This window comes from Ranitomeya imitator, chromosome 1 (genome assembly GCF_032444005.1).
Source record: "Ranitomeya imitator isolate aRanImi1 chromosome 1, aRanImi1.pri, whole genome shotgun sequence".
Lineage (NCBI taxonomy): Eukaryota > Metazoa > Chordata > Amphibia > Anura > Dendrobatidae > Ranitomeya > Ranitomeya imitator.
In genome coordinates this window covers 612123093-612246658 of record NC_091282.1, presented here as the reverse complement: position 1 = coordinate 612246658, position 123566 = coordinate 612123093, and the positions used below count along the sequence as shown (strand labels likewise).

Sequence of the window (123566 nt, the reverse complement as noted above, 5' to 3'; positions counted from 1 at the left end):
TACTGATCTCTATATACAGTGTACTGATCTCTATATACAGTGTACTGATCTCTATATACAGTGTACTGATCTCTATATACAGTGTACTGATCTCTATATACAGAGTACTGATCCTCTATATACAGTGTACTGATCTCTATATACAGTGTACTGATCTCTATATACAGTGTACTGATCTCTATATACAGTGTACTGATCTCTATATACAGTGTACTGATCTCTATATACAGTGTACTGATCTCTATATACAGAGTACTGATCCTCTATATACAGTGTACTGATCTCTATATACAGTGTACTGATCTCTATATACAGAGTACAGTACTGTCTCTATATACAGTGTACTGATCTCTATATACAGTGTACTGATCTCTATATACAGTGTACTGATCTCTATATACAGTGTACTGATCTCTATATACAGTGTACTGATCTCTATATACAGTGTACTGATCTCTATATACAGAGTACTGATCTCTATATACAGTGTACTGATCTCTATATAAAGAGTACTGACCTCTATATACAGTGTACTGATCTCTATATACAGTGTACTGATCTCTATATACAGTGTACTGATCTCTATATACAGTGTACTGATCTCTATATACAGAGTACTGACCTCTATATACAGTGTACTGATCTCTATATACAGTGTACTGATCTCTATATACAGTGTACTGATCTCTATATACAGTGTACTGATCTCTATATACAGTGTACTGATCTCTATATACAGTGTACTGATCTCTATATACAGTGTACTGATCTCTATATACAGTGTACTGATCTCTATATACAGTGTACTGATCTCTATATACAGTGTACTGATCTCTATATACAGAGTACTGATCTCTATATACAGTGTACTGATCTCTATATAAAGAGTACTGACCTCTATATACAGTGTACTGATCTCTATATACAGTGTACTGATCTCTATATACAGTGTACTGATCTCTATATACAGTGTACTGATCTCTATATACAGTGTACTGATCTCTATATACAGAGTACTGATCCTCTATATACAGTGTACTGATCTCTATATACAGTGTACTGATCTCTATATACAGTGTACTGATCTCTATATAAAGAGTACTGACCTCTATATACAGTGTACTGATCTCTATATACAGTGTACTGATCTCTATATACAGTGTACTGATCTCTATATACAGTGTACTGATCTCTATATACAGTGTACTGATCTCTATATACAGTGTACTGATCTCTATATACAGTGTACTGATCTCTATATACAGAGTTCAGTACTGATCTCTATATACAGTGTACTGATCTCTATATACAGTGTACTGATCTCTATATACAGTGTACTGATCTCTATATACAGTGTACTGATCTCTATATACAGTGTACTGATCTCTATATACAGAGTACTGATCTCTATATACAGTGTACTGATCTCTATATACAGTGTACTGATCTCTATATACAGTGTACTGATCTCTATATACAGTGTACTGATCTCTATATACAGTGTACTGATCTCTATATACAGTGTACTGATCTCTATATACAGTGTACTGATCTCTATATACAGAGTACTGACCTCTATATACAGTGTACTGATCTCTATATACAGTGTACTGATCTCTATATAAAGAGTACTGATCTCTATATACAGTGTACTGATCTCTATATACAGAGTACTGATCTCTATATACAGTGTACTGATCTCTATATACAGAGTACTGACCTCTATATACAGTGTACTGATCTCTATATACAGTGTACTGATCTCTATATACAGTGTACTGATCTCTATATACAGTGTACTGATCTCTATATACAGTGTACTGATCTCTATATACAGTGTACTGATCTCTATATACAGAGTACTGATCTCTATATACAGTGTACTGATCTCTATATAAAGAGTACTGATCTCTATATACAGTGTACTGATCTCTATATACAGAGTACTGACCTCTATATACAGTGTACTGATCTCTATATACAGTGTACTGATCTCTATATACAGTGTACTGATCTCTATATACAGTGTACTGATCTCTATATACAGAGTACTGATCTCTATATACAGTGTACTGATCTCTATATACAGAGTACTGACCTCTATATACAGTGTACTGATCTCTATATACAGTGTACTGATCTCTATATACAGTGTACTGACCTCTATATACAGTGTACTGATCTCTATATACAGAGTACTGATCTCTATATACAGTGTACTGATCTCTATATACAGTGTACTGATCTCTATATACAGTGTACTGATCTCTATATACAGAGTACTGATCTCTATATACAGTGTACTGATCTCTATATAAAGAGTACTGATCTCTATATACAGTGTACTGATCTCTATATACAGAGTACTGACCTCTATATACAGTGTACTGATCTCTATATACAGTGTACTGATCTCTATATACAGTGTACTGATCTCTATATACAGTGTACTGATCTCTATATACAGTGTACTGATCTCTATATACAGTGTACTGATCTCTATATACAGAGTACTGATCTCTATATACAGTGTACTGATCTCTATATAAAGAGTACTGATCTCTATATACAGTGTACTGATCTCTATATACAGAGTACTGACCTCTATATACAGTGTACTGATCTCTATATACAGTGTACTGATCTCTATATACAGTGTACTGATCTCTATATACAGTGTACTGATCTCTATATACAGTGTACTGATCTCTATATACAGTGTACTGATCTCTATATACAGTGTACTGATCTCTATATACAGTGTACTGATCTCTATATACAGAGTACTGATCTCTATATACAGTGTACTGATCTCTATATACAGAGTACTGATCTCTATATACAGTGTACTGATCTCTATATACAGAGTACTGACCTCTATATACAGTGTACTGATCTCTATATACAGTGTACTGACCTCTATATACAGTGTACTGATCTCTATATACAGTGTACTGATCTCTATATACAGTGTACTGATCTCTATATACAGTGTACTGATCTCTATATACAGTGTACTGATCTCTATATACAGAGTACTGATCTCTATATACAGTGTACTGACCTCTATATACAGAGTACTGATCTCTATATACAGTGTACTGATCTCTATATACAGTGTACTGATCTCTATATACAGTGTACTGATCTCTATATACAGTGTACTGATCTCTATATACAGTGTACTGATCTCTATATACAGTGTACTGATCTCTATATACAGAGTACTGATCTCTATATACAGTGTACTGATCTCTATATACAGAGTACTGATCTCTATATACAGTGTACTGATCTCTATATACAGAGTACTGATCTCTATATACAGTGTACTGATCTCTATATACAGTGTACTGATCTCTATATACAGTGTACTGATCTCTATATACAGTGTACTGATCTCTATATACAGTGTACTGATCTCTATATACAGAGTACTGATCTCTATATACAGTGTACTGATCTCTATATACAGTGTACTGATCTCTATATACAGTGTACTGATCTCTATATACAGAGTACTGATCTCTATATACAGAGTACTGACCTCTATATACAGAGTACTGATCTCTATATACAGTGTACTGACCTCTATATACAGTGTACTGATCTCTATATACAGTGTACTGATCTCTATATACAGTGTACTGATCTCTATATACAGTGTACTGATCTCTATATACAGTGTACTGATCTCTATATACAGTGTACTGATCTCTATATACAGTGTACTGATCTCTATATACAGTGTACTGATCTCTATATACAGAGTACTGACCTCTATATACAGTGTACTGATCTCTATATACAGTGTACTGATCTCTATATACAGAGTACTGATTCTCTCTATATACAGAGTACTGATCTCTATATACAGTGTACTGATCTCTATATACAGTGTACTGATCTCTATATACAGTGTACTGATCTCTATATACAGTGTACTGATCTCTATATACAGAGTACTGATCTCTATATACAGTGTACTGATCTCTATATACAGTGTACTGATCTCTATATACAGAGTACTGATCTCTATATACAGAGTACTGATCTCTATATACAGTGTACTGATCTCTATATACAGAGTACTGATCTCTATATACAGTGTACTGATCTCTATATACAGTGTACTGATCTCTATATACAGTGTACTGACCTCTATATACAGAGTACTGATCTCTATATACAGTGTACTGATCTCTATATACAGTGTACTGATCTCTATATACAGTGTACTGATCTCTATATACAGTGTACTGATCTCTATATACAGTGTACTGATCTCTATATACAGTGTACTGATCTCTATATACAGAGTACTGATCTCTATATACAGTGTACTGATCTCTATATACAGTGTACTGATCTCTATATACAGTGTACTGATCTCTATATACAGAGTACTGATCTCTATATACAGAGTACTGATCTCTATATACAGAGTACTGATCTCTATATACAGTGTACTGATCTCTATATACAGTGTACTGATCTCTATATACAGAGTACTGATCTCTATATACAGTGTACTGATCTTTATATACAGTGTACTGATCTCTATATACAGTGTACTGACCTCTATATACAGTGTACTGACCTCTATATACAGAGTACTGATCTCTATATACAGTGTACTGATCTCTATATACAGAGTACTGATCTCTATATACAGTGTACTGACCTCTATATACAGAGTACTGACCTCTATATACAGTGTACTGATCTCTATATACAGAGTACTGATCTCTATATACAGTGTACTGATCTCTATATACAGAGTACTGATCTCTATATACAGTGTACTGATCTCTATATACAGAGTACTGATCTCTATATACAGTGTACTGATCTCTATATACAGTGTACTGATCTCTATATACAGTGTACTGATCTCTATATACAGAGTACTGATCTCTATATACAGAGTACTGATCTCTATATACAGAGTACTGATCTCTATATACAGTGTACTGATCTCTATATACAGTGTACTGATCTCTATATACAGAGTACTGATCTCTATATACAGTGTACTGATCTTCTATATACAGTGTACTGATCTCTATATACAGTGTACTGACCTCTATATACAGTGTACTGACCTCTATATACAGAGTACTGATCTCTATATACAGTGTACTGATCTCTATATACAGAGTACTGACCTCTATATACAGTGTACTGATCTCTATATACAGTGTACTGATCTCTATATACAGAGTACTGATCTCTATATACAGAGTACTGATCTCTATATACAGTGTACTGATCTCTATATACAGTGTACTGATCTCTATATACAGTGTACTGACCTCTATATACAGTGTACTGATCTCTATATACAGAGTACTGATCTCTATATACAGTGTACTGATCTCTATATACAGAGTACTGATCTCTATATACAGTGTACTGATCTCTATATACAGTGTACTGATCTCTATATACAGTGTACTGACCTCTATATACAGAGTACTGATCTCTATATACAGTGTACTGATCTCTATATACAGAGTACTGATCTCTATATACAGTGTACTGATCTCTATATACAGTGTACTGACCTCTATATACAGAGTACTGATCTCTATATACAGTGTACTGATCTCTATATACAGTGTACTGATCTCTATATACAGAGTACTGATCTCTATATACAGTGTACTGATCTCTATATACAGTGTACTGATCTCTATATACAGTGTACTGATCTCTATATACAGTGTACTGACCTCTATATACAGAGTACTGATCTCTATATACAGTGTACTGATCTCTATATACAGAGTACTGATCTCTATATACAGTGTACTGATCTCTATATACAGTGTACTGACCTCTATATACAGAGTACTGATCTCTATATACAGTGTACTGATCTCTATATACAGTGTACTGATCTCTATATACAGTGTACTGATCTCTATATACAGTGTACTGATCTCTATATACAGTGTACTGATCTCTATATACAGTGTACTGATCTCTATATACAGTGTACTGATCTCTATATACAGTGTACTGATCTCTATATACAGTGTACTGATCTCTATATACAGTGTACTGATCTCTATATACAGAGTACTGATCTCTATATACAGTGTACTGATCTCTATATACAGTGTACTGATCTCTATATACAGTGTACTGATCTCTATATACAGTGTACTGATCTCTATATACAGAGTACTGATCTCTATATACAGAGTACTGATCTCTATATACAGAGTACTGATCTCTATATACAGTGTACTGATCTCTATATACAGTGTACTGATCTCTATATACAGAGTACTGATCTCTATATACAGTGTACTGATCTCTATATACAGAGTACTGATCTCTATATACAGAGTACTGATCTCTATATACAGTGTACTGATCTCTATATACAGTGTACTGATCTCTATATACAGTGTACTGATCTCTATATACAGAGTACTGATCTCTATATACAGAGTACTGATCTCTATATACAGAGTACTGATCTCTATATACAGAGTACTGATCTCTATATACAGTGTACTGATCTCTATATACAGAGTACTGATCTCTATATACAGTGTACTGATCTCTATATACAGAGTACTGACCTCTATATACAGTGTACTGATCTCTATATACAGAGTACTGATCTCTATATACAGAGTACTGATCTCTATATACAGTGTACTGATCTCTATATACAGTGTACTGATCTCTATATACAGTGTACTGATCTCTATATACAGTGTACTGATCTCTATATACAGTGTACTGATCTCTATATACAGAGTACTGATCTCTATATACAGTGTACTGATCTCTATATACAGAGTACTGATCTCTATATACAGAGTACTGATCTCTATATACAGTGTACTGATCTCTATATACAGTGTACTGATCTCTATATACAGAGTACTGATCTCTATATACAGTGTACTGACCTCTATATACAGTGTACTGATCTCTATATACAGTGTACTGATCTCTATATACAGTGTACTGATCTCTATATACAGAGTACTGATCTCTATATACAGTGTACTGATCTCTATATACAGTGTACTGATCTCTATATACAGTGTACTGATCTCTATATACAGTGTACTGATCTCTATATACAGAGTACTGATCTCTATATACAGAGTACTGATCTCTATATACAGTGTACTGATCTCTATATACAGTGTACTGATCTCTATATACAGTGTACTGACCTCTATATACAGTGTACTGACCTCTATATACAGTGTACTGATCTCTATATACAGTGTACTGATCTCTATATACAGTGTACTGATCTCTATATACAGTGTACTGATCTCTATATACAGAGTACTGATCTCTATATACAGTGTACTGATCTCTATATACAGTGTACTGATCTCTATATACAGAGTACTGATCTCTATATACAGAGTACTGATCTCTATATACAGTGTACTGATCTCTATATACAGTGTACTGATCTCTATATACAGTGTACTGACCTCTATATACAGTGTACTGACCTCTATATACAGTGTACTGATCTCTATATACAGTGTACTGATCTCTATATACAGTGTACTGACCTCTATATACAGTGTACTGACCTCTATATACAGTGTACTGATCTCTATATACAGTGTACTGATCTCTATATACAGTGTACTGATCTCTATATACAGTGTACTGATCTCTATATACAGAGTACTGATCTCTATATACAGAGTACTGACCTCTATATACAGTGTACTGATCTCTATATACAGAGTACTGATCTCTATATACAGAGTACTGATCTCTATATACAGTGTACTGATCTCTATATACAGTGTACTGATCTCTATATACAGTGTACTGATCTCTATATACAGTGTACTGATCTCTATATACAGAGTACTGATCTCTATATACAGAGTACTGATCTCTATATACAGTGTACTGATCTCTATATACAGAGTACTGATCTCTATATACAGTGTACTGATCTCTATATACAGTGTACTGACCTCTATATACAGAGTACTGATCTCTATATACAGTGTACTGATCTCTATATACAGTGTACTGATCTCTATATACAGTGTACTGATCTCTATATACAGTGTACTGATCTTTATATACAGAGTACTGATCTCTATATACAGTGTACTGACCTCTATATACAGTGTACTGATCTCTATATACAGTGTACTGATCTCTATATACAGTGTACTGATCTCTATATACAGTGTACTGATCTCTATATACAGTGTACTGACCTCTATATACAGTGTACTGATCTCTATATACAGTGTACTGATCTCTATATACAGTGTACTGATCTCTATATACAGAGTACTGATCTCTATATACAGTGTACTGATCTCTATATACAGTGTACTGATCTCTATATACAGTGTACTGATCTCTATATACAGTGTACTGATCTCTATATACAGTGTACTGATCTCTATATACAGTGTACTGATCTCTATATACAGTGTACTGATCTCTATATACAGTGTACTGATCTTTATATACAGAGTACTGATCTCTATATACAGTGTACTGACCTCTATATACAGTGTACTGATCTCTATATACAGTGTACTGATCTCTATATACAGTGTACTGATCTCTATATACAGTGTACTGATCTCTATATACAGTGTACTGACCTCTATATACAGTGTACTGATCTCTATATACAGTGTACTGATCTCTATATACAGTGTACTGATCTCTATATACAGAGTACTGATCTCTATATACAGAGTACTGATCTCTATATACAGTGTACTGACCTCTATATACAGAGTACTGATCTCTATATACAGTGTACTGATCTTTATATACAGAGCCCTGCACAGCCACTAATGTCCCATTTTCCAATCTCTCTCACTGACTCATGTTTAGCTCCACCCACTGACTAGATTTTTCTTCTACGCTTCCGACGATTGGAAGATAACAGGAAGTGACGTCATATCACCGCGTTGTTAGTTCTTGGCTGCTGCGCGTGCGCTCTTGGGGAAAGTGTCTGTATTATTATCAAATTGAGTGAACCGGAGCCAAGCGGGAAACATCAGCTGTTACCGGAGAGCGAGGAGGACGGTGCTGCACCATTGCGGTAGGGTATTGGTTCTGTGTATTGTATTGGAATTTACGTGGTCGTGTATTGTAGATGTGTATATTATACAGGAAAATACGGGGCAGTATAGTATAGATGTGTGTATTATAGAGGAATATACGGGGCAGTATAGTATAGATGTGTGTATTATACAGGAATATACGGGGCAGTATAGTATAGATGTGTGTATTATACAGGAATATATGGGGCAGTATAGTATAGATGTGTGTATATTATACAGGAATATACGGGGCAGTATAGTATAGATGTGTGTATTATACAGGAATATACGGGGCAGTATAGTATAGATGTGTGTATTATACAGGAATATATGGGGCAGTATAGTATAGATGTGTGTATATTATACAGGAATATACGGGGCAGTATAGTATAGATGTGTGTATTATACAGGAATATACGGGGCAGTATAGTATAGATGTGTGTATTATACAGGAATATACGGGGCAGTATAGTATAGATGTGTGTATTATACAGGAATATACGGGGCAGTATAGTATAGATGTGTGTATTATACAGGAATATACGGGGCAGTATAGTATAGATGTGTGTATTATACAGGAATATACGGGGCAGTATAGTATAGATGTGTGTATTATACAGGAATATACGGGGCAGTATAGTATAGATGTGTGTATTATACAGGAATATACGGGGCAGTATAGTATAGATGTGTGTATTATAGAGGAATATACGGGGCAGTATAGTATAGATGTGTGTATTATACAGGAATATACGGGGCAGTATAGTATAGATGTGTGTATTATAGAGGAATATACGGGGCAGTATAGTATAGATGTGTGTATATTATACAGGAATATACGGGGCAGTATAGTATAGATGTGTGTATTATGCAGGAACATACGGGGCAGTATTGTATAGATGTGTGTATATTATACAGGAATATACGGGGCAGTATAGTATAGATGTGTATATTATACAGGAATATACGGGGCAGTATAGTATAGATGTGTGTATTATACAGGAATATACGGGGCAGTATAGTATAGATGTGTGTATTATACAGGAATATACGGGGCAGTATTGTATAGATGTGTGTATATTATACAGGAATATACGGGGCAGTATAGTATAGATGTGTGTATATTATACAGGAATATACGGGGCAGTATAGTATAGATGTGTGTATTATACAGGAATATACGGGGCAGTATAGTATAGATGTGTATATTATACAGGAATATACGGGGCAGTATTGTATAGATGTGTGTATATTATACAGGAATATACGGGGCAGTATAGTATAGATGTGTGTATATTATACAGGAATATACGGGGCAGTATAGTATAGATGTGTGTATTATACAGGAATATACGGGGCAGTATAGTATAGATGTGTGTATTATAGAGGAATATACGGGGCAGTATAGTATAGATGTGTGTATTATACAGGAATATACGGGGCAGTATAGTATAGATGTGTATATTATACAGGAATATACGGGGCAGTATAGTATAGATGTGTGTATTATACAGGAATATACGGGGCAGTATAGTATAGATGTGTATATTATACAGGAATATACGGGGCAGTATAGTATAGATGTGTGTATTATAGAGGAATATACGGGGCAGTATAGTATAGATGTGTATATTATACAGGAATATACGGGGCAGTATAGTATAGATGTGTGTATTATACAGGAATATACGGGGCAGTATAGTATAGATGTGTGTATTATAGAGGAATATACGGGGCAGTATAGTATAGATGTGTGTATTATACAGGAATATACGGGGCAGTATAGTATAGATGTGTGTATTATACAGGAATATACGGGGCAGTATAGTATAGATGTGTGTATTATACAGGAATATACGGGGCAGTATAGTATAGATGTGTGTATTATACAGGAATATACGGGGCAGTATAGTATAGATGTGTGTATTATACAGGAATATACGGGGCAGTATAGTATAGATGTGTGTATTATACAGGAATATACGGGGCAGTATAGTATAGATGTGTGTATTATACAGGAATATACGGGGCAGTATAGTATAGATGTGTGTATTATACAGGAATATACGGGGCAGTATAGTATAGATGTGTGTATTATAGAGGAATATACGGGGCAGTATAGTATAGATGTGTGTATATTATACAGGAATATACGGGGCAGTATAGTATAGATGTGTGTATTATGCAGGAACATACGGGGCAGTATTGTATAGATGTGTGTATATTATACAGGAATATACGGGGCAGTATTGTATAGATGTGTGTATATTATACAGGAATATACGGGGCAGTATAGTATAGATGTGTGTATATTATACAGGAATATACGGGGCAGTATTGTATAGATGTGTGTATTATAGAGGAATATATGGGGCAGTATAGTATAGATGTGTGTATATTATACAGGAATATACGGGGCAGTATAGTATAGATGTGTGTATTATAGAGGAATATATGGGGCAGTATAGTATAGATGTGTGTATATTATACAGGAATATATGGGGCAGTATAGTATAGATGTGTGTATTATACAGGAATATACGGGGCAGTATAGTATAGATGTGTGTATTATAGAGGAATATACGGGGCAGTATAGTATAGATGTGTGTATTATAGAGGAATATACGGGGCAGTATAGTATAGATGTGTGTATTATAGAGGAATATACGGGGCAGTATAGTATAGATGTGTGTATTATACAGGAATATACGGGGCAGTATAGTATAGATGTGTGTATTATACAGGAATATACGGGGCAGTATAGTATAGATGTGTGTATTATAGAGGAATATACGGGGCAGTATAGTATAGATGTGTGTATTATACAGGAATATACGGGGCAGTATAGTATAGATGTGTGTATTATACAGGAATATACGGGGCAGTATAGTATAGATGTGTGTATATTATACAGGAATATACGGGGCAGTATGGTATAGATGTGTGTATATTATACAGGAATATACGGGGCAGTATAGTATAGATGTGTGTATTATAGAGGAATATACCGGGCAGTATAGTATAGATGTGTGTATTATACAGGAATATACGGGGCAGTATAGTATAGATGTGTGTATATTATACAGGAATATACGGGGCAGTATAGTATAGATGTGTGTGTATTATACAGGAATATACGGGGCAGTATAGTATAGATGTGTGTATTATAGAGGAATATACGGGGCAGTATAGTATAGATGTGTGTATTATACAGGAATATACGGGGCAGTATAGTATAGATGTGTGTATTATACAGGAATATACGGGGCAGTATAGTATAGATGTGTGTATTATACAGGAATATACGGGGCAGTATAGTATAGATGTGTGTATTATACAGGAATATACGGGGCAGTATAGTATAGATGTGTGTATTATACAGGAATATACGGGGCAGTATAGTATAGATGTGTGTATTATAGAGGAATATACGGGGCAGTATAGTATAGATGTGTGTATTATACAGGAATATACGGGGCAGTATAGTATAGATGTGTGTATTATACAGGAATATACGGGGCAGTATAGTATAGATGTGTGTATTATACAGGAATATACGGGGCAGTATAGTATAGATGTGTGTATTATACAGGAATATACGGGGCAGTATAGTATAGATGTGTGTATTATACAGGAATATACGGGGCAGTATAGTATAGATGTGTGTATTATACAGGAATATACGGGGCAGTATAGTATAGATGTGTGTATTATACAGGAATATACGGGGCAGTATAGTATAGATGTGTGTATTATAGAGGAATATACGGGGCAGTATAGTATAGATGTGTGTATATTATACAGGAATATACGGGGCAGTATAGTATAGATGTGTGTATTATGCAGGAACATACGGGGCAGTATTGTATAGATGTGTGTATATTATACAGGAATATACGGGGCAGTATTGTATAGATGTGTGTATATTATACAGGAATATACGGGGCAGTATAGTATAGATGTGTGTATATTATACAGGAATATATGGGGCAGTATAGTATAGATGTGTGTATTATACAGGAATATACGGGGCAGTATAGTATAGATGTGTGTATTATAGAGGAATATACGGGGCAGTATAGTATAGATGTGTGTATTATAGAGGAATATACGGGGCAGTATAGTATAGATGTGTGTATTATAGAGGAATATACGGGGCAGTATAGTATAGATGTGTGTATTATACAGGAATATACGGGGCAGTATAGTATAGATGTGTGTATTATACAGGAATATACGGGGCAGTATAGTATAGATGTGTGTATTATAGAGGAATATACGGGGCAGTATAGTATAGATGTGTGTATTATACAGGAATATACGGGGCAGTATAGTATAGATGTGTGTATTATACAGGAATATACGGGGCAGTATAGTATAGATGTGTGTATTATACAGGAATATACGGGGCAGTATAGTATAGATGTGTGTATTATACAGGAATATACGGGGCAGTATAGTATAGATGTGTGTATTATACAGGAATATACGGGGCAGTATAGTATAGATGTGTGTATTATACAGGAATATACGGGGCAGTATAGTATAGATGTGTGTATATTATACAGGAATATGCGGGGCAGTATAGTATAGATGTGTATATTATACAGGAATATACGGGGCAGTATAGTATAGATGTGTGTATATTATACAGGAATATACGGGGCAGTATAGTATAGATGTGTGTATTATACAGGAATATATGGGGCAGTATCGTATAGATGTGTGTATTATACAGGAATATACGGGGCAGTATAGTATTGATGTGTGTATATTATACAGGAATATACGGGGCAGTATAGTATAGATGTGTGTATTATAGAGGAATATACGGGGCAGTATAGTATAGATGTGTGTATTATACAGGAATATACGGGGCAGTATAGTATAGATGTGTGTATATTATACAGGAATATACGGGGCAGTATAGTATAGATGTGTGTATATTATACAGGAATATGCGGGGCAGTATAGTATAGATGTGTATATTATACAGGAATATACAGGGCAGTATAGTATAGATGTGTGTATTATAGAAGAATATACGGGGCAGTATAGTATAGATGTGTGTATTATAGAGGTATATACGGGGCAGTATAGTATAGATGTGTATATTATACAGGAATATACAGGGCAGTATAGTATAGATGTGTGTATTATAGAAGAATATACGGGGCAGTATAGTATAGATGTGTGTATTATAGAGGAATATACGGGGCAGTATAGTATAGATGTGTGTATTATAGAGGTATATACGGGGCAGTATAGTATAGATGTGTATATTATACAGGAATATACGGGGCAGTATAGTATAGATGTGTGTATTATAGAGGAATATACGGGGCAGTATAGTATAGATGTGTGTATTATAGAGGAATATACGGGGCAGTATAGTATAGATGTGTGTATATTATACAGGAATATACGGGGCAGTATAGTATAGATGTGTGTATTATAGAGGAATATACGGGGCAGTATAGTATAGATGTGTGTATTATAGAGGAATATACGGGGCAGTATAGTATAGATGTGTGTATATTATACAGGAATATACGGGGCAGTATAGTATAGATGTGTGTATTATAGAGGAATATACGGGGCAGTATAGTATAGATGTGTGTATATTATACAGGAATATACGGGGCAGTATAGTATAGGTGTGTATTATAGAGGAATATACGGGGCAGTATAGTATAGATGTGTATATTATACAGGAATATACGGGGCAGTATAGTATAGATGTGTGTATTATAGAGGAATATACGGGGCAGTATAGTATAGATGTGTATATTATACAGGAATATACGGGGCAGTATAGTATAGATGTGTGTATATTATACAGGAATATGCGGGGCAGTATAGTATAGATGTGTGTATTATAGAGGATTATACGGGGCAGTATAGTATAGATGTGTGTATTATAGAGGAATATACGGGGCAGTATAGTATAGATGTGTGTATATTATACAGGAATATACGGGGCAGTATAGTATAGGTGTGTATTATAGAGGAATATACGGGGCAGTATAGTATAGATGTGTATATTATACAGGAATGTACGGGGCAGTATAGTATAGATGTGTGTATATTATACAGGAATATGCGGGGCAGTATAGTATAGATGTGTGTATTATACAGGAATATACGGGGCAGTATAGTATAGATGTGTGTATTATAGAGGAATATACGGGGCAGTATAGTATAGATGTGTGTATATTATACAGGAATATACGGGGCAGTATAGTATAGATGTGTGTATATTATACAGGAATATACGAGGCAGTATAGTATAGATGTGTGTATTATGCAGGAATATACGGGGCAGTATAGTATAGATGTGTGTATTATAGAGGAATATACGGGGCAGTATATTATAGATGTGTATATTATACAGGAATATACGGGGCAGTATAGTATAGATGTGTGTATTGTAGAGGTATATACGGGGCAGTATAGTATAGATGTGTATATTATACAGGAATATACGGGGCAGTATAGTATAGATGTGTGTATTATAGAAGAATATACGGGGCAGTATAGTATAGATGTGTGTATTATAGAGGAATATACGGGGCAGTATAGTATAGATGTGTGTATTATAGAGGTATATACGGGGCAGTATAGTATAGATGTGTACATTATACAGGAATATACGGGGCAGTATAGTATAGATGTGTGTATTATAGAGGAATATACGGGGCAGTATAGTATAGATGTGTGTATATTATACAGGAATATACGGGGCAGTATAGTATAGATGTGTGTATTATAGAGGAATATACGGGGCAGTATAGTATAGATGTGTGTATATTATACAGGAATATACGGGGCAGTATAGTATAGATGTGTGTATTATAGAGGAATATACGGGGCAGTATAGTATAGATGTACGTATATTATAAAGGAATATGCGGGGCAGTATAGTATAGATGTGTGTATTATACAGGAATATACGGGGCAGTATAGTATAGATGTGTGTATTATAGAGGAATATACGGGGCAGTATAGTATAGATGTGTGTATATTATACAGGAATATACGGGGCAGTATAGTATAGATGTGTGTATTATAGAGGAATATACGGGGCAGTATAGTAAAGATGTGTATATTATACAGGAATATACGGGGCAGTATAGTATAGATGTGTATATTATACAGGAATATACGGGGCAGTATAGTATAGATGTGTGTATATTATACAGGAATATACGGGGCAGTATAGTATAGATGTGTGTATATTATACAGGAATATACGAGGCAGTATAGTATAGATGTGTGTATTATAGAGGTATATACGGGGCAGTATAGTATAGATGTGTATATTATACAGGAATATACGGGGCAGTATAGTATAGATGTGTGTATTATAGAGGAATATATGGGGCAGTATATTATAGATGTGTATATTATACAGGAATATACGGGGCAGTATAGTATAGATGTGTGTATTATAGAGGAATATACGGGGCAGTATAGTATAGATGTGTGTATATTATACAGGAATATACGGGGCAGTATAGTATAGATGTGTGTATTATAGAGGAATATACGGGGCAGTATAGTATAGATGTGTGTATTATAGAGGAATATACGGGGCAGTATACTATAGATGTGTGTATTATAGAGGAATATACGGGGCAGTATAGTATAGATGTGTCTATATTATACAGGAATATACGGGGCAGTATAGTATAGATGTGTGTATATTATACAGGAATATACGGGGCAGTATAGTATAGATGTGTGTATATTATACAGGAATATACGGGGCAGTATAGTATAGATGTTTGTATTATAGAGGAATATACGGGGCAGTATAGTATAGATGTGTGTATATTATACAGGAATATACGGGGCAGTAAAGTATAGATGTGTGTATTATAGAGGAATATACGGGGCAGTATAGTATAGATGTGTGTATTATACAGGAATATACGGGGCAGTATAGTATAGATGTTTGTATTATACAGGAATATACGGGGCAGTATAGTATAGATGTGTGTATTATAGAGGAATATACGGGGCAGTATAGTATAGATGTGTGTATTATACAGGAATATACGGTGCAGTATAGTATAGATGTGTATATTATACAGGAATATACGGGGCAGTATAGTATAGATGTGTATATTATACAGGAATATACGGGGCAGTATAGATGTGTGTATATTATACAGGAATATACGGGGCAGTATAGTATAGATGTGTGTATATTATACAGGAATATACGGGGCAGTATAGTATAGATGTGTGTATATTATACAGGAATATACGGGGCAGTATAGTATAGATGTGTGTATATTATACAGGAATATACGGGGCAGTATAGTATAGATGTGTGTATATTATACAGGAATATACGGGGCAGTATAGTATAGATGTGTGTATTATAGAGGAATATACGGGGCAGTATAGTATAGATGTGTGTATTATACAGGAATATACGGGGCAGTATGGTATAGATGTGTGTATATTATACAGGAATATACGGGGCAGTATAGTATAAATGTGTGTATATTATACAGGAATATACGGGGCAGTATAGTATAGTTGTGTGTATATTAAACAGGAATATACGGGGCAGTATAGTATAGATGTGTGTATATTATACAGGAATATACGGGGCAGTATAGTATAAATGTGTGTATATTATACAGGAATATACGGGGCAGTATAGTATAGATGTGTGTATTATACAGGAATATACGGGGCAGTATAGTATAGATGTGTGTATTATACAGGAATATACGGGGCAGTATAGTATAGATGTGTGTATTATACAGGAATATACGGGGCAGTATAGTATAGATGTGTGTGTTATACAGGAATATACGGGGCAGTATAGTATAGATGTGTGTATTATACAGGAATATACGGGGCAGTATAGTATAGATGTGTATATTATACAGGAATATACGGGGCAGTATAGTATAGATGTGTGTATATTATACAGGAATATACGAGGCAGTATAGTATAGATGTGTGTATTATAGAGGAATATACGGGGCAGTATAGTATAGATGTGTGTATTATACAGGAATATACGGGGCAGTATGGTATAGATGTGTGTATATTATACAGGAATATACGGGGCAGTATAGTATAAATGTGTGTATATTATACAGGAATATACGGGGCAGTATAGTATAGTTGTGTGTATATTAAACAGGAATATACGGGGCAGTATAGTATAGATGTGTGTATATTATACAGGAATATACGGGGCAGTATAGTATAAATGTGTGTATATTATACAGGAATATACGGGGCAGTATAGTATAGATGTGTGTGTTATACAGGAATATACGGGGCAGTATAGTATAGATGTGTGTATTATACAGGAATATACGGGGCAGTATAGTATAGATGTGTATATTATACAGGAATATACGGGGCAGTATAGTATAGATGTTTGTATATTATACAGGAATATACGAGGCAGTATAGTATAGATGTGTGTATTATACAGGAATATACGGGGCAGTATAGTATAGATGTGTGTATTATAGAGGAATGTTTTTTACATCTTTTACTAGCACTTGCGGATTACTGCAACATTTTTTCAAACTGAGTGTTTTTGGTTTTACTATTCTCTTTTGTGTCTTCAGGTTTCTTGGTGGTGTGTGAACATGATCATACAGACTTGTTCACTGTGCAAGTTGCCCATGTGTTCCTGTTTCCATAATTGTTCTCTTGTGTCTACAAGACTGGGGAGTTCCACCACTCCTCTTGGGCTATCTGCACAAAAGCTGTTCTACCCTGTATGCACACATGGATTTTTCCTCTCTGAACCCTGTTCACACAGGTTATATACAGATGATCAGGTTTTTAAATACATCAGATAGGGATTGCATACATTAGTTAGGACTGCTCTGATAAGGGTATACCGTGAAGATTGGTAGAGCAGCTTAGTATACATTTTTTGCAAAAAACGTATCAACCAAATACCCTGTTTTTTACATCTTTTACTAGCACTTGCGGATTACTGCAACATTTTTTCAAACTGAGTGTTTTTGGTTTTACTATTCTCTTTTGTGTCTTCTAGTATAGATGTGTGTATTATAGAGGAATATACGGGGCAGTATAGTATAGATGTGTGTATTATAGAGGAATATACGGGGCAGTATAGTATAGATGTGTGTATATTATACAGGAATATACGGGGCAGTATAGTATAGATGTGTGTATTATAGAGGAATATACGGGGCAGTATAGTATAGATGTGTGTATTATACAGGAATATACGGGGCAGTATAGTATAGATGTGTGTATATTATACAGGAATATACGGGGCAGTATAGTATAGATGTGTGTATATTATACAGGAATATACGGGGCAGTATAGTATAGATGTGTGTATATTATACAGGAATATACGGGGCAGTATAGTATAGATGTGTGTATTATACAGGAATATACGGGGCAGTATAGTATAGATGTGTGTATATTATACAGGAATATACGGGGCAGTATAGTATAGATGTGTGTATTATACAGGAATATACGGGGCAGTATAGTATAGATGTGTGTATTATAGAGGAATATACGGGGCAGTATAGTATAGATGTGTGTATTATACAGGAATATACGGGGCAGTATAGTATAGATGTGTGTATATTATACAGGAATATACGGGGCAGTATAGTATAGATGTGTGTATTATACAGGAATATACGGGGCAGTATAGTATAGATGTGTGTATTATACAGGAATATACGGGGCAGTATAGTATAGATGTGTGTATTATACAGGAATATACGGGGCAGTATAGTATAGATGTGTGTATTATACAGGAATATACGGGGCAGTATAGTATAGATGTGTATATTATACAGGAATATACGGGGCAGTATAGTATAGATGTGTGTATATTATACAGGAATATGCGGGGCAGTATAGTATAGATGTGTATATTATACAGGAATATACGGGGCAGTATAGTATAGATGTGTGTATATTATACAGGAATATACGGGGCAGTATAGTATAGATGTGTGTATTATACAGGAATATACGGGGCAGTATAGTATAGATGTGTGTATTATACAGGAATATACGGGGCAGTATAGTATTGATGTGTGTATATTATACAGGAATATACAGGGCAGTATAGTATAGATGTGTGTATTATAGAGGATTATACGGGGCAGTATAGTATAGATGTGTGTATTATAGAGGAATATACGGGGCAGTATAGTATAGATGTGTGTATATTATACAGGAATATACGGGGCAGTATAGTATAGGTGTGTATTATAGAGGAATATACGGGGCAGTATAGTATAGATGTGTATATTATCCAGGAATATACGGGGCAGTATAGTATAGATGTGTGTATTATAGAGGAATATACGGGGCAGTATAGTATAGATGTGTGTATATTATACAGGAATATGCGGGGCAGTATAGTATAGATGTGTGTATTATACAGGAATATACGGGGCAGTATAGTATAGATGTGTGTATTATAGAGGAATATACGGGGCAGTATAGTATAGATGTGTGTATATTATACAGGAATATACGGGGCAGTATAGTATAGATGTGTGTATATTATACAGGAATATACGAGGCAGTATAGTATAGATGTGTGTATTATACAGCAATATACGGGGAAGTATAGTATAGATGTGTGTATTATAGAGGAATATACGGGGCAGTATATTATAGATGTGTATATTATACAGGAATATACGGGGCAGTATAGTATAGATGTGTGTATTGTAGAGGTATATACGGGGCAGTATAGTATAGATGTGTATATTATACAGGAATATACGGGGCAGTATAGTATAGATGTGTGTATTATAGAAGAATATACGGGGCAGTATAGTATAGATGTGTGTATTATAGAGGAATATACGGGGCAGTATAGTATAGATGTGTGTATTATAGAGGTATATACGGGGCAGTATAGTATAGATGTGTACATTATACAGGAATATACGGGGCAGTATAGTATAGATGTGTGTATTATAGAGGAATATACGGGGCAGTATAGTATAGATGTACGTATATTATACAGGAATATGCGGGGCAGTATAGTATAGATGTGTGTATTATACAGGAATATACGGGGCAGTATAGTATAGATGTGTGTATTATAGAGGAATATACGGGGCAGTATAGTATAGATGTGTGTATATTATACAGGAATATACGGGGCAGTATAGTATAGATGTGTGTATTATAGAGGAATATACGGGGCAGTATAGTAAAGATGTGTGTATATTATACAGGAATATACGGGGCAGTATAGTATAGATGTGTGTATATTATACAGGAATATACGAGGCAGTATAGTATAGATGTGTGTATTATAGATGTATATACGGGGCAGTATAGTATAGATGTGTATATTATACAGGAATATACGGGGCAGTATAGTATAGATGTGTGTATTATAGAGGACTATATGGGGCAGTATATTATAGATGTGTATATTATACAGGAATATACGGGGCAGTATAGTATAGATGTGTGTATTATAGAGGAATATACGGGGCAGTATAGTATAGATGTGTGTATATTATACAGGAATATACGGGGCAGTATAGTATAGATGTGTGTATTATAGAGGAATATACGGGGCAGTATAGTATAGATGTGTGTATTATAGAGGAATATACGGGGCAGTATACTATAGATGTATGTATTATAGAGGAATATACGGGGCAGTATAGTATAGATGTGTCTATATTATACAGGAATATACGGGGCAGTATAGTATAGATGTGTGTATTATAGAGGAATATACGGGGCAGTATAGTATAGATGTGTGTATATTATACAGGAATATACGGGGCAGTATAGTATAGATGTGTGTATTATAGAGGAATATACGGGGCAGTATAGTATAGATGTGTATATTATACAGGAATATACGGGGCAGTATAGTATAGATGTGTGTATATTATACAGGAATATACGGGGCAGTATAGTATAGATGTGTGTATTATACAGGAATATACGGGGCAGTATAGTATAGATGTGTGTATTATACAGGAATATACGGTGCAGTATAGTATAGATGTGTGTATTATAGAGGAATATACGGGGCAGTATAGTATAGATGTGTGTATATTATACAGGAATATACGGGGCAGTATAGTATAGATGTGTGTATTATACAGGAATATACGGGGCAGTATAGTATAGATGTGTGTGTATTATAGAGGAATATACGGGGCAGTATAGTATAGATGTGTGTATTATAGAGGAATATACGGGGCAGTATAGTATAGATGTGTGTATATTATACAGGAATATACGGGGCAGTATAGTATAGATGTGTGTATATTATACAGGAATATACGGGGCAGTATAGTATAGATGTGTGTATATTATACAGGAATATACGGGGCAGTATAGTATAGATGTTTGTATTATAGAGGAATATACGGGGCAGTATAGTATAGATGTGTGTATATTATACAGGAATATACGGTGCAGTATAGTATAGATGTGTGTATTATAGAGGAATATACGGGGCAGTATAGTACAGATGTGTGTATTATACAGGAATATACGGGGCAGTATAGTATAGATGTGTGTATTATAGAGGAATATACGGGGCAGTATAGTATAGATGTGTGTATTATAGAGGTATATACAGGGCAGTATAGTATAGATGTGTGTATTATACAGGAATATACGGGGCAGTATAGTATAGATGTGTGTGTATTATACAGGAATATACGGGGCAGTATAGTATAGATGTGTATATTATACAGGAATATACGGGGCAGTATAGATGTGTGTATATTATACAGGAATATATGGGGCAGTATAGTATAGATGTGTGTATATTATACAGGAATATACGGGGCAGTATAGTATAGATGTGTGTATATTATACAGGAATATACGGGGCAGTATAGTATAGATGTGTGTATATTATACAGGAATATACGGGGCAGTATAGTATAGATGTGTGTATTATAGAGGAATATACGGGGCAGTATAGTATAGAAGTGTGTATTATAGAGGAATATACGGGGCAGTATAGTATAGATGTGTGTATTATACAGGAATATACGGGGCAGTATGGTATAGATGTGTGTATATTATACAGGAATATACGGGGCAGTATAGTATAAATGTGTGTATATTATACAGGAATATACGGGGCAGTATAGTATAGTTGTGTGTATATTAAACAGGAATATACGGGGCAGTATAGTATAGATGTGTGTATATTATACAGGAATATACGGGGCAGTATAGTATAAATGTGTGTATATTATACAGGAATATACGGGGCAGTATAGTATAGATATGTGTATTATACAGGAATATACGGGGCAGTATAGTATAGATGTGTGTGTTATACAGGAATATACGGGGCAGTATAGTATAGATGTGTGTATTATACAGGAATATACGGGGCAGTATAGTATAGATGTGTATATTATACAGGAATATACGGGGCAGTATAGTATAGATGTGTGTATATTATACAGGAATATACGAGGTAGTATAGTATAGATGTGTGTATTATAGAGGAATATACGGGGCAGTATAGTATAGATGTGTGTATTATACAGGAATATACGGGGCAGTATGGTATAGATGTGTGTATATTATACAGGAATATACGGGGCAGTATAGTATAAATGTGTGTATATTATACAGGAATATACGGGGCAGTATAGTATAGTTGTGTGTATATTAAACAGGAATATACGGGGCAGTATAGTATAGATGTGTGTATATTATACAGGAATATACGGGGCAGTATAGTATAAATGTGTGTATATTATACAGGAATATACGGGGCAGTATAGTATAGATGTGTGTATTATACAGGAATATACGGGGCAGTATAGTATAGATGTGTGTGTTATACAGGAATATATGGGGCAGTATAGTATAGATGTGTGTATTATACAGGAATATACGGGGCAGTATAGTATAGATGTGTATATTATACAGGAATATACGGGGCAGTATAGTATAGATGTGTGTATATTATACAGGAATATACGAGGCAGTATAGTATAGATGTGTGTATTATACAGGAATATACGGGGCAGTATAGTATAGATGTGTGTATTATAGAGGAATGTTTTTTACATCTTTTACTAGCACTTGCGGATTACTGCAACATTTTTTCAAACTGAGTGTTTTTGGTTTTACTATTCTCTTTTGTGTCTTCAGGTTTCTTGGTGGTGTGTGAACATGATCATACAGACTTGTTCACTGTGCAAGTTGCCCATGTGTTCCTGTTTCCATAATTGTTCTCTTGTGTCTACAAGACTGGGGAGTTCCACCACTCCTCTTGGGCTATCTGCACAAAAGCTGTTCTACCCTGTATGCACACATGGATTTTTCCTCTCTGAACCCTGTTCACACAGGTTATATACAGATGATCAGGTTTTTAAATAAATCAGATAGGGATTGCATACATTAGTTAGGACTGCTCTGATAAGGGTATACCGTGAAGATTGGTAGAGCAGCTTAGTATACATTTTTTGCAAAAAACGTATCAACCAAATACCCTGTTTTTTACATCTTTTACTAGCACTTGCGGATTACTGCAACATTTTTTCAAACTGAGTGTTTTTGGTTTTACTATTCTCTTTTGTGTCTTCTAGTATAGATGTGTGTATTATAGAGGAATATACGGGGCAGTATAGTATAGATGTGTGTATTATAGAGGAATATACGGGGCAGTATAGTATAGATGTGTGTATATTATACAGGAATATACGGGGCAGTATAGTATAGATGTGTGTATTATAGAGGAATATACGGGGCAGTATAGTATAGATGTGTGTATTATACAGGAATATACGGGGCAGTATAGTATAGATGTGTGTATATTATACAGGAATATACGGGGCAGTATAGTATAGATGTGTGTATATTATACAGGAATATACGGGGCAGTATAGTATAGATGTGTGTATATTATACAGGAATATACGGGGCAGTATAGTATAGATGTGTGTATATTATACAGGAATATACGGGGCAGTATAGTATAGATGTGTATATTATACAGGAATATACGGGGCAGTATAGTATAGATGTGTGTATATTATACAGGAATATACGGGGCAGTATAGTATAGATGTGTGTATTATACAGGAATATACGGGGCAGTATAGTATAGATGTGTGTATTATACAGGAATATACGGGGCAGTATAGTATAGATGTGTGTATTATACAGGAATATACGGGGCAGTATAGTATAGATGTGTGTATTATACAGGAATATACGGGGCAGTATAGTATAGATGTGTATATTATACAGGAATATACGGGGCAGTATAGTATAGATGTGTGTATATTATACAGGAATATGCGGGGCAGTATAGTATAGATGTGTATATTATACAGGAATATACGGGGCAGTATAGTATAGATGTGTGTATATTATACAGGAATATACGGGGCAGTATAGTATAGATGTGTGTATTATACAGGAATATACGGGGCAGTATCGTATAGATGTGTGTATTATACAGGAATATACGGGGCAGTATAGTATTGATGTGTGTATATTATACAGGAATATACAGGGCAGTATAGTATAGATGTGTGTATTATAGAGGAATATACGGGGCAGTATAGTATAGATGTGTGTATTATACAGGAATATACGGGGCAGTATAGTATAGATGTGTGTATATTATACAGGAATATACGGGGCAGTATAGTATAGATGTGTGTATATTATACAGGAATATGCGGGGCAGTATAGTATAGATGTGTATATTATACAGGAATATACGGGGCAGTATAGTATAGATGTGTATATTATACAGGAATATACGGGGCAGTATAGTATTGATGTGTGTATATTATACAGGAATATACGGGGCAGTATAGTATAGATGTGTGTATTATAGAGGAATATACGGGGCAGTATAGTATAGATGTGTGTATTATAGAGGAATATACGGGGCAGTATAGTATAGATGTGTGTATTATAGAGGAATATACGGGGCAGTATAGTATAGATGTGTATATATTATACAGGAATATACAGGGCAGTATAGTATAGATGTGTGTATTATAGAGGATTATACGGGGCAGTATAGTATAGATGTGTGTATTATAGAGGAATATACGGGGCAGTATAGTATAGATGTGTGTATATTATACAGGAATATACGGGGCAGTATAGTATAGGTGTGTATTATAGAGGAATATACGGGGCAGTTTAGTATAGATGTGTATATTATACAGGAATATACGGGGCAGTATAGTATAGATGTGTGTATTATAGAGGAATATACGGGGCAGTATAGTATAGATGTGTGTATATTATACAGGAATATGCGGGGCAGTATAGTATAGATGTGTGTATTATAGAGGAATATACGGGGCAGTATAGTATAGATGTGTATATTATACAGGAATATACGGGGCAGTATAGTATAGATGTGTGTATTATAGAGGAATATACGGGGCAGTATAGTATAGATGTGTGTATATTATACAGGAATATGCGGGGCAGTATAGTATAGATGTGTGTATTATACAGGAATATACGGGGCAGTATAGTATAGATGTGTGTATTATACAGGAATATACGGGGCAGTATAGTATAGATGTGTGTATATTATACAGGAATATACGAGGCAGTATAGTATAGATGTGTGTATTATACAGGAATATACGGGGCAGTATAGTATAGATGTGTGTATTATAGAGGAATATACGGGGCAGTATATTATAGATGTGTATATTATACAGGAATATACGGGGCAGTATAGTATAGATGTGTGTATTGTAGAGGTATATACGGGGCAGTATAGTATAGATGTGTATATTATACAGGAATATACGGGGCAGTATAGTATAGATGTGTGTATTATAGAAGAATATACGGGGCAGTATAGTATAGATGTGTGTATTATAGAGGAATATACGGGGCAGTATAGTATAGATGTGTGTATTATAGAGGTATATACGGGGCAGTATAGTATAGATGTGTACATTATACAGGAATATACGGGGCAGTATAGTATAGATGTGTGTATTATAGAGGAATATACGGGGCAGTATAGTATAGATGTGTGTATATTATACAGGAATATACGGGGCAGTATAGTATAGATGTGTGTATTATAGAGGAATATACGGGGCAGTATAGTATAGATGTGTGTATATTATACAGGAATATACGGGGCAGTATAGTATAGATGTGTGTATTATAGAGGAATATACGGGGCAGTATAGTATAGATGTGTGTATTATACAGGAATATGCGGGGCAGTATAGTATAGATGTGTGTATTATACAGGAATATACGGGGCAGTATAGTATAGATGTGTGTATTATAGAGGAATATACGGGGCAGTATAGTATAGATGTGTGTATATTATACAGGAATATACGGGGCAGTATAGTATAGATGTGTGTATTATAGAGGAATATACGGGGCAGTATAGTAAAGATGTGTGTATATTATACAGGAATATACGGGGCAGTATAGTATAGATGTGTGTATATTATACAGGAATATACGAGGCAGTATAGTATAGATGTGTGTATTATAGAGGTATATACGGGGCAGTATAGTATAGATGTGTATATTATACAGGAATATACGGGGCAGTATAGTATAGATGTGTGTATTATAGAGGAATATATGGGGCAGTATATTATAGATGTGTATATTATACAGGAATATACGGGGCAGTATAGTATAGATGTGTGTATTATAGAGGAATATACGGGGCAGTATAGTATAGATGTGTGTATATTATACAGGAATATACGGGGCAGTATAGTATAGATGTGTGTATTATAGAGGAATATACGGGGCAGTATAGTATAGATGTGTGTATTATAGAGGAATATACGGGGCAGTATACTATAGATGTGTGTATTCTAGAGGAATATACGGGGCAGTATAGTATAGATGTGTCTATATTATACAGGAATATACGGGGCAGTATAGTATAGATGTGTGTATTATAGAGGAATATACGGGGCAGTATAGTATAGATGTGTATATTATACAGGAATATACGGGGCAGTATAGTATAGATGTGTGTATATTATACAGGAATATACGGGGCAGTATAGTATAGATGTGTGTATTATACAGGAATATACGGGGCAGTATAGTATAGATGTGTGTATTATACAGGAATATACGGTGCAGTATAGTATAGATGTGTGTATTATAGAGGAATATACGGGGCAGTATAGTATAGATGTGTGTATATTATACAGGAATATACGGGGCAGTATAGTATAGATGTGTGTATATTATACAGGAATATACGGGGCAGTATAGTATAGATGTGTGTGTATTATAGAGGAATATACGGGGCAGTATAGTATAGATGTGTGTATTATAGAGGAATATACGGGGCAGTATAGTATAGATGTGTGTATTATAGAGGAATATACGGGGCAGTATAGTATAGATGTGTGTATTATAGAGGAATATACGGGGCAGTATAGTATAGATGTGTGTATTATAGAGGAATATACGGGGCAGTATAGTATAGATGTGTATATTATACAGGAATATACGGGGCAGTATAGTATAGATGTGTGTATTATAGAGGAATATACGGGGCAGTATAGTATAGATGTGTGTATTATAGAGGAATATACGGGGCAGTATAGTATAGATGTGTGTATATTATACAGGAATATACGGGGCAGTATAGTATAGATGTGTGTATATTATACAGGAATATACGGGGCAGTATAGTATAGATGTTTGTATTATAGAGGAATATACGGGGCAGTATAGTATAGATGTGTGTATATTATACAGGAATATACGGTGCAGTATAGTATAGATGTGTGTATTATAGAGGAATATACGGGGCAGTATAGTACAGATGTGTGTATTATACAGGAATATACGGGGCAGTATAGTATAGATGTGTGTATTATAGAGGAATATACGGGGCAGTATAGTATAGATGTGTGTATTATAGAGGTATATACAGGGCAGTATAGTATAGATGTGTGTATTATACAGGAATATACGGGGCAGTATAGTATAGATGTGTGTGTATTATACAGGAATATACGGGGCAGTATAGTATAGATGTGTATATTATACAGGAATATACGGGGCAGTATAGTATAGACGTGTGTATATTATACAGGAATATACGGGGCAGTATAGTATAGATGTGTGTATTATAGAGGAATATACGGGGCAGTATAGTATAGATGTGTGTATTATAGAGGAATATACGGGGCAGTATAGTATAGATGTGTGTATTATACAGGAATATACGGGGCAGTATAGTATAGATGTGTGTGTATTATACAGGAATATACGGTGCAGTATAGTATAGATGTGTATATTATACAGGAATATACGGGGCAGTATAGTATAGATGTGTGTATATTATACAGGAATATACGGGGCAGTATAGTATAGATGTGTGTATTATAGAGGAATATACGGGGCAGTATAGTATAGATGTGTGTATTATAGAGGAATATACGGGGCAGTATAGTATAGATGTGTGTATATTATACAGGAATATACGGGGCAGTATAGTATAGATGTGTGTATTATAGAGGAATATACGGGGCAGTATAGTATAGATGTGTGTATTATAGAGGAATATACGGGGCAGTATAGTATAGATGTGTGTATATTATTCAGGAATATACGGGGCAGTATAGTATAGATGTGTGTATTATAGAGGAATATACGGGGCAGTATAGTATAGATGTGTGTATTATAGAGGAATATACGGGGCAGTATACTATAGATGTGTGTATTATAGAGGAATATACGGGGCAGTATAGTATAGATGTGTCTATATTATACAGGAATATACGGGGCAGTATAGTATAGATGTGTATATTATACAGGAATATATGGGGCAGTATAGTATAGATGTGTGTATATTATACAGGAATATACGGTGCAGTATAGTATAGATGTGTGTATTATACAGGAATATACGGGGCAGTATAGTATAGATGTGTGTATTATACAGGAATATACGGTGCAGTATAGTATAGATGTGTGTATTATAGAGGAATATACGGGGCAGTATAGTATAGATGTGTGTATATTATACAGGAATATACGGGGCAGTATAGTATAGATGTGTGTATATTATACAGGAATATACGGGGCAGTATAGTATAGATGTGTGTGTATTATAGAGGAATATACGGGGCAGTATAGTATAGATGTGTGTATTATAGAGGAATATACGGGGCAGTATAGTATAGATGTGTGTATATTATACAGGAATATACGGGGCAGTATAGTATAGATGTGTGTATATTATACAGGAATATACGGGGCAGTATAGTATAGATGTGTGTATTATAGAGGAATATACGGGGCAGTATAGTATAGATGTGTATATTATACAGGAATATACGGGGCAGTATAGTTTAGATGTGTGTATATTATACAGGAATATACGGGGCAGTATAGTATAGATGTGTATATTATACAGGAATATACGGTGCAGTATAGTATAGATGTGTGTATTATAGAGGAATATACGGGGCAGTATAGTATAGATGTGTGTATATTATACAGGAATATACGGGGCAGTATAGTATAGATGTGTGTATTATAGAGGAATATACGGGGCAGTATAGTATAGATGTGTGTATTATAGAGGAATATACGGGGCAGTATAGTATAGATGTGTGTATATTATACAGGAATATACAGGGCAGTATAGTATAGATGTGTGTATTATAGAGGAATATACGGGGCAGTATAGTTTAGATGTGTGTATATTATACAGGAATATACGGGGCAGTATAGTATAGATGTGTATATTATACAGGAATATACGGTGCAGTATAGTATAGATGTGTGTATTATAGAGGAATATACGGGGCAGTATAGTATAGATGTGTGTATATTATACAGGAATATACGGGGCAGTATAGTATAGATGTGTGTATTATAGAGGAATATACGGGGCAGTATAGTATAGATGTGTGTATTATAGAGGAATATACGGGGCAGTATAGTATAGATGTGTGTATATTATACAGGAATATACAGGGCAGTATAGTATAGATGTGTGTATTATAGAGGAATATACGGGGCAGTATAGTATAGATGTGTGTATTATAGAGGAATATACGGGGCAGTATAGTATAGATGTGTGTATATTATACAGGAATATACGGGGCAGTATAGTATAGATGTGTGTATTATAGAGGAATATACGGGGCAGTATAGTATAGATGTGTGTATTATAGAGGAATATACGGGGCAGTATAGTATAGATGTGTGTATATTATACAGGAATATACGGGGCAGTATAGTATAGATGTGTGTATATTATACAGGAATATACGGGGCAGTATAGTATAGATGTGTGTATTATAGAGGAATATACGGGGCAGTATAGTATAGATGTGTATATTATACAGGAATATACGGGGCAGTATAGTTTAGATGTGTGTATATTATACAGGAATATACGGGGCAGTATAGTATAGATGTGTATATTATACAGGAATATACGGTGCAGTATAGTATAGATGTGTGTATTATAGAGGAATATACGGGGCAGTATAGTATAGATGTGTGTATATTATACAGGAATATACGGGGCAGTATAGTATAGATGTGTGTATTATAGAGGAATATACGGGGCAGTATAGTATAGATGTGTGTATTATAGAGGAATATACGGGGCAGTATAGTATAGATGTGTGTATATTATACAGGAATATACAGGGCAGTATAGTATAGATGTGTGTATTATAGAGGAATATACGGGGCAGTATAGTATAGATGTGTGTATTATAGAGGAATATACGGGGCAGTATAGTATAGATGTGTGTATATTATACAGGAATATACGGGGCAGTATAGTATAGATGTGTGTATTATAGAGGAATATACGGGGCAGTATAGTATAGATGTGTGTATTATAGAGGAATATACGGGGCAGTATACTATAGATGTGTGTATTATAGAGGAATATACGGGGCAGTATAGTATAGATGTGTCTATATTATACAGGAATATACGGGGCAGTATAGTATAGATGTGTGTATATTATACAGGAATATACGGGGCAGTATAGTATAGATGTGTGTATATTATACAGGAATATACGGGGCAGTATAGTATAGATGTGTGTATTATAGAGGAATATACGGGGCAGTATAGTATAGATGTGTATATTATACAGGAATATACGGGGCAGTATAGTATAGATGTGTGTATATTATACAGGAATATACGGTGCAGTATAGTATAGATGTGTGTATTATACAGGAATATACGGGGCAGTATAGTATAGATGTGTGTATTATACAGGAATATACGGTGCAGTATAGTATAGATGTGTGTATTACAGAGTAATATACGGGGCAGTATAGTATAGATGTGTGTATTATAGAGGAATATACGGGGCAGTATAGTATAGATGTGTGTATATTATACAGGAATATACGGGGCAGTATAGTATAGATGTGTGTGTATTATAGAGGAATATACGGGGCAGTATAGTATAGATGTGTGTATTATAGAGGAATATACGGGGCAGTATAGTATAGATGTGTGTATATTATACAGGAATATACGGGGCAGTATAGTATAGATGTGTGTATATTATACAGGAATATACGGGGCAGTATAGTATAGATGTTTGTATTATAGAGGAATATACGGGGCAGTATAGTATAGATGTGTGTATATTATACAGGAATATACGGTGCAGTAAAGTATAGATGTGTGTATTATAGAGGAATATACGGGGCAGTATAGTATAGATGTGTGTATTATACAGGAATATACGGGGCAGTATAGTATAGATGTTTGTATTATACAGGAATATACGGGGCAGTATAGTATAGATGTGTGTATTATAGAGGAATATACGGGGCAGTATAGTATAGATGTGTGTATTATACAGGAATATACGGTGCAGTATAGTATAGATGTGTATATTATACAGGAATATACGGGGCAGTATAGTATAGATGTGTATATTATACAGGAATATACGGGGCAGTATAGATGTGTGTATATTATACAGGAATATACGGGGCAGTATAGTATAGATGTGTGTATTATAGAGGAATATACGGGGCAGTATAGTATAGATGTGTGTATATTATACAGGAATATACGGGGCAGTATAGTATAGATGTGTGTATATTATACAGGAATATACGGGGCAGTATAGTATAGATGTGTGTATATTATACAGGAATATACGGGGCAGTATAGTATAGATGTGTGTATATTATACAGGAATATACGGGGCAGTATAGTATAGATGTGTGTATATTATACAGGAATATACGGGGCAGTATAGTATAGATGTGTGTATTATAGAGGAATATACGGGGCAGTATAGTATAGATGTGTGTATTATAGAGGAATATACGGGGCAGTATAGTATAGATGTGTGTATTATACAGGAATATACGGGGCAGTATGGTATAGATGTGTGTATATTATACAGGAATATACGGGGCAGTATAGTATAAATGTGTGTATATTATACAGAAATATACGGGGCAGTATAGTATAGTTGTGTGTATATTAAACAGGAATATACGGGGCAGTATAGTATAGATGTGTGTATATTATACAGGAATATACGGGGCAGTATAGTATAAATGTGTGTATATTATACAGGAATATACGGGGCAGTATAGTATAGATGTGTGTATATTATACAGGAATATACGGGGCAGTATAGTATAGATGTGTGTATTATACAGGAATATACGGGGCAGTATAGTATAGATGTGTGTGTTATACAGGAATATACGGGGCAGTATAGTATAGATGTGTGTATTATACAGGAATATACGGGGCAGTATAGTATAGATGTGTATATTATACAGGAATATACGGGGCAGTATAGTATAGATGTGTGTATATTATACAGGAATATACGAGGCAGTATAGTATAGATGTGTGTATTATACAGGAATATACGGGGCAGTATAGTATAGATGTGTGTATTATAGAGGAATGTTTTTTACATCTTTTACTAGCACTTGCGGATTACTGCAACATTTTTTCAAACTGAGTGTTTTTGGTTTTACTATTCTCTTTTGTGTCTTCAGGTTTCTTGGTGGTGTGTGAACATGATCATACAGACTTGTTCACTGTGCAAGTTGCCCATGTGTTCCTGTTTCCATAATTGTTCTCTTGTGTCTACAAGACTGGGGAGTTCCACCACTCCTCTTGGGCTATCTGCACAAAAGCTGTTCTACCCTGTATGCACACATGGATTTTTCCTCTTTGAACCCTGTTCACACAGGTTATATACAGATGATCAGGTTTTTAAATACATCAGATAGGGATTGCATACATTAGTTAGGACTGCTCTGATAAGGGTATACCGTGAAGATTGGTAGAGCAGCTTAGTATACATTTTTTGCAAAAAACGTATCAACCAAATACCCTGTTTTTTACATCTTTTACTAGCACTTGCGGATTACTGCAACATTTTTTCAAACTGAGTGTTTTTGGTTTTACTATTCTCTTTTGTGTCTTCTAGTATAGATGTGTGTATTATAGAGGAATATACGGGGCAGTATAGTATAGATGTGTGTATATTATACAGGAATATACGGGGCAGTATAGTATAGATGTGTGTATTATACAGGAATATACGGGGCAGTATAGTATAGATGTGTGTATTATAGAGGAATATACGGGGCAGTATAGTATAGATGTGTATATTATACAGGAATATACGGGGCAGTATAGTATAGATGTGTGTATTATAGAGGAATATACGGGGCAGTATAGTATAGATGTGTGTGTATATTATACAGGAATATACGGGGCAGTATAGTATAGATGTGTGTATTATAGAGGAATATACGGGGCAGTATAGTATAGATGTGTGTATATTATACAGGAATATACGGGGCAGTATAGTATAGATGTGTGTATATTATACAGGAATATACGAGGCAGTATAGTATAGATGTGTGTATTATACAGGAATATACGGGGTAGTATAGTATAGATGTGTGTATTATAGAGGAATATACGGGGCAGTATATTATAGATGTGTGTATTATAGAGGTATATACGGGGCAGTATAGTATAGATGTGTGTATATTATACAGGAATATACGGTGCAGTATAGTATAGATGTGTGTATTATAGAGGAATATACGGGGCAGTATAGTATAGATGTGTGTATATTATACAGGAATATACGGGGCAGTATAGTATAGATGTGTGTATTATACAGGAATATACGGGGCAGTATAGTATAGATGTGTGTATTATACAGGAATATACGGGGCAGTATAGTATAGATGTGTGTATATTATACAGGAATATACGGGGCAGTATAGTATAGATGTGTGTATATTATACAGGAATATACGGGGCAGTATAGTATAGATGTGTGTGTATTATACAGGAATATACGGGGCAGTATAGTATAGATGTGTGTATTATAGAGGAATATACGGGGCAGTATAGTATAGATGTTTATTATACAGGAATATACGGGGCAGTATAGTATAGATGTGTATTATACAGGAATATACGGTGCAGTATAGTATAGATGTGTATATTATACAGGAATATACGGGGCAGTATAGTATAGATGTGTATATTATACAGGAATATACGGGGCAGTATAGATGTGTGTATATTATACAGGAATATACGGGGCAGTATAGTATAGATGTGTGTATTATAGAGGAATATACGGGGCAGTATAGTATAGATGTGTGTATATTATACAGGAATATACGGGGCAGTATAGTATAGATGTGTGTATATTATACAGGAATATACGGGGCAGTTTAGTATAGATGTGTGTATATTATACAGAAATATACGGGGCAGTATAGTATAGATGTGTTTATTATAGAGGAATATACGGGGCAGTATAGTATAGATGTGTGTATTATAGAGGAATATACGGGGCAGTCTAGTATAGATGTGTGTATATTATATAGGAATATACGGGGCAGTATAGTATAGATGTGTGTATTATACAGGAATATACGGGGCAGTATGGTATAGATGTGTGTATATTATACAGGAATATACGGGGCAGTATAGTATAAATGTGTGTATATTATACAGGAATATACAGGGCAGTATGGTATAGATGTGTGTATATTATACAGGAATATACGGGGCAGTATAGTATAGATGTGTATATTATACAGGAATATACGGGGCAGTATAGTATAGATGTGTATATTATACAGGAATATACGGGGCAGTATAGTATAGATGTGTGTATTATACAGGAATATACGGGGCAGTATAGTATAGATGTGTGTATTATACAGGAATATACGGGGCAGTATAGTATAGATGTGTGTATATTATACAGGAATATACGGGGCAGTATAGTATAGATGTGTGTATTATACAGGAATATACGGGGCAGTATAGTATAGATGTGTGTATTATACAGGAATATACGGGGCAGTATAGTATAGATGTGTGTATATTATACAGGAATATACGGGGCAGTATAGTATAGATGTGTGTATATTATACAGGAATATACGGGGCAGTATAGTATAGATGTGTGTATTATACAGGAATATACGGGGCAGTATAGTATAGATGTGTATATTATACAGGAATATACGGGGCAGTATAGTATAGATGTGTGTATATTATACAGGAATATACGGGGCAGTATAGTATAGATGTGTGTATATTATACAGGAATATACGGGGCAGTATAGTATAGATGTGTGTATTATACAGGAATATACGGGGCAGTATAGTATAGATGTGTGTATTATAGAGGAATATACGGGGCAGTATAGTATAGATGTGTATATTATACAGGAATATACGGGGCAGTATAGTATAGATGTGTGTATATTATACAGGAATATACGGGGCAGTATAGTATAGATGTGTGTATTATACAGGAATATACAAGGCAGTATAGTATAGATGTGTGTATTATACAGGAATAAACGGGGCAGTATAGTATAGATGTGTATATTATACAGGAATATACGGGGCAGTATAGTATAGATGTGTGTATATTATACAGGAATATACGGGGCAGTATAGTATAGATGTGTGTATATTATACAGGAATATACGGGGCAGTATAGTATAGATGTGTATATTATACAGGAATATACGGGGCAGTATAGTATAGATGCGTGTATATTATACAGGAATATACGGGGCAGTATATTATAGATGTGTGTATTATAGAGGTATATACGGGGCAGTATAGTATAGATGTGTGTATATTATACAGGAATATACAGGGCAGTATAGTATAGATGTGTGTATTATACAGGAATATACGGGGCAGTATAGTATAGATGTGTGTATTATTGAGGAATATACGGGGCAGTATAGTATAGATGTGTGTATATTATACAGGAATATACGGGGCAGTATAGTATAGATGTGTGTATTATACAGGAATATACGGGGCAGTATAGTATAGATGTGTGTATTATACAGGAATATACGGGGCAGTATAGTATAGATGTGTATATTATACAGGAATATACGGGGCAGTATAGTATAGATGTGTGTATATTATACAGGAATATACGGGGCAGTATAGTATAGATGTGTGTATTATAGAGGAATATACGGGGCAGTATAGTATAGATGTGTGTATATTATACAGGAATATACGGGGCAGTATAGTATAGATGTGTGTATTATACAGGAATATACGGGGCAGTATAGTATAGATGTGTGTATTAAAGAGGAATATACGGGGCAGTATAGTATAGATGTGTGTATATTATACAAGAATATACGGGGCAGTATAGTATAGATGTGTGTATTATAGAGGAATATACGGGGCAGTATAGTATAGATGTGTGTATTATACAGGAATATACAAGGCAGTATAGTATAGATGTGTGTATTATACAGGAATAAACGGGGCAGTATAGTATAGATGTGTATATTATACAGGAATATACGGGGCAGTATAGTATAGATGTGTGTATATTATACAGGAATATACGGGGCAGTATAGTATAGATGTGTGTATTATAGAGGAATATACGGGGCAGTATAGTATAGATGTGTGTATTATACAGGAATATACGAGGCAGTATAGTATAGATGTGTGTATTATACAGGAATAAACGGGGCAGTATAGTATAGATGTGTATATTATACAGGAATATACGGGGCAGTATAGTATAGATGTGTGTATATTATACAGGAATATACGGGGCAGTATAGTATAGATGTGTGTATTATAGAGGAATATACGGGGCAGTATGGTATAGATGTGTGTATTATAGAGGAATATATGGGGCAGTATAGTATAGATGTGTGTATATTATACAGGAATATACGGGGAAGTATAGTATAGATGTGTGTATTATACAGGAATATACGGGGCAGTATAGTATAGATGTGTGTATTATAGAGGAATATACGGGGCAGTATAGTATAGATGTGTGTATTATAGAGGAATATACGGGGCAGTATAGTATAGATGTGTGTATTATAGAGGAATATACGGGGCAGTATAGTATAGATGTGTGTATTATACAGGAATATACGGGGCAGTATAGTATAGATGTGTGTATATTATACAGGAATATACGGGGCAGTATAGTATAGATGTGTGTATTATACAGGAATATACGGGGCAGTATAGTATAGATGTGTGTATATTATACAGGAATATACGGGGCAGTATAGTATAGATGTGTGTATTATACAGGAATATACAGGGCAGTATAGTATAGATGTGTGTGTATTATACAGGAATATACGGGGCAGTATACTATAGATGTGTGTATATTATACAGGAATATACGGGGCAGTATAGTATAGATGTGTGTATATTATACAGGAATATACGGGGCAGTATAGTATAGATGTGTATATTATACAGGAATATACGGGGCAGTATAGTATAGATGTGTATATTATACAGGAATATACGGGGCAGTATAGTATAGATGTGTATATTATACAGGAATATACGGGGCAGTATAGTATAGATGTGTGTATATTATACAGGAATATACGGGGCAGTATAGTATAGATGTGTGTATTATAGAGGAATATACGGGGCAGTATAGTATAGATGTGTGTATATTATACAGGAATATACGGGGCAGTATAGTATAGATGTGTGTATTAAAGAGGAATATACGGGGCAGTATAGTATAGATGTGTGTATATTATACAAGAATATACGGGGCAGTATAGTATAGATGTGTGTATTATAGAGGAATATACAGGGCAGTATAGTATAGATGTGTGTATTATACAGGAATATACAAGGCAGTATAGTATAGGTGTATATTATACAGGAATATACGAGGCAGTATAGTATAGATGTGTGTATTATACAGGAATATACGGGGCAGTATAGTATAGATGTGTATATTATACAGGAATATACGGGGCAGTATAGTATAGATGTGTGTATATTATACAGGAATATACGGGGCAGTATAGTATAGATGTGTGTATTATAGAGGAATATACGGGGCAGTATAGTATAGATGTGTGTATTATAGAGGAATATACGGGGCAGTATAGTATAGATGTGTGTGTATATTATACAGGAATATACGGGGCAGTATAGTATAGATGTGTGTATTATACAGGAATATACGGGGCAGTATAGTATTGATGTGTGTATATTATACAGGAATATATGGGGCAGTATAGTATAGATGTGTGTATTATACAGGAATATACGGGGCAGTATAGTATAGATGTGTGTGTATTATACAGGAATATACGGGGCAGTATAGTATAGATGTGTATATTATACAGTAATATACTGGGTAGAATAGTTAAAGGGGTGTATAATACAGGGCAGTATAGTGTAGTAGGTGGATATATTTTACGAAGGCAGTATAGTACATGGTGTGTATAATTCACAGGGCCAGTGTATACATTATACCATGCTTTGAAAAAAAGAAAAAAAAAAGAGTATGAACCGCACATCCCAAAATCATACGTTGATCTAAAGCCGCTAGGCAAAAATTAATATAACTGAATATGATGTTTTCAGTTTAACATTCTGATCAGACTGTATGAAGCCCACTGCCCCCTCACGGCAAACCTCGTAGTGGGTCCTATCGCCCTAACGGAGCGGAGCCGTGCGGCGCCCACCGCCACAGCGGCCATGCACCAGCAGGGCAGATGGCCTGTTGCCCCACAGCACCCATGCTGCAAGACTGAGTCCCCGAGACTCCAGACCGCGCCGCCCCACCAGCACAAAGCCACAGTAACAATTGCCGCCACACAGCACCAACACCAAAATGAAAGGAGCACTTAAACTCACCTTCATCCAGCTCTTCAGTGAGAGCCAAAATGGGCTAGACCCCTTACTTTGCAGTCTCCTGCTAATTAAAACACCTGTGCCAAATGGGAGGAGTGCTGGTCCAAGAAGAAGACTAGAACATGCTTTGCAAAAAAGAAAAAAAAGAGCATGAACCGCACATCCCAAAATCATACGTAGATCTAAAGCCGCTAGGCAAAAATTAATATAACTGAATATGAGGTTTTCAAAGCATGTTCTAGTCTTCTTCTTGGACCAGCACTCCTCCCATTTGGCTCAGGTGATTTTAATTAGCAGGAGACTGCAAAGTAAGGGGTCTAGCCCATTTTGGCTCTCACTGAAGAGCTGGAGGAAGGTGAGATTAAGTGCTCCTTTCATTTTGGTGTTGGTGCTGTGTGGCGGCCATTGTTGCTGTGGCTTTGTGCTGGTGGGGCGGCGCGGTCTGGAGTCTTGGGGACTCAGTCTTGCAGCATGGGCGCTGTGGGGCAACAGGCCGTCCGCCCTGCTGGTGCATGGCCGCTGTGGCGGTGGTTGCCGCACGGCTCCGCTCCGTTAGGGCGATAGGACCCACTACGAGGTTTGCCGTGAAGGGGCAGTGGGCTTCATACAGTCTGATCAGAATGTTAAACTGAAAACCTCATATTCAGTTATATTAATTTTTGCCTAGCGGCTTTAGATCAACGTATGATTTTGGGATGTGCGGTTCATGCTCTTTTTTTTTTTTCTTTTTTGCAAAGCGTATACATTATACCGGGGTGTATAATATACGTGGGCATTATATACATTATACAGGGGTGTATAATATTCAGGGTAGTATATACTTTTTACATTGGGGTGTCTTTCCTGTGTATCTTTGACATTTGTACTGACTTCCGTTACATTGTCTCGTTGCAGCCGGTGATGGAGGACCTCTCCAGCGTTGATCTTTTTGATCTTCGGAGGTCTGTATCTGCTGGTCCTGCTCCTTGTCCCCTGTCCCCCGCACCACGTGGCTTTGCTGTTGATGGACTTTCCTTTTTGCAGAAACCTCTTAGTGCTGCTGCTGTAGCCAGCAGTGAGCATTGCAGGAGACCTCCCAGCCCCACAGAAATACCTACCATGAGTTCTACAACCCAGGATTCTCCTTACTCCCCTCTCTGTCCTAATAAAGGCAGAGCCCAGTGTTGTCCTACCACATCGCCCCCCAGTCTGGAGTCTGTACAGAGAGCCCCTAACACGGATTCCCCCAGTGAAACGCACACTGACCCCAATGTTTTGTGGGTAGAGCAGCACTCTGATTCACGTCAGAAGTCCATGACTGAGAGTCTGAATGTCAATGCAATGTCCAAGTCACAACTGGAGATGGAGGGAAACAACACTGGTGAGGACCTGTATATACCCATCTCTCGTGTAACCAAACCTCTCTTGGTTTTAAGACTTTGTTGTATTTTTAGTTGTCCAACATCCACTTGATATAGAAGTGGTCCCACATGTTTCCCCGGACGAGGAGGGCGATGCCGAGCTGGTGATCTCTTATGGTCAGTTACCACATCCTGCTTTATTATAGTGCATGGAGTTGAAGTGACTGATGGCAGTGCTGCCTGGTAGGTTAGTGGCCCAAAGTGCAGCTCTTCCTCCTTCCTGGTGGTTGTTTGGGTTGTGGATGCAGCTCCGCCTCCTCCGGGTTGGTTGTCTGGGCTGCACATGAGGCTCCACTTCCTCCAGGATGGTTGGTTGGGCTGTGGATGCGGCTCTGCTTCCTCCGGGTTGGGTGGTTGGACTGCAGACACCACTCTGCCTCATCGGGATGCTTGGTTGGGCTGTGGATGCAGCTCCAGGGTGGTTGGTTGGGCTGTGGATGCAGCTCCAGGGTGGTTGGTTGGGTTGTGGATGCAGCTGTGTCTCCTATGGGGTTGTTGGTTGGGCTGCTGACGCCTTTCGACCTCTTCTGGGGTTGTTGGTTGGGCTTTCGAAGCAACTCTGCCTCCACCGAGGTGCTGGTTCATGTTTTCTGCCCATCTGATGCTTTTAGATGAGGACCAGAAAAGGAGAAAAAAGAAGAAACTTGTGGGGAAGAGGAAGCGAGAAGATGCCGAGCCACTCACCTGTGACCTGGACCAGGACCTGGACCGAGCCCTGGAGGACGGAGCCAAGCAGCACAACCTGACAGTGGTCAACGTCCGCAACATCCTCCACGTGAGTGACCCCACCAGTGAGGGCTCATGCTAGGGGTTGTAATACCTGTCCTCATTGCTACCTGTGCTGCTGATGTTGCAGGAGGTGATCACTAATGAGCACGTTGTGGCCATGATGAAGGCCGCAATCACAGAAAGCCAAGGTCTGCCGCCCTTCGTAAGTAATTGCCCTGCTGGCGTTCACCAGCCAATTTTTGGCGAGTCCCTGCATGTGGGTGATAACAGGGAGCAAGAGCAGCAGAGGGATGTGAGACTGCCTCCGCTTCTGTCTTACAGGAACCCAAAATGACTCGATCAAAACTAAAAGAGGTAGTGGAGAAAGGTGTGGTGAGTGTCCGCCGGCCGACCGTGGGCCCCGTCTGTTTGCCCACCGTGGGCCCCGTCTGTTTGCCCACCGTGGGCCCCGTCTGTTTGCCCACCGTGGGCCCCGTCTGTTTGCCCACCGTGGGCCCCGTCTGTTTGCCCACCGTGGGCCCCGTCTGTTTGCCCACCGTGGGCCCCGTCTGTTTGCCCACCGTGGGCCCCGTCTGTTTGCCCACCGTGGGCCCCGTCTGTTTGCCCACCGTGGGCCCCGTCTGTTTGCCCACCGTGGGCCCCGTCGGTTTGCCCACCGTGGGCCCCGTCGGTTTGCCCACCGTGGGCCCCGTCGGTTTGCCCACCGTGGGCCCCGTCGGTTTGCCCACCGTGGGCCCCGTCGGTTTGCCCACCGTGGGCCCCGTCGGTTTGCCCACCGTGGGCCCCGTCGGTTTGCCCACCGTGGGCCCCGTCGGTTTGCCCACCGTGGGCCCCGTCGGTTTGCCCACCGTGGGCCCCGTCGGTTTGCCCACCGTGGGCCCCGTCGGTTTGCCCACCGTGGGCCCCGTCGGTTTGCCCACCGTGGGCCCCGTCGGTTTGCCCACCGTGGGCCCCGTCGGTTTGCCCACCGTGGGCCCCGTCGGTTTGCCCACCGTGGGCCCCGTCGGTTTGCCCACCGTGGGCCCCGTCGGTTTGCCCACCGTGGGCCCCGTCGGTTTGCCCACCGTGGGCCCCGTCGGTTTGCCCACCGTGGGCCCCGTCGGTTTGCCCACCGTGGGCCCCGTCGGTTTGCCCACCGTGGGCCCCGTCGGTTTGCCCACCGTGGGCCCCGTCGGTTTGCCCACCGTGGGCCCCGTCGGTTTGCCCACCGTGGGCCCCGTCGGTTTGCCCACCGTGGGCCCCGTCGGTTTGCCCACCGTGGGCCCCGTCGGTTTGCCCACCGTGGGCCCCGTCGGTTTGCCCACCGTGGGCCCCGTCGGTTTGCCCACCGTGGGCCCCGTCGGTTTGCCCACCGTGGGCCCCGTCGGTTTGCCCACCGTGGGCCCCGTCGGTTTGCCCACCGTGGGCCCCGTCGGTTTGCCCACCGTGGGCCCCGTCGGTTTGCCCACCGTGGGCCCCGTCGGTTTGCCCACCGTGGGCCCCGTCGGTTTGCCCACCGTGGGCCCCGTCGGTTTGCCCACCGTGGGCCCCGTCGGTCCGCCGACTGTGTCCCTGTTCGTTGACTGTGGCCCTTACTCTTAGGTCATCCCTACCTGGAATCTGTCTCCAATCAAGAAGAGCAGCCAGCAGCAGGTGAGCAGTTGGGGGGGCCCGAGCCTCGGTAGAAGACCCGCTCCGGATACTTTGTAGTTGGGGGTCACACTAAACACTTTGAGGTAGGGTGTTTCCTGGATGTGACCCCAGACGCCTAGAGCTTGGATTATGGGGGTGAGGGGTTAAGTGCAGGGGTGTGGGGTGGTGAGATTACCTATTGTCCCCTGGCTATTGACCCCCATCCTCTTTCACGTGCTCTCAATACTCCCACCATCTTACATCAGGTGCCTCAGTTTGTTGACATCCCCCTGGAAGAAGAGGATTCATCAGATGAGGAGTATCGGCCAGAGGAGGAGGATGAAGATGAGACTGCTGAAGAGGTGAGGGTGTACACTGTGGGGCCGGGGCCCTGTTGGCTGGAAGATTCGCGGTGGGTTCTGATGGTCTGGGTTCAGGTCGCTCACGCTGTGTGTCGTCTGCAGAGTCTGCTGGAGAGTGATGTGGAGAGCACGGCGTCCTCCCCACGTGGGCACAAGCGTATGAGAGCCCATTATCTCTTGGAGTCGCAGGGTGAGGAGCGTATGGATCGCCAGCAGGTAAGTTACCACTCGTAGCCATGGCAGACGTGGCTCAGGGGTTCACTACTTATGGGTGTTATCTGTCCATTCAGCAGGGCGCCGCGAGTCACATCACTGCAGAATCTGTTCCCATGGGACCTCCTCCACCCCCCAAAATAAAGTACTCCCCTGACAGTGCCTTCATGGATAAACTGCATGCCGTGGATGAGGAGCTGGATAACTATCCTGTCACTATTGGGTCATTCCAGGTACGCCCTGCCCCTCTGCTCGTAGTTCCCAGGTAGTTTCTGCCCCTCTGTCCATAGTTCCCAGGTACGCCCTGCCCATTGGTCTTCGGTACGCCCCGTTCCTCTGCCCGTGCTTCCCAGGTACACCCTGCCTATGGTTCCCAGGTACGCCCCGTCCCATTCCTCTGCCCGTGGTTGCCAGGTACTTCTTTTCCTGCCTGAGGTTCCCAGGTACACCTCACCCCACTATCAATCCCCATGAGGTGACTGTGGTTGATGCTTCTAATCCTGACAGTCCTTGGGAGAAAATCTCATCGCTTGCCGCACACGTTCCAAGAGGCCTCTGAAGGATGTGCCCATCGGTCAACTCGAGGCCGAACTGCAGGCCCCGGACATCACCCCCGACATGTACGAAGCAAACACCGCTGATGATGACAACTGGAAAAATTGGCTACGCGGCCTGATGCACGACGACGTGGGCAATTATGGTGAGTGCCAGGGCTTTCGCACCACCACTGCCTTCCCCAGTGCTGCACTGTCTAGCTCCCCCCACACTCCCCTTTCTGATTGAGCCATCCAGGCGCCCCACGCTGTCCTCCCTGATCGTGCCATCTTTCATTTCAGATGAAGCAGACGATGATGATGACCCAGAATACAACATTCTGGAGGATTGGGACGAGCCGGACACCGAGGACCTGCGCAATGATCGTGCCGTGCGGATCACGAGTAAGTGGGTGAACTGAGGAAAAGAGATTGGGGTGTCCTTGGAGGATGGAGCTTCATCTTCTCATTGGTCTGATTGGCAGAGAAAGAAGTGAACGAACTGATGGAGGAGCTATTTGAGACAGTGAGTACAGCCCCCCTCTCTCCTCCTACCTCTCTCCTTCTGCCGCTGTCCCTTCCTCTCTTCTGCCCCCCATCTCCTTCTGCTGCCACCTCTCCCTCTTGCCTCCTGCCCCCCCCATCTCCATCTGCTGCCCCCCTCTCGCCTTCTGACGTCGACCCCCCCCTTCCTGTGGAGACACGCTGGGAGGGGAGTAGGGGTCAGTGGGTGGCTCTAGTCTGCTAGCCGAAACCGCATGGACTAGGGGTCCTCCCACCGAATGTCCACTCTCCTTTCCCATGTGCATAATACTACTCGGGGCAACACAGGGTGGGGGTAAAATAGTGTGGAAATACCTTATTGAACCACTAACACATAATGGCATACAGAGCAGTCCCAGCAGTGAACTAGTCTGTGACTTCACAGCTTCGTGGACCGACTACCCCACCTGTGGCACACACAGAGAGTAGGTAATGACAAGCTTAGGAAGATAACAGTCCATTGAGGTACAAGGCCAGGTGAGTGGACAGTCACAACCTGGCTTCTACAACCATCTTCATGAAGCCAGGTAACCGGAGGGTCTCAGTAATGACCTCCCCAAACGTATCCATGGGGCTCATGGGACCGGTGGGTCCAAATCCATGGTTCAGTGATGGTCAATAGAGTAAATCTGTTTGCTTTCAGACTGGACATGTTCCTCTAAGCTGGCATCCTGTAGAATGTCAAATCTGTGTCCCTCGTGATGGAGCCATGATCTGGCAGCTATCTTGTAGTGTATTCCTGGCTGTAGTTTGTTCAAGAGTCTTGGTTATTTCAATGTATATCGCTACAAAGGCATATCCCTTTTTATAGTTCACAACTGTTGTCCTTCAAACCAGCATCCTGAGGTTAACTTGCATATTGCTTGACTATTTAATCAGTTTGCATAGTTTTTCCTCCTCTCTTTTGCAAGTTAGCTGGCCTGGACAATGTGTAATCAACATATCTGCAAACATCATTGTTCAGTGACCCTGTATCACTGTTTTGCAAATATAACCATACAATAAACTGTAGGAGGTGATATATAAGGTAAATACTGTAACAACCATTCGTCCATTTACGAATTTAACCTACAAGTCAACATTTCAGACTTTTGACCAGCAAAAAAGAAATGCAGAAATTCAAAGTCAACATATAGATAAGTCTATTCTTCCTGGCTTACTGAAAATAGATGTCTGGTTAATTAAGATAAAATCTTGTTGTCACACTGCTCCCCTGTCCTCTTGCCGAGGCCCCCTCACCGCAGCACTGTGGCTTACTTGAATCTTTCTTATCAGTTTCAGGATGAGATGGGAATTTCTCACTTAGAAGATGAGGGTGCAGATGATGAGGACAGTAACACTGAGCCCCTGCTCGACTTCAACACCCCGCAGGCCATCAGGTGAGTGACTGACTGACAGTGCCTCCTCTCTACGGGGCAGAGCAGCCAAAGAACTGCTGCTGCTGTTTGGGAAAGGAGGTAAATTAATGAAGTGGCGATGGCAACCCCTCTCCACATGAGTTGTGCTGAGCCAGGGTTGACCGCTGCCGCCCCCACACTGCCAGGGTTGACCACCGCTGCCGAATGCCCCTACCGGCTGCCAGGCCTTCACATTGTACACATCCTGGGAGCTGACCAAATATACTTTCCCGCAGGCTGGAAGAGGCCCTCCTCACGGAGCAGCATCGCACGGTGCGGGCGCAGCTCGAGTATTTACGGATGAGGAAATCGCTGATGAGGATAGAAGAAGAGAAACTTCCTGCCAGAGATGTGCAGCCCCCCACATCTGCTCCAGCCCCCAAACTTTCACCTGTCATGAGACTGAACTGCACACAGAGAAAAAGGCTCCAGCAACAGATGCAGCAGGTGAGTGGGGTCTGGTCATCTCAGCAGAGTGCAGCCCTCAGATCACTGTATAACATGTCCTCCATGTCCCCAGCACGTCCAGCTCCTGACTCAGATTCACCTGCTGAGCTTCAGGAACCCCAAACTCTGCACCGAGGCCGAAACCTCGCAGATCTACCTGGTGAGTATGCAGCATATCTGCCAGGATGAGAGGCAGGATGTGGCTGGATATGACAAGGCGAGCATTGGACGAGCGGGATGCAGTGGGGTGGAGGGTTTGTTGCTGGATGCGACTGGGTGAGGAATGGGGCGGAGAGGCTGCAGATGGATGCAACGAGGCGGGGGGTTGCGGCTGGATGGGACAATTAGTGGAGCAGAGTGGTTGTGGCTGGATGTGACGGGGCAAGCAGTGGGTTGGAGGGGTTGCGGCTGAATACGACAGGGCGAGCGGTGGGGTGTTACGGCCTGATGTGATAAGGCAAGCAGTGAGCTTCAGTGTTTGCAGCTGGATGCGACGGGGCGAGCATCAGGGCGGTTGCAGCTGGATGCGATTGGTGTGGGGGGTTGCGGCTGGATGCGATGGGGAGAGCAGTGGGCTGGGTTATTGTAGTGAGATGTTCCTGTTAATGGATCTTCCTCTCTCTCAGGCTGAACTCTCCACCTTTGCAGACAACTCATCCCTCAGACATGGGGTAGTAACCCCCAACTTCCAGAGCTTGTTCCAGGCCTGCAATCTAAAGGACGCTCTGCAGCTCATCCCTCTGGTTCATAGCCAAGTACCAGAAGACATCGAGCCCACCAACCCTTCAAGAAAGACTGGTATGAGATTGCAGGATAAGGGACGTCTGTCCCGTGACTGCGGAGTCCCTTGACTGCGGAGTTCTGCACTTCTGTACGGGGGGGGGGCAGGATGAGAGACCTCTGCTCTTCTCCTGTACTCAGGAGGGGTTGGGTGGGTGCAGGATGAGCGATGTCTGTACTGTGACTGGAGTTCTGCACTTCTCCTGTACACGGGGGGGAATTGCAGGAGGAGACACTCTTACCGTGACTACGGAGTTCTGCACTTCTGTACGGGAGGGTAGGATGAGAGACCTCTGTACCATGTCTGCGGAGTTCTGCACTTCCGTACGGGAGGGGGGAGGGCAGGGTGAGAGACATCTGTACCTTGACTGCGAAGTTCTGCACTTCTGTACGGGGGATGAGAGACATCTGTATGGGGGATGAGAGACATCTGTTCCGTGTCTGCGGAGTTCTGCACTTCCGTACGGGAGGGGGAGGGCAGGATAAGAGACATCTGTACCATGACTGCGGAGTTCTACACTTCTGTACACTGGGCAAGTTAACATTTGAGCTAGTACTTGGGAACATTCTTGTTTGAGGTTGAAGGCCCTCTTGATTTTTCCAGTGTGATTAGTTCTTCTCAGAAGCCATGTGGGGTGTGAGCAGCCGTACCAAACTAGTAATACCGCAAAGAGGCACCCAATGCCCCCAGCTGCGCCCCAATGCCAGGGTGCAGTACGAGGAGCCTCCCCGGTAGCACCTCTATGCCGGGATGCGGCACGAAGAGCCTCCCTCGCAGCACTTAGTGTCGGTAAAATGGGCCTTTTTCTCCCATTGGAGAAGTGCTGGTTGGGACAATCCTGTATCGTTACTGACGGCGAGCGGAGGTTATGATGGTGGTCAGGAAATAATTAGCAGGAAGCCGCAATTCTGTCAGGATCCGTTGTAATGATCTCAACCATCACTCACCAGTAAGATCTTCTTGTTCCAGCGAATGATGTCCCCAGCCTGTCCCAGCGCACGGCTTGGATTCTGGCCACCCGCTCCGTCTTCTTGTATCCAGAGCTGCTTCCTGTGTGCTCCATGAAACCCAGAAGACCCCAGGACAGGGTGTTCTTCACCAAGGCCGAGGACTGGTGAGTGGCTGTGCCTGGCCCTGCTCTGGCTGTGTCTTGTCCACTCACTGTGACTCCAGCTTCCCTTTTTAGTTTACTTGCTTTAGGATTGAAGCATTTTGAGAACATCGATTACTCCAAGCAACTAATCAGCAAATACCTTCTGAGCGCTAAAACTGCTCAGCAGCTGTCCTCGCGGATCAAGAACCTCACCATGAAAAAGACGCCGGACAACATTATTAAGGTGGGTCACAGCCAGAAAGAGAAGGGGTTCTTTCCAGGAAAAATGCACAAGTATGGGCCTTTGCAGGAGTCTCTCCAGTTCTGCATAGTGGCGGATTGATATTTCTAAAGGGGAGGGGGCCTCAGCAGATTTGTGGGGGGGGTTTGAGGTCTCTGCTATATGAGGGTGGAATGAGGCTTCTGCTGGGGAAGAGTCCTGTGGTGCTATAGGGGAGGATTGAGGCCTCTGGAGGGGGGAGTTGAGGTCCCTCCAGAGCTATATGGTGGCAGATCTGGGGTCTCTACTGGGAAAGGGACCTCTGCAGGGTTGTATGGAGGTTTGAGGGCTCTCCAGGGCAATATGGTGGCAGATCGAGGTTTCTGCTAGGAAAGGGTCCTCTGCAGAGTTATATGGGGCGTTTGAGGGCTCTGCAGGGCTAAATGGTGGCCAGATCGAGGTCTCTGCTAGGGAAGGGTCCTTTGCGGACTTATATGGGGGTTTTGAGGTCTCTCCAGGGCTATAGGGGAGGATTGAGGCCTCTGCAGGGTTATAGAGGGGGGATTCGAGGCTTTTGCAGAGCTATATGGTGGCAGATCGTGGTCTCTGCTAGGGAAGGGTCCTCTGCAGGGTTATGTGGGGGGTTTGAGGTCTTTCCGGAGCTATAGAGGAGGATTGAGGCCTATTCAGGGTTATAGAGGGCGGGGGGGGGGGGGTTGAGGTCTCTGCATGACCATATGGTGGCGGATCAAGGTCTCTGGTGGGGAAGGGTCTTCTAGAGACTTATAGGGGGGTGGGGGCCTGATTTTCTTTGCATGCTTTCATGCCCCACACTTTTCTTACGGACAGTTTTACAAGAGAACTAAAATGCTGCCAGCGCTGGGCAGATGCTGTGAAGACATCCTACCTGACGATGCCCGCCCCCCAGTGGAGAGGGAAAAGCAGCGGCTTCCATTCTGGATCAAGGTACGTTGCTGGGGTGTGGTCTCCACACTGTTGGGTTAATGCCGCCCTTTGTGACACTTCTCTTCTCACAGGCCAACCTCAGCAGTATCGAAACAGAAATGAAGAAATCTTCTGGCTCCGAGTACCCCTTGCTCCTCCCGCCAGAGATCTTGCTTACCCTCAAGCCCCTGCCCAAACGATTCTACTGGAAATCATGGCGCCAGAAGCGGTCCACCTTAAAACCGCTACTGATCCGGCCCAACCCTGTGCCCAAACAAGTGGTGAAGCCACCAGCCCCGCAGCCCCTTCCCATTAGGATCTTAGGGCAGGTTCCGCCACTCATTCAGCCGGCAGTGACCATGCAAGGAATAGTCAACATCCAGCCGCTCGGGGTGCAAACAAGGTCTAATACCCACCCAGCGCCATGTGTTACCGCCTCTTCAAGGATGTCTGCCTATTCCACAGCTGCTACAGCCCCCCGGGCACAAGTGATGCAGCCCCCCATCATTGCTCCAATGCCAAAGAAGTCCCTCATTTGTGCATTACCTGATAGAAATACCGAGGTGAAGACCCTGAGTGAAAGTATGACTCCCATCCTCCAGTCCACACCCGTTGTCTTCGCTCTTCCGCATGGAGCTTTAAAGTTGGTGAGTTTGGGCTCGGCTTGTGGCGTCCTCCAGCCGCTCAGTACAGGAAGTGCAGTTCCCATGACTACTGTGCTGCTCAGTTCTACCCACGTACCGCTCAGCCAGACGCCAGTCTCACTGCCTAGCGCTCAGACTGAGCCTGTGGTATCTAAGGCTGGGGACCAGAAGAGAGAGGACGATGAGTGGGAGTATGTGTCCATCACCATAAAGGTGGAAGAAGAGTCGGCTGCTGCTCAGGGGAGAGATCAATCCCCTTATGTCACAGACCACGTGACCATAAAGGAGGAGGAGACTGATGTCCCCCCTGAGGAGCCACAGTCTGGACTGCACCAGAGCTTGACTGCTTCTTCTCCAGTTTCAAAGACTCAGGTTCCAGGAGATATGGAGGAGCCAGGGGAGGTGAACCAGACCCAAAAAACAAAGGGGACATGGGAGTCCCCGAAAAACACTTCCTCTTCCGCCGATGTTGATGTGGAGATCAGCAGCCCTGGGGCAGCGCAGAGAGACTCCCCCAGCCCTGCGGAGGGCCAAGACTTGTGTAATGACAAGGATGCCCTAGAAGATGAAGAGGATGAAGACTTTGATGACCTGACCCAGGATGAGGATGAGATGTCCTCTGAGGAGTCCGTGCTGTCTGTGCCCGAGCTGCAGGTGAGATGCCAGGGTGCGGTTATGTTACCTATAGCCATGGGTGGCAAGCTGGAAACCATTGATCTAATTGCTGGTGCGTTCAGTGACTCTATTTTCTGCTGCCAGGAGACCATGGAGAAACTGACATGGCTGGCATCAGAGCGACGTCTGAGTCAGGAGGGAGACTCCGAGGAAAACTCCCAGGAGGAGAACACTGAACCTGAGGAGGAAGAAGAGGAGGAGGAGGGTGCGGACAGTTCTTGTCAGAAGCCTGAGGAAATGATGGATGAAGCCGGAGATGAGAAGCTGCTGCCTAGTCACCACCGCACACCATCACCAGTCCAAGTGAAAACCAGCATGGCCCCAACAGGTAGGTGCTGCCCTTTACCGCTGCATGAAAAGATGTACTGCTCATCATCATCCTGTCACTGCTGTGTGACGAGGCGTTAAGCCATTCGGCACCCCCTTCCCGCTGCATGATGAGGTGTCTGCTCTCTGCTGTATGATGATGTTGTGTTGGCTTTTCCCCAGTAGAGCGGCGCCGTGGGGGCAGCAAAGGCCAAAGCAGTCACCGCACCCGAAACAGAAGGGGCACGCGTACACGAGCCAGCAAGGACACCTCCAAACTGCTGCTCCTGTATGATGAGAAGATTCTGACAAAGGACCCACTGCGGGAGCAGAAGGACATGGCGTTTGCACAGTCCTACCTGAACCGGGTGAGTGGTTTGTGCCTCAGTGAGCGCCCCTGTAATGTACGCGCCACTGTAACCGTCTGATCCTGCAGGTGCGCGAGGCTCTGCACTCCTCCCCCGGCACATACCAGCAGTTCCTCAACCTCATCTATGAATATGAGACGAAAGGAGACGAGAAGACGGCGGTGCATCTGTACGAGAGCCTGCGGCTGCTCCTGTGCGACTGGCCGCAGCTTCTTCGGGACTTTGCTGCTTTTCTGCTCCCGGAACAAGCCTTGGAGTGTGGACTGGTCGGTGACCGTATACCTGGGGGAAAGGGGCAGATATCACATGGGGATTGGGGTAATCTGTGTCTCCACTACAGTTTGAGGAACAGCAGGCCTTTGATAAAAGCCGCAAGTTTCTCCGCCAGCTGGAGATCTGTTTCCAGGAGAACCCAGCCCAACATCAGAAGATCATCAGACTGCTGCAGAGCTGTGCGGAGTGCCCCCTGCAGGAGATGGGAAAGGTGTGTAATCCCAGACTGTCACTCCCACAGACTCCTGCCCCGCTTCCACATAACTCTGGATTGTGTCTTTTTAGCTGAAAACTCAGATGTGGCAGCTGCTGAAGGGGCACATGCACCTGCAAGAGGAGTTCTCCCTGTTCTTTGACCAGCTGAGGCCACCGGCTAGCCGTATGGAGGACTTTGAGGTGGTGAACTGGACCGAAAACAAGGAATACACAGTGAGTACCTTGCATAAGTCCCAATGTACCCAGTGGGATACACAGGCACTCGGGGCACATATTTGTGATGGCTTCTGTTCCTTTTCCTAGTTTGATGGCTTTGAAGAAGTGACTATTCCAGACATGGAGGAAGAAGAGGAGCAGCAGCATCAAAAAGTGGCCTCAGCGCCGAGGAGTAAACGGAGGAAGGATGCCAGCCATGGGTCAGATAAGAACCAGGAAAATTGTAAGGTATGGACCCCATCCCGGGCAGATAGTAATCAGGTGAGCCCCTTAGAGCTTGTCCATGTCCTGTATATCTGAAGTGGCTGTCAGCAGAGTGTGCCTGGACCTCTCCGTCCTTCGCGTATAGTCTCGTGGCGGTGGAGGACACTGTAAAATTTGTGACCTGTGGGTCCGCACTGCTGTGGGAATAACTAGGAATGCTTTCGTGAACTGAATAAAGCTGCAGTTCGTCCGTTTTCTAATGGGTGGTTCTGTTGGAGTGGTTGTAGGACGGTGATTTGCCAGATGGCAGGAAGGAGTGTCCGTGTTCTTGTCATGAAGCAGCAGTGGAGCAGAGGATGAAGCGCTGTAAAAGGAGGAGGCTGTGTGTCCTTTGCACCAGTAAGGTGAGTACTGTGCTAGCCTTGCCTGCCCTTGCCGGCCTCTCGTGCTTTGCCTGCCCGTGCCACCCTCTCGCTAACCCTATCTTTCATATTTAGGGCTGTGACAGTCGTTCCCATAGACTATCTGATGCGGGTGCATCAAACATGAGGGATGCAGGTGAGCTGGGGAAATCGGACATGAAAGGGTAAACCTGTTCATGTATTTTGGGGTCGGTCTTTTTGTTTCCTTATTAAACATTCCTTTTTGTTGGGTGCAGGAGACTGCAGGATCCCACTACCTAGGAACACATCTTCTGATGATCGAGCTGAGGTGCAGGGTCCCAGCATTTCAGTACAGCGATCTCGTTCTGGTGCTGACAAGGGTAGAGTGAGGCATCAGGCCAGAGGTACTTCATCTCGGGGAGCTAGGAGACATTATAAATTGTCACGCTGCCCCAACCTCTCTGGAATGGGTATTGGAGATAAGGCTCCTCCCACAACTTCCTCTATTCTACAAATTCCCACCCCCGAGGAGCCTTCCAGCCTACAGGTGACAGCCCAAGAGGAGCCAACCTTAACTATGTGCGCCAAGAACATCAAGGTTAGCTCCAGCGGTGAGAAGGTCGTACTTTGGACAAGGTAGGTGCTTACATCATGTAAGGGAGGGGGGTGGAGGCTTCAGATTTTGGGGTGGGTCTTGCTCTATGTACAGCACGCGTCATGCCTCGTTTTTATTGGTGTAGGGAAGCAGATCGGGTGATTCTCACCACATGCCAGGAGCAAGGGACGCATGATGACACGTTTACAGCCATCTCTGCCCAGCTTTGTAACAAAAGCCCCTCTGAGGTGAGTGTGCCCCCAATAATGTGCATAGGACCAGAGCAGGTTGCAGCTACTTTATTCCCAAGTCGTAGGGGGGTGGGGGTAGACATATATGTCCATATATTCAAGCCATGCTCTTCTTTCAGGTGGCGCAGCGCTTTCGAGAGCTCATTAACCTCTTTCAGACGGGATGCATCACCAGCTCTGATGATGAAGACGAGGGCTTGGACAATGTGTCCGACGTGGAGGCGGATGAGGAGGATTAGTGCTCAGTCGCTGTCATCGGTCTCGTTGCCCTCCCTCGTGCAGTAGTGGTGAGCTAGACTCCGCACCTCATCCACAGCTTCCCGGAAGTCGTCATGTTCCACTGCAGCTGAAGAGACGTTCAGCCATCGCCGTACGTCCATCTTGCTGGCCTCGTCACACAGGCTGCAGAGCGTCTGATGCAAAGCACTGGATGTCTGCAGAGCCCCCAGTGTCGGGATCCGGCCTACGACTGAGAGGAACAGCGGGTCATTATTGAACCAGGACTACTACCCCCACCCATGTTCTGTTACTATGTGTGGAGCACATTGCACTTTCTGAACAGGGGTGAGTGAGGGGAGACCAGACTGATATTCTCGTAAATAAAATTGTACAAGTTCACCCACATTGCTTCAGCGTGGAGTTGTCCCCCATACTTTATACTTCTAGACAACATGATCAGTCATATTTACCATCCTTACACCCAGTTTTATAGAATGGGCATCCTCACCTGCTGCCTCAGTCTGGGGCTCAACTGTAGTAAAGCCGTCTTTAGTTACATACGAAGAGAAGAACTGAGGAAATGAGGGTCCCAGTGTGCAGGGGGCCCCCAACACATGACTGGTGCTGCAGGACAGAGAAAAGACAACATCATGTGTGATCACTAAGTAGGGAAAACATACCATGAGTAATGATGGGGCTGAAGGTTAACCCATCACCATTCCTGCATCGCTTACTTAGAAATGTCCCGTTACTCTTAGCGCGGAGAGCAAGTGAACCTGTGCTGATCATGTTGCACTGTACGCGAGATAGTCCTCAGCAATGACCTAAAGACACACTGCCTGGTTCCTATCTACTTTTCTGGAGGCCAACTGGTTTGTGAGCCAATGCCGGAGGAAAACTAGCCTGCAAAGTTATTGGGGTGCGGAACAGGAAGACTAAAGCGTGAGATGAGAAAACCACGGGGCGTGAAGACTAAAACGTGAGATGGGAACACCGCAGGTGGGAAGACTAAAGCGTGAGATGGGAACACCACGGGGAGTGAAGACTAAGACTACTTTCACACTTGCATTGTTTGCTGTCCGTCGCAATGCATCGTTTTGGAAAAAAAACGCATCCTGCAAATATTCCCGCAGGATGCGTTTTTTTCCCATAGACTTGTATTGCCGACGTATGGCCATACGTTGCATCTGTCGTGCACTGGATGCGTTGTTTTGGCAGACCGGCGGCACAAAAAAAGGTTCAAGGGAAAAAATTTTCGGACGTCAGGTCTGCCATTTCCTACCGCGCATGCACAGCCGGAACTCTGCCCCCTCCTCCCCAGGACTTTAGAATTGGCAGTGGATGCGTTGAAAAACTGCATCCGCTGCCCACGTTGTGCCGAATTTACACAACGTCCGTCGGTACATTGCGCCGACGCTTAGCGACAGCCGCATACTGACGCAAGTGTGAAAGCCTAAAGCACGAGACTGGAACACCATGGGGCGGGAAGACTAAATCGTAGGACGAGAATATTAAGGGGCGGGGTGCACATCAATCTGTAACAACAGAAATGGTCACCAAGAGGGAAGAATTTAGGCCTGCGGCTGATTGGCCTGCAAGATGACATCCTCATAATGTTCCTAGGGAGAGAACCTGTGCTCCACTGTCCAAGAGGGATGACCAGAGATGCCACAGTGCTTATTATACTCGCTTATATGGCACCATTCCACAGTGCTTTACAAACATCATTTCTTTCCCCATTGGAGCTCACAGACTACAACCCATTTTTGTTCCCACAATCTCCTGGCAGATGTTGTCCTTGGTGGGATAAACGTGCCTTTCACACTTTCATCTACACCAGGCACAAAAGCTTCCCCATAGAACCTCATTCATATGATGAGTGATGGAGAAGGTGGGAAGGGGCAGCAGTTTGGGGCTGCTTTATGATCGCCGATTCTTTTTAGTAAAGGTAAGTGGGGGGGACATAAATCACTGAAGAAAGTTGTGTTCTGCTCCATCCTGGCCCTAGTACGGCAGGTCGGAGATCTCGAGGACCGGGCCACAGTTCCTGCTTCATAGCTACAGTGGACACTTGATGGAGGTGAGCGATGTGGGAGCACCTTAGTTTATTAAATCACAAGTTCACTTACTTTTTCTTACGGACCTGAGGAAGCTAATTAGATTGTGAATCTGTTCTTACATAGAGCGCTGCCATGGGCAGGAGAATGCACCAGCCGAGCACGGAGGAAAGGATGGCACAACATGCAGAACACTATATGGCTGCTGCACCCCCACCCAGAAGCCTCTGCGGACTCTCCACATAGGTTGTGTGAAAAGTAAGTGCTCCCATGTGATCCTCCTGCCAGGATCTGCACAACGTTGACGGGTGAAGGCAGCTGTATGGGACTCGTGCACCTACTTGACTGTGTAGGGGTAGAGAGTGGACAGGTAGCGCTGCAGGACTTCTGCTTCGGTCTCACACGTGTGAAGAGATGATGGTGGCCTTGTCCTAGCATGAAGGTCACTAGGTCCCAAAAAAAAAAAAGAGGAAAAATAGGTACCTACTACTGGAGCGAGTTTTCATTAGGTGGCGAAGACCACTGTTATGGATAGTGGGGGGGTACCACTCACTGCAGCCATGACTGGTCACCTTGTGTGCCATGGTTCTGGGATTCCTCTGAAGACCACGGACTGGGAGAAGATGGTAGCATCACCTGTACATGGTGAGATGGAGCACCAGGGGGCAGCACCCAAGTGTGGTAGCAGGGCATCAGGCAAAGACATAGAGGACCGCAATGGGAAAGGCATCGAACAGGAGGCTGAAAGCATCTGAGAAAAGAGCTAGATGTGAGCACCAACACAAGACCCCCAGCCCTTACCTACACAGACCTACCTTTCTGCCACTGAACGTCATCATCTCTGCAAAGTGCAACATGGAGAAGTCAGAGAATGCCATCCGATAAGGAACAGTCAGTGTATTCAGCGCCACTGCCAGCACCGCACTGCTGTGGTAGTGTAAGCTGGCCTGGAAGATAGGGGCCACAGGGTGAATACCAAGCAGGAAAGAAACGTGTGACACATCACAGATGATGAATCACTGAAAGTGGCAGATACACACAGACAAGAGGAAAAGACCACACGTCTCAGATGCCATTTACAGAAAGACTCAACAAAAGGAAGTAAGGATGTTGAGGAGAGCCATAAGATCAAATACTTAATTAACCTCAAGACGTAAGAGATTGAGAGAAGCAACCCATAACGTGTATTGTTTAACCTTACAAGCTTTCTTAGATCAAAAGTGAGACCCTAAAGATGGCTGCCATTTCCTGTCTCAGCATACCATGTGGCTACCTGGCTGGTATCCAAGATGACGCCCACCCTGATGACCTCATGAATCTACCCACAGTGACGCCCACCTTGATGACCTCATGAACCAACCCACCCTGATGACCTCATGGATCCTCCCATGGACTTGCTCATTGCCCAACCTACTAACCAATGGAATGCATCCGATCACTCCCATTTTAAAGCAAACCGAGCCCCCCTTACAAGGGATATATAACCATGTGTCTTGACTGAATAAAGTCCCTTTTTTCCCTTGGAGCTGACCCATAGATTGATCATGGAGAGTTTACATCTGACTGTGTGTTGTTATATGTTTATTTCTTTGGTGCGCACCTGATCAATATCCATTAGGCCAGGAGTAGGCAACTTAAGTGAAGTGAACATTTTATTATAATTTGTTCAACCTAACAAGAAGATGAGATCTCCAGTCCTGGAGCCATGTGCTGTGAGATACCAGAGCGCCACAACAAGACTAGTGAAAGCATTTGCACACCTATGATTGCTCATGGAGGCAGGACACACAGTTTTGTACCCCAGTAAAAATGGACAGAGCTAGCTATACTGGTAAAAGAAGTGTTTTATCTTCCTAGCCTAGGAGGAGGGCTGTGAAAAGATAAGGCAATAAGTGGAGAATCCTGGAGGAAAGAGGGCGGTGGCCAATGCCAAATAAAGGAAAAACAACAAGGTCTGCACCCACATGGAGCAAAGACATCTAGGTCACAGACGGCAGAGGAAGGAAAGCGAGACCACACACCAAACATGCATAGGGATCAGGGAGCTCCAATTACGTTGTATAGTAGATGCGGAAAGGCGGTCAGTGATCCCGATCTTCGGCCCAGGCTGGACATTACTGACAGAGGGCAGAAGAATGAACTGTGGCTGCTGAGGGGCCCTAGAGCCAGAATACAGTTCAGGAGTTGGTACACAGCCTTACATGGGTCCTAGAAGAAAAGCAGACAAGTGATGCTAGCTCCTGCCCCTGGGGCCACACACGACCTCTCGCTCTGCATCTCACCATTTCCTCTGGTGGAGCAGGACATGTGCCGAAACTCAGAATCCCTCGTCCTGGATACTCATCATGTAACAGCTCCGCCATCCGGACTCCGACTGCAGAGAAGCCGCCCTGAATGTCACAGAGGAGTTGGAAGCCCTGGCGAAGAATGAGAATGGAAATTCAGCCACTGCATCTTGGCATACAACTACCGCCCCATACAGCCACCGCACCTCGGCATACCACCACTGCGCCATACAGCCACCGCACCGTGGCATACAACTACTGACCCATACAGCCACGGCATACAACCACCGCCCTGAATGTCACAGAACCTAGAAACCCTGGGAAAGAATGAGAATGGAGCTTCAGCCACCGCACTGAGGCATACAACTACTGACAACTACTGACCCATACAGCCACCGCCCTGTATGTCACAGAGGAGCTAGAAACCCTGGGAAACAATGAGAATGGAGCTACAGCCCCGGGGAGCCACCACACCAAGAAATCCACTACCCCATACAGCCACACAGCCGTTGCATGTACACAAGCATACCCTTCGTGCCCACTCTCGCCTGAGCGTGACCAAACCGCTCGTGCCCACTCTTACCTTTGGCCACAGTCCTCATCACCAACCTCACCTGTAAGTAGTCACATTCCTCAGTGAAGAAGTGTAGTCTGTCTTCAACCTCTTCCAGTTGGGTCTTGAACATGGCCTCCCCCTGGCTGAATGATTCCAGTCCATCCATGCCCCTAGGACATGAGCATGTGGGTGTATGAGTGGGTCACTACCTTCAGCAGACAAGTTCTGTCCTCCCCATTCATACTTACCCCTCATGACTGTAACTGTTCACAATGCACAGAGATTTAGGATGAAGTCGTGTCTGGAAGATGTCCGACCAAACCCAACTGCTGATTGGCGCGGTAGAAGACTTCTCTGTTATGCCCCCCGAAGGCAATGCCTGGCACAGCCCTGTAGACAGGAGAAGCATCAAGAGCAGCATAAGAGTGGTAGCACCTACCACTAACCTGCGGCCTCGACCGTGCGCCCCGCCACAGAGCTCTGGCTTAACCACTATTCTTTAGGATGTATAGTTGCATGAATGACACAGGACATAACATGATAAAAAGCTGTACAATGGTGAGGTGTACCGCTATACTGTTGCTACCCACAGGCAGGAATAGGAGACTCTCCTCCTCTACTCACCTTTATGACCATCCCTGGGGATCCGGTCTTCTCCCTGATAACACAGGATAGAGAGTCAGACTGATGGGGGACAGGGCGTGTCCTCAATAGGATATGGTGACCCCAGGACTTACCTGTGGGTGGTCAGGGTCTTCACTGTGCACACTCACATTCCCACTCCTGTAACATCAGTACACAAGTCCATGAGTGACAGAGGAGGCAGGGACAGAGTGGAGGGAGAGGTCTGTGCAGGAGGAGCAAGGACAACAAAAAAATGACTGGCACATCCAAACTAGTCTGAATAGGTGCATATACAAAAAAGGTTGCACTCAACCGTGCTAAAGCATGTCAATGAAATATGACTAGCAATACAGGTTTGGAATATTAGGGAAAGAATGTGGTGATTTTAATTACAGCAGGTTTCTATCTACCCATAAATGCAGGCTTTACTGGGAGGTGTCCACATTCACCCAGGAATTCAGACATCAGCTTAACCCCTTTACCCCCAAGGGTGGTTTGCACGTTATGGATCGGGCCAATTTTTACAATTCTGACCACTGTCCCTTTATGAGGTTATAACTCTGGAACGCTTCAACGGATCCCGGTGATTCTGACATTGTTTTCTCGTGACATATTGTACTTCATGATAGTGGTAAAATTTATTTGATATTACCTGCGTTTATTTGTGAAAAAAACGGAAACATGGCGAAAATTTTGAAAATTTCGCAATTTTCCAACTTTGAATTTTTATGCAATTAAATCACAGAGATATGTCACACAAAATACTTAATAAGTAACATTTCCCACATGTCTACTTTACATTTTGGAACCAAAATTTTTTTTTGTTAGGGAGTTATAAGGGTTAAAAGTTGACCAGCAATTTCTCATTTTTACAACACCATTTTATTTTAGGGACCACATCTCATTTGAAGTCATTTTGAGGGGTCTATATGATAGAAAATACCCAAGTGTGACACCATTCTAAAAGCTGCACCCCTCAAGGTTCTGAAAACCACATTCAAGAAGTTTATTAACCCTTCAGGTGTTTCACAGGAATTTTTGGAATGTTTAAATAAAAATTAACATTTAACTTTTTTTTCACAAAAACACCGGATTACGTACCGGTAATGCTCTTTTATAGAGCCACGACAGCACCCACTGAGAGAGGGGATCCGCCCCTAGGAACAGGAAACCCTACGGAGAGATAAAAGGGGCGGTCCCCCTCGCTCCCACAGTTTGGGTTACAGAGATTGCGAGGAACCGCCCACCAGTTTTAGTAGACAATTCTTTATCATCATTTATAATAATTTAACTACGTATAACTACAAGAATCCACCACCCTTAGTGCTCATATGTACACTAATATATATATAAATGGGAGGGAAGTGAAGGGGTGCTGTCGTGGCTCTATAAAAGAGCATTACCGGTACGTAATCCGGTGTTTTCTCTTCGCCACGACAGCACCCACTGAGAGACTTTCAGAGATAGTTATTTGGGGGGGATTATCGTATTAAGGACTGATCTACCGAAACACAAGTCAGTGGAGGCAGATAGATCTAATCTATAGTGACTATAGAAGGTAGAAGGAGAGGACCAGGTTGCGGCCTTACATATGAGTTCTATAGGAACCTCTGCTCATTCAGCCCAGGATGATGCTATCGCCCGGGTGGAATGTGCCTTCACAGTCTCAGGTGGATTCTCCCCTTTAGATGAATAGGCCAGGTATATCGCCTCCCGAATCCATCGGGATAGTGTGCCTTTTGTTATACCCGATCCTTTCCTTTGACCCTGGAAGGAAACAAAGAGAGCCCTGCTCTTCCTCCAGGCGCTAGTCCTATCCAGATAAGCTATTATAGCCCTTCTCACATCTAAAGTATGGTATTTCTCTTCCTCCTGGTTTGTAGGATTATTATAGAAAGAAGGAAGAAGGATCTCTTGAGATCTATGAAATTTTGTACACATTTTAGGAAGGTAGGAAGGGTCTGTCTTCAGGACAATTCTATCTGGAAAAATTGACATAAAGGGAGGATCTACAGATAGTGCCTGTATGTCACTTACCCTTCTTGCCGATACTAGCGCGACAAGAAGAACAGTCTTAAGTGAAATATATTTAATGTGAGCTAAGTCTAGAGGCTCAAATGGATGACCTGTTAAGGCTTCCAGGACCAAATTAATATCCCAAGGAGGCATCTGGGGAATCTGAACTGGCTCTGATCTCTGGCAAGCTGAAATAAATCTAGCTATCCATCTATTACCCGCAACATTGTGACTATACAAGGCTCCTAGAGCAGAAACTTGTACCTTCAGAGTATTAACTGAAAGGCCTAGGTCACGTCCTTTTTGAAGAAATTCTAGAATAGTGGAGACGGGAATTTCACTAGATAACGCCGATGGATAGAGATTTAGAAATTTCTTCCACACTCTCACATATATGTCAGTAGTGGATCTTTTTCTACTTGTTAACAAGGTATTAATTACACTATCGGAGAAGCCTCTTAGTTTTAACAGCTGCCTCTCAAATTCCAGGCTGTCAACCTTAGTCCCTTCTCATGAGGGTGGTTGAAGGGCCCCTGGGAAAGAAGATCCTGATCCTCTGGGAGGATCCACGGATCCGAGATGGACATGGCTCTGAGCAGGGAAAACCATGGTCTTTTTGGCCAAAATGGGGCAATCAGGATTATATTTGCCCGGTCCTCCCTTATCTTCCTGATTACTGTTGGTAGAAGAATCAGAGGAGGAAAAGCGTATGCTTTCTGAAATGTCCAAGGAGTCTGAAGGGCATCGAGAATGTCGGGATTGTCGGCCCGGAACATTGAAGCGAATCTTTTTAGTTGTCGGTTTTGTCTTGTGGCGAAGAGATCTATCTCGGGTGTACCCCATTTCATGGTTATCATTTTGAAAATTTGATGATTTAGGACCCACTCTCCTTGGTGGAGGGTATGACGACTGAGGAAGTCTGCTCTTGAGTTGTCCACTCCTCTGACATGTAGCGCTGACAAGGACAGAAGATGTTCTTCGGCTATGGTTAGAATGTCTTCGGTTATAGACATGAGCGTTCCTGATCTTGTTCCTCCTTGATGATTGATATAGGCGACTGAGGTCATGTTGTCGGACAGAATTCTGGTATGTGTCCCGTGTAGCTGCGGAAGGAATTCACATAGAGCATGATAGATAGCTTTTAGCTCTCTTATATTAGAAGAGTCGTCTGACTCCATGACGGACCATAATCCTTGGACTAAATGGTCTTTTAAATGTGCGCCCCAGCCAGTAGGACTGGCATCAGTATATATTATATTTGAGGGTTTAACTACCCAGGGAACTCCACTGACCAGGTTTTTTGGATCTAGCCACCATATCAGAGATTGGATTACATTATTAGAAAGGGAAATTTTAATATTCAAATGACCATGAGATTTTTCTTCTTCATGTAAAATTGCATACTGTAAATGCCTCGAGTGAAATTGGGCCCATGGAACCGCTGGGATACATGACGTGAAAGAGCCAAGAAGGGACATGCCTTCTCTCAAAGAAATTAGGGGTTTATCTATTACCGACTGAACTTTATTCCTGACCGTTATCTGTTTATTTTCCGGAAGGAAACATTTCTGGCTTGTAGAATCTAATATAATCCCTAGGAAAATTTGCCGAGTTGTTGGGATAAGTCTAGATTTTTCCCAGTTTATTATCCAACCCAATCTTTGCAGAGATGCTATCATATCACACAACCGTTGTTGACATTGCGAAGGAGAATTTCCTACTACTAAGATGTCATCTAAGTAGGGAATTACGAGAGTGTCTTTTAGTCTTAGATATGACATTACCTCCGCCATTAGTTTAGTGAATACTCTTGGGGCTATAGATAGCCCAAAAGGCATTGCAGTATACTGAAAGTGTCGGACACACCCATTCAATACAATCGCTACCCGTAGATATTGTTGATGCTCTGCATAAATAGGTAGATGGTAATATGCATCTTTAAGGTCGAGAACTGTCATAAAGCAATAGGGAAACAGGAGTTTAATGGTGGACCGGATAGATTCCATCTTAAAGGTTTGATTTTCTAGGTAGATGTTTAATTTTTTAAGATTAATAATAGTTCTGAATGTTCCATCTGGTTTTGGAATCAAAAATAACGGGGAATAGAATCCCTTTCCCTCCTGTAGGAATGGAACCTCCACCAAGACTCCCTTAGCTAGGAGATTTAATACCTCCTGCTCCAATGCCTCTTGTTGTAACTGAGATTTTAATGAAGTCAATAGAAATGAGTCCGGAGGGACTCGGGAAAATTTTAATTGTAACCCAGAGGCAATAAGGCTATTTGCCCAAATATTTGCTGTTATGGCCCGCCATTCATTAGCAAAGGCGGACAATCTGCCTCCCACAGGTAGATCTGTCCTAACGGGGTTTTTCTTCAAACTTGAAAGGGCGCTTCCCAAAGAACGCACCCTTTTGTTTTGTGTCTCTTGTGGCCCAGCGATCCTGGTTCTTAAACTCCTTCCTTTTATTAAATGCGGCCTTTCGGAACGCTCTCCTATAAAATGGAACGTAATTATTACTATTTGGAAAGCCTTTTTTCCTTTCCCCTGCTTTAGTTAAGATCTCATCCAGTTTGGTACCAAACAGGTACTCACCCTGACATGGGAGGCTGCATAACTTAGACTTGGTCTGAGGGTCACCTTTCCAGCCCTCAAGCCATAGGGCCCTACGTGCTGCATTGGTTAATCCTGCCGACTTGGCTGCCAGGCGTATAGAGTCTGCAGATGAGTCCGCTAGAAAGGCTGTGGCACCTCTAATCAGGGGTATAGAGGACAATAATTTCTCGAGAGAGACCTCCTTTCAGCCCTTCTTCCAAGTCACTCAGCCAAACAAGCATGGATCTTGCGGTGCATGTGGCTGAGATTGCCGGTTTAAAGGCCCCTGCAGAAGTCTCCCATGCTCTTTTAAGGAGCGAATCGGCTTTGCGATCTAGAGGATCTTGTAACGAGCCTGAATCCTCTACAGGCAGTAAGGATTTCTTTGATGTAGACGCCACAGCTGCGTCTACTTTTGGGGCTTTTGACCATGTTGTGAATTCTTCATCATTTAGGCTATGTTCACACTTTGCAGATTCCACTGCGGATTTTTCCGCAGCAGAATTCCAAAATCCGCAGTGAAAACCGCAGCGCGTTTTCACTGTGGATTTATCGCGGTTTTTACTGCGTTTTCTTCTGCGGATTTTCAACTGCAGTTTTCTATTGGAGCAGCTGAAAATCCGCAGAAAAGAAGTGACATGCTGCGGAATGTAATCCGCAGCGTTTCCGCGCGGATTTTTCTGCAGCATGTGCACAGCGTTTTTTGTTTCTCATAGGTTTACATTGAAATGTAAACTCATGGGAAACTGCTGCGGATCCGCAGCGGTCAAATCCGCTGCGGATCCGAAGCAAAATCCGCAAAGTGTGAATATAGCCTAAAGGGGTAGCGTCTCTTTGAGGATGGTGGTAACCCCCTCTGCCCCTGGCTTTCCCACTCTTTTTTTATCAAACTTTTTACTGCCGTTATTACCGGAAAAGAGGGTCTCTTCTTTTCGGATAGGCCAGCAAACATAATGTCTTGCTGTGTTTTAGGGACTTTAAGATCTTCTATGCCCATGGTATTGCAAACTGATCTCACCAGATTGTCAATGCTGTCTGTGGGGAAGCACGTATCCTGATCCTCATCTGAGGATACCTCCTGCTGCGATCTGAGTTTGTATCCTCTAACTCAGAGGCCTGATTGGATACAGGTGAAACGTATCCTCTTTTCTCCTTAATACGTGGCTCTCTGTCAATGCTTTGTAGGGCTCGTAATTCCTCCCTAATCATGGCCCTTATATCCTCTGATTTAACTGAGGCTTCCTCATGTAACGTTGATTTTATACATGAATCACATAGCCTTTTAGTGTAACTATCCGGAAGGGGCTGGATACATAACGCACACTGCTTGTGTTTCGCTTTTTCCTTCCTTTTTGCCTATATAAAGGGAGAGGGACAATAATCAGGCTAGTGGGGTAGATGCACACTCACCCAGAAGCTGACCGATCAGGTACCGGCTGAGGAGGAGACACAGGCGCAGGTGGCTTTCTTTTGGACGATCCGCTCTGCCTAGAGCGGCTGCTGCTGCTGGCATGGCTACGAGGGGCGACAGTGGTAACCTCTAGCGAAGGTACCGCAGGCTCTCTCGGTGAATCCATCTTGGACGCCAGAATGCAGCGCCGGCGTCCTTTTTACATGGGGGCCGCCATGTTCTTCCTGTTGAACCCGGAAGTACTCACCACTTCCGGGTCGCGGCCATCTTGGATCTCGTGCCGCACTGCCCGACGTCATCTCTCCTCTGCTCCCACACTGGATGCATGTATCCGGCGTCCAGGGGAGCGAAAAAATGGCAGCAATACCCCCGCAATTACCGCCAGCAGCGGCGCCGCAGTTCGGGTATAATCTTCTGCCGCAGGCTCGCCCGATGCGTCCTCCTGCCCGTGACCCATGCGACCTGGAGCCCTGGCCTCACGGAGCCTGCCAGCGGAGGGGGGAAACTGAAGCCAGGACCCCCGACGCTGCTTCCAGCACTGGAGCCCCTGCCGTCCTCTCAGGTAAACCGCACAGGCGGCATCCAGGCTAGGTATCCTCTTCTCCATTGGGTTCCCTTAGGAACAGGAAACCAAAAACTGTGGGAGCGAGGGGGACCGCCCCTTTTATCTCTCCGCAGGGTTTCCTGTTCCTAGGGGCGGATCCCCTCTCTCAGTGGGTGCTGTCGTGGCGAAGAGAAAAATTTACTTCAGCTCCAATTTGTTTTATTTTGCCAAGAGTTACAGGAGAAAATGGACCCCAAACCTTGTTGTACAATTTGTCCTGAGTACGCCGATACCCCATAAGTGGAGGTAAACCACTGTTTGGGCGCATGACAGAGCTTGGAAGCGAAGGAGCGCCATTTGACTTTTTAATGCAAAATTGACTGGAATTGAGATGGGACGCCATGTTGCGTTTGGAGAGCCACTGATGTGCCTAAACATTGAAACCCCCCACAAGTGACACCATTTTGGAAAGTAGACCCCCTAAGGAACTTATCTAGAGGTGTGGTGAGCACTTTGACCCACCAAGTGTTTCACAGAAGTTTATAATGCAGAACCGTAAAAATAAAAAATAATTTTTGTGAAAAAAAATTATCTTTTCGCCCCAAATTTTTTATTTTCCCAATGGTAAGAGAAGAAATTGGAACCAAAAAGTTGTTGTACAATTTGTCCCGAGTACGCCGATACCCCATATGTGGGGGTAAACCACTGTTTGGGCGCATGGGAGAGCTCGGAAGGGAAAGAGCGCCGTTTGACTTTTCAATGCAAAATTCACAGGAATTGAGATGAGACGCCATGTTGCGTTTGGAGAGCCACTGATGTGTCTAAATATTGAAACCCCACACATGTGACACCATTTTGGAAAGTAGACCCCCTAAGGAACTTATTTAGATGTGTGGTGAGCACTTTGACCCACCAAGAGCTTCACAGAAGTTTATAATGCAGAGCCGTAAAAATAAAACAAAATTTTTTTCCCACAAATATTATTTTTTAGCCCCCAGTTTTGTATTTTCCCGAGGGTAACAGGAGAAATTGGACCCCAAAATTTGTTGTGCAATTTGTCCTGAGTGCGCTGATACCCCATATGTGGGGGGGAACCACCGTTTGGGCGCATGGGAAGGAGCGCCATTTGGAATGCAGACTTAGATGGAATGGTCTGCAGGCGTCACATTGCGTTTGCAGAGCCCCTAATGTACCTAAACAGTAGGAACCCCCCCACAAGTGACCCCATATTGGAAACTAGACCCCCCAAGGAACTTATCTAGATGTGTTGTGAGAACTTTGAGCCCCCAAGTGTTTCACTACAGTTTATAACGCAGAGCCGTGAAAATAAAAAAAAAAAATCCCAAAATTATTTTTTAGCCCCCAGTTTTGTATTTTCCCAAGGGTAACAGGAGAAATTGGACCCCAAAAGTTGTTGTCCAATTTGTCATGAGTACGCTGATACCCCATATGTTGAGGTAAACTCCTGTTTGGGCACACGGGAGAGCTCGGAAGGGAAGGAGCACTGTTTTACTTTTTCAACGCAGAATTGGCTGGAATTGAGATCGGACGCCATGTCGCGTTTGGAGAGCCCCTGATATGTCTAAACAGTGGAAACCCCCCAATTATAACTGAAACCCTAATCCAAACACACCCCTAACCCTAATTCCAACGGTAACCCTAACCACACCTCTAACCCAGACACACCCCTAACCCTAATCCCAACCCTATTCCCAACCGCAAATGTAATCCAAACCCTAACCCTAACTTTAGCCCCAACCCTAACTGTAGCCTTAACCCTAACTGTAGCCCTAACCCTAGCCCTAATTTTTTTTATTTTTCGCTAACTAAGGGGGTAATGAAGGGGGGTTTGATTTACTTTTATAGCGGGTTTTTTAGCGGATTTTTATGATTGGCAGCCGTCACTCTCTGAAAGACGCTTTTTATTGCAAAAAATTTTTTGCGTTACCACATTTTGAGAGCTATAATTTTTCCATATTTGAGTCCACAGAGTTATGTGAGGTCTTGTTTTTTGCGGGACGAGTTGACGTTTTTATTGGTAACACTTTCGGGCACGTGACATTTTTTGATCGCTTTTTATTCCGATTTTTGTGAGGCAGAATTAGCAAAAGCCAGCTATTCATGAATTTCTTTTGGGAGAGGCGTTTATACCGTTCCGCGTTTGGTAAAATTGATAAAGCAGTTTTATTCTTCGGGTCAGTACGATTACAGCGATACCTCATTTATATCATTTTTTTATGTTTTGGCGCTTTTATACGATAAAAACTATTTTATAGAAAAAATAAATTTTTATGCATCGCTTTATTCTGAGGACTATAACTTTTTTATTTTTTTGCTGATGTTGCTGTATGGCGGCTCGTTTTTTGCGGGACAAGATGACGCTTTCAGCGGTACCATGGTTATTTATATCTGTCTTTTTGATCGCGTGTTGTTCCACTTTTTGTTCGGCGGTATGATAATAAAGCGTTGTTTTTTGTTTTTTTTCTTACGGTGTTTACTGAAGGGGTTAACTAGTGGGCCAGTTTTATAGGTCGGGTTGTTGCGGACGCGGCGATACTAAATATGTGTACTTTTATTGTTTTGTTTTTTTTATTTAGATAAAGAAATGTATTTATGGGAATAATATTTTTTTTTTCTCATTATTTAGGATTTTTATTTTTTATTTTTTTACACACTTGTAAAAAAATTTTTTAACTTTTTTACTTCCCCCCAGGGGGGGACAATACAGATCGGTGATCTGCCAGTTTGCACAGCACTCTGACAGATCACCGATCTGTCAAACAGCGCTGCAGCGTTACCAAGTGCCTGCTCTGAGCAGGCACTTGGTAAGCCACCTCCCTCCCTGCAGGACCCGGATCCGCGGCCATCTTGGATCCGGGACTTGCTGCAGGAGGGAGGTACGGAGACCCCCGGAGCAACGCGATCACATCGCGTTGCTGCGGGGGTCTCAGGGAAGCCCGCAGGGAGCCCCCTCCCTGTGCGATGCTTCCCTGCACCGCCGGCACATCGCGATCATGTTTGATCGCGGTGTGTCGGGGGTTAATGTTCCGGGGGCGGTCCGTGACCGCTCCTGGCACATAGTGCCGGGTGTCAGCTGCGATAAGCAGCTGACACCCGGCCGCGCTCCCCCCGTGAGCGCGGCCGATCGCCTATGACGTACTATTCCGTCCTTGGGAAGTAAAGCCCACCCCACATGGACGGAATAGTACGTCTGATGGCAGAAAGGGGTTAAAAGAGGTATTCACACTTGTTAGGGACCCATCAGTCTTATGAGACCACCTTGACGTTGGTTGATGGGCAGACTTTATTTGGGCAAATTCTGTGCAAAGCGTCTTTATTTTTTTTCCTAATATTCTAAAGTCGTATTGCTATTTATATTTCATATTTCACATTGACATGCTTTAGCACAGGAGGAGCAGGGGACAGAGTGGAGGGAGGAGTCCGCAGAAAGAGCAGGGGACAGAGTGGAGGGAGGAGTCTGCGCAGGAGGAGCAGGGGACAGAGTGGAGGGAGGAGTCTGCGCAGGAGGAGCAGGGGACAAAGTGGAGGGAGGAGTCTGCGCAGGAGGAGCAGGGGACAGAGGGGAGGGAGAAGTCTGAGCAGGGGACAGAGTAGAGGGAGGAGTCTGCGCAGGGGACAGAGGGGAGGGAGGAGTCTGCACAGGAGCAGGGGACAGTGGAGGGAGGAGTCTGCGCTGGAGGAGCAAGGGACAGTGGAGGGAGAAGTCTGCGCAGAGGATAGAGTGGAAGGAGGAGTCTGCGCAGGAGCAGGGGACAGAGTGGAGTGAGGAGTCTGCGCAGGAGGAGCAGGGGACAGAGGGGAGTGAGGAGTCTGCACAGGAGGAGCAGGGGACAGAGGGGAGGGAGAAGCAGGGGACGGGAGTGAGGAGTCTGCGCAGGGGACAGAGTGGAGGGAGGAATCTGCGCAGGAGAAGCAGAGGACAGTGGAGGGAAGAGTCTGCACAGGAGCAGGGGACGGAGAGGTCTGCGAAGAAGGAGCAGGGGACAAAGAGGTCTGCGCAGGAGGAGCAGGCTGCGGATTCTCAAGCATCTACTGTTACACTGCTACCTGCCCCAGACCCGGCAGTGTAGTGCCATAGTCTCACCAGGCTGGCACACAGTGCCTTGTGCCGCTGTTGTCATCGGAGCAGCCTTCTTCTCTCAGCGAGTGGATGCTCCCTACAACACAGAAGATGCAGTCATCAGCCCCAATACCAGCCTCCACCTGAGACACAAGGCGTCCCCGCCACCTAAAGGGGGTCACCGCCGGTGTGTGCTGGCAGCACACCCCAAACACTAAACCTCAAGTAATATCTACTATATAATTGTCTAAGGGTCACTTCCGTCTTTCTGTCTGTCCTTCTGTCTGTCTCCTTCTGTCACGGATATTCATTGGTCGCGGCCTCTGTCTGTCATGGAAACCAAGTCCCTGACTGGTCGTTGGCGTTTTGCCACGACCAATCAACGACGGGCGCAGTCCGGCGGCAACATGGCTGCTCCTTCCTCCCCGCAGTCAGTGCCCGCTCCATACTCCCCTCCAGTCAGCACTCACACAGGGTTAATGGCAGCGCTAATGGACCGCGTTATGCCACGGTGTAACGCACTCCATTAATGCTGCCATTAACCCTGTGTGATCAACTTTTTTACTATTGATGCTACCTATGCAGCATCAATAGTATAAAGATCTAATGTTAAAAAATTTAAAAAAAAAAAAATCATATACTCACTTTCCGACGCCTTTCCCGCTCCTTGCAACGCTCCGGTAACCGGTCCATGCATTGCAATCTCGCGAGATGATGACGTAGTGGTCTCGCGAGACCGCTACGTCATCATCTCGCGAGACCGCAATGCACTCTTGAGACCGGAGCGCGCGAGGAGAGTCGGTAAATGCTTCCTGGATCTGGGGGCCAACGGAAGGCGAGTATATAACTATTTTTTATTTTAATTCTTTTTTTTTTTTTAACAGGATCATTTAACAATGATGCCCACATTGGTGTATACTACGTGGGCTGTGCAATATACTACGCGGGCTGGGCAATATACTACGTGGGCATGCATATTCTAGAATACCCGATGCGTTAGAATCGGGCCACCATCTAGTAGTAAATAAACAGGGAGGAAGGAGAGGCAGCTGTAGGATGATGGTAATTCGAGGAGGGGGCTGCAGTACGTAGCCGGTGAGGGGGATGATGCAGTTGCATCTCCCTGCTTACAACATGTATGCCCGACACTCAGGACCTCTAGGACGCCCCCCCCCCCCCCCCCCGAACATCGGATGTTGCCTCTTCTTCCATCATTAGCGACGGCTGTGGGTCTCACCTTTCAGATCCAGACTAATGAGTCGCGGTGTGCAAGTCTCAGCTCCGCGCCGGAAGAGGACATCACTGTAGAGTTCAGGCTCCTTGGAGAGCTCCGCCTCCTACAACAGAGCATAGCAACATGTGGCTTCGCCCCTAGATCATCCCAATACCCCACCAACATGATACAGCTCAAACGTACTGCTATACAGTGAGGAGCCTAGTCGCCAGTGCCACCCACCAACCACACATCCCTTCTTCGTAGCCACACACGTGCCCTTCTCCCCCTCCCACAGGTATTGCACGCTCCCTTCCCCAAGGTATTGCATGCCCCTCCCTCTCTCCCAGGTATCACACGCCCCTTTCCCAGGAATCGCACACCCTTTCCCCCTCCCCCAGGAATCGCACGCCCCTTCCCCAGGTATTGCACTCCCCCAGGTATTGCATGCCCCCTCCCAGTCCACCTCGTATTGCACGCCTCCTCCCAGTCCCCCAGGTATCGCACACACCCTCCGTCACCAAGGTATCACAAGCCCCCTCCCTCTACCCCAGGTATCGCACGCCCTTTAGCCCTCCCCCAGGTATCGCACGCCCCCTCCCTCCCACTCCCCAAGGTATCACAAGCCCCTCCCTCTCCCCAGGTATCGCACGCCCCCCTCCCTTTCCCCAAGGTATCACAAGCCTCCTCCCTCTACCCCAGGTATCGCACGCCCTTTCCCCCAGGTATTGCACACCCCCTCCCTCTCCCCCAGGTATCGCACGCCCCCTCCCTGTCCCCAAGGTATCACAAGCCTCCTCCCTCTACCCCACGTATTGCACGCCCTTTCCCCCTCCCCCAGGAATCGCACGCCCCCTCCCTCTCCCCCAGGTATCGCACGCCCCCTCCCTGTCCCCAAGGTATCACAAGCCTCCTCCCTCTACCCCACATATTGCACGCCCTTTCCCCCTCCCCCAGGAATCGCACGCCCCCTCCCTCTCCCCCAGGAATCGCACGCCCCCTCCCTCTCCCCCAGGTATCGCACGCCCCCTCCCTGTCCCCAAGGTATCGCACGCCCCCTCCCTGTCCCCCAGGTATCGCACGCCCCCTCCCTGTCCCCCAGGTATCGCACGCCCCCTCCCTGTCCCCAAGGTATTGCACGCCCTTTCCCCTTCTCCCAGGTAGCGCACGCCCCCTTCCTCCCACTCCCCAAGGTATCACAAGCCCCTCCCCCTCCCCCAGGTATCGCACACCCCTACCCTTCCCCCAAGTATCGCAAGCGCACTCTCACAGGTATCGCACACCTCTTCCCCCTCCCACAGGTATTGCATGCCCCTTCTCCCTCATATTGCATGCCCCCTCCCACTCCCCCGGGTATCGCACGCCCTCTCCTCACCTGCAGGCTCCACCAATGTGCCCCCACACAGTTCGCATAGTGTCCGAGCTGCAGCGTCACCACTTCTCCGCGCCTCGCCGCCATGTGTGTCCCCACTCACTGCGCACCGGGGATCAGGCCCAGCCAGTCACCACCATGGCAGTCGACAGCTCTCGTTTTAATAGGTCTGTTGCTCGTCAGTCGCTAATAACTCCGCCCAGAAAAAAGGGCAGAACAAAGAAAGAGAAGACTAGATCGCATGCGTGTTTTCCTGCCTGTCGCCCTGGTGGAGGCCGCCATGGTGCCGGTTATCTGATAGCTCCCCGGAGTTATAGGGGTGAAACACAGGGAAACCGTGCCCGAGACCCGCCGTACACTGGAGACCGTTACCCCGTACTAGTGATGAGGCCGTACACTGGAGACCGTTACCCCGTACTAGTGATGAGGCCGTACACTGGAGACCGTTACCCCGTACTAGTGATGAGGCCGTACACTGGAGACCGTTACCCCGTACTAGTGATGAGGCCGTACACTGGAGACCGTTACCCCGTACTAGTGATGAGGCCGTACACTGGAGACCGTTACCCCGTACTAGTGATGAGGCCGTACACTGGAGACCGTTACCCCGTACTAGTGATTGGGCCGTACACTGGAGACCGTTACCCCGTACTAGTGATGAGGCCGTACACTGGAGACCGTTACCCCGTACTAGTGATGAGGCCGTACACTGGAGACCGTTACCCCGTACTAGTGATGAGGCCGTACACAGGAGACCGTTACCCCGTACTAGTGATGAGGCCGTACACTGGAGACCGTTACCCCGTACTAGTGATGAGGCCGTACACTGGAGACCGTTACCCCGTACTAGTGATGGGGCCGTACACGGGAGACCGTTACCCCGTACTAGTGATGGGGCCGTACACTGGAGACCGTTACCCCGTACTAGTGATGAGGCCGTACACTGGAGACCGTTACCCCGTACTAGTGATGAGGCCGTACACTGGAGACCGTTACCCCGTACTAGTGATGAGGCCGTACACTGGAGACCGTTACCCCGTACTAGTGATGGGGCCGTACACTGGAGACCGTTACCCCGTACTAGTGATGGGGCCGTACACTGGAGACCGTTACCCCGTACTAGTGATGAGGCCGTACACTGGAGACCGTTACCCCGTACTAGTGATGAGGCCGTACACTGGAGACCGTTACCCCGTACTAGTGATTGGGCCGTACACTGGAGACCGTTACCCCGTACTAGTGATGGGGCCGTACACTGGAGACCGTTACCCCGTACTAGTGATGAGGCCGTACACTGGAGACCGTTACCCCGTACTAGTGATTGGGCCGTACACTGGAGACCATTACCCCGTACTAGTGATGAGGCCGTACACAGAAGACCGTTACCCCGTACTAGTGATGGGGCCGTACACAGAAGACCGTTACCCCGTACTAGTGATGAGGCCGTACACTGGAGACCGTTACCCCGTACTAGTGATTGGGCCGTACACTGGAGACCGTTACCCCGTACTAGTGATGAGGCCGTACACAGGAGACCGTTACCCCGTACTAGTGATGAGGCCGTACACTGGAGACCGTTACCCCGTACTAGTGATGAGGCCGTACACTGGAGACCGTTACCCCGTACTAGTGATGGGGCCGTACACGGGAGACCGTTACCCCGTACTAGTGATGGGGCCGTACACTGGAGACCGTTACCCCGTACTAGTGATGAGGCCGTACACTGGAGACCGTTACCCCGTACTAGTGATGAGGCCGTACACTGGAGACCGTTACCCCGTACTAGTGATGAGGCCGTACACTGGAGACCGTTACCCCGTACTAGTGATTGGGCCGTACACTGGAGACCGTTACCCCGTACTAGTGATGGGGCCGTACACTGGAGACCGTTACCCCGTACTAGTGATGGGGCCGTACACTGGAGACCGTTACCCCGTACTAGTGATGAGGCCGTACACTGGAGACCGTTACCCCGTACTAGTGATGAGGCCGTACACTGGAGACCGTTACCCCGTACTAGTGATGAGGCCGTACACTGGAGACCGTTACCCCGTACTAGTGATTGGGCCGTACACTGGAGACCGTTACCCCGTACTAGTGATGGGGCCGTACACTGGAGACCGTTACCCCGTACTAGTGATGAGGCCGTACACTGGAGACCGTTACCCCGTACTAGTGATTGGGCCGTACACTGGAGACCATTACCCCGTACTAGTGATGAGGCCGTACACAGAAGACCGTTACCCCGTACTAGTGATGGGGCCGTACACAGAAGACCGTTACCCCGTACTAGTGATGAGGCCGTACACTGGAGACCGTTACCCCGTACTAGTGATTGGGCCGTACACTGGAGACCGTTACCCCGTACTAGTGATGGGGCCGTACACTGGAGACCGTTACCCCGTACTAGTGATGAGGCCGTACACTGGAGACCGTTACCCCGTACTAGTGATGGGGCCGTACACTGGAGACCGTTACCCCGTACTAGTGATGAGGCCGTACACTGGAGACCGTTACCCCGTACTAGTGATTGGGCCGTACACTGGAGACCGTTACCCCGTACTAGTGATGGGGCCGTACACTGGAGACCGTTACCCCGTACTAGTGATGAGGCCGTACACTGGAGACCGTTACCCCGTACTAGTGATTGGGCCGTACACTGGAGACCGTTACCCCGTACTAGTGATGGGGCCGTACACTGGAGACCGTTACCCCGTACTAGTGATGAGGCCGTACACTGGAGACCGTTACCCCGTACTAGTGATTGGGCCGTACACTGGAGACCGTTACCCCGTACTAGTGATGGGGCCGTACACTGGAGACCGTTACCCCGTACTAGTGATGAGGCCGTACACTGGAGACCGTTACCCCGTACTAGTGATGGGGCCGTACACTGGAGACCGTTACCCCGTACTAGTGATGGGGCCGTACACTGGAAACCGTTACCCCGTACTAGTGATGGGGCCGTACACTGGAGACTGTTACCCCGTACTAGTGATGAGGCCGTACACTGGAGACCGTTACCCCGTACTAGTGATGAGGCCGTACACTGGAGACCGTTACCCCGTACTAGTGATGAGGCCGTACACTGGAGACCGTTACCCCGTACTAGTGATGGGGCCGTACACTGGAGACCGTTACCCCGTACTAGTGATGAGGCCGTACACTGGAGACCGTTACCCCGTACTAGTGATGAGGCCGTACACTGGAGACCGTTACCCCGTACTAGTGATGAGGCCGTACACTGGAGACCGTTACCCCGTACTAGTGATGAGGCCGTACACTGGAGACCGTTACCCCGTACTAGTGATGAGGCCGTACACTGGAGACCGTTACCCCGTACTAGTGATGGGGCCGTACACTGGAGACCGTTACCCCGTACTAGTGATGAGGCCGTACACTGGAGACCGTTACCCCGTACTAGTGATGAGGCCGTACACTGGAGACCGTTACCCCGTACTAGTGATGAGGCCGTACACTGGAGACCGTTACCCCGTACTAGTGATGAGGCCGTACACTGGAGACCGTTACCCCGTACTAGTGATGGGGCCGTACACTGGAGACCGTTACCCCGTACTAGTGATGAGGCCGTACACTGGAGACCGTTACCCCGTACTAGTGATGAGGCCGTACACTGGAGACCGTTACCCCGTACTAGTGATGGGGCCGTACACGGGAGACCGATACCCCGTACTAGTGATGAGGCCGTACACAGAAGACTGTTACCCCGTACTAGTGATGGGGCCGTACACTGGAGACCGTTACCCCGTACTAGTGATGGGGCCGTACACTGGAGATCGTTACCCCGTACTAGTGATGGGGCCGTACACTGGAGACCGTTACCCCGTACTAGTGATGAGGCCGTACACTGAAGACCGTTACCCCGTACTAGTGATTGGGCCGTACACTGGAGACCGTTACCCCGTACTAGTGATGGGGCCGTACACTGGAGACCGTTACCCCGTACTAGTGATGAGGCCGTACACTGGAGACCGTTACCCCGTACTAGTGATGGGGCCGTACACTGGAGACCGTTACCCCGTACTAGTGATGAGGCCGTACACTGGAGACCGTTACCCCGTACTAGTGATGAGGCCGTACACTGGAGACCGTTACCCCGTACTAGTGATTGGGCCGTACACTGGAGACCGTTACCCCGTACTAGTGATGGGGCCGTACACTGGAGACCGTTACCCCGTACTAGTGATGAGGCCGTACACTGGAGACCGTTACCCCGTACTAGTGATTGGGCCGTACACTGGAGACCGTTACCCCGTACTAGTGATGGGGCCGTACACTGGAGACCGTTACCCCGTACTAGTGATGAGGCCGTACACTGGAGACCGTTACCCCGTACTAGTGATTGGGCCGTACACTGGAGACCGTTACCCCGTACTAGTGATGGGGCCGTACACTGGAGACCGTTACCCCGTACTAGTGATGAGGCCGTACACTGGAGACCGTTACCCCGTACTAGTGATTGGGCCGTACACTGGAGACCGTTACCCCGTACTAGTGATGAGGCCGTACACTGGAGACCGTTACCCCGTACTAGTGATTGGGCCGTACACTGGAGACCGTTACCCCGTACTAGTGATGGGGCCGTACACTGGAGACCGTTACCCCGTACTAGTGATGAGGCCGTACACTGGAGACCGTTACCCCGTACTAGTGATTGGGCCGTACACTGGAGACCGTTACCCCGTACTAGTGATCGGCCGTACACTGGAGACCGTTACCCCGTACTAGTGATGAGGCCGTACACTGGAGACCGTTACCCCGTACTAGTGATTGGGCCGTACACTGGAGACCGTTACCCCGTACTAGTGATGGGGCCGTACACTGGAGACCGTTACCCCGTACTAGTGATGAGGCCGTACACTGGAGACCGTTACCCCGTACTAGTGATGGGGCCGTACACTGGAGACCGTTACCCCGTACTAGTGATGAGGCCGTACACTGGAGACCGTTACCCCGTACTAGTGATGGGGCCGTACACTGGAGACCGTTACCCCGTACTAGTGATGGGGCCGTACACTGGAGACCGTTACCCCGTACTAGTGATGGGGCCGTACACTGGAGACCGTTACCCCGTACTAGTGATGAGGCCGTACACTGGAGACCGTTACCCCGTACTAGTGATGAGGCCGTACACTGGAGACCGTTACCCCGTACTAGTGATGAGGCCGTACACTGGAGACCGTTACCCCGTACTAGTGATGGGGCCGTACACTGGAGACCGTTACCCCGTACTAGTGATGAGGCCGTACACTGGAGACCGTTACCCCGTACTAGTGATGAGGCCGTACACTGGAGACCGTTACCCCGTACTAGTGATGAGGACGTACACTGGAGACCGTTACCCCGTACTAGTGATGAGGCCGTACACTGGAGACCGTTACCCCGTACTAGTGATGAGGCCGTACACTGGAGACCGTTACCCCGTACTAGTGATGGGGCCGTACACTGGAGACCGTTACCCCGTACTAGTGATGAGGCCGTACACTGGAGACCGTTACCCCGTACTAGTGATGAGGCCGTACACTGGAGACCGTTACCCCGTACTAGTGATGAGGCCGTACACTGGAGACCGTTACCCCGTACTAGTGATGAGGCCGTACACTGGAGACCGTTACCCCGTACTAGTGATGGGGCCGTACACTGGAGACCGTTACCCCGTACTAGTGATGAGGCCGTACACTGGAGACCGTTACCCCGTACTAGTGATGAGGCCGTACACTGGAGACCGTTACCCCGTACTAGTGATGGGGCCGTACACGGGAGACCGATACCCCGTACTAGTGATGAGGCCGTACACAGAAGACTGTTACCCCGTACTAGTGATGGGGCCGTACACTGGAGACCGTTACCCCGTACTAGTGATGGGGCCGTACACTGGAGACCGTTACCCCGTACTAGTGATGGGGCCGTACACTGGAGATCGTTACCCCGTACTAGTGATGGGGCCGTACAATGGAGACCGTTACCCCGTACTAGTGATGGGGCCGTACACTGGAGACCGTTACCCCGTACTAGTGATGAGGCCGTACACTGGAGACCGTTACCCCGTACTAGTGATGAGGCCGTACACTGGAGACCGTTACCCCGTACTAGTGATGAGGCCGTACACTGGAGACCGTTACCCCGTACTAGTGATGAGGCCGTACACTGGAGACCGTTACCCCGTACTAGTGATGGGGCCGTACACTGGAGACCGTTACCCCGTACTAGTGATGAGGCCGTACACTGGAGACCGTTACCCCGTACTAGTGATGAGGCCGTACACTGGAGACCGTTACCCCGTACTAGTGATGGGGCCGTACACGGGAGACCGATACCCCGTACTAGTGATGAGGCCGTACACAGAAGACTGTTACCCCGTACTAGTGATGGGGCCGTACACTGGAGACCGTTACCCCGTACTAGTGATGGGGCCGTACACTGGAGACCGTTACCCCGTACTAGTGATGGGGCTGTACACTGGAGATCGTTACCCCGTACTAGTGATGGGGCCGTACACTGGAGACCGTTACCCCGTACTAGTGATGAGGCCGTACACTGGAGACCGTTACCCCGTACTAGTGATTGGGCCGTACACTGGAGACCGTTACCCCGTACTAGTGATGGGGCCGTACACTGGAGACCGTTACCCCGTACTAGTGATGAGGCCGTACACTGGAGACCGTTACCCCGTACTAGTGATGGGGCCGTACACTGGAGACCGTTACCCCGTACTAGTGATGAGGCCGTACACTGGAGACCGTTACCCCGTACTAGTGATGGGGCCGTACACTGGAGACCGTTACCCCGTACTAGTGATAGGGCTGTACACTGGAGACCGTTACCCCGTACTAGTGATGAGGCCGTACACTGGAGACCGTTACCCCGTACTAGTGATGAGGCCGTACACTGGAAACTGTTACCCCGTACTAGTGATGACGCCGTACACTGGAGACCGTTACCCCGTACTAGTGATGGGGCCGTACACAGGAGACCGTTACCCCGTACTAGTGATGAGGCCGTACACTGGAGACCGTTAACCCGTACTAGTGACGGGGCCGTACACAGAAGACCGTTACCCCGTACTAGTGATGGGGCCGTACACAGAAGACCGTTACCCCGTACTAGTGATGGGGCCGTACACTGGAAACTGTTACCCCGTACTAGTGATGGGGCCGTACACAGAAGACTGTTACCCCGTACTAGTGATGGGGCCGTACACAGAAGACCGTTACCCCGTACTAGTGATGGGGCCGTACACTGGAGACCGTTACCCCGTACTAGTGATGAGGCCGTACACTGGAGACCGTTACCCCGTACTAGTGATGGGGCCGTACACAGGAGACCGTTACCCCGTACTAGTGATAGGGCTGTACACAGAAGACCGTTACCCCGTACTAGTGATGGGGCCGTACACTGGAGACCGTTACCCCGTACTAGTGATGAGGCCGTACACTGGAGACCGTTACCCCGTACTAGTGACGAGGCCGTACACAGAAGACCGTTACCCCGTACTAGTGATGGGGCCGTACACTGGAAACTGTTACCCCGTACTAGTGATGGGGCCGTACACAGAAGACTGTTACCCCGTACTAGTGATGGGGCCGTACACAGAAGACCGTTACCCCGTACTAGTGATGGGGCCGTACACTGGAGACCGTTACCCCGCACTAGTGATGAGGCCGTACACTGGAGACCGTTACCCCGTACTAGTGATGGGGCCGTACACAGGAGACCGTTACCCCGTACTAGTGATGAGGCCGTACACTGGAGACCGTTACCCCGTACTAGTGATGGGGCCGTACACAGAAGACCGTTACCCCGTACTAGTGATGAGGCCGTACACTGGAGACCGTTACCCCGTACTAGTGATGAGGCCGTACACTGGAGACCGTTACCCCGTACTAGTGGTGGGGCCGTACACAGGAGACCGTTACCCCGTACTAGTGATGAGGCCGTACACTGGAGACCGTTACCCCGTACTAGTGATGAGGCCGTACACTGGAGACCGTTACCCCGTACTAGTGATGGGGCCGTACACAGAAGACCGTTACCCCGTACTAGTGATGGGGCCGTACACGGGAGACCGTTACCCTGTACTAGTGACGGGGCCGTACACGGGAGACAGTTACCCTGTACTAGTGACGGGGCCGTATACGGGAGACCGTTACCCCGTACTATTGATGAGGCCGTACACAGGAGACCATTACCCCGTACTAGTGATGGGGCCGTACACAGGAGACCGTTACCCCGTACTAGTGATGAGGCCGTACACAGGAGACCATTACCCCGTACTAGTGATGGGGCCGTACACAGGAGACCGTTACCCCGTACTAGTGATGAGGCCGTACACAGGAGACCATTACCCCGTACTAGTGATGAGGCCGTACACAGAAGACCGTTACCCCGTACTAGTGATGAGGCCGTACACAGAAGACCGTTACCCCGTACTAGTGATGGGGCCGTACACAGAAGACCGTTACCCCGTACTAGTGATGGGGCCGTACACAGAAGACCGTTACCCCGTACTAGTGATGGGGCCATACACAGAAGACCGTTACCCCGTACTAGTGATGGGGCCGTACACAGAAGACCGTTACCCGTACTAGTGATGAGGCCGTACACTGGAGACCGTTACCCCGTACTAGTGATGGGGCCGTACACTGGAGACCGTTACCCCGTACTAGTGATGGGGCCGTACACTGGAGACCGTTACCCCGTACTAGTGATGGGGCCGTACACTGGAAACTGTTACCCCGTACTAGTGATGGGGCCGTACACAGGAGACCGTTACCCCGTACTAGTGATGAGGCCGTACACTGGAAACTGTTACCCCGTACTAGTGACGGGGCCGTACACTGGAATCTGTTACCCCGTACTAGTGATGAGGCCGTGCACAGAAGACCGTTACCCCGTACTAGTGATGGGGCCGTACACAGAAGACCGTTACCCCGTACTAGTGATGAGGCCGTACACAGAAGACCGTTACCCCGTACTAGTGATGGGGCCGTACACAGAAGACCGTTACCCCGTACTAGTGATGGGGCCGTACACTGGAGACCGTTACCCCGTACTAGTGACGAGGCCGTACACAGAAGACCGTTACCCCGTACTAGTGATGGGGCCGTACACTGGAGACCGTTACCCCGTACTAGTGATGGGGCCGTACACAGGAGACCGTTACCCCGTACTAGTGATGAGGCCGTACACTGGAGACCGTTACCCCGTACTAGTGATGGGGCCGTACACTGGAGACCGTTACCCCGTACTAGTGATGAGGCCGTACACGGGAGACCGTTACCCCGTACTAGTGATGAGGCCGTACACGGGAGACCGTTACCCCGTACTAGTGATGGGGCCGTACACAGGAGACCGTTACCCCGTACTAGTGATGAGGCCGTACACAGAAGACCGTTACCCCGTACTAGTGATGGGGCCGTACACAGAAGACCGTTACCCCGTACTAGTGATGGGGCCGTACACTGGAGACCGTTACCCCGTACTAGTGATGGGGCCGTACACAGGAAACTGTTACCCCGTACTAGTGATGAGGCCGTACACTGGAGACCGTTACCCCGTACTAGTGATGAGGCCGTACACTGGAGACCGTTACCCCGTACTAGTGATGGGGCCGTACACAGGAGACCGTTACCCCGTACTAGTGATGAGGCCGTACACTGGAGACCGTTACCCCGTACTAGTGACGGGGCCGTACACAGAAGACCGTTACCCCGTACTAGTGATGGGGCCGTACACAGAAGACCGTTACCCCGTACTAGTGATGGGGCCGTACACTGGAAACTGTTACCCCGTACTAGTGATGGGGCCGTACACAGAAGACTGTTACCCCGTACTAGTGATGGGGCCGTACACAGAAGACCGTTACCCCGTACTAGTGATGGGGCCGTACACTGGAGACCGTTACCCCGTACTAGTGATGAGGCCGTACACAGAAGACCATTACCCCGTACTAGTGATGTGGCCGTACACAGAAGACCGTTACCCCGTACTAGTGATGGGGCCGTACACGGGAGACCGTTACCCCGTACTAGTGATGGGGCCATACACTGGAAACTGTTACCCTGTACTAGTGATAAGGCCGTACACAGAAGACCGTTACCCCGTACTAGTGATGGGGCCGTACACAGAAGACCGTTACCCCGTACTAGTGATGGGGCCGTACACTGGAGACCATTACCCCGTACTAGTGATGGGGCCGTACACAGAAGACCGTTACCCCGTACTAGTGATGGGGCCGTACACGGGAGACCGTTACCCCGTACTAGTGATGGGGCCGTACACGGGAGACCGTTACCCCGTACTAGTGATGGGGCCGTACACTGGAGACCGTTACCCCGTACTAGTGACGGGGCCGTACACGGGAGACCGTTACCCTGTACTAGTGACGGGGCCGTACACGGGAGACAGTTACCCTGTACTAGTGACGGGGCCGTACACAGAAGACCGTTACCCCGTACTAGTGATGGGGCCGTACACAGAAGACCGTTACCCCGTACTAGTGATGAGGCCGTACACTGGAGACCGTTACCCCGTACTAGTGATGGGGCCGTACACAGAAGACCGTTACCCCGTACTAGTGATGGGGACGTACACGAGAAACTGTTACCCCGTACTAGTGATGGGGCCGCACACTGGAAACTGTTACCCTGTACTAGTGATAAGGCCGTACACAGAAGACCATTACCCCGTACTAGTGATGTGGCCGTACACAGAAGACCGTTACCCCGTACTAGTGATGGGGCCGTACACGGGAGACCGTTACCCCGTACTAGTGATGGGGCCATACACTGGAAACTGTTACCCTGTACTAGTGATAAGGCCGTACACAGAAGACCGTTACCCCGTACTAGTGATGGGGCCGTACACAGAAGACTGTTACCCCGTACTAGTGATGGGGCCGTACACTGGAGACCATTACCCCGTACTAGTGATGAGGCCGTACACAGAAGACCGTTACCCCGTACTAGTGATGGGGCCGTACACGGGAGACCGTTACCCCGTACTAGTGATGGTGCCGTACACGGGAGACCGTTACCCCGTACTAGTGATGGGGCCGTACACGGGAGACCGTTACCCCGTACTAGTGATGGGGCCATACACTGGAAACTGTTACCCTGTACTAGTGATGAGGCCGTACACAGAAGACCGTTACCCCGTACTAGTGATGGGGCCGTACACAGAAGACCGTTACCCCGTACTAGTGATGGGGCCGCACACTGGAAACTGTTACCCCCGTACTAGTGATGGGGCCGTACACAGAAGACCGTTACCCCGTACTAGTGATGGGGCCGTACACAGAAGACCGTTACCCCGTACTAGTGATGGGGCCGTACACGAGAAACTGTTACCCCGTACTAGTGATGGGGCCGCACACTGGAAACTGTTACCCTGTACTAGTGATGAGGCCGTACACAGAAGACCATTACCCCGTACTAGTGATGGGGCCGTACACAGAAGACCGTTACCCCGTACTAGTGATGGGGCCGTACACGGGAGACCGTTACCCCGTACTAGTGATGGGGCCATACACTGGAAACTGTTACCCTGTACTAGTGATGAGGCCGTACACTGGAGACCGTTACCCCGTACAAGTGATGGGGCCGTACACTGGAGACCGTTACCCCGTACTAGTGATAGGGCTGTACACTGGAGACCGTTACCCCGTACTAGTGATGAGGCCGTACACTGGAGACCGTTACCCCGTACTAGTGATGAGGCCGTACACTGGAAACTGTTACCCCGTACTAGTGATGACGCCGTACACTGGAGACCGTTACCCCGTACTAGTGATGGGGCCGTACACAGGAGACCGTTACCCCGTACTAGTGATGAGGCCGTACACTGGAGACCGTTAACCCGTACTAGTGACGGGGCCGTACACAGAAGACCGTTACCCCGTACTAGTGATGGGGCCGTACACAGAAGACCGTTACCCCGTACTAGTGATGGGGCCGTACACTGGAAACTGTTACCCCGTACTAGTGATGGGGCCGTACACAGAAGACTGTTACCCCGTACTAGTGATGGGGCCGTACACAGAAGACCGTTACCCCGTACTAGTGATGGGGCCGTACACTGGAGACCGTTACCCCGTACTAGTGATGAGGCCGTACACTGGAGACCGTTACCCCGTACTAGTGATGGGGCCGTACACAGGAGACCGTTACCCCGTACTAGTGATAGGGCTGTACACAGAAGACCGTTACCCCGTACTAGTGATGGGGCCGTACACTGGAGACCGTTACCCCGTACTAGTGATGAGGCCGTACACTGGAGACCGTTACCCCGTACTAGTGACGAGGCCGTACACAGAAGACCGTTACCCCGTACTAGTGATGGGGCCGTACACTGGAAACTGTTACCCCGTACTAGTGATGGGGCCGTACACAGAAGACTGTTACCCCGTACTAGTGATGGGGCCGTACACAGAAGACCGTTACCCCGTACTAGTGATGGGGCCGTACACTGGAGACCGTTACCCCGCACTAGTGATGAGGCCGTACACTGGAGACCGTTACCCCGTACTAGTGATGGGGCCGTACACAGGAGACCGTTACCCCGTACTAGTGATGAGGCCGTACACTGGAGACCGTTACCCCGTACTAGTGATGGGGCCGTACACAGAAGACCGTTACCCCGTACTAGTGATGAGGCCGTACACTGGAGACCGTTACCCCGTACTAGTGATGAGGCCGTACACTGGAGACCGTTACCCCGTACTAGTGGTGGGGCCGTACACAGGAGACCGTTACCCCGTACTAGTGATGAGGCCGTACACTGGAGACCGTTACCCCGTACTAGTGATGAGGCCGTACACTGGAGACCGTTACCCCGTACTAGTGATGGGGCCGTACACAGAAGACCGTTACCCCGTACTAGTGATGGGGCCGTACACGGGAGACCGTTACCCTGTACTAGTGACGGGGCCGTACACGGGAGACAGTTACCCTGTACTAGTGACGGGGCCGTATACGGGAGACCGTTACCCCGTACTATTGATGAGGCCGTACACAGGAGACCATTACCCCGTACTAGTGATGGGGCCGTACACAGGAGACCGTTACCCCGTACTAGTGATGAGGCCGTACACAGGAGACCATTACCCCGTACTAGTGATGGGGCCGTACACAGGAGACCGTTACCCCGTACTAGTGATGAGGCCGTACACAGGAGACCATTACCCCGTACTAGTGATGAGGCCGTACACAGAAGACCGTTACCCCGTACTAGTGATGAGGCCGTACACAGAAGACCGTTACCCCGTACTAGTGATGGGGCCGTACACAGAAGACCGTTACCCCGTACTAGTGATGGGGCCGTACACAGAAGACCGTTACCCCGTACTAGTGATGGGGCCATACACAGAAGACCGTTAGCCCGTACTAGTGATGGGGCCGTACACAGAAGACCGTTACCCGTACTAGTGATGAGGCCGTACACTGGAGACCGTTACCCCGTACTAGTGATGGGGCCGTACACTGGAGACCGTTACCCCGTACTAGTGATGGGGCCGTACACTGGAGACCGTTACCCCGTACTAGTGATGGGGCCGTACACTGGAAACTGTTACCCCGTACTAGTGATGGGGCCGTACACAGGAGACCGTTACCCCGTACTAGTGATGAGGCCGTACACTGGAAACTGTTACCCCGTACTAGTGACGGGGCCGTACACTGGAATCTGTTACCCCGTACTAGTGATGAGGCCGTGCACAGAAGACCGTTACCCCGTACTAGTGATGGGGCCGTACACAGAAGACCGTTACCCCGTACTAGTGATGAGGCCGTACACAGAAGACCGTTACCCCGTACTAGTGATGGGGCCGTACACAGAAGACCGTTACCCCGTACTAGTGATGGGGCCGTACACTGGAGACCGTTACCCCGTACTAGTGACGAGGCCGTACACAGAAGACCGTTACCCCGTACTAGTGATGGGGCCGTACACTGGAGACCGTTACCCCGTACTAGTGATGGGGCCGTACACAGGAGACCGTTACCCCGTACTAGTGATGAGGCCGTACACTGGAGACCGTTACCCCGTACTAGTGATGGGGCCGTACACTGGAGACCGTTACCCCGTACTAGTGATGAGGCCGTACACGGGAGACCGTTACCCCGTACTAGTGATGAGGCCGTACACGGGAGACCGTTACCCCGTACTAGTGATGGGGCCGTACACAGGAGACCGTTACCCCGTACTAGTGATGAGGCCGTACACAGAAGACCGTTACCCCGTACTAGTGATGGGGCCGTACACAGAAGACCGTTACCCCGTACTAGTGATGGGGCCGTACACTGGAGACCGTTACCCCGTACTAGTGATGGGGCCGTACACAGGAAACTGTTACCCCGTACTAGTGATGAGGCCGTACACTGGAGACCGTTACCCCGTACTAGTGATGAGGCCGTACACTGGAGACCGTTACCCCGTACTAGTGATGGGGCCGTACACAGGAGACCGTTACCCCGTACTAGTGATGAGGCCGTACACTGGAGACCGTTACCCCGTACTAGTGACGGGGCCGTACACAGAAGACCGTTACCCCGTACTAGTGATGGGGCCGTACACAGAAGACCGTTACCCCGTACTAGTGATGGGGCCGTACACTGGAAACTGTTACCCCGTACTAGTGATGGGGCCGTACACAGAAGACTGTTACCCCGTACTAGTGATGGGGCCGTACACAGAAGACCGTTACCCCGTACTAGTGATGGGGCCGTACACTGGAGACCGTTACCCCGTACTAGTGATGAGGCCGTACACAGAAGACCATTACCCCGTACTAGTGATGTGGCCGTACACAGAAGACCGTTACCCCGTACTAGTGATGGGGCCGTACACGGGAGACCGTTACCCCGTACTAGTGATGGGGCCATACACTGGAAACTGTTACCCTGTACTAGTGATAAGGCCGTACACAGAAGACCGTTACCCCGTACTAGTGATGGGGCCGTACACAGAAGACCGTTACCCCGTACTAGTGATGGGGCCGTACACTGGAGACCATTACCCCGTACTAGTGATGGGGCCGTACACAGAAGACCGTTACCCCGTACTAGTGATGGGGCCGTACACGGGAGACCGTTACCCCGTACTAGTGATGGGGCCGTACACGGGAGACCGTTACCCCGTACTAGTGATGGGGCCGTACACTGGAGACCGTTACCCCGTACTAGTGACGGGGCCGTACACGGGAGACCGTTACCCTGTACTAGTGACGGGGCCGTACACGGGAGACAGTTACCCTGTACTAGTGACGGGGCCGTACACAGAAGACCGTTACCCCGTACTAGTGATGGGGCCGTACACAGAAGACCGTTACCCCGTACTAGTGATGAGGCCGTACACTGGAGACCGTTACCCCGTACTAGTGATGGGACCGTACACAGAAGACCGTTACCCCGTACTAGTGATGGGGACGTACACGAGAAACTGTTACCCCGTACTAGTGATGGGGCCGCACACTGGAAACTGTTACCCTGTACTAGTGATAAGGCCGTACACAGAAGACCATTACCCCGTACTAGTGATGTGGCCGTACACAGAAGACCGTTACCCCGTACTAGTGATGGGGCCGTACACGGGAGACCGTTACCCCGTACTAGTGATGGGGCCATACACTGGAAACTGTTACCCTGTACTAGTGATAAGGCCGTACACAGAAGACCGTTACCCCGTACTAGTGATGGGGCCGTACACAGAAGACCGTTACCCCGTACTAGTGATGGGGCCGTACACTGGAGACCATTACCCCGTACTAGTGATGAGGCCGTACACAGAAGACCGTTACCCCGTACTAGTGATGGGGCCGTACACGGGAGACCGTTACCCCGTACTAGTGATGGTGCCGTACACGGGAGACCGTTACCCCGTACTAGTGATGGGGCCGTACACGGGAGACCGTTACCCCGTACTAGTGATGGGGCCATACACTGGAAACTGTTACCCTGTACTAGTGATGAGGCCGTACACAGAAGACCGTTACCCCGTACTAGTGATGGGGCCGTACACAGAAGACCGTTACCCCGTACTAGTGATGGGGCCGCACACTGGAAACTGTTACCCCCGTACTAGTGATGGGGCCGTACACAGAAGACCGTTACCCCGTACTAGTGATGGGGCCGTACACAGAAGACCGTTACCCCGTACTAGTGATGGGGCCGTACACGAGAAACTGTTACCCCGTACTAGTGATGGGGCCGCACACTGGAAACTGTTACCCTGTACTAGTGATGAGGCCGTACACAGAAGACCATTACCCCGTACTAGTGATGGGGCCGTACACAGAAGACCGTTACCCCGTACTAGTGATGGGGCCGTACACGGGAGACCGTTACCCCGTACTAGTGATGGGGCCATACACTGGAAACTGTTACCCTGTACTAGTGATAAGGCCGTACACAGAAGACCGTTACCCCGTACTAGTGATGAGGCCGTACACAGAAGACCATTACCCCGTACTAGTGATGGGGCCGTACACTGGAGACCATTACCCCGTACTAGTGATGAGGCCGTACACAGAAGACCGTTACCCCGTACTAGTGATGGGGCCGTACACGGGAGACCGTTACCCCGTACTAGTGATGGGGCCGTACACGGGAGACCGTTACCCCGTATTAGTGATGGGGCCATACACTGGAAACTGTTACCCTGTACTAGTGATGAGGCCGTACACAGAAGACCGTTACCCCGTACTAGTGATGGGGCCGTACACAGAAGACCGTTACCCCGTACTAGTGATGGGGCCGCACACTGGAAACTGTTACCCCCGTACTAGTGATGGGGCCGTACACAGAAGACCGTTACCCCGTACTAGTGATGGGGCCGTACACAGAAGACCGTTACCCCGTACTAGTGATGGGGCCGTACACAAGACCGTTACCCCGTACTAGTGATGGGGCCGTAGACGGGAGACCGTTACCCCGTACTAGTGACGGGGCCGGATACGAGAAACTGTTACCCCGTACTAGTGATGGGGCCGCACACTGGAAACTGTTAACCTGTACTAGTGATGAGGCCGTACACAGAAGACCATTACCCCGTACTAGTGATGGGGCCGTACACAGAAGACCGTTACCCCGTACTAGTGATGAGGCCGTACACAGAAGACCGTTACCCCGTACTAGTGATGGGGCCGTACACAGAAGACCGTTACCCCGTACTAGTGATGGGGCCGTACACGGGAGACCGTTACCCCGTACTAGTGACGGGGCCGGACACGAGAAACTGTTACCCCGTACTAGTGATGGGGCCGCACACTGGAAACTGTTAACCTGTACTAGTGATGAGGCCGTACACAGAAGACCATTACCCCGTACTAGTGATGGGGCCGTACACAGAAGACCGTTACCCCGTACTAGTGATGGGGCCGTACACAGAAGACCGTTACCCCGTACTAGTGATGGGGCCGTACACAGAAGACCGTTACCCCGTACTAGTGATGAGGCCGTACACAGAAGACCGTTACCCCGTACTAGTGATGGGGCCGTACACAGAAGACCGTTACCCCGTACTAGTGATGGGGCCGTACATAGTAACATAGTAACATAGTTAGTAAGGCCGAAAAAAGACATTTGTCCATCCAGTTCAGCCTATATTCCATCATAATAAATACCCAGATCTACGTCCTTCTACAGAACCTAATAATTGTATGATACAATATTGTTCTGCTCCAGGAAGACATCCAGGCCTCTCTTGAACCCCTCGACTGAGTTCGCCATCACCACCTCCTCAGGCAAGCAATTCCAGATTCTCACTGCCCTAACAGTAAAGAATCCTCTTCTATGTTGGTGGAAAAACCTTCTCTCCTCCAGACGCAAAGAATGCCCCCTTGTGCCCGTCACCTTCCTTGGTATAAACAGATCCTCAGCGAGATATTTGTATTGTCCCCTTATATACTTATACATGGTTATAGTAACAAATGAAAAGGTAGATCTACAGAGTCCACAATTAGTCCAGTGGAACAGGTTAGGGGGCACCTCCCGATAATCCTTGTGCCAGGTAACAAAGCAATAGTCCACAATTAGTCCAAGGGATCCCAAAACAATCTCATGAACGACGAGATATGTCCTCAGCTCAAGTCTCGCCCCGTTCGCTTCCGCAGTCCCAGATGGACATGGGGTCTTGCCTCAGCTAAGAATCCCCACTCCTTCTCCTTCAAGGATCAACTCACATCTGATCTCAACGGTACACAGAAGACCGTTACCCGTACTAGTGATGAGGCCGTACACTGGAGACCGTTACCCCGTACTAGTGATGGGGCCGTACACTGGAGACCGTTACCCCGTACTAGTGATGGGGCCGTACACTGGAGACCGTTACCCCGTACTAGTGATGGGGCCGTACACTGGAAACTGTTACCCCGTACTAGTGATGGGGCCGTACACAGGAGACCGTTACCCCGTACTAGTGATGAGGCCGTACACTGGAAACTGTTACCCCGTACTAGTGACGGGGCCGTACACGGGAGACCGTTACCCTGTACTAGTGACGGGGCCGTACACGGGAGACAGTTACCCTGTACTAGTGACGGGGCCGTACACGGGAGACCGTTACCCCGTACTAGTGATGAGGCCGTACACAGGAGACCATTACCCCGTTCTAGTGATGGGGCCATACACAGGAGACCGTTACCCCGTACTAGTGATGAGGCCGTACACAGGAGACCGTTACCCCGTACTAGTGACGGGGCCGTACACAGGAGACCGTTACCCCGTACTAGTGACGGGGCCGTACACAGGAGACCGTTACCCCGTACTAGTGAAGGGGCCGTACACAGGAGACCGTTACCCTGTACTAGTGATGGGGCCGTACACTGGAGACCGTTACCCCGTACTAGTGATGAGGCCGTACACTGGAGACCGTTACCCCGTACTAGTGACGAGGCCGTACACAGGAGACCGTTACCCTGTACTAGTGACGGGGCCGTACACAGGAGACCGTTACCCCGTACTAGTGATGGGGCCGTACACAGGAGACCGTTACCCCGTACTAGTGATGGGGCCGTACACTGGAGACCGTTACCCCGTACTAGTGATGAGGCCGTACACTGGAGACCGTTACCCCGTACTAGTGATGAGGCCGTACACTGGAGACCGTTACCCCGTACTAGTGACGAGGCCGTACACAGGAGACCGTAACCCCGTACTAGTGACGGGGCCGTACACAGGAGACCGTTACCCCGTACTAGTGATGGGGCCGTACACAGGAGACCGTTACCCCGTACTAGTGACGGGGCCGTACACTGGAGACCGTTACCCCGTACTAGTGATGAGGCCGTACACTGGAGACCGTTACCCCGTACTAGTGACGAGGCCGTACACAGGAGACCGTTACCCCGTACTAGTGACGGGGCCGTACACAGGAGACCGTTACCCCGTACTAGTGATGGGGCCGTACTCAGGAGACCGTTACCCCGTACTAGTGATGGGGCCGTACACAGGAGACCGTTACCCCGTGTCACGATTCCCCTGACCGCTGTCACCACTGGGTCAGGATTCACACCGTGACCGTCACCCCTACGTCACGGATCAGGGTGACTTTAGGCCAACAGATGGCTATCACATGTGCAGGGGGCTTATCTTAGTTATCCCTCCACTGCTAACAATGTGATGAAAAACCACACACAAGGCTATTGACCTCTTAGTTTACAGCAGGGGCTTATTCTAGGTATCCCACTGCTTTTCTATATACCACGAACTGCAGGGATTTATGTATATCCCGCTTACAGTTCCACTTAACACTTGCAGCTCTCTGGCGCCCCCCTTACTCTCAGGTCAGATTAGGTACTGCACCCTGGGTAATTAGTCGCCAGAAAGGCTGCCTGCTATGTACTGGCTATTGGGCACGCTGCAGCGACGCGATAACTACTCCCACACAGGCAGGAACAATAATTATCAAACCCGCAGTTGCTTCAGCATAATCCAACCGTCAGCACACTTTCGCTGCCACCAGCTTCGATTAAACGGGTCCGAAGCTAACCCAACTCAACAGTAACAGTAGCGAATTTTCCCTTCAAGAGACTTAGGGTACAGTTTAGAGCAGGAGAACGAACTAATATATAATAGTATATCCCATTCAAAATAACTAGGCAGTGCGTTATCAAAAATAGTTTATAAAGATGTTATACATGAGACAATTGCAAATATGTACAAGGGTAATTATAACATAAAGGGAATAAATGAGAAAAGATAACACTCACATATTAAAAGCATTGCAGGCATCCAGGCTAGTGCAGTTTCCATACATCCCAGTCCATGGGATGTACCAGCTCTTCCAGGACAATAGGACAAAGCAGTCCAGAAGGAGAAATCAGCAAAAAGTGACTCCTCAGAGCCTGCCAGACACTTAAAACATTAAGGCTGTGACATCACAGAAAGGCTGGCTTATCCAGACCCTCCTCTCTCTACATTCTGCCTAAACTTTAAACTATTCTCTCTAATTTCTATAACTTCACTACAAAACATGACAGAGTCATACCAAACCCATAATTCATCTCGGATTAACGTGAGCATTCTAATGAGATCAAATATGTCCTATCTGGGATACATATTTACAGAGAAAACCCTACTTCTTTACCAGATGGAGTTAGAAACTCGTGTTTCGCGGGTTGTGTAGATACACCGAGTGAGAATAAAAATATATATTTTCGTATTTCTAGCTTAAATCGTTTGCCTAATATCTAACAAAAACTAAACAAAGAATCTTTCATGAATTTTTGGAGCCATTTTTCCTGTTCTAGCTGGACAAGAGCTTACACAGGAAATGCCAGTCGTAAATTCCGTTCGGCCATAAAACTTCTAACCCCCACACTCTCTGAGAAGGAAAGCCAGGAATTTGCAGCTACAAACTGTTACTCCAAGAAGGGGGGCTTAGCCCACACAGGCTAGAGAACTACTTATGATATTTCATACCATATCGTGACACCTCCCCCTTTTGGTGTGCGCTAGGGAGGTAGAACCCGACGGTATGCCTCCATGGGCACCTCAGTAGGTTCACCCTGGCGGGAGAGTCCATCTGCATTCCCATGCTCCCTGCCCGTTTTGTGTTCAATGGTGAAGTCAAACTGCTGAAGGGCAAGGCTCCAGCGTAGCAACCTGCCGTTGGTTCCACACATGGCGTTTAGCCAGCGCAGAGGGTTGTGGTCGGTCACCACAGTGAAAGTGTGACCATACAAGTAGGGCTGCAAGCGCTGCAGGGCCCAGACTATGGCCAGGCACTCCTTCTCGATTGTGGAGTAGGCCACTTCCCTCGGCAAAAGTTTCCGGCTCAGGTATAACACGGGGTGCTCTTGGTCCTCCGAGTCAACCTGGCTGAGCACAGCACCAAGGCCAAACTCGCTGGCGTCGGTCTGCACCAAGAACGGTCGACTGCTGTCGACTGCTTTCAACACCGGGGCGTTGCACAGTGCGGTTTTCAACGCCTGGAAGGCCCCCTCACAGCCATCTGTCCAGTTGACAATGTGAGGTAGCTTCTTCCTGGTGAGGTCCGTCAAAGGTTTTGCCAGGCTACTATAGTGCTTTACGAAGCGCCTATAGTAAACTGCAGTGCCCAAGAAGGACATCACCTGTTTCTTGGTCACGGGAGTGGGCCAGTTCACGATCACTCCCACTTTGTCAGGCTCTGGCTTCAGGGTGTTCCCGCCTACCCGGTGCCCCAGGTAGTGAACCTCCCTCATGCCCATCTGACACTTTCCCGGCTTGATAGTCAGTCCTGCTTGGTGAATTCGCCTGAGCACCTCCTCGAGATGCTGCAGGTGTTCCTTCCAGGAGGGACTGAAGATGGCAATGTCATCCAAGTACGCCACGGCGTACGTCTCCAGTCCCTGAAGCAGGAGGTTGACCATCCGCTGGAAAGTGGCAGGGGCATTCTTCATGCCGAAGGGCATGACCGTGGACTCGTACAGTCCAAAGGGTGTGATAAAGGCGGACTTTTCCTGCGCCTCGGGGCTCAGGGGAATCTGCCAGTATCCTCGACTCAGATCCATTATTGTTAGGTAATCTGCGCCAGCTAACTTCTCAAGCAGCTCCTCCATGCGCGGCATTGGGTGCGCATCCGAGGCTGTGATGGCGTTGAGCCCCCTGTAGTCCACGCAGAACCGGGTGGTCCGGTCCTTCTTTGGCACGAGAACTACAGGTGATGCCCACGCGCTCTTTGACCGTCGAATCACCCCCAGCTGTAACATCTCATCGATCTCTTGGCGCATAGTCTGCTGCACCTGGTCAGAGATTCGATAGGGTGTTCGCCGTAGTGGGGCGTGATTCCCGGTGTCCACCTCGTGGACTGCTAACTCAGTCCTCCCAGGTCGGTTGGAGAATACGCCCCGGAAGGGTTCCAGTGTGGTTTGCAACTGCACCCGCTGGGGTTCAGTTAACGAGGCGCTTACCTCCACATCCTCGATGGACCCATGGGCCTTGGCTTGGGCCAGCAAGTCCAGGAGGGTGTCTTCCTCCCCGTCTTCGGGTAAGCTGCAGACCGGTAGGACGAAAGGTTCACGTTCGTGATGAGCCTTCATCATGTTGACGTGAAAGGCCTTTCGCCTACCCCGAGCGTGGTCAAGCGTGACCACGTACGTGACCGGGTTGAGCTGTTGGTGGACGACGTACGGGCCCTCCCAGGCTGCCTGAAGCTTATCCGTTGGTACAGGGACCAGCACCCACACCTTTTGACCCACGTGGTAGGTCCGCTCCCGGGCGTTCTGGTCGTACCAGTGCTTCTGATCAGCCTGAGCCTGCGTCATGTTGTCATGCACCAACTGCGTCAAGGTCTGCATCTTGTCACGGAAGCGCATGACATACTCCACTATGGACACTTCAGAAGGGTTCGGCTCCTCTTCCCAGAATTCTCTTACCAACCCAAGGGGTCCCCGGACTCGCCTGCCGTACAGGAGCTCGAAGGGTGAGAACCCCGTCGAGGCCTGCGGAACCTCTCGGTAAGCGAACAGCAGGTGTGGGAGGTACCGCTCCCAGTCGCGCCCTTGAGTCTCAACCAGCATGCGTAGCATCTGTTTGAGGGTACCATTGAAGCGTTCACACAAGCCATTGGTCTGTGGGTGATACGCACTCGATACCAGGTGCTTCACCTGCATTCTCTTACAGAGAGCCTCCATTAGGCGAGACATAAATTGGGTCCCTTGATCAGTAAGCATTTCCCTGGGAAATCCTACACGTGAAAAGATGGCCAACAGGGCATCCGCCACCTTATCTGCCCTAGTTGACGACAGAGCTACTGCCTCTGGGTACCGGGTAGCATAGTCTACCACAGTAAGGATGTATTGCTTTCCAGAGCTGCTGGGGACGGCCAGCGGGCCCACAATGTCCACCGCGATCCTCTGGAAAGGCTCCTCTATCACTGGCAAAGGGATCAGGGGAGCCTTAATAGCAGGTCCCGCCTTCCCCACTCTTTGACAAGTGATACAGGAGCGGCAGTAGTTTGACACATCTGTCCCCATCTTAGGCCAATAGAAGTGTTGAGACAGCCGGGCCTTAGTTTTGCTGATCCCCAAGTGTCCAGCTAGCGGGATATCATGTGCAATCCGCAACAACTCACCCCGGAATTGCTGCGGGACGACCAGCTGTCTTTCCCTCAACCACTCCTTTTGTGATTCTCCGGGTACTGTCTCCCGGTACAACCTACCTTGTTCCCAGAACACCTTCTCCTTATCAGTCTCGGAGAAGTGCGTCCCGGCAAGTTGTCTCAAACTCTCTAGGCTCGCATCTGTGTGCAGAGCGGCCTGAAACTCCTGGCTAGGGGAAGCCAGAAGCGATGTCAGGGTCCCTTCCCCACGGGAACCCGCTTGGACCTGCTCTGGGTCCACCTCTGGTTCAGTCACAGTAATGACTGAGGAGGGTCCGGAAGGCCGACAGTTATCTGCGTTCCGGGCACTCTGACTGCGGGTGACAGCAGCTACGTAGGCTGTCTCCCCGGGGATTTCTACAGGCCCATCAGCCGATGCTGCTATGGGCTCTACCTCCCCATCCACCCCCAACACTCCAGGGGCAGTGCTACTTATGGACCAGTTACCTTCCTCGGTGGCACTGGTCAATTTCATGGCATCACCTTTCTCACGGTTCCCATGCTTCTCCCCATTTCCTGTAGCACCGACACTTGCCCCTGCTAGGGGTTCCTCAGCCGTCTCACTCCGCAGAGCGACGGGGCTGGGCACGCCTGTACCTATGGACACATTAACCTTCACAGAAAAATCATTATCAGGTTCAGTTGGCACAGGTAATAATAATAATAATAATTTTATTTATATAGCGCCAACATATTCCGCAGCGCTTTACAAATTATAGAGGGGACTTGTACAGACAATAGACATTACAGCATAACAGAAATACAGTTCAAAACAGATACCAGGAGGAGTGAGGGCCCTGCTCGCAAGCTTACAAACTATGGGGAAAAGGGGAGACACGAGAGGTGGATGGTAACAATTGCTTTAGTTATTCGGACCGGCCATAGTGTAAGGCTCAGGTGTTCATGTAAAGCTGCATGAACCAGTTACCTGCCTAAGTATGTAGCAGTACAGACACAGAGGGCTAATACTGCATAAAGTGTATGATAACATGATGCGAGGAACCTTTTTTTTTTTTTTTTTTTTTTTTTTATTATAAATAGGCCACACAGGGATCGTTAGGTTAATGCATTGAGGCGGTAGGCCAGTCTGAACAAATGAGTTTTTAGGGCACGCTTAAAACTGTGGGGATTGGGGATTAATCGTATTAACCTAGGTAGTGCATTCCAAAGAATCGGCGCAGCACGTGTAAAGTCTTGGAGACGGGAGTGGGAGGTTCTGATTATTGAGGATGCTAACCTGAGGTCATTAGCGGAGCGGAGGGCACGGGTAGGGTGGTAGACTGATACCAGGGAGGAGATGTAGGGTGGTGCTGAGCCATGGAGTGCTTTGTGGATGAGGGTAGTAGTTTTGTACTGGATTCTGGAGTGGATGGGTAGCCAGTGTAATGACTGGCACAGGGTAGAGGCATCGGTGTAACGGTTGGTGAGGAATATGATCCTGGCTGCAGCATTCAGGACAGATTGGAGCGGGGAGAGTTTTGCAAGAGGGAGACCGATTAGTAGAGAGTTACAATAGTCCAGACGAGAATGAATAAGTGAAACAGTCAGAGTTTTTGCAGAGTCGAAATTAAGAAAAGGGCGAATTCTAGAAATGTTTTTGAGATGCAGGTAAGAAGAGCGAGCCAGTGATCGGATGTAGGGGGTGAATGAAAGGTCAGAATCAAGGATGACCCCAAGGCAGCGGGCATGTTGCTTTGGAGTAATGGTGGAACCGCACACGGAGATGGCAATGTCAGGCAAAGGTAGGTTAGTAGAGGGAGAGAACACGAGGAGTTCAGTTTTTGACAGGTTTAGTTTCAGATAGAGGGAGGACATGATGTTAGAGACAGCGGTAAGACAATCACTGGTGTTTTCTAAAAAGGTCGGTGTGATATCGGGAGCAGAAGTGTATAATTGGGTGTCGTCAGCATAGAGATGGTACTGGAAACCAAATCTACTGATTGTTTGTCCAATAGGGGCAGTATACAACGAGAAGAGTAGGGGGCCTAGGACTGATCCTTGAGGAACCCCAACAGTAAGGGGAAGGTGAGAGGAGGAGGAACCAGCAAAACATACAGTGAAGGATCGGTCAGAGAGATAGGAGGAGAACCAGGAGAGAACGGTGTCCTTGAGGCCGATGGAGCGGAGCATAGTGAGGAGGAGCTGATGATCCACAGTGTCGAATGCTGCAGAGAGATCCAAGAGAATTAGCATGGAGTAGTGACCATTAGATTTAGCTGTTAGTAGGTCATTAGAGACTTTAATGAGGGCAGTTTCAGTAGAGTGTAAAGAGCGGAAGCCAGATTGAAGAGGGTCGAGAAGAGAGTTATCTGAGAGATAGCGGGTAAGACGGGAGTGGACCAGGCGTTCGAGGAGTTTAGAGATGAAGGGAAGATTAGAGACAGGTCTATAATTAGCGGCACAGTTTTGATCGAGGGATGGTTTTTTAAGTAATGGATGTATGATGGCATGCTTAAATGAGGAGGGAAAAATACCGGAAGTGAGGGAAAGGTTGAATATTTTTGTTAGGTGAGAGGTGATATCCGGGGAAAGGGACTGGAGGAGATGTGACGGAATGGGGTCACTGGTGCAAGTGGTCGGGCGAGAAGATGCAAGGAGCCTGCTTACTTCTTCTTCTGTAACTGCTTCAAAGTCAGAGAGTGAACTAGATGCAGTGGGGGAGGGAGGACAGTGCATGGTATGAAGAGATTGGGAGATGATTTCCTGTCGAATGTGGTCAATTTTTTCTTTGAATAATAATAATCTTTATTTTTTATATAGCGCTAACATATTCCGCAGCGCTTTACAGTTTTGCACACATTATCATCACTGTCCCCGATTGGGCTCACAATCTAGAATTCCTATCAGTATGTCTTTGGTATGTGGGAGGAAACCGGAGTGCCCGGAGGAAACCCACGCAAACACGGAGAGAACATACAAACTCTTTGCAGATGTTGTCCTGGGTGGGATTAGAACCCAGGACCCCAGCGCTGCAAGGCTGTAGTGCTAACCACTGCGCCACCGTGCTGCCCAGTAATTGGCCAGATCGTCAGCACGGAGATCCGTGGTTGGGGCCTGCTCTCTTGGGTTGAGTAGGGACTGGAACGTGTCAAAGAGACGTTTAGGGTTATTGGACAGGGAGGTGATGAGGGTGTTGAAGTAGGTTTGTTTGGAGAGGTGAAGGGCAGAATTGTATGTCTTTAGCATGAACTTATAATGGATGAAATCTTCGGGTAGATTAGATTTTCTCCACAGACGTTCTGCGCACCTGGAGCACCGCTGCAGGAAACGTGTTTGCAGCGTGTGCCACGGTTGTTGCCGTCTGTGCCGAGTTGTTTTATGTATAGGAGGAGCAGCTTCATCCAGAGCACTTTGCAGGGTTTCATTGTAATGCTTCAATGCAGAATCAGGACATGAGATGGAGGAAATAGGGGCCAATGAGGACTGCAAGTTCATCATAAGTTTCTGGGTGTTAATGGCCTGTATGTTTCTATAGGTGTGGAAAGTGGGGGTGACCTGAGCGGGATGGCAGTTCTTGATAGAGAATGAAAGAAGGTTGTGGTCAGAGAGCGGGAGAGGGGAGTTTGTGAAGTCATCCACTGAGCAAAGTCGGGAGAAGACCAAGTCAAGGGAGTTTCCATCTTCATGTGTTGGAGAGTTAGTATGCTGCGAGAGGCCAAAAGAGGAGGATAGAGATAAAAGGTGAGAAGCAGATGGGGAGAGGGGAGAGGCAATGGGGATGTTGAAATCACCCATGATAAGGGTGGGGGTGTCACAGGAGAGAAAGTGTGTTAGCCAGGTGGCAAAGTGATCCAGGAACTGATGAGAGGGGCCGGGAGGACGATACACCACCGCCACTCGCATGGAGAAGGGGACGTAGAGTCTGACCACATGGACCTCAAAGGAAGGGAAGACAAGTGAGGGTACTTGGGGGATAACTTGGAAAGTACATTTGGGTGAAAGGAGCAGACCAACGCCTCCACCTGCTCTGTTGTCTGATCTTGGGGTATGAGAAAAGTGTAGTCCACCATATGAAAGAGCAGCAGCAGCGGTGGTGTCTGACTGCTGGATCCAGGTTTCAGTAAGAGCCAGGAGATTAAGAGAATTAGAAAGGAAGAAGTCATGAATGAAGGAGAGTTTATTACACACAGAGCGAGAATTCCAAAGGGCACAATTGAAAGAGACAGCAGGCATGCAGGGAATATTAATAAGGTTAGAGGGGTTTCTGGGTGTAGCAATTGGGAGGTTTGACTGGCTATAACATGGGGGGCCGGGGTTTGGAGATATGTCTCCAGCGACTAGGAGAAGGAGGATCGAAAGAGTGAGCAGATGGTTAAGTGATTTGTGAGAGCGTCTCTTGTGTTGGATGTTGGGACTGAATGGATCTGTGCTGTTAAGCAATGTGAATAGAGCATGAGTGCTATACATAGGAGAGGCAAGGACAGAGGGGCCGATATGGATGGAGTGTAGAGAGTTAATGCGAGGGCGGTGAATGTGAGTGAATGCAGCAGCCAGAATATAGATTATACAAATAAATATGGTGAGTATTTGTGCTGTTTCAAGTGAATATGGATTAGATTTAGTTTTTCTTACCTGTCTCCTGCCCTGTCTAACTGCCATGTTATAACTGCCGAGTACTTAGAAAAAAAAGTACTTTGAATAAAAAATACACGAATAACAGTGCACGAATGCATCCCCAAGCTACATCTACATTTATAGAAGGCTAGCCCTTAGATCTCTTTTTTTTTTTTTTTTTTTGTGTTAAAGCTCGTTAGCAATCAATCTAACTCAGTTGAGACAACAGGACACAATAAATGTAGTGATCAGATAAACAAATGTCCAGGTCTACATGGATCATAAAGCACTTTGAAACAGTTATGTGATCTCTCTGAGTAAGGACATGCAAAAGTGAGTTAAATATCTATAAACACAAACAAACGCATAATAGGATGACTAACATATATAGATACATGCAGGATTCGATGCCGAAGATAGAATGACTCAGATACCATCCAAGCTGCTTGCTGTCAGGGACTGGAGCAATAGACATGCAGGATATTTCAGCTCAGAGAATGAATGATATGTTTACCATCCAAGCTGCTTGCTGTCAGGGACTGGAGCAATAGACATGCAGGATATTTCAGCTCAGAGAATGAATGATATGTTTACCATCCAAGCTGCTTGCTGTCAGGGACTGGAGCAATAGACATGCAGGATATTTCAGCTCAGAGAATGAATGATATGTTTACCATCCAAGCTGCTTGCTGTCAGGGACTGGAGCAATAGACATGCAGGATATTTCAGCTCAGAGAATGAATGATATGTTTACATATATAGATACATGCAGGATTCAATGCCGAAGATAGACAGGTACAACATTTTCGCCATCAATCCTAGGGAAAAAATGGTTAATAGACGCATCATTACAAGGTAAAGCATGGTCAGGTAACACATGCGATTTCCCATCATCATCATCATCAGGGTTAACGTTACCCTTATTAGTAGATTGGGGAGGGGTGTCAGGAACGTAGTATGCAAACATCCTCCCCAAATCAGTCCCCAACAAAACATCAGTGGGCAAATTATCAGACAGCCCCACTTCCTTCACCCCGCTCCCAGCACCCCAATCAATAAAAACCCGGGCCATCGGTAAGGGACAGCTGATGCCCCCAATCCCAGTGACAGTTAGGGTTTTCCCCGGAATGATTTCTTCAGGGGCCGCCAGTTCGGGTCGGATGAGGGTTCGTTCAGCCCCGGTGTCCTTGAGGCCTGTAGCAACATGGCCTCCCACAGTGACGGGCTGCACGTTGTCACACACCCTCCCAACCACACCACCCACCAAAAGAACTGCTGCATTAGGCCCTGGGGCCTTGGCTGGGGGGTTCTTCGGCCTGTCTGGACAGAAGGTACTGATATGCCCAGGCCGCTTGCAGGTGTGACACGTGCGAGGTTCGGTGGTAGGTCTGGTGCTGTTGGCCACAGGGCCAGGACCTCGGGTGTGCTGGCTGGCAGGGGTACTGGCGTTGGTTGCAGGCTTACCCCCTCTCCAGCTGGTGGTGACTGGCTTCCGCACTTCCGATCTACGGTTGGCCTCATAGGCATCGGCAATCTGCGCTGCTTTCGTCACGTCTTTGGGTTCTCTGTCCATCACGAACTGTCGCACCTCAGCTGGGCAAAGATGAAAGAACTGGTCTTTGATCATCAGGTCTCGCAGCTGCGCAAAGGTGGTCACTGACAGTCCTTGGGTCCACTGGTCAAAGTGGGTCCCCAGTCCATGCACCACATCACTGTAACTGTCGTGTGGGCCACGTTGGAGGGTCCGGAACTTTCTACGGTACACCTCGGGTGTAAGCTGGTACTTGGCTATCAGAGCCTTTTTGATGGCCTCATAGTCACCATCTTGTTCTTGAGGGAGGGCAGCAAACGCCTCCAGAGCTTTACCTCTCAGCCCTGGTGTCAGGTATCGGGCCCATTCATCTGTAGGCAGCTGGTACTGCCTGCAGGCTTTCTCAAAGGCCCGCAGAAAAGTGTCCAAGTCTCCGTCCTTCTCCATAACAGGGAAGTGATCGGGCCGGGGCTTAGGCATCTGAGCGCTGCTGGGCTCACGGCTGGACTGGGACGACCCCTGCATTTGCAGTCGGGCCATCTGCAGCTGGTACTCCCGCTCCGCTTGGGCCTCTCGCTCGGCTCGCTGGGCCTCTCTCTCGGCTCGCTGGGCCTGGGCCTCTCTCTCAGCTCGCTCCTGGTATTGCTGGATCAGCTGCAGACGTCTCTCTAGGTCATCTGCGGAGCATTGTTGCAGAGCCAGCTGCAGGAGGAGGTCTGCGCCCCCCTGGTTGCCAGTAGGGCCCGTATTCAGTGGTTGGACCTCTGCTGCAGCCTCATGTTCGCTGGTGCTGGCTTCTGCGGCCTCTGAGCTCTGAGATTGGTCTCGAGCGGCTTCCCATTGCACCAGATCTGCGACCAGTTGGGCTTTGTTTTTGCTTGCAAAGTCAATGTGCTGTGACTTGCATAAGGCAACAAGGGTGTCTCTGGTCTGCTGCTCATAGAAGGTTTCTCCCAGCACAACCATGGTTGCCAAATAAAAGATAGGATAGAAAAACGAAGAGAAAGGGAAGGGATAATTACCAGTACGCAATTGTCTCACAACTAAAAAGCACTGAGTTCGTTCTCCAAACTTATTTGCGCAGAGTCCTCGCAAGAACTTTCTGCAAGTTTTTAGTGAGAGGAATGATTACTCAAACCAAATCACTAATGCTCTAAGATATCCCACCGCCTTGCCACCAATTGTCACGATTCCCCTGACCGCTGTCACCACTGGGTCAGGATTCACACCGTGACCGTCACCCCTACGTCACGGATCAGGGTGACTTTAGGCCAACAGACGGCTATCACATGTGCAGGGGGCTTATCTTAGTTATCCCTCCACTGCTAACAATGTGATGAAAAACCACACACAAGGCTATTGACCTCTTAGTTTACAGCAGGGGCTTATTCTAGGTATCCCACTGCTTTTCTATATACCACGAACTGCAGGGATTTATGTATATCCCGCTTACAGTTCCACTTAACACTTGCAGCTCTCTGGCGCCCCCTTACTCTCAGGTCAGATTAGGTACTGCACCCTGGGTAATTAGTCGCCAGAAAGGCTGCCTGCTATGTACTGGCTATTGGGCACGCTGCAGCGACGCGATAACTACTCCCACACAGGCAGGAACAATAATTATCAAACCCGCAGTTGCTTCAGCATAATCCAACCGTCAGCACACTTTCGCTGCCACCAGCTTCGATTAAACGGGTCCGAAGCTAACCCAACTCAACAGTAACAGTAGCGAATTTTCCCTTCAAGAGACTTAGGGTACAGTTTAGAGCAGGAGAACGAACTAATATATAATAGTATATCCCATTCAAAATAACTAGGCAGTGCGTTATCAAAAATAGTTTATAAAGATGTTATACATGAGACAATTGCAAATATGTACAAGGGTAATTATAACATAAAGGGAATAAATGAGAAAAGATAACACTCACATATTAAAAGCATTGCAGGCATCCAGGCTAGTGCAGTTTCCATACATCCCAGTCCATGGGATGTACCAGCTCTTCCAGGACAATAGGACAAAGCAGTCCAGAAGGAGAAATCAGCAAAAAGTGACTCCTCAGAGCCTGCCAGACACTTAAAACATTAAGGCTGTGACATCACAGAAAGGCTGGCTTATCCAGACCCTCCTCTCTCTACATTCTGCCTAAACTTTAAACTATTCTCTCTAATTTCTATAACTTCACTACAAAACATGACAGAGTCATACCAAACCCATAATTCATCTCGGATTAACGTGAGCATTCTAATGAGATCAAATATGTCCTATCTGGGATACATATTTACAGGGAAAACCCTACTTCTTTACCAGATGGAGTTAGAAACTCGTGTTTCGCGGGTTGTGTAGATACACCGAGTGAGAATAAAAATATATATTTTTGTATTTCTAGCTTAAATCGTTTGCCTAATATCTAACAAAAACTAAACAAAGAATCTTTCATGAATTTTTGGAGCCATTTTTCCTGTTCTAGCTGGACAAGAGCTTACACAGGAAATGCCAGTCGTAAATTCCGTTCGGCCATAAAACTTCTAACCCCCACACTCTCTGAGAAGGAAAGCCAGGAATTTGCAGCTACAAACTGTTACTCCAAGAAGGGGGGGCTTAGCCCACACAGGCTAGAGAACTACTTATGATATTTCATACCATATCGTGACACCCCGTACTAGTGATGGGGCCGTACACAGGAGACCGTTACCCCGTACTAGTGATGGGGCCGTACACAGGAGACCGTTACCCCGTACTAGTGATGGGGCCGTACACTGGAAACTGTTACCCCGTACTAGTGACGGGGCCGTACACAGGAGACCGTTACCTCGTACTAGTGATGGGGCCGTACACAGGAGACCGTTACCCCGTACTAGTGATGGGGCCGTACACAGGAGACCGTTACCCCGTACTAGTGATGGGGCCGTACACAGGAGACCGTTACCCCGTACTAGTGATGAGGCCGTACACAGAAGACCGTTACCCCGTACTAGTGATGGGGCCGTACACTGGAGACCGTTACCCCGTACTAGTGATGAGGCCGTACACTGGAGACCGTTACCCCGTACTAGTGATGGGGCCGTACACAGGAGACCGTTACCCCGTACTAGTGACGAGGCCGTACACAGAAGACCATTACCCCGTACTAGTGATGGGGCCGTACACTGGAAACTGTTACCCCGTACTAGTGATGGGGCCGTACACAGAAGACTGTTACCCCGTACTAGTGATGGGGCCGTACACAGAAGACCGTTACCCCGTACTAGTGATGAGGCCGTACACTGGAGACCGTTACCCCGTACTAGTGATGAGGCCGTACACTGGAGACCGTTACCCCGTACTAGTGATGGGGCCGTACACAGGAGACCGTTACCCCGTACTAGTGATAGGGCTGTACACAGAAGACCGTTACCCCGTACTAGTGATGGGGCCGTACACTGGAGACCGTTACCCCGTACTAGTGATGAGGCCGTACACTGGAGACCGTTACCCCGTACTAGTGATGGGGCCGTACACAGGAGACCGTTACCCCGTACTAGTGACGAGGCCGTACACAGAAGACCGTTACCCCGTACTAGTGATGGGGCCGTACACTGGAAACTGTTACCCCGTACTAGTGATGGGGCCGTACACAGAAGACTGTTACCCCGTACTAGTGATGGGGCCGTACACAGAAGACCGTTACCCCGTACTAGTGATGGGGCCGTACACTGAAGACCGTTACCCCGTACTAGTGATGAGGCCGTACACTGGAGACCGTTACCCCGTACTAGTGATGGGGCCGTACACAGGAGACCGTTACCCCGTACTAGTGATAGGGCTGTACACAGAAGACCGTTACCCCGTACTAGTGATGGGGCCGTACACTGGAGACCGTTACCCCGTACTAGTGATGAGGCCGTACACTGGAGACCGTTACCCCGTACTAGTGATGGGGCCGTACACAGGTGACCGTTACCCCGTACTAGTGACGAGGCCGTACACAGAAGACCGTTACCCCGTACTAGTGATGGGGCCGTACACTGGAAACTGTTACCCCGTACTAGTGATTGGGCCGTACACAGAAGACTGTTACCCCGTACTAGTGATGGGGCCGTACACAGAAGACCGTTACCCCGTACTAGTGATGGGGCCGTACACTGGAGACCGTTACCCCGTACTAGTGATGAGGCCGTACACTGGAGACCGTTACCCCGTACTAGTGATGGGGCCGTACACAGGAGACCGTTACCCCGTACTAGTGACGAGGCCGTACACAGAAGACCGTTACCCCGTACTAGTGATGGGGCCGTACACTGGAAACTGTTACCCCGTACTAGTGATGAGGCCGTACACAGAAGACCATTACCCCGTACTAGTGATGGGGCCGTACACTGGAGACCGTTACCCCGTACTAGTGATGAGGCCGTACACGGGAGACCGTTACCCCGTACTAGTGATGGGGCCGTACACTGGAGACCGTTACCCCGTACTAGTGATGGGGCCGTACACAGGAGACCGTTACCCCGTACTAGTGATGAGGCCGTACACTGGAGACCGTTACCCTGTACTAGTGATGGGGCCGTACACTGGAGACCGTTACCCCGTACTAGTGACGAGGCCGTACACAGAAGACCGTTACCCCGTACTAGTGATGGGGCCATACACTGGAGACCGTTACCCCGTACTAGTGATGGGGCCGTACACAGGAGACCGTTACCCCGTACTAGTGATGAGGCCGTACACTGGAGACCGTTACCCCGTACTAGTGATGGGGCCGTACCCTGGAGACCGTTACCCCGTACTAGTGATGAGGCCGTACACGGGAGACCGTTACCCCGTACTAGTGATGGGGCCGTACACAGGAGACCGTTACCCCGTACTAGTGATGAGGCCGTACACAGAAGACCGTTACCCCGTACTAGTGTTGGGGCCGTACACAGAAGACCGTTAACCCGTACTAGTGATGGGGCCGTACACTGGAGACCGTTACCCCGTACTAGTGATGGGGCCGTACACAGGAGACCGTTACCCCGTACTAGTGATGAGGCCGTACACTGGAGACCGTTACCCCGTACTAGTGATGAGGCCGTACACTGGAGACCGTTACCCCGTACTAGTGATGGGGCCGTACACAGGAGACCGTTACCCCGTACTAGTGATGAGGCCGTACACTGGAGACCGTTACCCCGTACTAGTGACGGGGCCGTACACAGAAGACCGTTACCCCGTACTAGTGATGGGGCCGTACACAGAAGACCGTTACCCCGTACTAGTGATGAGGCCGTACACAGAAGACCGTTACCCCGTACTAGTGATGGGGCCGTACACATAAGACCGTTACCCCGTACTAGTGATGAGGCCGTACACTGGAGACCGTTACCCCGTACTAGTGATGGGGCCGTACACAGGAGACCGTTACCCCGTACTAGTGATGAGGCCGTACACTGGAGACCGTTACCCCGTACTAGTGATGGGGCCGTACACAGCAGACCGTTACCCCGTACTAGTGATGAGGCCGTACACTGGAGACCGTTACCCCGTACTAGTGATGAGGCCGTACACTGGAGACCGTTACCCCGTACTAGTGATGGGGCCGTACACAGGAGACCGTTACCCCGTACTAGTGATGAGGCCGTACACTGGAGACCGTTACCCCGTACTAGTGATGAGGCCGTACACTGGAGACCGTTACCCCGTACTAGTGATGGGGCCGTACACAGAAGACCGTTACCCCGTACTAGTGATGGGGCCGTACACTGGAGACCGTTACCCCGTACTAGTGACGGGGCCGTACACGGGAGACCGTTACCCTGTACTAGTGACGGGGCCGTACACGGGAGACAGTTACCCTGTACTAGTGACGGGGCCGTACACGGGAGACAGTTACCCCGTACTAGTGATGAGGCCGTACACAGGAGACCATTACCCCGTACTAGTGATGGGGCCGTACACAGGAGACCGTTACCCCGTACTAGTGATGAGGCCGTACACAGGAGACCATTTCCCCGTACTAGTGATGGGGCCGTACACAGGAGACCGTTACCCCGTACTAGTTATGAGGCCGTACACAGGAGACCATTACCCCGTACTAGTGATGAGGCCGTACACAGAAGACCGTTACCCCGTACTAGTGATGAGGCCGTACACAGAAGACCGTTACCCCGTACTAGTGATGGGGCCGTACACAGAAGACCGTTACCCCGTACTAGTGATGGGGCCGTACACAGAAGACCGTTACCCCGTACTAGTGATGGGGCCATACACAGAAGACCGTTACCCCGTACTAGTGATGGGGCCGTACACAGAAGACCGTTACCCGTACTAGTGATGAGGCCGTACACTGGAGACCGTTACCCCGTACTAGTGATGGGGCCGTACACTGGAGACCGTTACCCCGTACTAGTGATGGGGCCGTACACTGGAGACCGTTACCCCGTACTAGTGATGGGGCCGTACACTGGAAACTGTTACCCCGTACTAGTGATGGGGCCGTACACAGGAGACCGTTACCCCGTACTAGTGATGAGGCCGTACACTGGAAACTGTTACCCCGTACTAGTGACGGGGCCGTACACTGGAAACTGTTACCCCGTACTAGTGATGAGGCCGTGCACAGAAGACCGTTACCCCGTACTAGTGATGGGGCCGTACACAGAAGACCGTTACCCCGTACTAGTGATGAGGCCGTACACAGAAGACCGTTACCCCGTACTAGTGATGGGGCCGTACACAGAAGACCGTTACCCCGTACTAGTGATGGGGCCGTACACTGGAGACCGTTACCCCGTACTAGTGATGGGGCCGTACACTGGAGACCGTTACCCCGTACTAGTGATGGGGCCGTACACAGGAGACCGTTACCCCGTACTAGTGATGGGGCCGTACACAGGAGACCGTTACCCCGTACTAGTGATAGGGCTGTACACAGAAGACCGTTACCCCGTACTAGTGATGGGGCCGTACACTGGAGACCGTTACCCCGTACTAGTGATGAGGCCGTACACTGGAGACCGTTACCCCGTACTAGTTATGGGGCCGTACACAGGAGACCGTTACCCCGTACTAGTGACGAGGCCGTACACACAAGACCGTTACCCCGTACTAGTGATGGGGCCGTACACTGGAAACTGTTACCCCGTACTAGTGATTGGGCCGTACACAGAAGACTGTTACCCCGTACTAGTGATGGGGCCGTACACAGAAGACCGTTACCCCGTACTAGTGATGGGGCCGTACACTGGAGACCGTTACCCCGTACTAGTGATGAGGCCGTACACTGGAGACCGTTACCCCGTACTAGTGATGGGGCCGTACACAGGAGACCGTTACCCCGTACTAGTGACGAGGCCGTACACAGAAGACCGTTACCCCGTACTAGTGATGGGGCCGTACACTGGAAACTGTTACCCCGTACTAGTGATGAGGCCGTACACAGAAGACCATTACCCCGTACTAGTGATGGGGCCGTACACTGGAGACCGTTACCCCGTACTAGTGATGAGGCCGTACACGGGAGACCGTTACCCCGTACTAGTGATGGGGCCGTACACTGGAGACCGTTACCCCGTACTAGTGATGGGGCCGTACACAGGAGACCGTTACCCCGTACTAGTGATGAGGCCGTACACTGGAGACCGTTACCCTGTACTAGTGATGGGGCCGTACACTGGAGACCGTTACCCCGTACTAGTGACGAGGCCGTACACAGAAGACCGTTACCCCGTACTAGTGATGGGGCCGTACACTGGAGACCGTTACCCCGTACTAGTGATGGGGCCGTACACAGGAGACCGTTACCCCGTACTAGTGATGAGGCCGTACACTGGAGACCGTTACCCCGTACTAGTGATGGGGCCGTACACTGGAGACCGTTACCCCGTACTAGTGATGAGGCCGTACACGGGAGACCGTTACCCCGTACTAGTGATGGGGCCGTACACAGGAGACCGTTACCCCGTACTAGTGATGAGGCCGTACACAGAAGACCGTTACCCCGTACTAGTGTTGGGGCCGTACACAGAAGACCGTTACCCCGTACTAGTGACGGGGCCGTACACTGGAGACCGTTACCCCGTACTAGTGATGAGGCCGTACACAGGAGACCATTACCCCGTACTAGTGATGGGGCCGTACACAGGAGACCGTTACCCCGTACTAGTGATGAGGCCGTACACAGGAGACCATTTCCCCGTACTAGTAATGGGGCCGTACACAGGAGACCGTTACCCCGTACTCGTTATGAGGCCGTACACAGGAGACCATTACCCCGTGCTAGTGATGAGGCCGTACACAGAAGACCGTTACCCCGTACTAGTGATGAGGCCGTACACAGAAGACCGTTACCCTGTACTAGTGATGGGGCCGTACACAGAAGACCGTTACCCCGTACTAGTGATGGGGCCGTACACAGAAGACCGTTACCCCGTACTAGTGATGGGGCCATACACAGAAGACCGTTACCCCGTACTAGTGATGGGGCCGTACACAGAAGACCGTTACCCGTACTAGTGATGAGGCCGTACACTGGAGACCGTTACCCCGTACTAGTGATGGGGCCGTACACTGGAGACCGTTACCCCGTACTAGTGATGGGGCCGTACACTGGAGACCGTTACCCCGTACTAGTGATGGGGCCGTACACTGGAAACTGTTACCCCGTACTAGTGATGGGGCCGTACACAGGAGACCGTTACCCCGTACTAGTGATGAGGCCGTACACTGGAAACTGTTACCCCGTACTAGTGACGGGGCCGTACACTGGAAACTGTTACCCCGTACTAGTGATGAGGCCGTGCACAGAAGACCGTTACCCCGTACTAGTGATGGGGCCGTACACAGAAGACCGTTACCCCGTACTAGTGATGAGGCCGTACACAGAAGACCGTTACCCCGTACTAGTGATGGGGCCGTACACAGAAGACCGTTACCCCGTACTAGTGATGGGGCCGTACACTGGAGACCGTTACCCCGTACTAGTGACGAGGCCGTACACAGAAGACCGTTACCCCGTACTAGTGACGAGGCCGTACACAGAAGACCGTTACCCCGTACTAGTGATGGGGCCGTACACTGGAGACCGTTACCCCGTACTAGTGATGGGGCCGTACACAGGAGACCGTTACCCCGTACTAGTGATGAGGCCGTACACTGGAGACCGTTACCCCGTACTAGTGATGGGGCCGTACACTGGAGACCGTTACCCCGTACTAGTGATGAGGCCGTACACGGGAGACCGTCACCCCGTACTAGTGATGGGGCCGTACACAGGAGACCGTTACCCCGTACTAGTGATGAGGCCGTACACAGAAGACCGTTACCCCGTACTAGTGATGGGGCCGTACACAGAAGACCGTTACCCCGTACTAGTGATGGGGCCGTACACTGGAGACCGTTACCCCGTACTAGTGATGGGGCCGTACACAGGAGACCGTTACCCCGTACTAGTGATGAGGCCGTACACTGGAGACCCTTACCCCGTACTAGTGATGAGGCCGTACACTGGAGACCGTTACCCCGTACTAGTGATGGGGCCGTACACAGGAGACCGTTACCCCGTACTAGTGATGAGGCCGTACACTGGAGACCGTTACCCCGTACTAGTGACGGGGCCGTACACAGAAGACCGTTACCCCGTACTAGTGATGGGGCCGTACACAGAAGACCGTTACCCCGTACTAGTGATGAGGCCGTACACAGAAGACCGTTACCCCGTACTAGTGATGGGGCCGTACACAGAAGACCGTTACCCCGTACTAGTGATGAGGCCGTACACTGGAGACCGTTACCCCGTACTAGTGATGGGGCCGTACACAGGAGACCGTTACCCCGTACTAGTGATGAGGCCGTACACTGGAGACCGTTACCCCATACTAGTGATGGGGCCGTACACAGGAGACCGTTACCCCGTACTAGTGATGAGGCCGTACACTGGAGACCGTTACCCCGTACTAGTGATGAGGCCGTACACTGGAGACCGTTACCCCGTACTAGTGATGGGGCCGTACACAGGAGACCGTTACCCCGTACTAGTGATGAGGCCGTACACTGGAGACCGTTACCCCGTACTAGTGATGAGGCCGTACACTGGAGACCGTTACCCCGTACTAGTGATGGGGCCGTACACAGAAGACCGTTACCCCGTACTAGTGATGGGGCCGTACACTGGAGACCGTTACCCCGTACTAGTGACGGGGCCGTACACGGGAGACCGTTACCCTGTACTAGTGACGGGGCCGTACACGGGAGACCGTTACCCCGTACTAGTGATGAGGCCGTACACTGGAGACCGTTACCCCGTACTAGTGATGGGGCCGTACACTGGAGACCGTTACCCCGTACTAGTGATGAGGCCGTACACGGGAGACCGTTACCCCGTACTAGTGATGGGGCCGTACACTGGAGACCGTTACCCCGTACTAGTGATGGGGCAGTACACAGGAGACCGTTACCCCGTACTAGTGATGAGGCCGTACACTGGAGACCGTTACCCCGTACTAGTGATGAGGCCGTACACTGGAGACCGTTACCCCGTACTAGTGATGAGGCCGTACACGGGAGACCGTTACCTCGTACTAGTGATGGGGCCGTACACAGGAGACCGTTACCCCATACTAGTGATGAGGCCGTACACAGAAGACCGTTACCCCGTACTAGTGATGGGGCCGTACACAGAAGACCGTTACCCCGTACTAGTGATGGGGCCGTACACTGGAGACCGTTACCCCGTACTAGTGATGGGGCCGTACACAGGAGACCGTTACCCCGTACTAGTGATGAGGCCGTACACTGGAGACCGTTACCCCGTACTAGTGATGAGGCCGTACACTGGAGACCGTTACCCCGTACTAGTGATGGGGCCGTACACAGGAGACCGTTACCCCGTACTAGTGATGAGGCCGTACACTGGAGACCGTTACCCCGTACTAGTGACGGGGCCGTACACAGAAGACCGTTACCCCGTACTAGTGATGGGGCCGTACACAGAAGACCGTTACCCCGTACTAGTGATGAGGCCGTACACAGAAGACCGTTACCCCGTACTAGTGATGGGGCCGTACACAGAAGACCGTTACCCCGTACTAGTGATGAGGCCGTACACTGGAGACCGTTACCCCGTACTAGTGATGGGGCCGTACACAGGAGACCGTTACCCCGTACTAGTGATGAGGCCGTACACTGGAGACCGTTACCCCGTACTAGTGATGGGGCCGTACACAGGAGACCGTTACCCCGTACTAGTGATGAGGCCGTACACTGGAGACCATTACCCCGTACTAGTGATGAGGCCGTACACTGGAGACCGTTACCCCGTACTAGTGATGGGGCCGTACACAGGAGACCGTTACCCCGTACTAGTGATGAGGCCGTACACTGGAGACCGTTACCCCGTACTAGTGATGAGGCCGTACACTGGAGACCGTTACCCCGTACTAGTGATGGGGCCGTACACAGAAGACCGTTACCACGTACTAGTGATGGGGCCGTACACTGGAGACCGTTACCCCGTACTAGTGACGGGGCCGTACACGGGAGACCGTTACCCCGTACTAGTGACGGGGCCGTACACGGGAGACCGTTACCCTGTACTAGTGACGGGGCCGTACACGGGAGACAGTTACCCTGTACTAGTGACGGGGCCGTACACAGGAGACCGTTACCCCGTACTAGTGATGAGGCCGTACACAGGAGACCATTACCGCGTACTAGTGATGGGGCCGTACACAGGAGACCGTTACCCCGTACTAGTGATGAGGCCGTACACAGGAGACCATTACCCCGTACTAGTGATGGGGCCGTACACAGGAGACCGTTACCCCGTACTAGTGATGAGGCCGTACACAGGAGACCATTACCCCGTACTAGTGATGAGGCCGTACACAGAAGACCGTTACCCCGTGCTAGTGATGAGGCCGTACACAGAAGACCGTTACCCCGTACTAGTGATGGGGCCGTACACAGAAGACCGTTACCCCGTACTAGTGATGGGGCCGTACACAGAAGACCGTTACCCCGTACTAGTGATGGGGCCGTACACAGAAGACCGTTACCCCGTACTAGTGATGGGGCCGTACACAGAAGACCGTTACCCGTACTAGTGATGAGGCCGTACACTGGAGACCGTTACCCCGTACTAGTGATGGGGCCGTACACTGGAGACCGTTACCCCGTACTAGTGATGGGGCCGTACACTGGAGACCGTTACCCCGTACTAGTGATGGGGCCGTACACTGGAAACTGTTACCCCGTACTAGTGATGGGGCCGTACACAGGAGACCGTTACCCCGTACTAGTGATGAGGCCGTACACTGGAAACTGTTACCCCGTACTAGTGACGGGGCCGTACACTGGAAACTGTTACCCCGTACTAGTGATGAGGCCGTGCACAGAAGACCGTTACCCCGTACTAGTGATGGGGCCGTACACAGAAGACCGTTACCCCGTACTAGTGATGAGGCCGTACAGAGAAGACCGTTACCCCGTACTAGTGATGGGGCCGTACACAGAAGACCGTTACCCCGTACTAGTGATGGGGCCGTACACAGAAGACCGTTACCCCGTACTAGTGATGAGGCCGTACACAGAAGACCGTTACCCCGTACTAGTGATGGGGCCGTACACAGAAGACCGTTACCTCGTACTAGTGATGGGGCCGTACACGGGAGACCGTTACCCCGTACTAGTGACGGGGCCGGACACGAGAAACTGTTACCCCGTACTAGTGATGGGGCCGCACACTGGAAACTGTTACCCTGTACTAGTGATGAGGCCGTACACAGAAGACCATTACCCCGTACTAGTGATGGGGCCGTACACAGAAGACCGTTACCCCGTACTAGTGATGGGGCCGTACACAGAAGACCGTTACCCCGTACTAGTGATGGGGCCGTACACAGAAGACCGTTACCCCGTACTAGTGATGAGGCCGTACACAGAAGACCGTTACCCCGTACTAGTGATGGGGCCGTACACAGAAGACCGTTACCCCGTACTAGTGATGGGGCCGTACACAGAAGACCGTTACCCCGTACTAGTGATGGGGCCGTACACAGAAGACCGTTACCCCGTACTAGTGATGAGGCCGTACACTGGAGACCGTTACCCCGTACTAGTGATGGGGCCGTACACAGAAGACCGTTACCCCGTACTAGTGATGGGGCCGCACACTGGAAACTGTTACCCTGTACTAGTGATGAGGCCGTACACAGAAGACCATTACCCCGTACTAGTGATGGGGCCGTACACAGAAGACCGTTACCCCGTACTAGTGATGGGGCCGTACACGGGAGACCATTACCCCATACTAGTGATGGGGCCATACACTGGAAACTGTTACCCTGTACTAGTGATAAGGCCGTACACAGAAGACCGTTACCCCGTACTAGTGATGGGGCCGTACACAGAAGACCGTTACCCCGTACTAGTGATGGGGCCGTACACTGGAGACCATTACCCCGTACTAGTGATGAGGCCGTACACAGAAGACCGTTACCCCGTACTAGTGATGGGGCCGTACACGGGAGACCGTTACCCAGTACTAGTGATGGGGCCGTACACTGGAGACCGTTACCCCGTACTAGTGATGGGGCTGTACACGGGAGACCGTTACCCCGTACTAGTGATGGGGCCATACACTGGAAACTGTTACCCTGTACTAGTGATGGGGCCGTACACTGGAAACTGTTACCCCGTACTAGTGATGGGGCCGTACACAGGAGACCGTTACCCCGTACTAGTGATGAGGCCGTACACTGGAAACTGTTACCCGTACTAGTGATGAGGCCGTACACTGGAGACCGTTACCCCGTACTAGTGATGGGGCCGTACACTGGAGACCGTTACCCCGTACTAGTGATGGGGCCGTACACTGGAGACCGTTACCCCGTACTAGTGATGGGGCCGTACACTGGAAACTGTTACCCCGTACTAGTGATGGGGCCGTACACAGGAGACCGTTACCCCGTACTAGTGATGAGGCCGTACACTGGAAACTGTTACCCCGTACTAGTGACGGGGCCGTACACTGGAAACTGTTACCCCGTACTAGTGATGAGGCCGTGCACAGAAGACCTTTACCCCGTACTAGTGATGGGGCCGTACACAGAAGACCGTTACCCCGTACTAGTGATGAGGCCGTACAGAGAAGACCGTTACCCCGTACTAGTGATGGGGCCGTACACAGAAGACCGTTACCCCGTACTAGTGATGGGGCCGTACACAGAAGACCGTTACCCCGTACTAGTGATGAGGCCGTACACAGAAGACCGTTACCCCGTACTAGTGATGGGGCCGTACACAGAAGACCGTTACCTCGTACTAGTGATGGGGCCGTACACGGGAGACCGTTACCCCGTACTAGTGACGGGGCCGGACACGAGAAACTGTTACCCCGTACTAGTGATGGGGCCGCACACTGGAAACTGTTACCCTGTACTAGTGATGAGGCCGTACACAGAAGACCATTACCCCGTACTAGTGATGGGGCCGTACACAGAAGACCGTTACCCCGTACTAGTGATGGGGCCGTACACAGAAGACCGTTACCCCGTACTAGTGATGGGGCCATACACAGAAAACCGTTACCCCGTACTAGTGATGGGGCCGTACACAGAAGACCGTTACCCCGTACTAGTGATGGGGCCGTACACAGAAGACCGTTACCCCGTACTAGTGATGGGGCCATACACAGAAGACCGTTACCCCGTACTAGTGATGGGGCCGTACACAGAAGACCGTTACCCGTACTAGTGATGAGGCCGTACACTGGAGACCGTTACCCCGTACTAGTGATGGGGCCGTACACTGGAGACCGTTACCCCGTACTAGTGATGGGGCCGTACACTGGAGACCGTTACCCCGTACTAGTGATGGGGCCGTACACTGGAAACTGTTACCCCGTACTAGTGATGGGGCCGTACACAGGAGACCGTTACCCCGTACTAGTGATGAGGCCGTACACTGGAAACTGTTACCCCGTACTAGTGACGGGGCCGTACACTGGAAACTGTTACCCCGTACTAGTGATGAGGCCGTGCACAGAAGACCGTTACCCCGTACTAGTGATGGGGCCGTACACAGAAGACCGTTACCCCGTACTAGTGATGAGGCCGTACACAGAAGACCGTTACCCCGTACTAGTGATGGGGCCGTACACAGAAGACCGTTACCCCGTACTAGTGATGGGGCCGTACACTGGAGACCGTTACCCCGTACTAGTGACGAGGCCGTACACAGAAGACCGTTACCCCGTACTAGTGATGGGGCCGTACACTGGAGACCGTTACCCCGTACTAGTGATGGGGCCGTACACAGGAGACCGTTACCCCGTACTAGTGATGAGGCCGTACACTGGAGACCGTTACCCCGTACTAGTGATGGGGCCGTACACTGGAGACCGTTACCCCGTACTAGTGATGAGGCCGTACACGGGAGACCGTCACCCCGTACTAGTGATGGGGCCGTACACAGGAGACCGTTACCCCGTACTAGTGATGAGGCCGTACACAGAAGACCGTTACCCCGTACTAGTGATGGGGCCGTACACAGAAGACCGTTACCCCGTACTAGTGATGGGGCCGTACACTGGAGACCGTTACCCCGTACTAGTGATGGGGCCGTACACAGGAGACCGTTACCCCGTACTAGTGATGAGGCCGTACACTGGAGACCCTTACCCCGTACTAGTGATGAGGCCGTACACTGGAGACCGTTACCCCGTACTAGTGATGGGGCCGTACACAGGAGACCGTTACCCCGTACTAGTGATGAGGCCGTACACTGGAGACCGTTACCCCGTACTAGTGACGGGGCCGTACACAGAAGACCGTTACCCCGTACTAGTGATGGGGCCGTACACAGAAGACCGTTACCCCGTACTAGTGATGAGGCCGTACACAGAAGACCGTTACCCCGTACTAGTGATGGGGCCGTACACAGAAGACCGTTACCCCGTACTAGTGATGAGGCCGTACACTGGAGACCGTTACCCCGTACTAGTGATGGGGCCGTACACAGGAGACCGTTACCCCGTACTAGTGATGAGGCCGTACACTGGAGACCGTTACCCCATACTAGTGATGGGGCCGTACACAGGAGACCGTTACCCCGTACTAGTGATGAGGCCGTACACTGGAGACCGTTACCCCGTACTAGTGATGAGGCCGTACACTGGAGACCGTTACCCCGTACTAGTGATGGGGCCGTACACAGGAGACCGTTACCCCGTACTAGTGATGAGGCCGTACACTGGAGACCGTTACCCCGTACTAGTGATGAGGCCGTACACTGGAGACCGTTACCCCGTACTAGTGATGGGGCCGTACACAGAAGACCGTTACCCCGTACTAGTGATGGGACCGTACACTGGAGACCGTTACCCCGTACTAGTGACGGGGCCGTACACGGGAGACCGTTACCCTGTACTAGTGACGGGGCCGTACACGGGAGACCGTTACCCCGTACTAGTGATGAGGCCGTACACTGGAGACCGTTACCCCGTACTAGTGATGGGGCCGTACACTGGAGACCGTTACCCCGTACTAGTGATGAGGCCGTACACGGGAGACCGTTACCTCGTACTAGTGATGGGGCCGTACACAGGAGACCGTTACCCCGTACTAGTGATGAGGCCGTACACAGAAGACCGTTACCCCGTACTAGTGATGGGGCCGTACACAGAAGACCGTTACCCCGTACTAGTGATGGGGCCGTACACTGGAGACCGTTACCCCGTACTAGTGATGGGGCTGTACACAGGAGACCGTTACCCCGTACTAGTGATGAGGCCGTACACTGGAGACCGTTACCCCGTACTAGTGATGAGGCCGTACACTGGAGACCGTTACCCCGTACTAGTGATGGGGCCGTACACAGGAGACCGTTACCCCGTACTAGTGATGAGGCCGTACACTGGAGACCGTTACCCCGTACTAGTGACGGGGCCGTACACAGAAGACCGTTACCCCGTACTAGTGATGGGGCCGTACACAGAAGACCGTTACCCCGTACTAGTGATGAGGCCGTACACAGAAGACCGTTACCCCGTACTAGTGATGGGGCCGTACACAGAAGACCGTTACCCCGTACTAGTGATGAGGCCGTACACTGGAGACCGTTACCCCGTACTAGTGATGGGGCCGTACACAGGAGACCGTTACCCCGTACTAGTGATGAGGCCGTACACTGGAGACCGTTACCCCGTACTAGTGATGGGGCCGTACACAGGAGACCGTTACCCCGTACTAGTGATGAGGCCGTACACTGGAGACCATTACCCCGTACTAGTGATGAGGCCGTACACTGGAGACCGTTACCCCGTACTAGTGATGGGGCCGTACACAGGAGACCGTTACCCCGTACTAGTGATGAGGCCGTACACTGGAGACCGTTACCCCGTACTAGTGATGAGGCCGTACACTGGAGACCGTTACCCCGTACTAGTGATGGGGCCGTACACAGAAGACCGTTACCCCGTACTAGTGATGGGGCCGTACACTGGAGACCGTTACCCCGTACTAGTGACGGGGCCGTACACGGGAGACCGTTACCCTGTACTAGTGACGGGGCCGTACACGGGAGACAGTTACCCTGTACTAGTGACGGGGCCGTACACGGGAGACCGTTACCCCGTACTAGTGATGAGGCCGTACACAGGAGACCATTACCGCGTACTAGTGATGGGGCCGTACACAGGAGACCGTTACCCCGTACTAGTGATGAGGCCGTACACAGGAGACCATTACCCCGTACTAGTGATGGGGCCGTACACAGGAGACCGTTACCCCGTACTAGTGATGAGGCCGTACACAGGAGACCATTACCCCGTACTAGTGATGAGGCCGTACACAGAAGACCGTTACCCCGTGCTAGTGATGAGGCCGTACACAGAAGACCGTTACCCCGTACTAGTGATGGGGCCGTACACAGAAGACCGTTACCCCGTACTAGTGATGGGGCCGTACACAGAAGACCGTTACCCCGTACTAGTGATGGGGCCGTACACAGAAGACCGTTACCCCGTACTAGTGATGGGGCCGTACACAGAAGACCGTTACCCGTACTAGTGATGAGGCCGTACACTGGAGACCGTTACCCCGTACTAGTGATGGGGCCGTACACTGGAGACCGTTACCCCGTACTAGTGATGGGGCCGTACACTGGAGACCGTTACCCCGTACTAGTGATGGGGCCATACACTGGAAACTGTTACCCCGTACTAGTGATGGGGCCGTACACAGGAGACCGTTACCCCGTACTAGTGATGAGGCCGTACACTGGAAACTGTTACCCCGTAAAAGTGACGGGGCCGTACACTGGAAACTGTTACCCCGTACTAGTGATGAGGCCGTGCACAGAAGACCGTTACCCCGTACTAGTGATGGGGCCGTACACAGAAGACCGTTACCCCGTACTAGTGATGAGGCCGTACAGAGAAGACCGTTACCCCGTACTAGTGATGGGGCCGTACACAGAAGACCGTTACCCCGTACTAGTGATGGGGCCGTACACAGAAGACCGTTACCCCGTACTAGTGATGAGGCCGTACACAGAAGACCGTTACCCCGTACTTGTGATGGGGCCGTACACAGAAGACCGTTACCTCGTACTAGTGATGGGGCCGTACACGGGAGACCGTTACCCCGTACTAGTGACGGGGCCGGACACGAGAAACTGTTACCCCGTACTAGTGATGGGGCCGCACACTGGAAACTGTTACCCTGTACTAGTGATGAGGCCGTACACAGAAGACCATTACCCCGTACTAGTGATGGGGCCGTACACAGAAGACCGTTACCCCGTACTAGTGATGGGGCCGTACACAGAAGACCGTTACCCCGTACTAGTGATGGGGCCGTACACAGAAGACCGTTACCCCGTACTAGTGATGAGGCCGTACACAGAAGACCGTTACCCCGTACTAGTGATGGGGCCGTACACAGAAGACCGTTACCCCGTACTAGTGATGGGGCCGTACACAGAAGACCGTTACCCCGTACTAGTGATGGGGCCGTACACAGAAGACCGTTACCCCGTACTAGTGATGAGGCCGTACACTGGAGACCGTTACCCCGTACTAGTGATGGGGCCGTACACAGAAGACCGTTACCCCGTACTAGTGATGGGGCCGCACACTGGAAACTGTTACCCTGTACTAGTGATGAGGCCGTACACAGAAGACCATTACCCCGTACTAGTGATGGGGCCGTACACAGAAGACCGTTACCCCGTACTAGTGATGGGGCCGTACACGGGAGACCATTACCCCGTACTAGTGATGGGGCCATACACTGGAAACTGTTACCCTGTACTAGTGATAAGGCCGTACACAGAAGACCGTTACCCCGTACTAGTGATGGGGCCGTACACAGAAGACCGTTACCCCGTACTAGTGATGGGGCCGTACACTGGAGACCATTACCCCGTACTAGTGATGAGGCCGTACACAGAAGACCGTTACCCCGTACTAGTGATGGGGCCGTACACGGGAGACCGTTACCCCGTACTAGTGATGGGGCCGTACACTGGAGACCGTTACCCCGTACTAGTGATGGGGCTGTACACGGGAGACCGTTACCCCGTACTAGTGATGGGGCCATACACTGGAAACTGTTACCCTGTACTAGTGATGGGGCCGTACACTGGAAACTGTTACCCCGTACTAGTGATGGGGCCGTACACAGGAGACCGTTACCCCGTACTAGTGATGAGGCCGTACACTGGAAACTGTTACCCGTACTAGTGATGAGGCCGTACACTGGAGACCGTTACCCCGTACTAGTGATGGGGCCGTACACTGGAGACCGTTACCCCGTACTAGTGATGGGGCCGTACACTGGAGACCGTTACCCCGTACTAGTGATGGGGCCGTACACTGGAAACTGTTACCCCGTACTAGTGATGGGGCCGTACACAGGAGACCGTTACCCCGTACTAGTGATGAGGCCGTACACTGGAAACTGTTACCCCGTACTAGTGACGGGGCCGTACACTGGAAACTGTTACCCCGTACTAGTGATGAGGCCGTGCACAGAAGACCGTTACCCCGTACTAGTGATGGGGCCGTACACAGAAGACCGTTACCCCGTACTAGTGATGAGGCCGTACAGAGAAGACCGTTACCCCGTACTAGTGATGGGGCCGTACACAGAAGACCGTTACCCCGTACTAGTGATGGGGCCGTACACAGAAGACCGTTACCCCGTACTAGTGATGAGGCCGTACACAGAAGACCGTTACCCCGTACTAGTGATGGGGCCGTACACAG

The 123566-nt window shown here is 47.3% G+C and overlaps 2 protein-coding genes across 6 annotated transcripts; one reads left to right on the top strand and one right to left on the bottom strand.

Moving 5' to 3' along the window:
- Positions 1 to 8934: 8934 nt before the first annotated feature.
- On the top strand, positions 8935 to 55311 carry GON4L (gon-4 like). Of its 5 annotated transcripts, none has more exons than XM_069726068.1 (33): positions 8962 to 9082; positions 41179 to 41225; positions 41308 to 41644; positions 41718 to 41801; positions 42296 to 42459; positions 42541 to 42615; positions 42735 to 42785; positions 43995 to 44045; positions 44291 to 44386; positions 44489 to 44602; positions 44677 to 44832; positions 45107 to 45299; positions 45436 to 45537; positions 45618 to 45658; positions 46951 to 47054; positions 47309 to 47519; positions 47593 to 47679; positions 48146 to 48317; positions 49270 to 49414; positions 49487 to 49637; positions 50463 to 50579; positions 50651 to 51856; positions 51962 to 52205; positions 52370 to 52551; positions 52620 to 52817; positions 52892 to 53035; positions 53110 to 53253; positions 53344 to 53484; positions 53748 to 53864; positions 53958 to 54018; positions 54119 to 54479; positions 54584 to 54686; positions 54809 to 55311. In XM_069726068.1, exons 3-33 carry the CDS (start codon positions 41383 to 41385, stop codon positions 54926 to 54928), a joined length of 5397 nt encoding a protein of 1798 aa, XP_069582169.1. In that variant the 5' UTR covers positions 8962 to 9082; positions 41179 to 41225; positions 41308 to 41382; the 3' UTR covers positions 54929 to 55311. The 5 variants fall into 5 exon arrangements, with proteins under 5 accessions (XP_069582140.1, XP_069582150.1, XP_069582129.1 ...); XM_069726059.1 differs by having other exon boundaries at positions 52367 to 52551; XM_069726039.1 differs by having other exon boundaries at positions 8935 to 9082; positions 41179 to 41644.
- Positions 54722 to 73847, bottom strand: MSTO1 (misato mitochondrial distribution and morphology regulator 1). The gene is made up of 14 exons (XM_069726081.1): positions 73665 to 73847; positions 72314 to 72413; positions 71101 to 71173; positions 60544 to 60589; positions 60431 to 60464; positions 60055 to 60196; positions 59865 to 59976; positions 59248 to 59382; positions 59021 to 59173; positions 57781 to 57912; positions 57538 to 57716; positions 57307 to 57411; positions 55417 to 55532; positions 54722 to 55158 (listed from the first exon to the last, which is right to left on the bottom strand). Exons 1-14 carry the CDS (start codon positions 73746 to 73748, stop codon positions 54932 to 54934), a joined length of 1638 nt encoding a protein of 545 aa, XP_069582182.1. The 5' UTR covers positions 73749 to 73847; the 3' UTR covers positions 54722 to 54931.
- Positions 73848 to 123566: the final 49719 nt, after the last annotated feature.

Bases quoted from the DNA above. Each gene is read 5' to 3' on its own strand.
- GON4L (XM_069726028.1), top strand. From the start codon at position 41,185: ATGGAGGACCTCTCCAGCGTTGATCTTTTTGATCTTCGGAGGTCTGTA. The intron at 45,538-45,617 runs GTAAGTGGGTGA...TCTGATTGGCAG, and splicing joins TCGTGCCGTGCGGATCACGA to AGAAAGAAGTGAACGAACTG. The intron at 52,552-52,619 runs GTGAGTGGTTTG...CTGATCCTGCAG, and splicing joins CACAGTCCTACCTGAACCGG to GTGCGCGAGGCTCTGCACTC.
- MSTO1 (XM_069726081.1), bottom strand. From the start codon at position 73,748: ATGGCGGCGAGGCGCGGAGAAGTGGTGACGCTGCAGCTCGGACACTAT. The intron at 60,590-71,100 runs GTGAGACTATGG...CTGATGTTACAG, and splicing joins AGGCACTGTGTGCCAGCCTG to GAGTGGGAATGTGAGTGTGC. The intron at 57,412-57,537 runs GTGACCAGTCAT...TTTGGGACCTAG, and splicing joins CCAGAACCATGGCACACAAG to TGACCTTCATGCTAGGACAA.